The 129,106-nt window shown below is 33.1% G+C and overlaps 4 protein-coding genes across 6 annotated transcripts; 1 reads left to right on the top strand and 3 right to left on the bottom strand.

The window, feature by feature from the left end:
- Window positions 1–1,332: 1,332 nt before the first annotated feature.
- On the bottom strand, window positions 1,333–12,241 carry LOC130814942 (cyclin-dependent kinase C-2-like). Of its 2 annotated transcripts, none has more exons than XM_057681238.1 (13): window positions 11,996–12,222; window positions 11,621–11,747; window positions 11,138–11,219; window positions 10,931–11,021; window positions 5,295–5,324; window positions 5,092–5,201; window positions 4,943–5,015; window positions 4,739–4,859; window positions 4,533–4,650; window positions 2,901–3,040; window positions 2,504–2,561; window positions 2,256–2,326; window positions 1,333–2,151 (listed from the first exon to the last, which is right to left on the bottom strand). In XM_057681238.1, the coding sequence occupies exons 2-13, from the start codon at window positions 11,728–11,730 to the stop codon at window positions 1,626–1,628; spliced, it is 1,530 nt and encodes a 509-aa protein (XP_057537221.1). In that variant the 5' UTR covers window positions 11,731–11,747; window positions 11,996–12,222; the 3' UTR covers window positions 1,333–1,625. The 2 variants fall into 2 exon arrangements, with proteins under 2 accessions (XP_057537221.1, XP_057537219.1); XM_057681236.1 differs by having other exon boundaries at window positions 1,335–2,151; window positions 12,008–12,241.
- A 5,053-nt stretch (window positions 12,242–17,294) lies between these two features.
- LOC130815064 (eukaryotic initiation factor 4A-3) lies at window positions 17,295–26,546 on the bottom strand. Its single transcript, XM_057681401.1, has 8 exons — window positions 26,103–26,546; window positions 23,743–23,983; window positions 23,525–23,605; window positions 21,736–21,843; window positions 21,534–21,653; window positions 20,895–21,062; window positions 19,802–19,888; window positions 17,295–17,724 (listed from the first exon to the last, which is right to left on the bottom strand). The coding sequence occupies exons 1-8, from the start codon at window positions 26,405–26,407 to the stop codon at window positions 17,611–17,613; spliced, it is 1,224 nt and encodes a 407-aa protein (XP_057537384.1). The 5' UTR covers window positions 26,408–26,546; the 3' UTR covers window positions 17,295–17,610.
- Window positions 26,547–31,984: 5,438 nt separating this feature from the next.
- On the bottom strand, window positions 31,985–55,232 carry LOC130815495 (protein TRANSPARENT TESTA 9). Its single transcript, XM_057681984.1, has 21 exons — window positions 54,768–55,232; window positions 52,152–52,203; window positions 51,997–52,073; window positions 50,674–50,807; window positions 50,482–50,578; window positions 50,302–50,359; window positions 49,633–49,741; window positions 49,387–49,510; window positions 49,108–49,285; window positions 48,563–48,858; window positions 46,161–46,249; window positions 45,415–45,485; window positions 41,968–42,078; window positions 40,100–40,159; window positions 35,846–35,983; window positions 34,625–34,730; window positions 34,478–34,540; window positions 34,337–34,392; window positions 33,454–33,613; window positions 33,184–33,350; window positions 31,985–32,556 (listed from the first exon to the last, which is right to left on the bottom strand). The coding sequence occupies exons 1-21, from the start codon at window positions 54,821–54,823 to the stop codon at window positions 32,254–32,256; spliced, it is 2,505 nt and encodes an 834-aa protein (XP_057537967.1). The 5' UTR covers window positions 54,824–55,232; the 3' UTR covers window positions 31,985–32,253.
- A 35,874-nt stretch (window positions 55,233–91,106) lies between these two features.
- LOC130816147 (protein ANTI-SILENCING 1) lies at window positions 91,107–116,457 on the top strand. Of its 2 annotated transcripts, none has more exons than XM_057682798.1 (12): window positions 91,107–91,220; window positions 92,541–92,910; window positions 101,975–102,143; window positions 102,236–103,362; window positions 107,024–107,050; window positions 111,310–111,402; window positions 112,146–112,224; window positions 112,340–112,430; window positions 115,350–115,452; window positions 115,592–115,708; window positions 115,798–115,949; window positions 116,123–116,457. In XM_057682798.1, exons 2-11 carry the CDS (start codon window positions 92,557–92,559, stop codon window positions 115,846–115,848), a joined length of 2,211 nt encoding a protein of 736 aa, XP_057538781.1. In that variant the 5' UTR covers window positions 91,107–91,220; window positions 92,541–92,556; the 3' UTR covers window positions 115,849–115,949; window positions 116,123–116,457. The 2 variants fall into 2 exon arrangements, with proteins under 2 accessions (XP_057538781.1, XP_057538780.1); XM_057682797.1 differs by lacking the exon at window positions 91,107–91,220 and adding an exon at window positions 91,251–91,383.
- Window positions 116,458–129,106: the final 12,649 nt, after the last annotated feature.

The raw sequence follows: 129,106 nt of genomic DNA on the forward strand, positions 1-129,106 counted from the left end.
CTGATAGAAACCCGTGCAATACACGAATTTTTAAATACGTTAATATTTTAATAAAAGTTTAGACTAATAAAAAAATTAAATTTTAGACTATTTATATTGTAATTTTTGTCATTAAAGTGTTAATAAATTTTTAAAAGGGAATAATTACATTACCGAAAATCAAACAATGTTTTAAGTTGATTGATTTTTATTGCACTATATTTGGTAGCTAAGATAGTCTAATTGCAAACAGACTAATTACAATTGGCTTCTTTTTTACATTAATTTATTTGTTGTCAAATTGTCATTCGGTTCAATATTCTTGATATTTTTCCTAAAATTCACAATTGTAATTATGGTAGTCTAACAATGTAAATGATTGATTTTAATGATCTATTAAATAAATTTTATGTCATTTCAGTTTTAAAGAACAATTGTGGGAAAAAAGACAATTATGTACTTTTAGTAATTTTCTAAATTGCAGTATAATTGGAATAAATGTAATGTATTATGCAGTATAATTTTCAACATAGTACATAATACATTTCGCAGTATACTTTTTTAAACAATACATCATATATATTACACTGTAATTCCGATAATTTGTCAGACAATATATAGTTTTCTACACAACACATCATATATTTCCTAGTATAATTTTTTAAACAGTATGTTTATACTCTATATAATAATGTAATTGGAATAATTGTAATTTATGGCATCCATCAATGTATAAATTTTTCAAAAATATGCAAATTTATAAATATTGTAAATCCAAAAATAAATGTCAATTAATCAAATTCTATTAATAGCGTCCAATGAAAAAAAGATAAATGTCATGCTCACAATTAAACTGCATTATGCTATTATACAATAAAATTAATAGATTGTATGATATATATGAGGAACAACAAAAAGTGCAACAAATCTGTTGATACGAGAATATTCATCATGTGTAAATATTTTCCACCACTTAACTGACAAAACATGGTATAAATCCTATAAAGTTATTTTTTTTTTTACAATTCTTACTTATTTTGTATATATCAGAAGAAAGAAAACAATTTTTTGGAAAACAATATTTTTTTATTTGAAGATTTTAAATGAAAAATATCATCAACTTATTTGAGATAAGAGGTTAAAGATGAAGAAAATTGCGGAAAAAAAAAAGATGGGGAGTGTGATGGTAAATGTAAAATTAAAAACACAGGGCTTAAGTAAAACAAAGGAAGAGTGTGGTGTAAAGAAAGAGTGATGGTAAAAGTATAGCAATAGAGAAAGCAGTAGATAAATGCTATTAAAAAAAAAAACTATAATGTATGAATAAAATTAAAAGAGAATCAAAATAGAAAATGAGGCAAATTAAAAGGATAAAATTAAAAGAGATATCTATAAAATGTTTATTTTTAAAACTTAACTTGTAGGTTTCTCAAGTATGAATGAAATTAAAAGAGACAATCAAAATAGAAAATGAATCAAAATCAGAATATAACAAAACAAACTACAAAGATGGACCATGAAGCTTGTAAACTTCACTAAAAACTAGTGTCAGGTTATCTGCAAAATCAAATAATTTAACATATGCCATGCAACTGTACAAGATACCAATTTCCCTACTAAATAAATGTTGAATTGGTGTAGCAGTATTATTGCTGCCAACCATGCTGCTGATTACGATTCATATTGGATCCCCGACCACTACCTGAACCACCATATGGTCCACCTTGTTGATAATTAGGTGCACCTCCACCATAACCACTGCCCCCACCACCACGTGGGCCACTCGAACCATAGCCACGACCTTGCTGTGAGTATGGGGCATTGCCATAGCCTCCTCCACCACCTTGATTTGCACGGTTGGGGTGATTATATCCCCCACTGGGATTTCCACTCTGGGAATATCTGTTGGGACCTCCAGAAGAGGGTCCTCGAGCCTTGCCATAATGATGGCCGGGACCTGCAGGAATAGAAGATTGCGAGCCATGCATGGGCTGGTTTGGTCCAGGCCGCATCTGGCCATGTGATTGACCAGAGTGCTGAATAGGTGGAAGACGAGCATGTGCTCCAGGATGCTGGAGCTTTTGGCGTTTTGCTGCTTCTTCATGCTGCTGCCTTTGCTGCTGGCGTTTTTTCTTTGTTTGGTACTCGTGTGATGCTTCGTATGTGGGCAAACTGGTTTGGCCAAGAAACAAGTTTTGGTAGCATTCAGATTAGCTTGAGAACAACCGGTTTATATACATTTTAAAGATGTAAAATAGACAGAGAAAATAAAAAACCTCTTAGGATCACATGGCAAAGGATCAGTCCAAAAATACTCCGCATCAAGCGCATCCTTAGCGGAGATCCTCTGTACCAACATGGAATAATTATGAGTGGGAATGTCCTAAAGATAGGCTAAACTGCCAATCTAACATCAGAAATCCAAAATTCATTGAACTGAAGATAGGTCATGAAATAAAAGCATAACGATACAAAGCTCCATAGGTTCAAATAAACTATCAATTAACTAAATCGTCCTTCATACCTGTGCTGGATCAAGAGTCAGCATCCTCTCCAACAACTCTAAAGCATGACGATCAAAGCTGCCACATAAAAAAAAATTACAAAAATGATCAAGAAAACAAGAGACAAAGAGAGTAACTTCTAGTGTGTTTGGGAACCATGATGTCATTAGGAAATCTAAAATTGGCTCCATTTAGCATGTGGCAAATCAAAAAAACTTCAAATTTGGATTTGAGGCCAATTCCACCATTGTATTTTAGATGTAGTCAAAGTTGAAAATTTGTGAAAGACTACCCAAACCAAATATTCTCAAATTCATCATTTAAGATTTTATAATTGAAATTAATTATTTTTCCCAAACACAACCATAAGAATTCACGACTTTCGTGGCATAAAAAAATGAGATATACAAAACTTACTGTCTAAAGTACTCTCGTAATCGTCTTTTCATTGGCCTGTTCGGTTTCAAATTGGCATACCAAGGAAGTTTTGTAACCCCTGGCCAATTGGCCTCATCTGGAGCTCCACAAAGCTCAAAGATCTTATTTATTTGCTCTGGCTACAAAATACCAATACACAAACATATCAACCCATGCATTATAGGGGCTGGAAGGCCCAGAATGAACAAGTTTAGTTTTAGAACGGGTGAGGAGCACGGAGACGCAAGAGGCCCTTAAAGCCTAGGGCAAAGCACAAGACGAAAGCGCAAGCTTTTTGTAGGCGAGGTGCACTTTTTCGCTAAAAAAGCTTAAAATCAACTTTAAAGCATACATAATTACTAAAAAACTGACATTCATATCATAATAGCAAAAGGCTTGAAAACATCCATTATCATTGCGGTAAAATACTACTTTATGGAAAGAATGGTTCCTCAAACTTCATATTGAAGTGAATTTGGATTTCGAGTTTTGTTTCTTTTCAAAAAATATAAAATAAAACAAATAAAAAAAAACTTAAGATAATTATCCAGCCAAACAAAGAGGCGCCTGATCTCGTGGTGCACAAGGCGCAAAGCGAGATGCGCTTTTTAAAACTAAGCAAGTGATATTGGCTGGTGAGTGATAATGGCTAAAAATTTTGAAGGGTTTTTGAACATGGATTTGTTGGTGGTTGCTTTTATTATTTTGGATTTATTGAGGATGAAACAAGAAGTAATTTTATTCTTTTAGTGTTCACAAATGGTGGGCAAGTCAAGCAATAATGTTTGGTTTTTGAAGCAGTTCATGAGGCTCAGTTGTGTAGAGTGAATTCTGTGGCTTGTGAATTGTTTAAATCTGCAGCTAGTTGTTAAATTTGTCCAACCAATTAAAGCGTCATGGATGGGTTTTATTTGTTGAGCAATATTACTTGGAAGAATTTTACTTGTATTATAGTGCTCTCTTTGGGCAGCAAAAGCAATTCCAAAACTTCTTTATGTCGGCAAGTGTACTTGGGCTTTGCAGATTGTCGCTGACTTATTAGTTGGATGATTTGTCTTGGTTGTTGAATATGTTAAGAAAGCCAGGCAACAGAAGCTCATCTGCGTAGTTTCACAAGTGAAGAGGCTGAAGTACGAAAGTTCAAAAGATTCATAGAAGATATGATGTTTCAAAATGAGTACAACTTTGAAACAATAGAAACTTAGGGGGATGAGAAGATAACAACAAAAGGAATTTTCTCTTACGCAAGGGAGTATGCACTCATTATGCGTAAAATTCATTGAAGATTGGATGTCAAGCAATCTTAACTCTCAAGTTGTCATAGTTTAGCTATTAGTATACAAATATAAATGTTAGCAAGTAGTTGTGTACTGTGTACTATGTAGCATGTTTTCAGCTATGATAGCAAGAGCCAACTGCTTTTAGATGTCTTTACTCTTTCGAGTTTTACTTAGCATACAAGTAGAAACACTTTAACGGTGATGACGTTTAATTAGCTTTGTTCAACCATCTACACTAAAAGCATGTGCTAGCCTCTTGCATTTGTAACAAATAGGGCTTCTATATTAGCTAAATAAGCATGTACAAGAAAAGGAAGCACAGCATGAATCTCTCCCTCCTTTCTTTTCTTACCTCATCTTTGCCAGGAAATACCGGTTTCCCATGGAGAAGCTCCGCAAAGATACATCCAACTGACCACATGTCAACAGCAGGACCATACTTTGTGCTACCAAGCAACAATTCAGGAGGTCTGTTTCATAATAACAAATCAAACTTGACCCAAAATAATCAAAAAAAAGTTAAAATTTTCTTCCTAGTTCATCAAATCAACCACATACCTATACCACAAGGTAATGACACGATTAGTGAGATTCCCATTATGATCATTTGAGAAGGAGCGAGCAAGACCAAAATCTGCAAGCTTTAGCATCCCTTGATTGTCTATGAGAAGATTTGAACCTGATCAAAAGAAACACAAGACATTGTTAGGCCCACATCCTAATTCAGTGAAGTAACCAGATTAAGACCTTGTGGAATAAGACCTTTAATATCACGATGCAGTACTTGATTTACATGACAATAATGAAGACCTGTCAACAGCTGTCTCATGTAGCACTGGAACCGTAAAATGCTTAAATTAGCTCTTCAATCAATTTATAAATCAGAAGAACCAGTGCACTTCAAACATTACCTTGATCTGGGGAACAGTGAACCTCATCCCAGGACGATCAGCAAGACCAGTTAAATCGTGATCCATATAATCAAAGACCATGTAGATCCCTCCTTTATATTTATTACCATCTGCAACCAGCATTCAAAGGTCACATAGTCTGAACCATAGAAAAAATGGTATGTATAACAGTACAGTAACGGCATAAAAACCACGCTAAATACCTGGCCTCCCTTGTTCGTCTTTCTCAGGACCTAGAATAGTACAAGCAATAAATGCATCAGTATGACATGCCACAAATGCATACATGTTAGCCAGAAAGACAGCAGCTAATATGAAGGAATCCATTGCAAAGATGAGCAAGCTTGAGTATGAAGCTAATATGGAGAAAATGAACTCAAAGAGAACATGAGAAAGAGATGAAGAAAACTGAATTATTATTGTTCTATGTTTATAAGTTGAGAATACATCTTATATATAGGAGATAACTAGCTTCAAGAGAAACAAACTAACAGCTAATATATTTAACTAAAACTAACGGCTATTACTTGTACATAATAGGCTATGTATAACCAACATCCCCCCTCAAATTGGGAGAGGAATAAAATGAAACTCCCAATTTGTGCAACAATTCATTAAATTGTGGTGAAGGCAAAATTTTGGTCATAACATCAGCTAACTGATGTCTTGTAGGAAGATAACTAAGTTGTAGAAGCCCTTCTAAGACCTTCTCCCTTGTGAAGTGACAATCTAATTCAATGTGTTTAGTCCTATCGTGAAAGACAGGATTTTTGGCAATGTGTAAAGTAGATTGATTGTCACAATGCAAGGTGACAGGCTTGAGGTCATGGAACCCCAACTCTTCCAATAATCTGACCACCCAAGTTACTTCTGAAGCTGTTGCTGCCATTGCTCTGTACTCTGCTTCAAAAGAAGATTTGGAGACCGTTGATTGCTTCTTAGACCTCCATGAAATAGGTGACTTTCCTAACAAGAGAATGAAACCTGTCATTGACCTCCTTGAATCTGGACAAGCAGCCCAATCTGAATCAGAAAAAGCTTGTAAAACAAGCTGATTTGAACTTTACAACAGAATGCCTTGATTCGTTGTATGAAACACATATCTTAATGTATGTAGCAATGCATTCCAATGTGGAATTCTTGGTGTCTGCATGAATTGACTGAGATACTGAGTTGTGAAGCTCAAATCTGGCCTTGTATTAGTAAGGAAGTTAAGTTTTCCTACCAATGATCTGTATAGTTCTGGTTCCTTTAAAAGCTCTCCCTCTGTGCTAGTTAACTTGCAAGCTAGTAGAAGAGGTGTAACAGCTTTCTTTGTAAAATCTTCATGCTGCTCCACACTTGCTAACAATTCTTTTACAAACTTCTTTTTGAGAAATCATGATTCCATCTGAAACATAAGTAATTTCTAATCCCAAAAAATAGTGTAACAAACCCAAGTCTTTGATACTGAATTGCTTGTGCAAATGAGCTTTTAAAGCTGTAATACTCTCCAAATCATTTCCTATAACAACTATATCATCAACATAGACTGCCATTATTACCTCCTTGTCTCCTTGCCTTTTGATAAATAAGGAATGATCATTCATGGACTGCTTAAAACCTTGACTGAGCAACTCATCATGAAGCTTTTCAAACCACTGTCTGCTTGCCTGCTTCAATCCATACAAGGACTTCTGAAGTTTGCAAACCTTGTGTTCTGGATTGTCCATGCCTGGAGGAACTCTCATGTACACTTCTTCATGGAGAATCCCATGTAAGAAAGCATTGTTCACATCTAATTGGTATATGTTCCAATGCTTGTGAACTGCCAAAGATAACAAACACCTGATAGTGGTCATTTTGACCACTGGACTGAAAGTCTCTGAGTAGTCTACCCCATATCTTTGAGTAAATCCTTGTGCTACTAATCTTGCCTTCCTTCTCTCTAATGTCCCATCAGCTTTCAGTTTATTTTTAAACACCCATTTGCATCCAATTGTTCTTTTGCCTGCAGGTAGATCAGTCAGAACCCAAGTTTTGTTATCAAGAAGAGCTTTGATCTCAGCATCCATTGCTGCAACCCAAGATGAATCCCTAGCTGCTTCTGCATATGTGCTTGGTTCATTTGATATGTTATCACTGAAACTCAGCAATGAAAAAAATGAATCATCATTCAAGGAAACGAGGTTACACCAATGTGATGAAAGAGTTGTAGTACTCTGTATACTATTGCACTTATAGTCTTTCAGATATGAGGGTGGTATTGAAACTCTTGTAGATTTCCTGGCTAGAGTTGGTGGTGTATTTGAGGAAATATCTGACATAGATGTATCAGTAGAAGACTGTTCTATAGATGATGATGAAGAATTGGTATTATTTGAAATTTGAGAATTTGATGTAAGTTCAGAAGAAAAAGGAATGGATTTTTCAATAAAAGTATTTGTAAGAGGTGTAACCATTGGTAGGAAAATAGGATTGTGATTTTGTTTTTCTGTGTTTGAATAATGAAAAGGAAGATGGTTCTCATAGAACAGAACATGTCTTGAAATGAAAACTTGATTTGTCTCCATATCCAGTAATTTATAACCCTTCTGTGAACTAGAATAACCGATGAATACACATGAGGCTTCTCTTGAATGAAATTTCTTCTTGCCTGGAGCTATGTTGGTTGCAAAACATAAACAACCAAAAACCTTGAGATGTGAAATATCTGCCTTATGCTTGTATAGCCTGTTGTAGGGTGTGTCAAGATTAATGCTCTTCAATGGTGTTCTGTTGTTTAAATAAGTAGCACATAGAATACAGTCACCCCAAAATCTGATAGGCAAATTAGCTTGAAAATACAAAGCTCTCCCTACCTACAGAAGATGTCTATGCTTCCTTTCCACCACACCATTTTGATGTGGCGTGTAAGGACAGCTACTTTGCTGAATGATGCCATGTAATTGACAATAAGACTTCAAATCTCCTTCAACAAATTCTTGAGCATTATCAGTCCTAATACTTAAAACTTTTACACCAAATTGAGTGTTGACATAACTACAAAAATTTGCAAAAATCTTAGGGACTTCAGATTTGGATTTTAGCAAATGTACCCAAGTAAACCTGCTGTAATCATCCACAATCGTCAAAAACTGATTACAACCAGTATATGTTTTATTGATATATAATCCTCACAAATCTATGTGCAACAATGCAAAAGGAAACTTAGTCCTGATGCTACTTTGAGGAAAAGACAATTTAGTCTGTTTGGCCTTAGGACAAATTTTACAGATGCTGTCATGAACAACAGATTTGACATTACAATATGGCAACATTGACCGTAATTGAAGAAAAGGAACATGACCTAATCTGAGATGCCAAAGTTTTTCTTCATTTGTTACATTGCTAGAAACTGAAAAACATTTTTTATTGGATTGATTGACTCCTAAAACTTCAAAATTTCCTGCTTGAACTTCTGTGATTGAGCTTGGTGTAAAACTGTATAAGCCTGCTTGTAGTTTACCAAGTACTGTTGGCCTCTCTTTCACTGAATGGCCCTGAATATGGCAGGTGTTAGAATTGAAAACAACTTGATAGTCCATATCCTCACAGAGTTTTGCTACAGAAATTAGATAGAACTGAAAGTCTGGTACATGTAAAACGTGCTTTAATTCAATGATTGGGTTAGACTGAAGTCTGACTGTACCAATATGTTTAACAGGAACTTTCCTTCCATCAGGAATCCTAATATAGTTCTTGGCACCAGAGAACACAACATACTCACTGAACAAGCTCAAATCACAAACCAATGATCTGTAGCCCCGCTGTCTATAAACCATCTGCCATTTATAGATGATAGAAAACAAAATTTACCTACTAGCATGGCATGTGGTGCATCATGATTGATTTGTTTAGAGTCATTGGATTGCATTTTCTCTACCAAAGAAATGAGATGATGATACTGAGACTGTGTGATACCCTTGTTTGCCTCACTACTGGTTCCAATTTCATACTGTGTTCCATCCATTTCATTTGAGTTAGAGAGTGTAGCATTAGCCTTTCTGTCTTTGAAAACTTTAAAGTTTGGTGGATAACCATGTAGCTCATAGCATCTTTGATTGCTATGCCCTGGAATTTAACAATGTGTGCAGAAGTAATAGGGCCTTTTTTCATTGTTCTGTCTGAAACCACCTCTAGCATTACTTGCATCACCATGACCTTTGTTATCTCTGCCAGTAGCTGTAGCAAATGACCTAGAACCATTACAGCTATTCTTGTATGGTTTGTGGTAAGGCTTGAAATCAGTGTATTTCCTTTTATCTGCTGCAAATACCATGTTCTCAGAGGTTTGCATGACTGAGATGCTCCTGTGTTGTTTTTGAACAAGAAACCTATAGGCTTGGTTCACTGAGGGCAATGGCTGCATCATTAGCACATTGCTCCTGACTTTACTAAAGTCATCACTCAACTTCATGAGAAATTGTATCAACCTTTGTTCTTGTTGCATCTTGTGTATTTTCTGAGTAAGATTGCAAGTGCATTGATTGCAAGTGCAAGAAGGAAATGGATAGACGGAGTGGATCTCATCCCAAATTCTCTTGATGTTAGTGTAAAATTCTGCAATATTCTGTGTGCCTTGAGCAATTTCAGACAATTGATGTTCTAGAGCATATAATTGTGGCCCTGAGGTTTGCCCATACCTATCCTCTAGGTCCTTCCAAATTTTCCTGGCTGTATTGTAATATAAAACAGACTTGGCAATGGTGGTATCCAAATTAAACAAAAGCCAGGAGATGATCAAATCATTACATCTCTCCCATGGTTTGCACTCAACAGAATCAGAACTAGGTTCAGGCAAGGAACCATCAACAAACGCAACCTTATTCTTTGCAGAAAGTGCAATCAATATACACCTCCTCCAGTCACCATAACCATCTCCATTAAATTTTACAGAAACTAGTTGAGAACTTGTGTCAGAAGGATGAATATAGTATATGGAATAAGGAGCAGAAGTGAGAGGAAGAACAGAAACAGAATCTAAAAGCATTTTGCGTAATTTGTCAAGAAAACCGATCTTGAATAGAGATAATGAGTAATGTAATGAATTGAATTATGAAATTGAAATCGAAAAATGAAGTAAGAATCGAGTATAAGATCAATGAAAAAAAAATTAACACAAATTCTCAACAAAATTGTACATACTATATGAAAATCATCAAGAAGTGCATAAGAAAATCATCAAGATTGAACATTATTGCTGGCTATGAATTCCAGCCCCAAAATTCAGAACCCTAATAATTGTGGGTTTCTCTTTGTTCGAAATCTCACAATGTTTGTTGGGTTTGGTGTTTAAGCCATCAACAATGGCGGATTAAGGTGAAATCCGAAACAAAGAATCAACAATGGCGGAGAAGGTTTCAACGGGAAATCGAGGAACAAAGAATACCTGTTTTGGTTCCTGAACTTACAAATTGGTTTTGAAGAGAATTGGTTTTGATACCAAGATCTGCGTGGGAATTGAAAAAAAAAATCTGATTCATTTTGCTGGCTCTGATATCAAGAAGGAATCCATTGCAAAGATGAGCAAGCTTGAGTATGAAGCTAATATGGAGAAAATGAACTCAAAGAGAACATGAGAAAGAGATGAAGAAAACTGAATTATTATTGTTCTATGTTTATAAGTTGAGAATACATCTTATATATAGGAGATAACTAGCTTCAAGAGAAACAAACTAACAGCTAATATATTTAACTAAAACTAACGGCTATTACTTGTACATAATAGGCTATGTATAACCAACAACATCAGTATGACATGCCACAAATGCATACATGTTAGCCAGAAAGACAGCAGCTAAAAGTCATTGTATGTTACCAGGGGAAGTGACGATCTCCTTTAGTTTAATCACATTTTCATGATGAAGCTTCTTTAGAATCTTGATTTCACGAATGGCAGTGATTGGAAACTGAAGCAACAGCAAAACTCATTACACATCTTTTGCAGGAAGTTTAGAACACAATTTGACAATAAATTTTAATAATTTTAAAAATCAACATTTAATGCATGATGGAGAGGGCGTACCCCTTCTTTTTCATTGTCCATTCTTATTTTCTTCAAAGCAACAATTTCTCCGGTTTCGATTTCTCTAGCCATGAAAACTTGTCTGTAGTTACCAAAGTCAAGACCAAATACGATCAGATCATTCCATAATTTAGTATACCATAAAATGATTATGATTAAATATTTAATACCATTGTATGTCAATAAACCAATTCATGATACACACCATATTTGTGTTGTTTACTAGGGCATGACACAAAAAATTCAAATTTGTTTCATTCAATCACAGAAGTATCAAGCAATCAAATCGAAACAATCAAAATCAAAATTTGGTAGGTTAAAATCCATAATAATACACAATGAACACAATCAAGAAACTACATAAATACAGAAAAAAAATCAGAATTTGGTAGGTTAAAAGGCTATGAATTGAAGAAAAGAATCAATATAAATTTTAATTTTAATCAGAATGAAGAGGATAAGAGATTAAAAAAAATAATTTACCCATAAGTTCCTTCACCGATTTGTTCCAATTTATCGAAACAATCGACGCTCCTAGAACCCCAAGTAGGGGATTCGTGAAGATTTAGTTGTCCTGGAGCTGCCACCGCCATGTTTGCGAGCAGTGGATCTAGAAAAAAAAAAAAAAAAAAAAACAAGTGTTGTCAACCATTTAATAGTAAATTGAAATTATAATTTGATCAAATCAAAATTCAACTACCCAACACAACACAATTTCGACTCACTTGACACCCTAATTGAATTAATCATATATTCTTGCACAAATTCAATACTAATATTGGTTCCTATTTAAGCCCCCAATTCTATGAAATAAACAAATAGAAACAAATTCATTCGGAAACAAAAAAAGAGGTCGACCTAAAAAAGTACCTAGTTGAAACTCTAAGGGCCTAACAATGGAATTACGCAGCGTGATTGACGATCGACGAGTGGCGACCGGAGAGCAGGTGAGTGCGGAGGAAGGGAGAAGAAAGTATTGAGAGTTACGGAGGAGGATGTTTTGAGGTGAGGCTGTGAGAGTGAGCGTAAATAATGATTTCTGCCGTTAGAGAAAATGAAAAAGAGAGAAAATGTCGCGTAAGAGAAAATACCGCAGCGAAAAATTCAACTTCTTCTGTTTTACATTACTAGGTTTTTTTCTTTTGACCGGCTCAATTTTTTTAAAAGAGGTATTAGTAAATACTGTAATTTAGGGGGTGTTTGGTTGGGGTTAATAAACAAAGGGAAAGGGAATGGGTAGACCCGATTCCCTTTGTTGTTGTTTGTTTGCCACTCACTATCATACCCTTTCTCCATATTTAGTTTTGGGATTACTCATAATTAGGGCTTCCTCATTCCCCAACCCCCCGTACCTTTTCCATTCCATTCCTCCTGCATTACCCTCTCCTCTCAAACCCTACACACAGCCGTCCGCCTCCTCCCTCAAGTTTTCCTCTCTTCCTCACGACGACCGGCCGCCATTGTTCGTAGCATTCTTCTTCTCAATCTTGATTTCGCGGCCGCCATTGTCAAATGTGACGGTTCTGTGACGGTTCGTGTTCTTGATGAATCTCTTCACTCTTTTGCTGCGTCTTTTCTCTTCACTCTTTTTCCTAATTTCTGCGGCTTTTTTGATGGATTGAAATTCATATTCGTGTTCTTGAAGAATCTTTGTTCTACCGCCATTGATGAATCTCTGTGCTGCGTTCTTGTTCCACCGCCATTGATGAATCTCTGTTCGTGTTCTGCTGCATTCTTGTTCTACCGCCATTGTTCCTAATCTCTGAATTTCTGTTCATAATTTATGTTCCTAATCTCTAAATTTCTGTGATTAATTGAATTTCTGGGTTCAATCTGAAGTTGTTTTTATCAAGCTTGATTGTATTTTGATGAGTGTAATTGGATTTGCTTGATTGTTTTTATCAAGCTTGATTGTATTTTAATGGGTGTAATTGGATTTGCTTGACTGTTTTTATCAATCTGAAGTAATTTCTGTTTGATTGTTTTTATCAAGTTGTTCTTAATGATTAAAGATTTGCTACATGAAAAACTCATAATTTGATTCCTTAACTTGAACCAAACAGTCACAAAGGGAATCAATGAGCAGTTCATTCTGTTTCCTGAACACAACCAAACGACAAGGCTAAATTAGGGGAATCCATTCCTTTCTCCTTCATTCCCTTTCCTCATTCCATTCTGATTCCCTTGTGCGAACCAAACGCTCCCTTAAGTTAATAAATTATTTTTATGTGGTAAAATTTAATAGAATGAAAATTTGTAATTTTAATTTATATTTTTTATATTTAATTATTATATTATTATTTTTTTTATTTTTATGTATTAATTTACAAATTACGGTTATTAATTAGAAATTATTGATTTTTTATATATATTCTTATACGGTACTTTTCTTTATTTAGGAGGCATTTTTTATCTTTTGACTACCAACTCTTAAGTAGAAGTGATTATAGGCGGATTGAGTGAATATTGGATTAGATTTGCCTCAAAAATTTTATCTGCTAGTCTAAAATTTTAAAAAATACACCTGCTTTAGAAGAATTAATTTATTTGTTGCTATCAGCCTATTTTCTAAAGATTTTTCGCATTAAGTCAAATAAAAGTTTTAAAATAAAGTCCGACAAATTACTTTCTGATCACTTCTTTAACAATAGTAAAGCCAAAAGGCAACACTTACTATACAAACAAGAGACACCAGACAACTCAAACAAGGAAAATAATAAATAGAGCCTACAACAATGTCAATCATCTTATTATTTTAATGATTAATATATATAATTCAAATTTTAAAATACATATACTAAAAATTAAGCGGACTACGGGCCTATTCGTGTGTATATTTTCGTGCCATTATGATGTGAAATTTATTTAATTATAAGTGTACTATGTATAGTTTATAGGCCCAACTCAAAATATAAATCATTTAGTTTCCCTAACTTTAATAATCACAGGACACTAAACAAAAATATATGATAGGATATTTATATCTAATATTGTTATCAATTGACTGAAATACTATAGTTCAATAATAAAATGAACTAAGACTTAAAATATGTGGATAATTAAAATATAAAAAATCTAGAATATCAGAAATCATCTAATTCTAGTATGAAAATCAGTTAATTTTCTAATTATATGAAACTGAATCTTCAATATGACCAAAAGTGATATAATTAATCTCAAACTTCTGCTATGTCGATTAATATTTACTAATTTTAAGTCTCAAACTTCCGTTTTATATACTAAACTTAAGAATTTAACTTAAACATACCTCAATCCTAAATTAATCATAATCTCAAACTTGTGTTATATTATAAAGGCTAATAAAGATATTTAAACTAAGGTTCTTTAAACATAAATGTATTGGTGTAGTTGTTGGCTTTGTGGCTTAAGGTTTTACATGTGCAAATGCATGTTAGATTATATAACATATCTTGGAGTCTTAACCATCTGCTTAAGCTTTTGGTTGAGTTGGTTCTCTGATGTGGTATTAGAAGTTATCGTGACAATAGGTCAAAGGTTCGGATCTCAACCACCCCTCATTTAGCGCTAGGTTTGAGCAAGGTATGTGCAGCATCCACATTTCTAGGTAAAGGGCTCTCGTGTAAAGGGGTGTGTTAAAGTATATAACATACCTTGAAGCCTCAACTATCAGCTTAAACTTTTGGCTGAATTAGTTCCATGACAATGCATTGTATGCTGGTGTACGTTGGTGTTATGTTGCGGAAACTGCTACAAATTATGCATTGAATTTGTTATTCTATTTCAAGGTTGCACACATGACTATCAACTCCATCAATAGCAACACAAACAAAATTTGCAACAACATTGGTTCGGCTTTATATATGTGGTTATTGTTTACATTTAGTGTTGCAAATGATCTTTAGACTGTTGAGGTGCAGAAACAATTCAATGTCAATGTGTTAATTCATATATAAGCGATTTATAACGTAATTATAAGTAACATCAATTTTTTGGTTGATAGTAAGCTCATAATCTCTTTATTTTTGCTTTTTTTGTTTTTAATTACAAATAAAATTTATTATGCATATATTATAGAGTTATTTGATTTATTTATTGGATTCGATTTACCCTTATATTGGTTTTTAACGTTTCTTATGGTGGGAGTTTGGAATCTTACTATCAATTCGATGGTAAAAAGGTATATGATGTCATCACGAGTGTCAGTTCTGCTAATACAGTAAATAGTATCAAACTTATCTTTATTTCAAAGTCACACCAGATCTAAAGACCCCCCTCGGATGAGATTGTATCAAACAACGATGCGATAGAAGGAAGACTTATAATCGTGACTTTTTCTATATAGAATTTTGTTTGATTAAAATTGTTATGCATTTGATTAATTATTACTCTATAGTAAATGTTGTATGACATTTTTATCAATAAATTATTAGATTTCTTTAAAAAAAATATTATCGATTAGAAATAAGTGCTGCTACATTTTATTGTCATTGTGCTTTTTGTTTAGCTCTTTTGCTTAACTCTATTTTTATGAGTTTTTGATAGAGAATCCCTGTAGTAGTTATCTGCATTAGGGGCTGCAGTGTCTTTGTTAAACGTCTCTAATGTAATTAGTTGTATTTTATGTGTGACTTTTTGGTTTATTAGATCTGTTTATTTTTTATTAATTTTTTTGAATTTATTGTTACTTCTTACAAGATACCAATAAATTGAATGTTTGGAAATTAGACAGTCTACGATCAAGGTATATTTGTGAACTGTGAATTTGAATAGAAGCACTGTCAAAGAGTAGAAGTCAATAATATAGGCTTTCATTTTACTTGAGATTTTAAAACAAAATTCTTTGTAATTTTGAGTTTGATTTCAATTTTGTATGTTGTTAAATCCTGATTCTAAGCGATTTTATGTTTCTTTATTAAGATGTTTAATTTTCAGGTTTTGTTTTTGCTTTTGTACTGTGAATTTATTTTTTTTTACAAGTTATAGTATTAGATGATCCGTCTATTTCAAATTACCTATAAAACTGCAATCAATGAACTAGGAATGCATTATACAATAAAACAATGGAAGACACAATCGTCTAAGATTAGTACATAAGACATTGTTGTTATGATGGGATGTTAATGATTCGCTTGGAATATTCAAAAAAAAGTATATTTTGCAATCGAAGAGATTATTTGAACTATTTGAAGCATACTTTCAGGATGCTTTGGTGTTGGCTCGAGTTATATTCGTACAACTGGTAGCAGCTATATGTTTATTACTTTTCTGTATTTTAAGACAATTTCAGTAATTTACCACTCAGATGCTAGCATCTCAAGTTTCATCACTCTACAGTCAGCCTTCTCTGTAGTGTGACAAAAGTCAAAAGTGGATATATATGTGATTTGTGCATACACATCAAATAGTAGAAGATATATAAAGCTCAAATACTTGGAGAATATGTTGAGAGACTATCTTTTTTCCCATCATCCAAAGCTCGTTTTCCGATTCCCCTTTGCTCTTTGCACCTTTTCCAGATAATTCCTACCTACGTTTGGTGGTTGAACTATGGTATGTATAGCTGAAACTACTAGCAATCTTGTGGTGCCTGCTTGTACGCAATATCTTTTCTCAAACAAGCAAACAATATTTACCTAAATGGTGAGTTGCAAGTACTAATATAAAGAAATGAAATAAGTATTGTCAATCTATTATCTATCTATTACAAATAAAATGCAAAAAAAGGATTATCACTATTTATTTTTCAATCTATTATCTATTCTTTAACATTATTGTAGTTTGTATCTCTTCGTCTCTATTAAATTAAGGTAGTCATTCCAACTCTCATTTAACATTAATACACACCCGACATCAGGCTTCGATACATCACCACAACAACAGTGTGTCAACGTCCACAACATAAATTACTCAACCACTACCCCTTCAAACAGCTAAACAACCCATTAACATTGGTTGTCCACATGTCATCATCAACATATTACAACTATTCCAACCCATTACACCAGCTCTAAGCACATATAACATATCAACTGCACATCAACACTCCAATATACATCTGCAAGTCTGCAACCCTTACATTCTTCACATTTTTACAACACATTAATATTCCAATATTTTCATTCGTATTATTGTTAATAAAAATATATAAAATTAAAAGCCCACAAAGTTCAAATAATTAGTCTCTTATGAATTGCAGTTATTTTTAAAACAAAGAATCAACAAGAGACTCAGGAAAATGGCCACTGTCCTCTTGGAAACAAAAGCAGAATTTTTAAGCAAATCAAAAACAGTAGACAGAGAATAGGCAAATTCTTTTCAACTACATAGAAAAGAGGACTAAAAGTCCATCAATCCACACAATTACATCTCATTGCCACGCTAAAAGGCAACCCATTCTCAGGCAAAGGGAAAACAAGTCCTGCTTCATGCCACACAATATTGCACAAGTCGATCTTATCTCGCTTCACACCACAATAATGCACACGTCGATCTCATATCAAATCAGCAACATTCATCGGCATCTCATCAATTTGGGTACTGTAATATTGCTCGATATCTCTTAAAATTCTGATATCGTCCTTCTTGACAAAGTTGATCGCAACACCCTGTATACAGCCGGCATTAGATTCACAATAAACATTATTATATAAAGCATGCAAGATGTGTTGTAAACTGTTTAACAGACAAACATCATGCACTCACAATCCCCACCCAAACAATCATTTTTCACTTTGCATTCCTTTTAATTTTACTATATCCCGAAATACATCATGCTAATTGCTAAGTATCACTCCAAACATACTTAGAAAGGACCCAGCAACGTTGACCATCACCCTAGAGTTTAGTTGCAGAAAAACTACCATTCACCTTGAAGCTCTAGGTTTGCAGCAACTAATAAGCCAAGCTTCTTGATGTTAAATTATGTTTTTGAAGATATTTTGAACATTTCTGTATCCAAAGATGAATGCTTAGTTCGATACATAATGCTGAATTCTGGTGATAGATCAAGACACATTAACTTTCAAATCGATCTCCTCAAACAACTCTCAATGTAACCTAGAATCTTGCTATATTGATTTCTGTTTAGTAATAGAGCTTTCTCAATTTCTCCCTCTCACGTGTTCGTGCTAGCAGTTTTACACACCAAACTCAACCTAAAATACAACAATCTGATTTCGCCAATAAAGCTATCCTTGTTAATCACGTAAACCGCTGCTTATATCTAGGACCAACCCCTTAGCAAACCCTAGTACAAATGAACTTAGTCTATGCTAACTGTAACTCTAAAGACATCCAGACAACCAGTTATTTGTGGTCCTTGGGAAACTGACGAACGAATGTCAGTCCATGGCGCCAACCAAGCGTTTTTGGAGCTACAATTCATTGTCTGGCACCTACTATACGTTTATATTCTACTGTTTGGTGCTGCATAAATTAAGCTGTGGAAGTGGAACGCATCTTTATACTTGCTTCACTCAATGCTTGGATTCACGCTACACCTGAAGCAAGCTACACACTGCTAACACAACTACTTGTTAACACATACAAATTGAAATTAACAATACGCCTATCTGGTTATAGTTGACTTCAAAAATATATGATTAAACTACTAACTTAGCTACACGCCTACACCATGGCCATTTGAGACAACTTGAAACGCAAGCTTCCAGGAACCATGTCCACAATTGGCGCACTTTTTCATTCTTATTTCTTGATTTTTCAAATTATAAATTATCTAGATTTCCCAAAATGGATAAAGTGAGGGTAAGAGATTTTCTATTATAACTTTGTTAGGTGACAAAGTAGATTTCAATCATGGAATCAAAACATGTAAGTTCATTACATAATGAATTTTTGTAATGGAATTTGAAATTGCAATTCCACAGAAAGCTCTTCTGCAATGCATGACTTAAAATTATGTTGCAACTAGTAACATCTATTAGATTGATATTTTAACATATTAGCCTTTAATCCATTAATGAATTTGTTTCGTGTATTAACTATAAATACAATTAAACACAAACAGTAAAACTGCACATATATTTTGACCATGAAAATTTTTAAACCATCCATTTCCATAAAAATTGCTAGTATGGACATATGGTTTTAACTTTTTTTATAAAATTCATATCTATAGCCATAATCTATAAAATATTTTCCACAACTATTGAATTGCACAGGCAAAGTGAATCTTTGTCAATTTAATAATTCATGAACTAAATCAAAATATAACACCCACAAGATGCGACTTCCACGATCTTTATTATTAAAAATTACAATTTTGAGCATCATTTTTCAAGAAAGCAAAAATAATGCATTATAAGTAGTTTCATGACCATTCTCATTTCATAGAACCTAACAATACAAAAGTAAATTAGTTATATCTTTTTATGAGAGGAGAGTACATGTAAAGTAAAAGTTGTTAGACGTCATAACAAATATACAGATGTAGAACAACGACCAAGGGGGTAAACCTTCCTAAACAAGAATTCATCCATGAATTATTGAATTTGCTTCACACATGTGCAACACATGGCAGTGCGGCTACATAAACAAAAGCATGAAAATGCCAACACCAAAAACATAGAAGATTGATGCTTGGAGAATGAAAACCATGATCTCATTAAAATTGTTTTAAAATGAAAACACAAATAGGCTAACTACTATAAAGAACCTACACACCTTGCGTCCAAAACGACCAGATCGACCTATCCGGTGGATATAAAGTTCTCGATTATTGGGCAAATCATAGTTGATAACCAAAGAAACCTGCAGAAATGAACAAGAAATCCATTCTTCAAATAAGAAATGTAAAGCTTTCCAAACAAAAACAAAAGTTACATCATCCAGCCTGAACTGTCACACTAACCCAAATCATCTTAATATGCCAACACAATAAAAAATTCTTTCTTCTGGCTATGCTTAGTTCATAACTCATGTTCAACGGGAACAGCTATGGAACACCGCTGATCTACTTTTTCAGGAAATGATGAAAAAAAAATTGACAAACTTAAAAATTGTATTCACAACTATTTTCCAGACAGCAGCATTACACAACTCTACCTAGATTCAAAGAAAGTTTGTAAATTTGCAAAAACAATATAGTCCCTACTCCGGAACATAGTGCAAAATATCATACACGTTACCATATAAAAAAGCAAATTATTGGCCAATTGTTAGACATTAGATAGCGGAAGGGAATGAAATATCTCACTGGATTTTGGTCCCTTTATTGTTTGTCTTTTTACCAATCAGGAAAACCATGAAGGTAGCTTTGGAAACAGCTTCCTATCAAATAAGGGATGACATTACTTCTATTCATAATGTATGTAGGTAAGAGACGGCAAAAGTAATACTAGATAGTGTTAAAAATACGTACACCAACAGAATAAAGAGTGAAAATAGTATGGTTGACATGCAATACAACAACACTTCATTAGCTTTGGGTTTGGGGGATTGGATGTATGCAACTTGCTCTTTGTTAGTGTTATCAACACTAACAAAGATTTTTTCCCATTGACCCTAGCCCCACTGTAATCAGAAACCAAAGAACTATAAATTTTTGGTCCCTCAAAATAACGACAACAGTTGAAATGTATTACAGGAAAAAAATTCAAAACATTAAATAGAATAGTGTAATTAAACTACAAAGCCTAGTTTTTTAGCACACCAAAAAAGGGACACATAGTTGACTAAGGAAGAACCATTTCATGAGCAACATTTGAACCAAGTAAACAAGATATAAATGAAATAAAAAGAAAATGAAATAAATTACCTGTTGGACATCAATCCCACGAGCCCAAACATCTGTCGTTATCAGAACACGAGTATCCCCATCACGAAACTCCTTCATAATAGCATCTCGTTCTTTCTGAGGCATATCACCATGCATGGATGAAACAGTGAAGTTATTGTTTCGCATTTTTTCAGTGAGCCAATCCACCTACCACAAGATGGAAGAAATCCGTGTAAAAAACCTTACAATATAAGACAAGGCGCAATAGAGACAACTTTGACGAATGGGAAATAGTATTGTAAGACGACTAACTCTAAATTAATACGATTTGGATAATGTGATAACTAATTAAAGTGGTGAAAACAAGGATACATAAAAGCTTAAATTTGTGTACACATGGCAATTTAGTAAATAATTGGATATTTATTAAAAGGTGTACATACATGCTTATATATTTGGATGACATATTTGTAAATAATACGAACTTTTTACTTAACAAAAATATGTATAATCTATAAGATATTATGTAAACCTTTTACCACAATATGTATATCTCAATCTGATTTTCAATTTTCACCACTTTAGTTGTTTTCACATGATCCTGCCCTTATGTATGCAGAAAATGAGCTGATATGGCAGCCCCTCGAAGCAATACACAAAACAAAACTAACATAATACCTTGCGCTTAGTGTTGCAAAAGATAACAGCTTGAGTAATTGTAAGGGTATCATAAAGATCACAAAGAGTATCAAACTTCCAATCTTCCTGCTCAACTGCAACAAAGAATTGCTTGATGCCCTGCCAATGTTGGTCGAATATATAAGTATACAATCCAAATATGGTTGCCCATTTTCTGGATATAAAGGTGCAAGGGGCTTACCTCTAAAGTCAACTCATCACGCTTTACAAGGATTTTAACAGGATCTGTCATGAACTTATTGGTGATTTCCAGTATTTCATTGGGGAGGGTGGCCGAGATCAGCACAACCTACATACATATAGAAACCAAAATCACTTAAGACTACAATGTCATAACTCATAAGCATAAATCTATTATTGTTCAAACAAATTTACACCAATATAAAGAATATAATTACAACCACATTCAAAAAGAAAGCAATGAACTTAATGTTCCTGGTTCAACATGAAAAGTTTCATCGCAGGACAAAAAGGCATTAAAGAAATTGATAACTTAATCACAGTCAAGCCATGCCCTTCCGATACCATAGTTAAGAAAGTTAAGAGCACAAGATTTTCCTTTTAATCTTTCCAATGCTAAATTTCCTGGGGCATTTTGAACAAATTCCCCAAAATGGCAAGTAGATAAATAATCAAAGAAACAACTCAAAACCAACTTTCTCCCTTAATGTTAAAACATAACAAATAAACCAAAAACAAACCTAAAAAAAGGATTTAAGGATGTTCGAGCAAGAAGTAACACAGAGGATCAAGTGAATACACTAAACAAGATTAAAAGAAGGATAAAAGTAAAATAGCCATTTCTATGTCTTTTTTTTCATATTTGGGGTGTATAGTTCTTTGGTTTTGGATTATAGTAGTGGACTATAGTAAAATGGATTGTTAATAATGTGCACTTCTTATTTAAGTAAAGTTGCCAATGATCCAATCAGTGCAGCATGATTCGCCCAACCAACCCATGAATCACGATTTGGTTCAATCGTTCCCAATCGGGATTCGTTTGCTAGTTGAATCACCATGATTCGCAATTCAATTTTTTGATTTTACAGATCTCAAAGTGTTAGGATTTTCTTACAAAGCAAAGCAAAATACGAACGAGATTTAAAGTTCCGCCATTAAAGCTCTCTCCCTGCCATAAAAGAAGCTCAAACCATATTCACCAAGAAAGAAAAGCACGAATCTTACAACTACTTTATGTATAGTTTTCTTTGAATATTTGTAGGTAAGAGGGGTATACACATGAGAAAGAAACGTTTCCTCTGCTTTCCGAAATGAAGAAGAGAAAGAAAAGTTTGTTGCTTGAAATGGTGAAGAAGAAGATGAATGATGAATGGTCTTTTCTGTTCCAAAAAGATTCAACTTTTGTTTTTTTGCTTTTTCTTTTCTCGAATATTTTATTGTATTAAAAGTTGGTCAAATAGTAAATTGGAGTAATCGTCCTGGGACTCTAATCTAAATAGTGTGAAGTGAACTATTGGCTTTGGGACCTTAAAAGAGTACCTTATTTCTTTTTTACAAAATTGGACAACATTCAACTTTTATAGTTGGTAAGCACCAAGCAACTATTCTTGTGTACCTAACCTAATTGTCATGACTTTTTTAGTGAGCTTTTTTTCTTTGATTAACAAGAGTGACAAGACCATATGTTTCAAAAACTAAGTATGGTTCATTTACTTTAATCTATAAGTATTAAACAGTCGATAAACTATAAACTAATAGAAGCAATAGTTATATAAATTTATTTTTTTAATAAAATGTTTATAGAAAAAAACTCCAATGAATAAAATGCATGACTCACGAATCTAAAAACCGAACATAACAATCCAATCAACGAACAACAAACATGTCAATTAACAAATCTCGAACACGAATCCGTGCAACAAATCCAAGCAAATCATGAATCATGTGACATTAGATCCAATTAATGGCATTAAGTAATGAGATGTTGTAGATTTTTTCATTTTGAGTACCTGAAGCTCTGGTGGAAGGTAACGATAGACATCATAAATCTGGTCCTTAAAACCCCTGCTCAACATCTCATCAGACTCATCCTATCAGAAAAGAGAAGCAAATTACTAAGTTTGTCAAATGCACAAACCATCAAATCTAGAACAACAATGATATGGTGTTGAAAAAAGTACAATGCATAAAAAATGAAAATCACAAGGGAAGAGAATCAAGGACTCACAAGAATTAAAAGTTTGATATTTCGGGTTCTAAGTGTTCTCCTCTTGATCATGTCACAAACTCTACCTGGGGTTCCTGAAACCACATGAACTCCATACTCTAATTTCCTAATATCCTCACCTACACTTTTCCCTCCAATGCATGCATGAGCTTGTATATTCATGTGTAAACCGATGGCCATAATAACTTTTTCTGTTTGAGAAGCCAACTCTCGTGTAGGTGATAAGATTAATGCTTGAACCCTATAGAATCAAAAGGAAAATTTTAGTGCTAAAGTGGATTGTTATCGAATGTTGTCAAAAGAAAAGCAATCGATTAAGCTCATTGAAACATGGGTTGCCCACACATGTAATTGACCAAAACATTTACAAAATGACACAATCTCAACAATAAAGGCATCCACTGAACCACAGTGGATACCTATGATCGTCATTTTCACTCCTTCAATTTTTCCCTCTAATTGTCTCTTTCTTCACATGAATCAAATTTTGGGATTTTTTTTAAGGAAAGAAATGTCGATCTGTCGTAGATCAACATGAAGATGAATGTCCACACACACATTAACAAATATTCCGAGCAAAATAGTTTAATAGTTTCCACCAACACTATAAATAAAAATAAATTAGTGAAGTGAACATAATCATGGTCCTTAAATCTAGTGAACAATAGTGATACTGAACAACATTTTAATCATTGGTGCCATAATAGGAATACGATGGGCCTTATGGGAGTGAAATGTAATGGATTTAAGTTCACTACCACTGTCACAATATTCGCTAATTGCCTCGCGAATCGAAAAAAGAAAATTATGGTCAGTTTTAGGCTCTTTTTGAACCATTTTGAGCGAATCACAAATTCAAAAGGCGAACTACGTAGAAAATTATGTTTCACTGTTCACTACAAGTTATGGGACTTATCCTACATTGATTGTGTGGGCAACTGGGCATCTAATGAGGGTTTTATAAATGAAATAGGTTAAATCACCTACCAAACTAGTTTTTGGGAATAGTTTTCTTGTTTGATCTATAACACAAATGTAAACATTTTCATTCACACCTTCATGTCCAACTATCCTGAGCAATTAGAATAATACTAAGATTAGAGTTAATTTCAAATTTAAAATCTTATGTAACATAATAGTAGTACTTACATAGTGTCCTTTTCTAAAATCTAGAGTTGTTAACTTTACAATATTTCAAGGAGTACTTTTGAATTTTGAGGGTTGTAGCAATGATGAGATAACAAGAACTATCCAAGAAATTTTACGATACAAGTTGTTCGCTAGTGGCATCACATTAGTGCACAAAACTAGAGATGAAGTTGATACTATGTTAGAAATGTAGAGGTATGGCGTACGGTTTAAAATAATGGCTTAACACTAAGTGATTGTTTGATAAATGACTTCAAAATTGGCTTTTTTGTTAGTTTTTGGCTTTAAGCTTGTTGTTTGGTCCAAAAGCCATATGTGTTTAGTAAATAGTTATAGCAAGTTGAAAAATTGGTTTTTAAGCTAAAAAAATTTGGTTTTAAAATATTTTCGATGATTTTTGGCGTGTTGGCCCAATTTGCTCTTATTAACTTGCAGCAGTCAATACCTAATTTTAACAAACATAACAAGTGCTTAATCTAGCTAGTTTAAACAATAACACTTTTAGCTAGTCAAATCAGCCAACAAGGCAACAATCATTTGTCAAACATAGAATATAAAATGTTGTTTTGGCACGTATGATCATGACAAAGATCATGTCAAGTAGTGGCAAAGCCACATGGGAGCCCTCACAGCCTACTTAAGTCGTCTATTCTTGCAACCTATTTTTTAAGTTCGACCCGTGCAGGTTTTTCGATAATAAATTGCTATATATTTTATGGATCCCCTTAAACTTTTATTTTTTGGCTTCGCCTTTAAAAAGTGAGTGTTACAATACCTTGTGGCTTGTGCCAATTTTTCACAAGAATGACAACATAAGGTGATTTTACCAATTGCCATTGCCATACTATTGTATAAGTCACATTATTGAAGGAAGATGGGTTACTGAGATGTGAATGTCAAAGCGGATGGGTGGATTAACATAAAGGATAGAACCGATTTGTATGAGCATATGAACGGCCACACAAATCAAAATTAAGTTTTGACATTAGTTTTGGAATGCAAAAGGCTTATTTCACAGAACCCAAATCTCAATTATCAACTGAAAACCCTTATTTTCTCCATACCTATAGAACAAACACTAACTTCACAAAATATTAATCCAATAAACAATAAAAACACCAAATTCTCGAAATATCAGATCAATTTAACGAAAGTAAAGAAAGAAAAAAAAAAAAAAAAAAAAAAAAAAAAAAAAAAACAAAAGAACATACTCGCGAGTAGAGGTATCAACCATCTGACAAACAGCCAAGGAAATCATAGAAGTTTTCCCAGTACCAGACTGAGCCTGCGCAATAACATCGCGACCTTGAATAATAGGCATAACAGCACGTTGTTGAATAGCAGAAGGTTTCTCAAAACCATAAGCATAGATCCCACGCAAAAGGTCATCTTTAATCCCCATTCTATCGAAACTGTTAACAGGTTCGATACCTTCAGTAGCCTCAAACTGAAGTTTGTCGTCGTCGTTCATATTTCTTCTTCCTCTATTTGCCGGAATAACCGACCCAGACGCCATCGTAGCCGCCTTCTCAAGGACGATTTTAAAGTTTAACAGTTTTTTAAAACTGAGAGTAGAATGTAAATAGTCTCCCAGGTTGTAATAGGCGACGATGATAATTGAATAGGGCAAAAGGATGTGGTCAGTGGTCGGTGGTCACACCGTTTTATAGAGACAAATAAATAAACACGTTTAAATGATACTTAAATAAACTTGTATCCAACTCCCACTTATTATTAGTTTAAGTAAATCCAACTTAATTGCAACAACAACAACAAAAAAAAAAACAAAAAAAAAAAAAAGTCATTCCCACTTTAAACTATTTTCGAATCCAACACATTTATCAATTTGATATTAACTCGACAGTTAGTAGACTTGACCTCATATCAAATACAATCACAATTAACACATTTTAATATTAAAACGACCTAAAAAATCTAAGTTTAATAGTTTTATCACCATCTTGTATAAGTACAACTCAAATTCATTATGTTTAATATTATCATAGTAAATTTATTTAAATTCATTGTATTTAATATTATCAAAGTAAATTTATTCAAATCATAGTGTTTAAAAAATATATTAAAGTCAAAAATAGGAGCAGTTATACAAATAGAAAGGATTGAAGTAAAATTAGAGTTGAGTCCGAGCAAGAAGGAGTAGAAAACAGAAATAGGAGAGGAAAAAGACAACTGGATTTATTATATTAAGAAGTTTTGGGGTTTGATTTTCTGAATTTTGGGCGATAATAGAACAAAATTGTGGCGACACTTTTGTTTTATGGGCTACCATTGTCAATTATGTGCATCATTAATAAACCATGTCGAACAAAAGTAAATTATGGATGACATTTTTAGTTTTGACTCCCAAACTTTGTCATGTATCGCATTTTTATTGCGTCTCCCAAATTTCTAGTATTTTGACATTCAAAATGTTTTTTCTTGTAGTGAAGTTTTCTCCTTGGCAAAGAGAAATTTTACCATTTAAATATATCCGCAACGAAAGTGACATTTTTCAATCAGGAAAGATAATAGGTAATTGAATTCTATGAGCGGGATACACTAGGTATGATGATGATGATGATGATGATGATGATGATGAGTAGAAAATTAAATGGCTTTTTTTCAAGATATATTCTTGATTTTTTTAGGATTGTAGAATCCTACTAGTATTAAGATCCTACTTAAGATCTAGATCGCTTGTCTTTTTTTGAATTGTAGATCGAAATCGAAATTATGATAAGCATGGTTTCAATTAATTAGATGCGAATGAAATGTGGGTAAACATGGCAAAAACCATTAGAAAAGTGGCAAAAGAGATCTTGGGGGTATCGTCGTGTAAACCAAAAGTGTTCAAAGAGTCATGGTGGTGGAACGATGAGGTGGAAAAGAAGATAAAAGATAAAAACAAGAGATTCAAGGAACTTATGGTATGCACGAAAGAGGAGGATAGGATTGAAAAGAGAGTGAGCTATAAAGAAGCAAAGCGGGCGGCAAAGAAAGCGGTAACGGAGGCAAAAAGTCGTGGTTATGAAGACTTATATCGGAAGCTTGATATCAAAGAGGGGGAGAAGCAAATTTTTAATTTGGCGAGGACTAGGGCCAAATAGCGGCAAGACTTAGAGGCAGTGAAATATATCAAGGATGAGGGAGGACGAGTTCTCCTGAGACAAGAGGAGATCAAAACCAGATGGCTCCAGTACCTCTCCCAGCTGCTCAATGAGTCTAGGGGGCCAAAAGAGGCAGATAATAAAATTTTTGACATCCAAAGACCACTGGAATATGGGTCAACGAGTGATATTACCACAGGAGAAGTAAGAAAAGCTCTAAAAAAGATAGGGAGAACAAAGGTAGTTGGGCCAGATAACATCCCGATTGAGGTGTGGAGGGGTTTAGAAGAAGAGGGCATCGTTGGCTGACTAACCTCTTTAATATTATTTTGAGGACACATAAGATGCCAAAAGAATGGAGGAATAGCACACTATTACCTATGTTTAAGAACAAAGGCGATGCGCAAGTATGTGGCAACTATAGAGGTATCAAACTTCTAAGCCACACAATTAAATTGTGGGAAAGAGTGATAGGGGGAGAATTAGACATGAAACTTTGATTAGAGAGAACCAATCCGGTTTTATGCCAGGAAGGTTAACCATTGAGGCAATTTATGTTTTGAGGAGACTGATGGAGAAATATAAGGAGCGAAAGAAAGATCTGCATATGGTGTTCATTGACTTGGAGAAAGCGTATGATAGCATACCACGACGTGTCATCTGGGATAACCTAAAGGCTAGAGGTATTTCTTCCATACAGGATATGTATGACAGAGTTTCGACTAGCATTCAAACACTGGTGGGGATAACAGGTCTTTTCCGGTTAAAGTGGGACTACATCAGGGATCGGCTCAAAGCCCTTTCATATTTACTGTCATAATGGAAGAGATTTCTAAATCTATTTGGAAGACGGTACCGTGGTGCATGATATTCGCGGACGACATAATGCTGGTAGCAGAAATTGGAAAGGAGGTTAGTAACAAATTGGATGAGTGGAGGGAAGCTTTAGAAGGTAAAGGATTGCGCATTAGCCGTACGAAGACCGAGTATTTGCGCTGTGACTTTAGTGGGACACCACCGGTAGGTGAACCAGAGGTGTCCATAGATGAAACAGTTGTTAAGAGTACAACCAAGTACAAGTATTTGGGATCGATCATTCAAAGGGATGGGGGGATTGAAGGGATGTAAATCATCGTATACATGCGGATTGGCTCAAGTGACGAGCAGCCACCGCAGCGCTATGTGATAGGAAATTCCCAAGCAAGTTAAAAGGAAAATTCTACCAGGCGACAATCAGACCTGCTTTGCTATATGGGACCGAATGTTGGCCTGTAAAGAAGATTTTCGAACATAAGATGGAAGTTACAGAAATGCGTATGCTGAGGTGGATGTATGGGCACACATTGATGGATCAAATTAGGACCCAAGAGTTTAGGGACAAACTAGGGGTAGCCCCTATATCTGGAAAAATGCGCGAAAATAGATTAAGGTGGTTTGGTCATGTGCAGAGAAAGACTTTCGACGCCCCTGTGAGGAGGGTAGAAAGCATTATAGTAGAGGGTAAGAGGAATCGAAGAAGACCCAGGAGAACTTGAAATGAGCAAATAAGAGTTGACTTGCATGAATTAAACCTCTCTGCGGACCTGACTAGGGATAGGAGCAGTTGGAGACGTCATATCCATGTCTTAGATTACTGATGTCCTCTTATTATACCTTTTATTGTCCTTAACATCTGGCTTTTATCGTTTTATTTTTCTATTAGTTCTTTGTTTTTTTTGTAGTGGTTCTACTTTTTTTATAGGCCTTTAAGTTATCTTTCACGTGTAATTACGTCTCTTTATCTTCCTCGAGTTGGGGGACTCCTTTGGTTCACGCTCTCCTTTATGGGTATGAGTTACCGCCGTCTTTTCCTCCCCAGACCCTGTCCTTAGTTTCTACGAGCGGGATATACTGGGTAAGATGATGATGGTTTTAATTAATTTAGTTGAGTTATTTAGCCGTACTTAAGACCGACACTGTCTCACGATTAAACCGTCTTAAATGAAAATTTTTAAATTTTTAAATCCTTGAGTTTAATCATCATACATTATACTATAAGCTTGATAATTCCAAGTGTTACAATTAAAGAGAGTTTGCTAAATGTAATTCAGTTTTTGGCGAAAGAAAAATGACACGATATTTGATCTTAAGCAATATTTTTACCATTAAAGTATCTTTGACTTGCATTCATAAATAATTGAATTCAGTAAATTAGATAATATAATATACTTTACAATATATTGTTGATAATTTATAGTATATTTGACTAGCATTTATTTATAATTAAATTGAGTGAATTAGATAATATATTATACTTCATAATATATTGTTGACAATTTTCAAAATATAGATTTAATTTATACAAACTGTCAAAATTGAGTGTTTCAATTGTATAACAACTCTGGCTTTATCTTTTTAATATCAATGCTAAAAAATTGTATATTACACGAGTTTCTACGCTAGTTAAAAATATTTTAAGTACACGACTTTTGTGGTCTTGACTCTTGACATCATGCTCGTCATTGTTGGACACCAAGAAGATTTCATTTGAGTTGAACAAACTGTTATCGAGCAGTGATTGATGTGTAATTATTAGGGATGGCTTTGGGTAGGACTCGACATTGCTCCGGATTTTAGTCGAATTTTTTTTTAAGTCCACCTCCACTCGGAGTCGGATTATGCATACTCCAAGTTTGCCCCGACTCGGACTCTCGAACCTCCAACGGAGTCGGATTATTATTAAACTTTATTGTTGTGATATTGTACTAATGATTTAAAGCATACAAAGTTAACAAAATATATTTTTCAAATACAATTTAACAAAAAAATATGTACTTTGAATTCAAGTTTAACATGAAAAATATTCTTAATACTACAATTTAACAAAATTTTCTCGCATTTTGATTTGGCGTATTTTATTTCTCTTGATTTGATTTGTCGTATTTTGATTGATTGATCTAAATAAAAATACCAAATAGTTTTTCAAAATCGAAAATTACAATTAGTATGAGAGAGAGCTTGAATTAGTCACGTCCAGAGTTTTAAAGGAAACAAAATATTGGGTTAAAAGTCAAATTCAAAGTCGGATTTTCTTCAGGGTTGGAATCGGGTCGGAGTGTCGGATTTTTAATAAGGTCCAACTCCGGTCCGTCTCTAACTCGGATTCGGATTTTTAATAGGTTTTATAACCTATTAAAGTTGGTATGATAAACTATTCAAAGAATGAGATTTAGAGAGCAGCTAGTCTCTTGAGAGACCATCTCTTTGAAAGATGTATCTCAAGCCCAGCCCATGAAAGAGTAATGCTTAATTCCCGTATCCTTAATGCCTACTTTTAATATCTTAAATGTCTACTTATATCATTCTTAATGACTACTTATAATATTTTAAAAAATATATAATAGGCCAGTCCAATTAGAAATGTGCTCTCAAGGACACTGTCTCTCATAAGGAATTGAGTGTGACTGAATGATACAGAGAATGACAAGTATGAGTTTGTAAACAAAAGATTAAGAAAGATGCACAACAAAAATAGCATACAAGTCCATATTAGACTTTTATACATAGATAAGCTTAGTAGATAATCTTTCAAATGAGTAGCTTACAATGCTGTAAATGTATTTTTTAAGGGAAAATTTCAAATTTTAAACCCAGCTTTAAACCATTAGAATACCTATTGAATATTTTTCACAAAAACATACCCTTATGTTTTGGTCATAAAAGACCAAGAAAGTATTAGTCTCCAAAACATAAAATTCATCATCATTGATCACTTGTCTATAGGAATACTCTGATATTGGGAACTAAAATGAGACAAAATCTCTTGTACGTAAAAGTACTGCCAAGGCAAATGCAGTTTAAATGAAAGATACTTATTCATTCATGTTTTCCTTGAATACCCTATGATATCTTTACCCCGTCTTTGGTAGCAACCATTCTTTATAATATATGGGAGAAAATCCGAAATCGGGTAGGAGGATAAAACATTAAGGGCACCAGTTGAGATATTATAGAACTATCGACTATACATTTACTTCATCTCTGTATACATTAGGTTTACAGGTAAATTAGAGGTCGCACGGGTAAAAATTCTAGTGTACAAAGAATGGTATAAATCTGAAACTAACCTACATTATGAAGCTAAAGGTTACCTAATCAGCATGTACAAATGGATGACTTCGCTATGAAACATACTGAAGCCCTGTATAATTTCTGATTGACACTGATGATTCAATTAATTTCATCACCCCCAAATGAGCGAAATAAAGGATTTGTATTATGAAGGTTCTGGACTTGAAGAAGTATCTGGTAGAGCTGTTAAGCTCTCGAGCTTGAGGTCAAGTAGTGGTTTTAATTGCCTCTCAACTTCTTTAGTTTGTTGGTTACATTCTTCATGAATCATGGATACAGCTGATTTGCAAGATTCTTCATCCCTAAATGCCAAAGTCCATCTTCCGTCGATCAAAGTTCGTGTCTTTGCTTTTCCAGGTGCAGCAGTTTTGGAAGGATCCAATGACTGTAATGTTGGGGGCCGAATCCTCAAGTGTAACCATCTAGGGTGCTTGACATCTATTTGAGGCTGAGGCAAACACAACCAAGAGAAGAGGATGATCAATGAATTAGATGATGTTTATAGTTTACATTAAATTAACAAGGAATTTAAATGAACTCATTCCTATTTTTATATTTGTTTTCTATGTGAGCTATAGTAAAATGACTCACTAAATCATGTGCACACTTTAATTATGCAATGTTACACATGAGGTTTGCTACAAAAAGGTCAATGGGAAACAACCACTTTGTTTTTACGGAGGTAAGGTTGCCTACATCCCAACCTAACCGAAACCTACCTAGGTGGTAGCCTAGATGGAAGTCACTTAATGCCTAAATGATATTAGAATATTGAAATTTGTAGTTCTCAAGTATAGCATGGGTTCAAAACTAATCTTCAGCACTTTGTATTTGATTATTGATATTAAATGGTGGTAACGGGAATGAGTTTTAGTCTTAATGTTTAAAAAATATGTTGTCATTCTCATGATAAAGAAGCTCTCACGCCGAATACATGTTTTTCTTCAGGATTTTCCATTACCACCTACTATGATCAGAGTAAGACTAGTTTTTCTAGCTAAATTACATCAATTTTGATTATCATTCTCACCATTTACTAACAAAAAAAAAACAAGAGGATAAGTTAAAGACATACATTACAGGCAGCTAAAGGTGCCACAACACGAACAACTCCAACATTTTGTCTCAAGGGGAGTTCTTCCATGAGCACTATCCAACCAGATGTTCCAACCGAAGCAGTTTGCAACCAAACATATCGCTCTTTACCTCTTTCAAAGGAAATTCTACAAGGAATTGCATCAGCTGCAACAATGAAACTTTGTTAATCTTTAATGAGCATTGAAGATTTCGAACAACTTGTCTATCACTAGAACAGCAAGACAGGTAGCATAGACAACAAACTGACCAAGTTTTAACTCCACTCCTTGCTTTGGTCCAGCAAAGTCGAGACCCATAGCCTTAGCACGCGAATTTTCAGGTATATCAACTGAATGGGAGATGGGCACAAAATCAGGCAATGCTATGCCTCTTGAGAAAACTTGGAGTTGATGATGAAGTACAAATGCCTGCAATTAGAAAGAGTCCACAATAATACAACAAAAGTCTTGAGTATCTTCATAACTTCTCCCCCTAAATGATTAAAATTTTCCTAGGTCAATGGAAAGCCATCAGGAAGTAAGCTCTAGCTCTCATTTTCTTGAATTTCAGCTAGGCACAAGGGATCAACTAATTTTGTGGGGCTACAAACAGCTGCTCCCTCCATACACAATTAGTTACCACATATCAAGGTTCATAGTTTTAGGCATGGGATGTAGTTTTTAAGTTTATTTTAATGAGGTAGGAGAGTGTAAACTATAGGAGTTAGTGCAATTTTTATTTTTATTTTTTTTATTAAGGCTTTGACATTATTGAATGAGTGAGTGGGTGAGTTAGAGACGTGACTACATGAATGGGCGGTTGGGCTAAGGGAGTGGGTGGATGAGAGATGTGAAATGCTAGATGCAAGATATACATTACTTCTTACGGGGATAGAGGGGTATAAGAACATGAGTGGGTCATAAAACGTCTTTTATTAATCAAAGTAGAAATTGGCAAACTGATAGGCAACAGATAAAATGGGAAAATGCGTCATCTATTCATGGGAAGGAGGGAGTACAAAGTTCTTGCTGTGACAGCTTAGCCAAAATGGAACCATTGCAGTTGAAGACCACATAAATAATACACATGTCAATGCAAGCACACAAAATCAAACACCTAGATGACAATGTACAGTATAAAATCCATCTCACCTTTACCACCTCGTACATTCTCTCCCCAGCTTCCAAAGATTCACTTGAACTGACACCTGCAAAAAGGTAATTATGAGTGTCTTACTTTGAAGAAATTATTACCTGCTAAACACAAATTGAACTTAAAGTTTAATCAAACACCTCCAGAAGATGATGGCAAGAGCATGCACCTCAACTTATTCCTGGGGGATGAGGATTCCATCACTAAAAAAACACAACATCAGAGTGTAAACCACCAAAATCCATTCCACTGAAATATCCAAACAAAACATTGATAGAGATAGATACCCTTTTTGCACTTTTTCCACTCATCACAGACAACTGAGATAAGGAAATCAGCCCAAATTCCTCTAGCCTCTAAGAGAAGATTACTGGACCATTTGGCAAAAGATTCCTGCCCCAAACAATATTTAACGTCACTAGAAATCAATGATACATGTTTGATTAGAAAAATAAAAAAAGCTTAGGCCTTTTTGGTCTTTATTGACAATTAAAGAAATTGAATGCATATAACAGTGCAGAACCGCCTCTAGAATCCCTTTTCAGTGTTAACACTCTTTTCCACCCTCGCCTATCAGTTTATGCAGTGCATAAAGCTACTTCCACCACTACCTGTCTTTTATCTCCACCAATTAACAGCTTATTTCAACTTATAATCTTTAATTCTTCTTTTTTTTTATATTTTTTGAAGCATGAAAATTGGACTTCATCATCTTCAGAGTTCAGTGCCAATCATTCTTGTACATCTTTTCAGAATGTTACATGGATGGTACGCTTGGAAAGCCAAGCCCAGACTTGCTCTCTAACAAGGGTACAAGTAAACACTTAAGTTCATGCAATTCATATCTTTTTTGTCCCCTTTAGTATTTTTTCGGATCTTTGAGGCTTTTATTTCACCATTGCTTACACTTCTTAATTTTTTAACAAAGGATTATGAGAAGTAATCCAATTAAAGCACCAAAATAAACCCAATGACAGTTGCTAAAAAAAAACAATGAAAATTCCACATTATCATTTAATGACGATTTAATAATACCTTTACGACATTAAAATGAATCATTAAATCAAGTGCATTTCTTATGGTGTTTGCTATCAAGGGTCAACCGGTACAACCTCTTTGTTACTACAAACAAGGGTATGGTCGCATATATCTTTGAGGTAATGGAATTATTTTATTTGTAGCCAACATTTGTTTACTATGAATCAAGAAGTAGAATGGAGAAATCAAATGGGATGGAGTATGAACAATAACTACTATATAGGACTTGTTCGCCGTTCAATTCAGAATATTATTTGAAGTTATTGTTAGAATGGGAGACAAAGATATAGCACAAATGGAGTTGGTCAAAATAAATACATCCATCAACAAGAGAACTCAAATCCAAGGAGTCAAACATGGTTATTACCGCTAAACACTAAAGTCTTGAAGCAATTGCTAGCTACAAATAAGTTGAATAAGAATCAACAGAAATTACTGTATTTTCTTTCTTAAAAAAAGAAAGTTCTTACCTGGAGCAGTATATGATGTTTCCTATTAAATTCTGCCTCACTATAAGGGAGCAATTGTCGCAAAAGGCAACCACCATCCCACAATGTCCCAGCAGAGACATCTGACCGGCATAAAAGGTTAACCAAGGCATCAAGCACCTGAAACGGAAACCCAATATATTAGATAACAAGCACCTATTTGACGCAAATAACGCATAGCAAATGGTGTACGAGCAGGAAATCAAAGGACATATAGTTTGAGGGCTATAGCTCAAAATTCAGATTGTTGTACATAAAGTTCATGGGACTTTCTGTGATGAATCAAATATCTACACAAGGGGGCAGAATAGTCAAATGAAGTGAAGCTTCTACAAAAGGAATGTTGTAACCAATCTAGTAGAGTAATTAGTAGCAAGTTTGTTAGGCTTGTTTATATACAAAAAATAAGAAGGATTTTAAATGAGAAGGATGAGAAGGATTTTTTGTTAGTCACTATATATATACAAAAAAGGATACTATGTTATAAATTAAGAACATTCTTCAGATTTATGACATAGTATCTTTTCTATGTAAGATAGTGACTTTTACAATTAAGTGTTTCTGGCTCGATCGTGACCATAGATTTTTTTTATCTTATTCAAATCAAGGGTGTGAAATGTTTCTTATCCTTCTCATTTTGTGCACCCTTCTTATTGGATCTCTCCCCTATATTATATATATATATATATATATATATATATAGGGTCAAGTTCCAATGAGAACCAAGCTTATATGAGATCCGTGAGAACCAATCTCCCTAATAAAAATGTGTTACTTTTTCATAGAAAAGGTGTTACTTTTAGACAAATAAATGTTACTTCTGTTTCAAAAAAAAGCTGCTACTTTTTAGCAAAAAAAATATTTTTCAAAAAGAACAAACATAATACAAAGTAACACATTTTTTTTAGAAAAGTAACACTTTTTTTTGAGTTTTTTTTCAGAAAATTTTTCTTAAAGTAACACTTTGTTGCCTAAAAGTATCATAAAAAAGAGTAACACTTTTTTGCCTAAAAGTAACACCCTTTTAGTAAAAAAGTAACACTTTTTCGCCAGACATATTGGTTCTCACGGTTCTCATATAAAAATGATTCTCACTTGAACTTCTTCCTATATATATATATATATATATATATATATATATATATATATAGATGTAGGATCAAATAAGAACGATTTTAAAATGAGAAGGATTTTTGTTTAATTTTGTTTTGTTATTATATATACAAAAAAGGATACTATGTTATAAAGTAAGAACATTCTAAAAATTATGTCATAGTTATTTTTCTGTGTAACATAGTTACTGTGTTTTTGGCTCAATCATGACCATAGATTTTTTTATATTAGTGAAATCAAGGGTGTAGAGTCCTTCTTACCCTTTATATTTTCAACACCCTTCTTATTGGATCCCATATATATATATATATATATATATATATATATATATATATATATATATATACACACACTAATTCTTCTATTGTAATTCTTCTCTACCTTTGTTTCTTTACTCTTATAATCCCTAATCTTTTCTTTCTCACATTGGCACAATCAGGTTCATAACAGTATCCTTCATAGGACTTTTCTACTCAGTCTTAAAAAGTGTAAAGTAATACGGTAGAAGATAGAATAAAAATCACACAAGAAAGGTGTCATCAAAACTGACACCTTAAAATTACTACCTTTAAGAAACCTTTCCTAAAAACGCCTCTATCGTGAGAAATAATTTGCATACAAATTTCTGGATTACATAAAGTCTTCCCCAAGAGTAAATCTGATTTTGGTTGTTCCTCATAGGTGGTTAAAACTCCAATCTATTGCTACCGAAAAAACTTACATCAAGCATATGATTGTCTGCCTCCTTGCTACCATGAGAAACTACTTCACCAATCATCGGTAAGCGAAAATACAGCCTTCATCAGATTGTAGACAGAAATTTTAAGACTAAAGGACTGCAGCCTATCCTTTAGATTTTAAAAAGTTCCAAAATCCAATTATAGCACTTGGATAGGAACTGATTTAAAATGGAGAATTTGACATCTTCAAAAATGTCGACTCTCAAACATAGAAGTGCAAAGCTTCTAAAAGAGCAAACCAACATCATACGGTCTATGGCACAAAAAGAAATCATCATTAGCTCCAAAATGACTATTAAGCATCTTTAACAAGATGTTAAGACTCCCTGAATTTTGTGCAAAATTTCGTACACCTTTCTGCTGCTGGTATAACTCCTTCGTTCCTACTCAAAGATAGGGTTTCCAAGGTGGATTTCACATGAAATCTTACTCACACAAGTTGCCCTCCAATAGCCCATCTCTATCATACAAATTGTGTTATAAGTAGCAAAAAAGGTTGCATCGCATCTCATTGGCCGCTTTGTAAATGTTTTCAATGAAAACGAATCGATATTTCTCAATTTGTAAAGGTGTAAAAAATCGTGGAATATCTCATGCTTTCCACCAATATTTGGCGTTTTTACTCCCGTCAGCGCATCACATTGTCATTACAGGATCACGACCGTTAGTGCATTTTTGCACTGTGCTAAGAGCCTTAGAATTGCATTATTACAGCCTCAAAGAAACATTCCTCCATAAAAAAGTATAAGACATCAAATATCTACACTTTCAGTTTCATGTGGCCATTCCCAACCTAAAGCCTCATATCATCTGCCTCTTCAGACAGAGCCACAATTAATTTACAACATACTTATAATTATGATCAAGATCATGCAATCATGGTAGCAGTTGCAATTTGAAAAGTTGAAGAACGAGCACCTCAACAGTGAGCAGACATTACAGCAGAAGAACACGGTATCAGTTTCATCATTGCAATTTAATAACATTTAGATGTTGCTTTAACCTTCCACGTAAACACACAATTCCAACCCCTTGTTTAATACTTTCCGAAAAAACTGATGTTAATTATCTGAAATGGCTACAATGAATGAATCAAAACAATTATAGAATCAATACACAAGATGATAACAAATCCATGGATTATGTAATGGTCTATTACAGAACGATATTTTACAGTTTACATAAGCAGAATGACCTTATAACTTTCATGCTCCAAATCTTATTCTGGACACTTGGCCAGTGGTTATTCACAAACCATTACTATCTTCTAGAAAATTCTCATGGGACCCAAGCAGCCAACAACAGAAAGATTATTAAGATTATCATGAACTTCTTTTTGCTCTAACTGCAGCATCATCATTATTAAAATTTCCCAGCCATCAATCATAAACCAATTATGTCTATGAGTGCTCCTACATTCATTGTACGAGCCAAGCCAGGGAAAAGGAGGGTTGTTGTAGGTGAATGTTAACAAACGTAAAACACAGTTACAATTTATGTAATGAGCCATAATTAACTAGTAGAGAAAAAGATCATTATAACTAGGTAATGAGCCGTATTATTAAACTAGAGAAACTCATAAACATATACAGACGTAAAACTTACACACCACAAGTTGATCCTTATATGGTCAACTTTAAACGTGTCATACAACTATCACATAGTCGACACATCAATACCTTACGTAGACAGATATCTAACCCCCTTTAATACCTTATATGGTCTAAACTATCATCTTTCATCGGCTCTTCTCTGGTCTAAGGGCATAACGTATAACTATTATCCCTCTTCTAATGGCCTATATTTATATCCATTTATGAATTAATGGGTGTTTTGGTAAGTACCTATACTTAGAAAACACAGATTAATCACCATTAAAAAGGCACTTAGAAAACTAATACCTCGAAAGAATATTACTTACCAAAACACAGATTAATTCTCTAAAAGCATCTTATATTATTTAACTCATTAATAACATCATTACAAGGGTTTTAGTACTTCGAGTAGTAAAAACTTTTTTCAGAGGATTTGAATGCTCCCTGTGTTTTTTAAATATAATAGGAAACAAAGGAATATGCCATATTAAAAATTTATTTCATGCCAACACAAAGATCGTTGAAACAATGAATTATGTGGAATATCACGTTGCAACTTACAACAACCATTTACATTTTTCATCTCCAATTAACTAGATCTAATCGAATAAATGCTGGGCTTGCAAACACTAACATGAATATGCTTCAAAATCTCAAAACACAAGTACAGTCAACTGAATATATAAAGTATTCATTTTGTTTCCAATTAATAAAGCAGCAGCATAAACATATCTTGACGCACACAAGGAAAGTCCTGTATGATTCGAAGAAATAATTACTGCCAATACCTGAAATCTGCTCGAACGTGGGCTTGATCTAGTTTCAAAGAAAGTAGAAACGCCATATTCCTGTACATGTGTGAAAATACAAGAAAAAAACAGCCTTCAGATGAATTGAAAGCAACTAAATTATCTAAACAGCACAGGTATTCCATGTAGAGAACAAATGATCCCAAAGATTTGGTCTAAGACATCAGCGTAAGATTTTTTTTTAGCATAACATTTGGAAAACCAGTAACATCCAATGAAAACCTTTGTAAAATGAACAATTTGCATCGAGTTGAAATAAAATGGCTGCCTAGTCAACAAAAAAACTTGGATAATTACAATGATCAGGTGGATAATTATTAATCTATTATTATCATTCATAACTAACATTGAAGCATAATAAATAACCAATTGTGTCAAAGGAGTGACACATCTAAGCATGGCACGGAGGTGGGTTGTTCCTTCAAGCTCTTTATGGGAAATGCATTGTAACTTTTAGAAATTTCACAAAAAAAAAAAAAAAAAAAAAAGAAAGAAACCTCTAGAACTTCATCAAGTAGTGTACCATCATTCCTTCATTGCAAGATAGCGAGAACTATGGCAAAGGTTTTTTAAGAGCAAAGGTAAAGAATGGATTGCAACGAGAAGGATTGAAGATTTTCTTTGATTAATTATAGTATGGGACCACAATAATCTTACAAAAATTTGGTTGATTTGCTCTTCTACCATTCTATGGTCTATATGGTTAGAAAGAAATAAGAGGATTTTCAATGATTGATTTCCACAAGTATAGATGCTAGGAGAGAAGTTGGTCTTTTTGGCATCACTTTGGGGTAAGGGACAAGGGTTATATAACCATTGCTCTCTTAATGATTTATGTAGATGTAATTGGAATTTGATAGCTATCTTTATTTGTTTTTTGGTATTTCTCATTCTATTGATGTATGACGTATTACTTCATTGATAGAATTTTTTCTTATCAAAAAAAAAAAAAAAGTGGCTCTTCCCCAAAATCTTAAGGTTAGAAAAACATAAATGAGAAGGAGACGTGATAACATGAGGCCAAAGAATGTAATAAGACATTATTTCTATCAATGAAGTGGCTCTTATTTCACGGGCATGAACACAGTTACCAAAAATCGAAAACTTCCCACTGAATCTTGTTTCGGAACCTTCATTTTCGAAACTCTAGATTAACACTCTTGAACCAACCTTCCCCAAATGATTTTTTCAAGCCCAAAAACATTTAATAATTATTAATACTAAAGCCCTTATTTTCTTCTTTTTTTTCCTTATCTTTCCTTTTTTGTCATTTTCTTTTCTTACATTTTTTACTCATTTTGTTTTATTGTAAAAAAAATTGTACCTACGTTCCAAGGTTTTCGAAGCTCTAAAATTAACATTTCTTGTTTTCGTTTCTTATCAACCGAATTTCATTTCAGGAAACATTGGTGAAAATGTTTAAGGGGTAAAGGGAACATAAGGAGTTTTATTTTTTGAAGTTGTAGGCCAAAGAATGTCACGTTTCATTTTTCATTATCCCAATTCCATTATCCGGCTCCCACCTCGGTGGCATTTGGGGGGATTGGATGTAAACAACTTTACCGTTGTTAGTGATGACACTAACAAAGAGGTTGTTTCCGATTGACCCTGATAGGCCAAAGAATGTCATAAGCTATTATTTCTTTTTCAGGAAATAGTATGTCCAATATAATCATCCAAGATGGTGCCTTCATGACTACATGTATTGCTGAACGATAGTGATGTCCAGCTCTTATTTCATTGTCATGAACATATCTAGGGGCCAAAGGGAACCGTAATCACCACCATCAATTTCCAAAATGACATCACAAAGGACTTGGAATAAGGAACATAGAACATTGAAGCACCTTGAGGTTTAGTAGGTAGCTATCCAGCTCACTAATAGAACCACTTTTTGTGGAATTGCTTCCGGAAGAGAAAAGTTGTTCTTCCCCAGAGCTCTCGCCAACCAAGGCTTGCTGCAAAAGATAAGAAAGCCATTATCATATAAATTAAAAACATTTGATTGTGAATAAAAACAACTAATGGAAAAGACCTTGGATCTTTGGAATGAGTACTGATTATCACTAACGGAGGACGTACCACACCTAACCTTTTCTTATTGAAAGGAAACACACCCAACTTATCCATGGAGCAGTTTGCAATTCAAAAGGACAGTTACACAAAGGAAGTCTATTGAGGTTACTAGATTTCAAAGATATTTCGAGTACGAATGCACTGCTACAACTACTTAAACAATTACTCCTGCTATTTTATGCATCTCTAAAGAAAGGATAATCACAATTTCCCATTTATCAAAGAAAAATCAAAAAACGCTTGTTCAGAGTTTGTTTGTAGCTTTCTGAATTTAAAAGAAATAGACTAATAGTGGGCAATAAAAGGCGATCCCTACTTTGCACTCAACTCGATAAAAATTTCTTGTCTTTGCTAAGTTATTCCAATCAAAGTGATCCTTGGTCCTTAGTCAAGGACATTCTAAATGATAGATGTGTCGAGGAGGCTCCATCTCTGATGATTCCTTGCCTCTAATTCAACACTCGTGTTTCTCATAGAAGTCTCTTTACTCTCTAAAATGTGTGCTTGATCACTCAAATCCTCAAGGTCTATTAGTTTGGTTTCTTTACTATATGGTTTTGATTCAATTATATTAAACTTGATCTTTATTTTAACTTCAAGCTCAGGTTTAAAATGTCCATTTTACTATATAAGATAGGTATTGGATATTAACAGAAACAAGGGTGATAATAGCAAATTTTCCTTTTCTTAAAGTAGTTAAAAGTAAGTTTTTCAGTATTGAAAAAGTCTTTTTTTACGGTCATCTGTCTGCACGTTCAAATATCAAAATTAAAGATTACAATATGAAACTAAACATTATAATGATCAAATTTTCCATTTTTATAGAAAAACTATTGAACAAATATCAAAATATGGAACAGAAAATAAGAGTCTTAATTCTTATATAAACCAATTTAACTTGGACTACTTTTTAGTTTATTAATAAACAGTGTTTCTTTACGTAAAGGAGAGGGTTTGCAGTTGGGGGGAGAGGGGGGAATGAGTCAAAAAATAAATCAGAGCCAACTAATGAAGAAGGATGAATATGTTAATCAGTTCCTCAATTCTCCGAGTTTACAATGAAGTTCAGCCCAAAATAAGTTCTTTGTAAGATCATTGCAGAGCAGAGCAGATTGAAGCTCCCATCACCTCATTATACAACGTACTTCATCTTTTGAAAAGATACAAAGCACATCAAAGAGTATCTTAAGCAAAACATAGCATCCAGTCTTAACCTTAATGTATTGTACCGATAAAGTGAAAACACCTTATTTAAAACAATGTACAACACCCCTTACAAGGATCCCACCCAGAAATTGAAGGGGTAAGGAACACAAGAACACAAACAGAAAAACTGTGAAAGCATGGGAAAGATCATGAGCAAACTGCAGCCATGAGTGGCACGAGATTTCCTGACCAATCAAAAAGAGTTATCAACAAGAATCCTCAAGAGATAGAATCGTTTATGAGAGTCATTTCTTTGATCCCCCCCCCTCATCGATTAAGGTTTATTCACAGCTACTTTCAACAGTTTCCGAAAAACTAAGATCCAATCACACTAGAAAATCAGATAAATTTCTAATAAGGATAGCTCAAGTTCAATCTAAACTACAATAAATTGGGATGATCTGAAAAGAACACGCCAGAGTTGTCTTTGCTGCCCGTGGCTGTCCCTATTATGTTCCTCTCACTCAAACTTTTTGAACTTCTAAATATTAATTTAAAGGTATGAATTCATTGTAGTGTCACCACTCACCACACCATTCCCCCCAAAGAGAAGAAAACACAGAGCTAAATATCAGAGATCGACACACTCTACCTTCTACATTCAATAAAATGCATTATCAAGGATTCTTAAATGCAGCACTTTTTAGCAGGTAGTAGCAATATAATATGCCTTACTTCGCTTTAAGATAATATTAAAATACCAGCTTAATTGATAAGAAACTGTATGATAATCATAATCAATATCCTCATTGTTTCTTTGTTCCCTTAGAACGTATAGATCAGATCCCATAACCAAGAACAATCCTAGTTATCTTCTTAATATAGATTTACATCAAATATCAAACGAAGCAAAAAGCTATAATATCTACAAATACAATTATTTCAAACACAAACCACTTTGGCCAAATTTCCTTATGACCTAAAACGATAATCTGATTTCCTTGTTTTGATTGTAAGTTTTAACGAGATCCAAGTAAAATACCATTTATTAGGTAATATATTTAGTGTAACATAATTCGCTTCTTAATTCACTTTTAAAATTCATGATTCGCGACTCACTTAAAATGGCCCAAAAACAGCCCAAAACCAACCATAATTCGCTTTTTTCGATTTGCAATTCATGAGGTTAGAGAATCATGTTAAACTGTGTAGATTACATTAGTATTTCCACTTTCCCTGGAATTCTCTACGGAAATCCATTAACACTTAAACTCTATAGGTGATTAAAAACTTTTAATTTACTACTTTAATTGCCTTTTAAAAGATTTTTTAAAAAAACTATTCACCTCAATTGATGAATTCAGTAAATAAACATTTATTTATCAGTAAAGCTATTCATTTTGAACCTGATTACCCGAACCCAAGTATCGACAATAACCCACATGTAAAAATGAAAGGATATGTTATGTTCACTCGGAATACACAAAAACTGAAAATGGACTCGACCAAACACTTCAAACACAAAATCTGACAGAAGACCTAATTGAAGATGAACACCTCAAGTTATCGGAGAAAAACCTTGCACTCTTCATAAAATAATGATTTTTACCGATGTTTTTAGAAAAGTTTTCAATTCGCTTAGCTTGATTTGCATAGAACCCTGTTGAAAAAAATTAGGATGGGAAACCTTGAAACATGAAGAGTTATTAGATTTTTAACTTCAAACTTCAGACTTAAGTACAAAACTTGAGCGCAGCTAAAATCTATCATTAGAATCCAGACAAAAAGCATCTCAGCAAGAAGCAGAAGAACCTACAGAGATCAATCTACAAATAAACTCAAAACGTTCGAAAAAACAGATGGCAAATTGTAACAAAAAATTTGATAAATATTTGCAGAAACATTTGCAATTCAGAAAACCACTGCTCTCTAGTCTGTTTTAGTGACAATCCTTAAAGACAGGGAGCTACATGAACCAAAAAGATTGCCCTTATGCCCCATAGAGTATGTAAGTTGATCTTAGGTAATACAAGCAAGAGCAATGTTTTTTCAAGTATATAAAATATACATACCAACAAAAGCTTCTTATGTTGCTTCCGTTTTGGTAGAATTCCAAGAGCATCCAATATTGACTCCTCCAATTCTAAAATAATAGAAAAACTTAATTTAGGAATAAAGGCATGCGAAGTGTACCCTCAGTCGCATAAAGTTTGTTTCATGTCGTACACATAAAAGTAATAATGGGAAAATAAATTGATGCTCTTCTTTCACTGATTTTCTCTTATGGATTCAATTGCTCATGGTGATTTATCTTTGTTGATTATCATTTCAAAGGAGGGCATGAAGGTACAAAACTTTAGCCTCCATCAGCATATATCTGCCGGATGTACAATATTAAACATTTTTACAATTTTTTCCTTATGCTCTTGTAGCCGACCCCAATCATTTAGGATTAAGGCTCTCGCAGTGTTGTTGTTGAATGATCTAGTGGTTTTTTGGTTCTAAACATTTCCTAAGTGGGGGTTACTAAATGGCATTTGGGTCATGGAATGTTATTGTTCTTAACATTTCCTAATAAGGACATATATTTAACATAGGCAAATTTTACAACTATTTCCTAAGTGTGAGTGTCTGCAAAGAATTTTTTAGTCTACCATTGTGTCTAATTAGGAATCCCTAGAGTAAGAATTAAGTAACCAATCTAAGGCACACCCTTGTGCAATGATGCAAAGGGAGTATCAACAATATTACATCAGTAACTTTTAACAAAAATGATAAGACAAGTATAATACAAAAAGCCTTAAATTAAATGTACTACCTTTAGTTTGCAGTAACGTAGCAAGTACACTCAATGATCCCAAAACTTGTACATCGCTGCCATCGTTGAGATAAGAGAGTACAGCCTCCCTGCACCACACAATAACCACATAGAATTCAATATGTATTGTATGAATCACATATTGGTGTACACAATAGAATAAAAGCAATTGATTCTTGATCCCTTCTTTAGAACCAAAGCCTGACGACTGTCAAATGAAGCAGCAATTATCAACTCTGAAATTAAGTGAGAGCAAGTACAATCAGATTGTTAAAGACTTTTCTAGTAATCTAAGAATTTATCCTATTTCCTTCTTACATGTACTTTTTTATCTTTTAAGTTTTCTGCTTCAAATGACGTTAGCTTGGAATTTTATTAGAGCTCCTTGTTAGAGATGAAAGTGTTAGTTATATAATGTCTACTGTATTATTTTTACTATATGGTATCCTTTTCAAGAAAAAAAATTATTATAAGTTTTGTAATATTAGTATTGATTTATTCTCATGTATAAATGTGCAATATGTGTCACATTGCGTTAAAACCTACTTTCACATTTAGTATTCAAATTTCCCCCTCCTCTATCAAACCTCTTATCATACTAATTCTTCTCAATGAATGATTTAAACTTCACTCTTACTATACAAAAAACGTTGTCTATGTCAATTTGAAACTACTTTGATGGGCAAATATTTGTGTAAATGTGTTTGTAATTATATTGTTAATTTTACCTCTCACGTAATTGCTAAATTTATTTATTTTTATGTTTTTTATGCAACTAATAGGATCATAATTCACAACTCCATCAGTTGGATTAATGCACACCATTTTATACATTAAAAATTCATGTGGGAAGTGTTTATTATAACCTGAAACTTAATGATGAGTTCAGTTTGGTAGGTAATATTGATTTCACGACAAATCATGCAAATCTATGTGGTTTAAAGGGTAAGAAAACAATAAATCAAATATCTCAATGCACAGGGCGACATGAGACATCTTGGTGAATCAGTGGAAGAGAATAGGGAGATCATGGAATGAATAAACAAAGTAATGATAGAATAAGCATTGAAGAAAATAAATCAAAACAAAGAAGTGTAAAACTTGAAAAATGTTTTGGGGGTAGATAGGATTGAATTGTTTAACAAGCCTCTTTCACAAGACATGGAAAACAAACAAGATGAAGATGACAAAAGACACAGCACAAGCACAATAGTACCTATTAGAAAATAAAGGGAACGGGCATGACTGCTCTTTGTGGCTGATTTAAACTTATGAGTCACACCATGAGGTTATAACTTATAAGAGAGGGTGACAGATCTGAGAAGATGTACAAGCGTTTACCAAAACCAATTGAGTTTAAGACCTAGATGATCTACCATGAATGCTATTCATCAATGCAACAACTAATGGAGTACTAGTCTAACACTACCTGGTAAAAAAAAATTATTGATGAATTTTATTGATTTGGAGAAGGTGTATGACAAGGTAACAAGAGAGAAATATATTGGTGGGTTATGGACAGATCAGTATAATCCAAGATATGTATGAGGATGTATAAAACAATGTCCAGACATTTAGATTAGTGACGAAGAATTCACAATCACGACAGATCTACATCTGCTTTGAACCCTTTTGTATATAAAATGGTCCTAGATGAGATAACAAAATCTATTAAGGGAAAGGTTGCATGGTGCATGCTGTTCATTGATGTCATTATACTAGTAGACGAAACTAGGGATGCAGTCAATGTTAAGTTACAAATTTGGAGTCAAACGACTTAACCTTTTAGAACCTAACGCATATTTTAAAAAAAGATTAATGGATAATATGCTATCAAGTATCTTTGACCTTAATCTCTTTGAATATATTTTTGTTTATTATATATAAAGTGTCACTTAATGTCAATGAATGGACGAATGGGAAATACAATGACACATGCAGAACAAAACTATAATTTAAGAAAATACTCTACTCAAGACTTAGATTAGTAGAAACTAAACATCAAATAACCAACTACCCGGCATTGCATGGGCTATGACTAGTGATAATAATTTTAACACTGTTTTGAGAAATGTTTTTACTACTAATGAAAGTCACTTTCAATTTTTACGGACAAAATGAACTCAAGAACAGAACCATGTAAAAAGAAGTAAATTAATGCATTTTTTATTTGAAAACTTGGACAGAACACAAACCAAAAGTGACTTAAATTGCTAGATTTATTAGATACAAAAGCATCCTATACATTGAGAAATGGAAAGATAACAGGCAAAAAGCAATAATTGCGGATAGGGAAATCCATGAATCTGAAATAAGCTTTCACATTACGAAAATATTTCCTAATCCCACAAAAATCGAAAGAAAGAAATCATAATATATGAACATAGGAAGTTGAAACTTACCTCAGTGACCGACTCAAATTGACACAATTATCTTGCAAGCTGTCCTCTTTAGGAATGTCAACATGCATGCTGCTTCCATTCTCTACCGTGCATCCATTGTTACTTTCTTCGGAGGATGAATGTTGGCTGTTGTGAGAGGCTGCATCCCCATTCACTTTAGCTTCTTGAAGTGATACAAAGGCTACTTGGGGACAAAAGAAGGCAGCAACCATGGTATTTGCCAAATCTTTGATCTTGACTATTCTCAATATAGAACAAAGTAGATACAAAGAAGTGACATCTCCAATTCCTCTACCCTGGATGCAAAAGATACAGAAAGTAGATAAAACAAGTTGCTTTACAAAAGAAGGACTAGACATGACACCCACGGCTACAAAAACAATTTAGCCTCCTCTATTCCTGTTTTCTTTTCCACAAAATACAGTAAGTTCAAGTAAACTACACCAAATTAGAACAACAAAGGTTGACGAAAAAACAGCAACAATCAAGGTAACAATAGTAAACATGAATACAAGGCCAACAGACTGCTAAAATTCGAAACTTACAGCTCCAATCAGAGAAGGAAGCAACAGTGGCAATATCAAAAGCCTCAACAAGTTGTCTGTAATCAATCTGTCAACATCTGGAATCCCTGCTGAGATAACGTCACTGAAATAGTACAGGTTATCCTCAATTTCATCCATAGAAGCAACAATGCTAGACGAAAAATCCTTTGAGGATTCCCTGTTCTCAAACAAAGACATGGCACAAACTGAATTAGCAAGAAGCCATAAACTTGCATCAGAAGTTTCTGTTGACACCTCAGGGTTCAGAATGAAACATACCTTGAAGTTTGTACAACTAAATCACTTAAAGTCAAGCACTGCTTTTTGAAAAAAATAACTAAATCTGTGAAGTAATTAGCCAGTGAACCACTTGTGATGTATCTATCAACACCCTCATCTCCCACTACAAGCAAAGAAAGCAAAATCTTATCGGAAAGTATTTATGCCTCAATACAGCAAGAGAGGGTGAAGTATGTAAGAATAAAGTAGATTATAACTTTAAAAGGAAATATAAATACAACTGACCATGGTAAACATTTAGCGTCAATGCACGTACAGCAATACATATCATACTCTCTTCATGGAACGCAAACCGAATTGCTTCAACATACAATGGAAACGATACGACCTCATCCTAGATTATAAAAAAGGAGAAAAAAGAAGTTCATTCAGAAAACATGAGTCGCTGAGCATAAACTTTTATCATCATTTGACCACAAAAATGGAATTTGCAACAAATAGAAACAATAAAGCCAGTCACGAACGAAACTATCAACTCTCATTCTCTATAAAGTCATCAGGTCATAAAGAGCCACAATTAGGGGCCATCGGAGCAATAACATAACTATAGAAAGACAATATATTTATTCTACCCCTCTCCGAATTCAACTACATTAGAAAAAGATGTATAAACAATCTTGCACAACATTCCATTGAACTATAAGATCATAGAACAAGCAAGGGTACTTCTCAAATATACTCTTACATCTTTTATGAATTACCTAGTACAAGGACTAACTTCATAATATGCTTGTAAAATTACCTTGTCTCAGAGTTCCATACAAACCATCATTAAGTTACAAACCCACAGAAAAGTTGTATTTGATAAAAAGCCAAAAAGTTCTTCATATCAGACACTAATAGTCTACTTGCAAAACGATTTCCAACAAGCCCACAACACAATACTTATCTTACATTCTGAGTCTTCACAAGCAAAGATATTGTGCTCTTGTTCAAATGCCCGCTTATTGCTCTGCACACATCAATCTCAAAAGCAACTAAATAATGTGTGTAGGAAACACTTTAATAAAGTACAACATGAATGAAATCCAGGACAAACATAAAAATTATAAAGATCATTAGAAGTAAACAAACCTTAAAAAGGATATATAATATGATAACAGCTCTTCATTCCGGAAGTCGAAGGAATAACTTATAAGATAGTTAATATGCTCATTGCTGAAGAGATAATCTATTGAATATTAATAAAGCTACTGTCAGTTACACACAAAAAACTCAAACAAGTAGTAAAGGTAGACTACATTCATACCCCATGAGACAACTCACATATAGCATGTTCATTTTTCAAATTTTGAATCATGATGCCTATTGTCTGAAGTAACTGGAGCGAAACTGTCAGAGTTTTACTGATCTTCAAAATACGCACAAACTCACCCAAGACTTGCTTCTCCATAAACAAACTGTACACGAAGCATAACACAAACAAAAGTCACAAGCTTCAACTCCAATGGCCTTATTGCAAGAACTCTAAGATATAGGCATAGTGCAAAAATATGGTTTCGATCATGGTAGGGCTATGGTCGCAAAACGGATTTCAATAAGGATGATTTCGTCGTCGCAGTAAACTCAAGAACTTTTACAATACGATCGCGATACGATGATGTGGCCTCGTTTTTGCACTATGGCTACAGCCTTACAGGTCAATCAATTCAGCCATGTGTTATTTGATTCCAAACGCCATATCAATCTAATTACAGAATATTATAGCAAACTCATGACTAGTTAATTGTCCTAAACGTTGTGTTTGTCTATTTGACACTTTAATCTAGATCGGGAAAATCCACATAATTCTTATCCTCATACACAGCTACATATAGGAAAACACTAAAGGGGTGTTTGGCATAACAAATGGAAAGGTAATGGAAAGGAAATGCATAAAGAGAAATAAGGATAATGTGAAGTGTTACTATAATTAATTGTTTGGAACAAGGAGATGTATTTTAAAGGTTAAGAGTTTATTATTTAATCGTTCAAGATGGCTTTTTATTATCCATATAGTAAGAATAGATTTTACAAGCCAAGTTTTTATGTAAAGGCTAGCTAGGAAGCAAAGATAGAAAAACACATCCAAGATCTATGGGAAATTTAATCTTATCCCAAAAACTCAAATGGTTCCTTCAAGAATTGCTTTATCATGTAACATGGTGAATTTCTTAAAAATTAAGTGATGGATCTAATCATTTTATTGTATAGTGTAACATCGTGAATTGCTTAGAAATTAAGTATTAGTAGGATGTATAAGACTATTAGGCGTGTATTAACGCAAGACTTAGGTTTTACTAATTAAATTTTTTCTCCAACTTATCCCGTTAAAAAACATTTTCGAAGCCCATTTACTCACAAGCCAATCCACTAATAGAATATAAGAGTATGGGGAAAATTTTAAGTGTCTAAAAGTGGATAGGCTTGTGATTCCTTGCCCGTTTCAGGCCCATGAATTCCTCTAATTCACGAACTACTTGTACAAAAATACCGTTTAATCACCACTTTCTAACTCCATGATTGTTTCCACATAATTCACATAGTTGATAGAAGGTTTAAGCTAATTATTCACAAAATAATTTTGAGCTTAATATTTTATAATCTTACTCAAAGAAGGCTGGGTCATGCTGGTCTCCGTATGTTACCAATTCTGCGATCGATCTCAGAGCCTCAATTACAAAATCCTTCATGACAAAAAAAGTACTCATTAATAAACAACAACGATAGACAAACAAGAGAACATAATCTAACATTTGACAAACCTTGTTAACTTCATTTACAATTTGAACCTTTTGTAGCTGATCAATCAAATATCTACATCAAGGGGGAACAATAATGAATCAAAGTCAAAGGGGATAAACAAAATATTAGCATCATGGGAGAATGTAAATTTGTTTTGGTTCATGTAGCGGACTCTTGAGATTAAGGATATTGCGTTGTTGTAGTTGTTAATAGAAGCACTAAGTCTAATTGCTTAATTTTTTTTTGTAGGTTAGCAAAGTATTTTTATGAACAAGAAGAAAAGAAAAACCATTTCAAAAAAAAAGGAAAACTTAACATCTTACAACATAGATCATGTGCTTGCATTCCTTATATATTACATGGAAAAATATTACACATATATGCCTATACACTAAGTGCAAAACAAAGCAGAATCACTGTATCGTAAAGATTTTTCAGTTTACCACGAGTGAAATACAGGACGCATTGACCACGAAATTCGTTTCGAGACTATTACTATGACTGTGACCAAAAGCATATTTTTCCACTAACTTATCATAGCCCATGTCCCAACTCCTATTTTTCCGGCAATCTTACCCCATCACTATATTGTTCTCGCAACTTGCAAATTACCATGGAGTGAAAACGCGGTCGTGATTGCGAACACAGTCACGATCATGGGTTGCGGGAACGAAAAAAATGCGGTTAACAGATCGCAAGTTTGCGATATTATTATATATTTTTGAGATATAACCTTCATATATAAATTGAAAGAGTTTAGAATTAAAATTATCCATTTACATAAATACATTAATATTTTCATAATTACATTAAAACTCTAGAATGCTAGGAGTACTAGTGAAGTATTGTACTTCCTAAACTGTAAAGCAAAATATCAGAGTCCCACTTAACCAACGCCACTTACACTATTTAATTAATAAGAAACCCCACTATTTCCACATAGAGTATTAAATTCATACCTTGTAGGCTTGTATTATAGTGCTTGCAAAGTTGTAGCCCAGTATCTAGAATCTTTTACAAGAAGCTTTACCCTCATATTTTATCATTAGTTAAAAAAATAAGTGTTTCGCGCACACACTTCTTCTCCTTCGTCCTTCTAGAGACTAGGTTAGAGCTTTAATGGAAAATGTTCAATTTTGTTGTCTTTAAGTTTCATATCTAGATCTACAAGTGTTTTGTTTAGTTTATTAAATTTTCTTTCCTGTTTTACGTTTTTAAATGATGTGATTGTGAGAAATCTTCGGTAATCTCGGTGGTTCAGTGTCTTACAACAGTTGATGAGGCCGATTTTCGACGTAACTCGAGAAATCGAAACAGTGAAAATAAATACCGCTACAAAAAGGCCGTTTCAAGATGACTCGACCGCATTTTGATTCCCAGTAAATCACTTCTATTACCACATGTTTGACTCTTACGCAAAGGTGTGTCATGCCTCAAGTCTACCATATGGGCACGATTGTTTCTAAATGTGCTAAAAGCACCCATGCCCTTTATAAAAGGCACTATTATTGGGGAAAAGGGGCAGGACCATCCATGGTGCCCCAAAGAAAAAAGAAACCAATGTGGATGTTGTCTTGGGATAATAGAAAAACGCAACATTGGGGGTAAAACACATTTCAACTGTCTAATTCATGGTACAAATTGTAATTTACTCATTTTGATGTCCTAAAGTTACTTTTGGCTAAATAAAAGGGACTTGCTTCAGAGTTCAGATAAAATAAAAAATAGAAAAACAAAGATTGTTCCCATCATATTCAATTTGTACTATAAGGGTGTTTTGCAATTAGCTTTTTTCTTGGTTTTTTTTGTTTATTTTTGGGTTTTTGGCTTTTTGATTGATAAAGCTAAAAAAAGCTTATTAGTAAATGGCTTTTAAGCTAGCTAAAAAGCAGCTTTTAAGCAAAACCAAAAGGCTAATCATAGTAGCTCTCTTCAATGGCGAGCGCCAACTCCAACTAGCAGACCCATAATATTGCCTAAATTACTTATTCGAAAATATATTAACCTACAAGTATGAATATCCAAGGTTGGAATTGATTTTGAAGTACCTATTCGACAAGATATACAGGACAAGCAAGATGTTGCTAGATTGATAGAAAAGCCCTCTAATACATCCTTATTGTAAGAACAACAGTGACAGGAAAGATGGCTCAGATAAACAAGTGACAAAGCTTATAAATCTTATGATGAAATCGTAGGAAGGACGGGTAAATTGCAAATGAGTGAAGCATTGAGAGAAAAGGGAAAAACCCATGTAGCACACTAAGTTTCATAAAACTACATTTCATTCTATTTTCTGTTTTCACACATTTACCATTCGCTTGGTATTTCATTTATAATCACAACAACACTTTCACCTTTATCTTCAATTATGAATACAAAATGCCAAATCATGAACACACCCCACTAAAAGAAAAGAATAAATCAAACCAAAGTGAACTACGAATTAAAGGAAAACGAAAACAAACAATTGATCAAAACCCAACTCAATTAAGCACCAATCGAGTAAATTAGAAATTCGAAAAACAAAAATTGATATCAGTAAGTAAGTACTAAGACAGAAAATTTAGCTCTAATCAATTGCAACATTTTATGAATAAATATAAAAAAAATAAATATAAAAAAAAAAAACAAACCTGAGTTCCTCCAAGGAAAATCGATTTCTGGATCTCCAGAAGGAAAACCACATCATTAAACAATCAGAGCAACAAAATTATCATTCTAAGTGATCATAAACTAATCTCGAGAAAAGTTCACAAATAGAAGAACTTTGAACAATGTAATTTTGTTTCTGCAGATTAGGGAGGGATAGAGATAGATTAGGGTTTAAAAAATGGAGGAGAGATAGAGAGAAGAGGCGTGATCCCGACGATAATCGGTGGTAGGGAAGAAGAGCGTTGGATTGTCTCGCCGGTAAGAAAGTATAAGGAAAAAGAGTGAGATTTAATTAGTTTTGTCGTCAATTTATTTTATTTTATATACTCGTCTCCAACTAAGAATGCTCTATTTGCTTTGGTGTCACTTCTCTATTTTGTATTGTTGATTTTCTGATGATATGATAATGGAAAGGTAAGGATAGAGTCGTTTGGCTTTGGTTTTGGTTTGGCACGCAAAAAAAACTAACTCTCCAACTTGAATTAAGGGATGGCAACGAATCCTAAACACACTACGTATTTATGGATTCGGGTCTGATTTGGATTCGTTTACAATTGATGGATTCGGATCCAGATTCGGGTTATTAAAATACCTAAATTTAGACCCGTGGATCTTTAGGACCCGTTTATATACTAATGCTATCTATGAATACTATGATCAAAGAATCAAGCAGAAGAATATGATTGATTTTGAATGATCTTCTTCGCAGATCTCTTTTTCTTCCCCCTTAAAAAGTTTCATTTTCTGTGTCTGTGTTGAAGAGTGGTACAAGTTGGATTTTGGTACATATCAATATATCATAATGTTAGTTGAGTAGTTTGAAAACCCAGTTAGATAAAGAATTGATTCTTTTCATTAGGGTTTATACATTTTACCCAAATTATTGTATTTAAATTTGTTTGTTTGGATGATAGATTGTGTAGTTATATATATTATTGATCGCAATTTCAATACGATGCTAAATTCAATCAAACATGCGAAAATAAGGTGGACTTGTTTTGAACCCAGATTCAATAATGAATCTGCAATATCCTTGGATTTAGATTTGGGTCCTGAACATTTAGACCCTCAGATTCGGATCCAAATCTCAATCTTAACTATCAAAATGGATATGAATTCGGGTCTAGAGGCAACCCATTGCCATCCTTACATATGAGTGAGTCCTACTTAGATTTTTGGAAAAATGAGCTATTATAGAGAAGAATATAATGCTTACCTTCAATCCATCCAAAGTCTCATTCTTCTCTCAAGTATTTTGCAAAATATAAGGTGATCGCAAGTTTAGTTAAGTTATGTAGCTCTAATTCCTTTATTTATGCATTGATTTTTTATAATACGTATTTTATTTTAATTATTTTATTAGTTAATATAATTTAATTATTTTTTATATTTGATAGAGGTCGATTATTGTTGAATATTCATGATCTTTGTGCTTAGATGTCAAACATTGATATTGCTTAAAATAAGAGTCACCATGGTTACGAAGTTGAATACGATTAGCACTAGAACGACTTTGATCCAAGTCGTTGTTTTATTGCATGTTTATTTTACGATGACGAAGCATCAGGTTATGGTTACTTTAAGTTGATCTGAAGGCCACAAAATGGCAGAAAGATATCATTACTAAGCTCGGTGAAGAGAAAGAAAAGCTTCAAAGCGAGCTAGATATCTTTAAGAATTGATTGGATGAAGTTGAAGAAACGAAGAAGGTCATGAGGAGATCCAAAAAGTAATGTGAGGTAGTGTATTCGGTTTTGAGGAGTAAATACTATGTAGTATAATTTTATTTTGTTAATGAATGTTGTAGTTTGAAACTCTTGTTGAATGGTAATAAAGTATTTTTCGAATTTTTGATAGCATTTTTTGTTCTAATGAGATTCTAATAAATCAACTTTCAAAGCTAAACTAAGAAATCATTGAATCCTACGAGCATTAATGACTCTAATTTTAACAGAACCTACATTAGTTTTAGATACAAATAGTGTAATAGTCAAATAAGAGTTCAACTAGTTGTATACAAATAGTTCAATATACAATGAGGTTTGTAAAATTACTTTAATATGTGAAGTGTCCTAACTCTCATCTTTTCTCATCTACCCTATGTAACTGAGATGACCTAGTATGTCTTCTATTATAGTAAGAGACTATAGTGTGTCATTCGAGTAGTAAAAGGGGCTAGTAGTGGATACTTGCAGCAGCTTGAGAGGACTCTGCACCATCATGTGGATAGGACAAGTATGCATCTTGCCCAAATGATCATCAATTGGTGGTGACAAACGCTACCAATAGCCACTTATTGTTGTAGTAGGTTGAGTTGGCTCCCCAACGTCAGGAATGAAATGCTGAAATTATGAATTTCGGAGGACACCTTAAACAATGCTTCTCATTGACTGCTCCTCACTTGAGTGAATAACAAACGTCATTCCTTGTACCCAAAATAAAATCAAATACTTTGTGCCCACAACAAAATCAAATACTTGAAATAAATGAAAGGCTAATTTATTAATTAATTAGTTGAATAAATTATCGAATATTAAACTATTCTTACAAAGTGGGTCATTTTAGGAGTGGTAAGAGTGTACTCGTTGCACCAATAACACCTCATAGAGTCATCCATCGTCGTGTAATAGAAAAGAACCATGGAAGGTAATAAGCGATAATAGTTGTGTTTGAAGTCTAATATGTGGGCCTAGTGCGCTATGTGTCGATAATTGATGTCACTTCAGTTACGTAACAACCTAACTTACAGGTTGACTAAGTAAGATAGGTCATCACGGGGTTTACTTACCCAAAGAACTCAATTCTCAAAACATAACTCGTGAAAAGGGTCACAAGATCTAAAACGTAAATGTATCAACTATTCTAAATCCAAACATCTAAACCAAAGTCCAAAATAATCATTCAAGTAACTATGAAAGTCCAAAATAGTCAAACATCTAAAATCTCGGCCTAATGGTGTTCTCGTTCCCTCAAATATTAAATATTAAAATATGAGTTGTGATTATTAAATATCAAATTAATTAATTGGTTTATGTGATATTATATTGTTTACACAAATTGATTTTTAATTCGACTATATATTAATTTCTTAAACAATTTTCAACTTAATCATTTTACGGGATAGAGTTTGAATTACTCAATTTTCTGATTCTGGAAGCTAGTTTTTCCCTTGTTTTTCTTATATTCTTATATTTGCGGGTTTTGATCGCATAGGGATCGTAGAGTGAGGTTTACTTAGAAAATTAGTTTTTATTGTTTAAAATACTAATGTAACAGGCTCAAATTTCTTAATCTTAATCTTCCGATTAATTATTCTGAAATTTCTTTTCGAATTCCTAATCCTTTGGTTATCTAATTCAAATCACCTTTAATTCCTAAACCTTATTCCGATTTTTGTAATTTCTTCCAAATATTAAACTTAAAAATATATATATATTCTTAAATTTCTTTATAAGCACTAAAATATTATTTTATTATTTTATACTACGAAAAGTAAAATTTTAATATTATATTTACGGTTTTATTAAAACATTACGTTTAAATTTCGTTTTCTTAAACTAACTTTACTACTTATCATTTTAACTTTACAACTTTGATTTAATTATTTTATACCTAAAAATTAACTATATTTTTCTTATTAACTTTAAGTATAGTTTTAACTAAAATTTTCTAAGTAAACTATCATATTTTCATAATCAAACCTTAATCATACTTTCCCATTAATCTAAAACATTTCACTAGCATAAACTAGAACAAAAATTTGATGAATCAAAATCCTTTCTACATCAACCCATAATGTTCATCACTTACACAAGCTATCACCATTTCCTTACACAAGTTATCCTTCTTCTACACTCCAAATTCTTACACATCCACTTACACACTCCAACTCTTACACATTCACTTACACACTCTAAATCACTTACACAAGTTAACCTTCTTTTTCATACAATGTTATGAACTAAAAAGTTGCCCAAAACCCATTAATTACCCCTCCTTAGCCATGAGATCACTTGCACCCCCATCATCAAATCTTTCTACCATTCTTTCTTATATCTTCACTTCATTAACATCTTACTAACTTTATACCCTTTTTATTTGTTGAAGAATCAAATGAAGATGGAGCTTGATCTTATCACTTCTTAAGCCAATAATCATCAACTTTTGAAAAGTCAAGTATTATCTTTTGGAGCTTGGATATCATTTTCTTTTGGGTAATTGAAGATCTACTTCTTTGAAGCTTGGAACCTTGAAGACTTTCTCTTTTGGAGCTTATTTCCTTAAGTTCTTATTATCCTATTATTATTCTCTTACTTGGTTTAGCACCACCTTCGGAGGAAAACGGTACACATTTTCTTAACTCTCTCGTTATGTGATATTTATTTATGGTTACTCGATAATATAAAAGCATGATCAACATGATCTTATTTTAGTCATTTAAACTTTATATGGTAATATTAAAGTCATATCCAGTTTAGTGATATTTTTGTCAAAACAATAATACTTTTGGGACACTCGAAAAAAGAGTCATATATATGGAAATTTTTGATTAATATGATAATATAAATATATATGAATTTTACTAGTTAAACAAACTTATGTGTTTAAAATGATTCCATATCATCTTGGTGTTTTGATAAATTTTTAATCGATTTATTGGTAAAATAGTCAAACAAATTTGTTAAAATGCTTAGCATTGTTTTTCTCTAAAACTCATTTCATATAGATTTTGGACCCTTAATAATTTGTCGGATTATGTTATTTTTATAGTGATGATAGATCCGTTTTACTATTTTACTAGTTATTTGATAAAATATGTTATTAAGTACTTAGAAACATTACCCTTGACTGTTATGATTATTTATAACACAATAATGACTTAGTTTAGCCTCAGGAATCTTAGTATAGCTACGAAAATTTGTTATTTAATTAATATTAATTTATTAGATACTAGTAATTTGTTTCTATTAAAAGGGTAGAATTGTCAAAAATTTGACTAGTGGAAGTTTGACTTATAAGAATGTAAACTATTTCGGTTTAGAGTCTTGTTTGATATTGCATGATATTGATTGTATGACTCTGATAGTAAGGTAACGTCGAACCATGGACCGGCATGTAAAATCCCGGCGTCCGTGTTAGCCGGCACGTAAAATGCGGTGTCAGACAGGGGGTCCGAGAAAAACTCATCCTGTGAAGTCTCGAGCATAACAGTATTGAGAGGAGTGACGACTCCCACTACAGTTAGGGTTTAGGACTATGGTCCTCACCTAACCAGACCCTTACATATATCAGTTGTCATTATTGTTGTGATCTTGTGATGTGCTATGATGGTAAAGCTATGAGGCTTAATTGAACTTGATTAAATAAGCATTAAGGTTACCAAGTATTTAGTAGCAGTAATGAACTTCTGCAAGTATTGAGAATGTAACTTAATGGCTTAGTAAAGGTCAATAATGAGTAATAACCTTCTATATTGTGCTTGATGATTATTTTGTAAGCATGATTTAACTATCGCATCATAAGCTTGTTGAGAAAATTTTACTCGGCTTTATCGCTGACCGATTTAATCGGCTGTCATCCGTATTATGGATGACAGTATTTTGCAGGAAAAATTAGCTCAGGTTTCGATCCAGGCCGCAACTTTAATTATTCTATCGAGGACTTAGCTTCAATGATTTTACTTGATGACTATATTGTACTTATGTTTTTTTATCGTATTTAAGTAAACCTTATTTTATATTTTCTCAGTTGTAAGATATATTTTTACTTATGTTTTGAACATTTTTTTATTTCAAATGGTTTTTAGCAGTTCGGCGTTTTACACTTCCGCATTATTTATCTTAAGTATAATTATTAATGTTAATTATGTAACGAGAGTGCCGCCCCTGCTACACGTGGTATCAGAGCTAAAGTTACTCGAATCTTGGAATTTTAGTTCCATGTGAAAGGCTCGATAGCTGACTAAAAAATATATATATATATATATATAAATTAAAAAAAAAAAAGAAGAAAAAAAGAAAAGAATTTCAAATGATTTTCAAAACAAGTCTTCCTAAAAATTCTATTTGTTTTCTATGTGCTTATGTGACTATGTGTAAAATTACGTGCCAGATTAATTAAGTTAATGTGAAAGTCAATCACATGTTTAAAAATTTTTTTTAGGTAAGAAATGGCGTAACTTCATCTGATCACGAAGCTAGAGTTCGAGAGCTAGAAGCACAACTAGCTCGGATGGAAAGGACAAATGAGCGACTGATCACCCTCATGGAGAATCAGGCTCAAGAGGCCAATGACGACGGGAAATACTTTAAGAATATGGCATATCATCGTCCGCCGCAATACGACGGAGAAGATGATCCGGTTTGCTTCGAGAATTGGCTCGCAGAGATGGAGAAACTTTTAGAGGTCATTAATTGTCCAGCGCACCTAAAAGTAAAGCTGGCTTCCTTCTACCTATCTGGTCCAGCAGAGTTATGGTGGCGTTCTGTCAAGGCCACTATGACTGATACCTTTTGGGATGACTTTCTTATGACTCTTCGTCAACAATTCTATCCGCCATCACTCCAACGGAAAAAGGAGAATGAGTTCTTACATCTTCGTCAGGGTCTTATGACCGTGATTGAGTACAGTTGTAAGTTCAATGAGCTGTCTCGCTTTGCTTCTGACATTGTAAGCAAAGAAAGTGTTCGTGCATCCCGCTTCTTCGAGGGTCTTAATCTTAAGATCCAAAAGGGGATTGGGAAGTATTCTGACTTCCGAGATCTCTACGATCGAGCGCTTGAGTATGAGAGAATCCTTGACAAGGAGGACAACACCAACAAAAGAAAATTTGGTGGAGGCAACAACAACAGGAACAAGAGGCTAACCAATTGGGATCGCAAGCCGTTCCAACCAACAACTTCAACAAGAGTCACAGTTTGGAAGTGTCGCTTATGTGGTAAGGATCACCGAGGTCGTTCATGCACTAGGAAGATCATCTGCTTCAAATGCAAAAAAGAGGGTCATGTTTCCACTAACTGCCGAGAAGGGATCCAGTTGGGAGCTAGTAGTACTGGTAATTATGGAGCTCCTAGTTCTTCAGGAAATGTTCAGAGTATTGCAGCTAGGAGGACTGTCGGTTTGCACGCTATTAGCAACCATGTAGACAATCTTCATCAGGCATTTGAGGGTAAGGTCATTTCTGGTCACTTTGTCGTAGGAGACTCTTTGGCTCATATTCTTTTCGATTCAGGAGCTGATCGATCTTTTATCTCTTCTTCTTTCCTTCATAAATCCTCTATCTCTCTTGAACCTCAAAAATTTAATCTCCAAATTCTATTACCTGACGGTTCACCATTCCTATGTGACCGTATCTTTCCTAATTTCCCTCTTAAGATTTCGGACAACCATCTACCTGCCGATTTAATAGTGTTTGAGTTAGGTACATATGATATTATTTTGGGGATGGACTGGTTGGGACGTCATCATGCGGAGATTTTGTGTAAAGAGAAGATCGTTCGGGTTAAGGCTCCAAGTGGAGAATGTTTGATTAGGAAGAATTCTGTGTTTCCCATTCAGACCATTTCTACAATTCAAGCCATTGAGATGATTAAACATGGAGATAAGGGATATTTGTGTTTTATTGCTAGTAGTGAGGAGAAAATCAAGTTAAGTCTTGAGGAAACCCCAATTGTTTGTGATTACCCTGATGTTTTCCCTGAGGATCTACCTGGTTTACCTCCAAGGAGAGAGGTTGACTTTCATATAGATCTAATTCCTGATGCTACCCCTATCTCTAGGACTCCGTACCGTTTTGCTCCAGCTGAGTTAGCCGAATTGAAAAAGCAATTAGATGAGTTATTGGAGAAAGGTTTTACCCGACCTAGTGTGTCACCCTGGGGAGCCCCTGTTCTGTTTGTGAAGAAGAAGGATGGAACGATGAGATTGTGTATTGATTATAGGGAGATTAATAAGATCACCATTAAGAACCGTTACCCTTTGCCCAGGATAGATGATTTGTTTGATCAGATAAGAGGCGCTCAGGTGTTCTCGAAGATTGATTTAAGGTCTGGATATCATCAATTGAGGATAGCCAAGGAGGATGTTTCTAAAACAGCATTTCGGACCCGATATGGACATTATGAGTTTTTAGTGATGCCATTTGGGTTAACAAATGCACCTGCAGCATTTATGGATTTGATGCAGAGGTATCTTCGTCCTTATTTGGATAAATTCGTGGTTGTTTTTATCGATGATATTTTGGTATATTCAAGGAGTAGGGAAGAACATGAAGAACACTTGAGAATGATTCTAGAGCTTTTGAGAAAAGAGAAATTGTATGGGAAGTTTAGTAAGTGTGAGTTTTGGCTTGAGGAAATTTCTTTTCTAGGTCATATGGTGTCTAAGGGTGGAATTTCTGTAGATCCTGAGAAGATTAAAGCAATAACGGACTTGCCGATCCCTAGAAATGTGACTGAAGTTCGGAGCTTTTTAGGATTAGCTGGGTACTATAAAAAATATGTTGAAAACTTTTCTAAGGTTGCTCGTCCCATGTTTAAGCTGTTGAAGAAAGGGATACGATTTCAGTGAAATGAGAGGCACACAATTGCTTTCGAGGAATTAAAGAAAAGACTTACTACCGCCCCTGTTTTAGCAATGCCTGATTGTAGCAAGCCATTCGAGGTCTATTGTGATGCTTCATTCGAAGGTTTAGGTTGTGTACTTATGCAAGAAGGAAAGGTCATAGCTTATGCATCGAGGCAGTTAAGGCCACATGAGGTGAATTACCCCGTGCATGACATTGAACTTGCTGCAGTGATCTTTGCTTTGAAGTTGTGGAGACATTATTTGTATGGGTTACCGTGTAAGATCTACACTGATCATCAAAATTTGAGGTATGTCTTCAACCAAAAAGAATTGAACATGCGCCAAAGGCGGTGGCTTGAGGTTATTAAGGATTATGATCTTGAAATTGTGTACCACCCTGGAAAAGCGAATAAGGTAGCTGATGCCTTAAGTAGGAGACCGAGAGTGTCTGTGAATGCCATTATGTCTGTACCATGGGAGTTGTATCGTGAGATGCAGAGTTTGGGATTAGAGATTTGTAGTCGACACGAGGTTGGTCAGTATTTGGGAGCAATGACTATACAACCCACTTTGTTTGATCGTATAATTGAGGCACAACTTGAGGATCCAGAGATTGTTGAGTTGATCCATAGAGTTGAGAAAAATGAGACTAATGCTTTTGAGTTAGGAGAAAGAGGAGAGTTGAGGATGAACGGTAGATTGTGTGTTCCAAATCAATTTGAATTGAAGAATGAGATTCTGAAGGAAGGTCATCAAAGTTTATTTCATTTGCATCCAGGTCGAGATAAGATGATTGAGGAGATAAGAGAGATATTTTGGTGGAAAGGTCTAAGGAAAGATGTCTCTAATTTTGTGTCTAAGTGCCTAGTCTGCCAGAGGGTAAAGTTCGAGAGACAAAAGAGTTCAGGGTTGCTTCAACCGTTGCCTGTCCCAGATTGGAAGTGGGACTCGATTTCTATGGACTTTGTGGTAGGGCTGCCAAGGACCCAACGAGGGAATGATGTTATTTGGGTCATTGTTGATAGATTGACCAAGGTCGCTAGATTTGTGCCAATGAAGAATACTTGGGGGGCCAAGCAATTAGCAGATACCTATGTCCGAGAGATTGTCAGACTTCATGGTGTTCCGAGGACTATTGTTTCGGATAGGGATCCGAAGTTTTTATCGAGGTTTTGGGAAAAGTTGCAGGAAGCTTTTGGGAGTAAGTTGTGCTTGAGTACTGCTTTTCATCCTGCGACTGATGGTCAGACTGAGAGAACTATTCAGACTTTAGAGGATCTTTTGAGATGTTGTGTGTTGGACTTTAAGGGTTCTTGGGAAGATAAATTACCGATGGTGGAGTTCGCCTACAACAACAGTTTCCAATCTAGTATTAGGATGGCACCGTATGAAGCTCTTTATGGAAGGAAGTGTCGAGTACCTTTGTGTTGGGATTTGATGGATAGGACCATTCCCGAAGGTCCAGATGTGATTCAGGAATCCATTGATGCTCTGAAGATTGTTCAACAGAACATGAGAGCAGCACAGAGCCGACAAAAGAGTTATGCTGATAATCGTCGAAAGATGTTGCAATTTGAGGTTGGCGACAAGGTTTTCCTAAAGGTTTCACCTACAAGGGGTGTCCAGCATTTTGGAGTTCGAGGAAAGTTGAGTCCAAAATTTATTGGACCTTTTGAGATCCTAAGGAGAGTCGGGGAAGTTTCTTATGAGTTGGCTTTACCTCTAAGTTTAGCAAAAGTTCATAATGTGTTCCATGTTTAACAGTTGAGGAAGTATGTTCACGATCCGTCTCATGTTCTAGCTCACGAGCCACTTTTGATTGAGGAGTCTTTGGTGTATGAGGAACGACCAATCAGGATCTTAGATACCCGAGTAAAAGAGTTGAGAAATTCGAGGATTCCATTGGTCAAGGTTTTGTGGTCAAACCACGGGGTTGAAGAGGCGACTTGGGAAAAAGAGATCGACATGAGAGAGCGTTATCCTAACCTTTTTGGTAAGTCCTAGTTTCGGGACGAAACTATCTAAAGGGGGAAAGAGTTGTAACAGGCTCAAATTTCTTAATCTTAATCTTCCGATTAATTATTCCGAAATTTCTTTTCGAATTCCTAATCCTTTGGTTATCTAATTCAAATCACCTTTAATTCCTAAACCTTATTCCGATTTTTGTAATTTCTTCCAAATATTAAACTTAAAAATATATATATATTCTTAAATTTCTTTATAAGCACTAAAATATTATTTTATTATTTTATACTACGAAAAGTAAAATTTTAATATTATATTTACGGTTTTATTAAAACATTACGTTTAAATTTCGTTTTATTAAACTAACTTTACTACTTATCATTTTAACTTTACAACTTTGATTTAATTATTTTATACCTAAAAATTAACTATATTTTTCTTATTAACTTTAAGTATAGTTTTAACTAAAATTTTCTAAGTAAACTATCATATTTTCATAATCAAACCTTAATCATACTTTCCCATTAATCTAAAACATTTCACTAGCATAAACTAGAACAAAAATTTGATGAATCAAAATCCTTTCTACATCAACCCATAATGTTCATCACTTACACAAGCTATCACCATTTCCTTACACAAGTTATTCTTCTTCTACACTCCAAATGTAACACCCCGATATTTTCCCGATATATTAAATGATTTGCTAGTAATATTATTATTTTTATTATTATTATTTTTTTTAGAAAAAATATATATTTCTTTTTATTATTTATTTTGTTAGTAGATTAAATCATGAGACTTCAACTTTTAAGGCAATTAAAATCGTTTTAAGCCCAAATCATTTTCCTAATCTATCTTTAACTTCAAAAAAAAAATAAATAAAAATAAAAATAAAAACAAAAAAAATAAAATAAAATAAATGGGAAGTGGAATCATTTGGCCGGCCATATGGAGGGTTAAGGGGGGATTAGTAACCTCTTAGGAAGATTGAAGATCAAGGAATTATTGCCTTCTATAATTATTGCCTTAATTTCCTTAATCCCTTTATTTCCTTAATCTCCTAATTACCTTACATCTTTTCATTTTCAAACCATTTGCAAGTAAGAAAACACTCCCAAAACACTACATTTCTCACGCCTAAATCCTCCACCTTGGTTCATCAATTTTGGTGTTTTGTTCTTGAAGCAATTGTGAGTAATCCTTAATCTAGTTTTTATTTTTTTAAATTTTAATTTAAATTTCTATGATTTTTATGTGTGTTATTTTATAGTTTATGATTTATTCATGATTTAAAATTCATGTGTGGAAGTATGATGTTTTTCCATTTAAATTAATGTATGGTTTTAGGGTTTTAGATATGTTTACATGTGTATGAAGAATTGTTTGAAGAATGATTGAAAAAAAAAATATATATATATGTATATACAAAAAAAAAAAATGGTTGCTCATATAAAAAAAAATATATGTGGTGATGGAAATTTATTTTTATTTTTATTGATAAATAGTGGAGATTTATAATGTTGGTAGAGAAATATACATGTATATGTGTGGTGTGTTTGTGTGTGTAAATTGGTGTAAAATTTGACTAGTGGAAGTTTGACTTATAAGAATGTAAACTATTTCGGTTTAGAGTCTTGTTTGATATTGCATGATATTGATTGTATGACTCTGATAGTAAGGTAACGTCGAACCATGGACCGGCATGTAAAATCCCGGCGTCCGTGTTAGCCGGCACGTAAAATGCGGTGTCAGACAGGGGGTCCGAGAAAAACTCATCCAGTGAAGTCTCGAGCATAACAGTATTGAGAGGAGTGACGACTCCCACTACAGTTAGGGTTTAGGACTATGGTCCTCACCTAACCAGACCCTTACATATATCAGTTGTCATTATTGTTGTGATCTTGTGATGTGCTATGATGGTAAAGCTATGAGGCTTAATTGAACTTGATTAAATAAGCATTAAGGTTACCAAGTATTTAGTAGCAGTAATGAACTTCTGCAAGTATTGAGAATGTAACTTAATGGCTTAGTAAAGGTCAATAATGAGTAATAACCTTCTATATTGTGCTTGATGATTATTTTGTAAGCATGATTTAACTATCGCATCATAAGCTTGTTGAGAAAATTTTACTCGGCTTTATCGCTGACCGATTTAATCGGCTGTCATCCGTATTATGGATGACAGTATTTTGCAGGAAAAATTAGCTCAGGTTTCGATCCAGGCCGCAACTTTAATTATTCTATCGAGGACTTAGCTTCAATGATTTTACTTGATGACTATATTGTACTTATGTTTTTTTATCGTATTTAAGTAAACCTTATTTTATATTTTCTCAGTTGTAAGATATATTTTTACTTATGTTTTGAACATTTTTTTATTTCAAATGGTTTTTAGCAGTTCGGCGTTTTACACTTCCGCATTATTTATCTTAAGTATAATTATTAATGTTAATTATGTAACGAGAGTGCCGCTCCTGCTACAACTAACAAATAACCTTCTTTATAATCTTTAAAGTAAATAATTTGTAAAACAAATATTATAAAGTATAAAATTAACTCACTTTTTTTGTTTTTCCAATCTTCGTGCATGGTATGGGAATTTATTTTGGTAAGAAGATAAAAAAAGAACGGAGGAAATATATTTTTTTCATATACATTAAACGTAATATATAAAATAAGCACAAATGATAAATAGTGTCAGTAAGTATAATCAATAATCATCAATAAAATATACTACTAATGTAGAAACATCTTGGGATGCATGTCATTCAAAGTAGTGAAGTTCATATAGAAAAGAACTTTTCAAATTGGGAAATTCCAAAAGAAAATCTTACAAAAATTTATCATATAGGCATTACTGATTTTAAGACTGCATTTAGCATCAAAACTCATGAAGAGACTAGAAGCATTCAAAAAGAATCTGAAACTATGCATTTACTTTCAGAATCCAGCATTAAAGCTTATCTCAAACACAGATTTAGATTCATTCATTTTGGCCTTGTTCAAATAGGAATAAAACCATTAGTTCATAAAGGAGTTGATTGTCCAATTTTCCTAGCTCTCAGAGACGATCGACTTAATAATTATAAAGATTCTGTTTTGGCTATGATTCAAACTAATATCTGTAATGGCCCAATATATTTCAATTGTTTTCCAAACTTTACAGTAGATCTTCAAGACCCATTAATCTTATCTTCATTAATTTTAGATATTCAAATTTTAAATAATAAATTTAAAGAGTTTGCTAGAAATTTTGCAATTGTTTTCTGTGTTTATTTTAGATTAATGAATTCCACAGTTAATCCAAAATTCATACATGAGGCTTCTTCAAAAGAAGAAACTATTTTTATAGAGGTTCATGCTGAGAATACTAAATCAATAGTTTCTACAGCAAAAACCTTGAGATGGGATCAAATTTCTATTCCTGAGACATTTCAATTCTCAAATCCAATGCCTCCTAGAAACATAAGACAAGAAATAGAATGCATTGAGGAAGACGAAAATAAAGTTCTTATAAGGTTTGGGTCTATGAGAGAATTATCTAGTTCTCCTTGTACTTCTTCTTCCAACTATCCACGAAGATCTTTTTCTTTTCCTCAAAAAACAACTTCAGTCATTTCTGAACCAATCAAAGTCAGATATAAATCTCCTATTCCTGAATATGAAGCAAATGCTTCTCAAACTTCTCAAATCTCTTCATCTAGACCTGCATCTCCCACAATGTCTGATATGCAAAATTTTGACTCTATCAATACAATTACTAAAGATTTTGAAATAGATAAAAACTATCTAAGAGATGAATTTAATTCCTCTCACAATGCTGAACATCGAGATTGGTTTAGATCTTTTTCTCGCTCCTTTAAAGACTCAATAAGAGATGTATGGTATAAAGATATGAATACTATTCAAATTAATATCCCGTTTTTTACATGGTTTTTATTGTTTTGTGAAAAACAAGGTATTGCTAATCCATATTCTCAAAATCACATATTTGTACAAACCAAACTTCAAAAAAATTGGGTTTTGAAGGATGGACAAACAATTAGTTCAGTTCATCCACCATTACAAAATATTACTTTTCCCTATTATGACCGTGAAATAAAGGCTAGTCCTTTTAAAGAAGGAAGAGTAGATCAAACAGATAAAACTCCAAATGTAGAAGACATCATTAAAATTTATCATCAAAATAATTTTACAAATCAAATCCTTCATACCGTTGCTACACAAGTAGATCAACTTTCAAATAAGGTTGATAATTTACAAAAAGAAACCTCTAGATCCATAGCCCCTAATACGATTGCATCATTAGGATCAAATAAGGTTTCTGCACCGCATTTCAAACCACCAGGATTAACTATACCTATGACTCAAATGTTTCCAAAAAATGGTTTTACTTCTTCTAACTCTAATTCTGCAGTGTTAGATAAAATTCAAAAATCTTTACAAAAATTAGCAGATAGTCCAAGTCATATTAAGGTTTTGAGTAAATATCAAAGTTCAGAGATATCTTCTGATGAAGAAAATTCTGAGTCTTTAATCATTTCAAAAGTTGCAAAGCAATTTCAAGAATCTGATAATGATCCTCATCAAATTAATAAAATACGATCATCTTGGAAGAATATCCCTACAAAAACTATTATCCTAGGCCTACTCCTGTTGATCTTCAATATGAAGAAAGGTCTACATTTACCTCCAAATCCTTTTCCCCAGATATGATCCATGAATGGAACATAGATGGAAAATCTGATTATGAAATTCTTAATACTCTTCAAAATATGGGAATGGCTATTGTAGCTTACAAGGCAAAACCTTTGGATGAACAAATAATTTTTGGTTTTATTATATCAGGTTTTACTGGGCAATTAAAAAACTGGTGGGATAATCTTCTCACTTTACAAGACAGATTAGAAATTTTGAATCACGTTACTGACATCATGGATGATCAAGGAAATGTATTTCAAAAATCTGACTGCTGTGATTTCTTAATCATAGTTATTGCCTTTCATTTTGTCGGTAACCCTACTCAAACTCTTTCTTCTGGAGAAACGATTTTACAAAATTTACGTTGCCCAACATTAAGTGACTATAGATGGTATAAAGATACCTTCTTTAGTTATGTTTTACAAAGACAAGATTGCAATCAAAGTTTTTGGAAAGAAAAATTTATATCAGGACTACCAAAATTATTTGCTCAAAGAATTTTTAGAAAAATAGCTGAACATGATACAGATAAAGAACAAGCTCTTAATAATACTACTTATGGAGGACTTTTCGCTTTCATTAAAAAGGAAGGTCTTTCTTTATGTGAAGAACTCAAACTCCAAGCCAAATATACCTCTGAAAAGAAACAATCTAGGAAAGAAATTGGATGTTTCTGTGAAGCATTTGGTATGGAAGCTATTAGAGCTCCCTCTACAAAAAAGAAAATTAAAAAACAATTTTCTAAATTTTCAAAAGATAAAAATAAAAATTCTTATCCTTCTTATTATCGAAAGAAACGAGGAAAGAAAAATTTCGGAAATTTCCGAAAATCAAACAAAGCTTTCAAAATCTTTTGTTATTCGTGTGGAAAACCTGGACATAAAGCAAATGCTTGTACCACAAAGAAAAAAATTCAAGAATTATTTATTAACGACTCTGAGCTAGGAGATAAAATATCCAAAATATTATTACAAACCCCTGAGTCTACTTCTTCTTCTTCTTCAGAAAAGGAAGATGACGAAATTTTACAAATTAATGATCAAACTTCTGATTCTGAATCTTCGATTTCTTCCTCTCCTATCAAATGCATTAATGTTTTAACAGATAAAGAGAAAAATGTGGAATTTCTTTTTGATCTCGTTGACAAAATCCAAGATAAAGAGATCAAAAGAGAAACCCTTTTGAAACTCAAAACTATGGTTTTGGGTGAAACCTCTACCTCTAAAAACAAAGAAAGTATTCCAATTCCTCAAATTGAACCTTTCAATATTTCAAAATTATTAGAAAAATACTCTTCCAAAGAAATGACTTCTAAATTAATTCCTATTAAGAATCAAACTCTTTCGGTCAAAGATCTTCAACTTGAAATAAATAAAATCAAAGAAGACATCATTTCTATCAAAAATAGTTTAAAGCATTTAGAAATCAAAGATTTCGAACTTGAAACAAAATTATCTATTTTAGAAAACCCCATCTATAAAGAAAATCTTTCTTTGGGAAAAGAGAAAGTTAATGGGGATGATGATGATTTTATCACTGTTATTAATAAAATTAATTTTCAAAAATGGTATGCACCAGTTACTTTTCAAATTGGAGATTTTCAAAAAACCTATATTGCTTTAATTGATAGTGGAGCGGATCAAAATTGCTTAAGGGAAGGATTAGTCCCAACTAAATTTTATGAAAAAACAAAAACTCGGTTATATAGTGCAAATAGTTCACCCATGGATATTAAATATAAAATTTCAAAAGGAAAGATCATAAATGAAAATTATAGTTTTACTAATACTTTCATTATTATTAATGATATTAAGGAAGAAATAATATTAGGCACTCCCTTTTTAACACAAATTTATCCTTTTTGGGTTGATGACAAAGGTGTTCATACAAAAATTTTAGGGAAACAATTATCATTTCCTTTTTTAAGTCCCATGTTACAAAAAGATATTAATTTATTACAAAATTCTTCAGTAATACAAAGTATAAATTTAATAAAACAAAAAGAATTTCAAATTTCTTCTTTAAAAGAAGAAATTTCTTTTCAAAGGATTGAAGAACAATTACAACAATCAAAATTGCAACAAAAAATTTTTAATTTAGAAAATATTTTTAAATCAAAAGTTTGTGCTGATATTCCAAATGCCTTTTGGGATAGAAAAAGGCATATTGTCACATTGCCATATGAAAAAGATTTCTCTGAAAAAAATATTCCTACAAAAGCTAGACCCATCCAAATGAATTCTGAGCATCTTGAATTCTGCAAGAAAGAAATTCAAACTCTTTTAGATAAAAAATTAATAACTCCATCCAAATCTCCTTGGAGCTGTGCAGCATTTTATGTTATGAATGCAGCAGAAAAAGAAAGAGGAGTTCCTAGATTAGTTATTAATTACAAACCTTTAAACAAAGTTCTTCAATGGATAAGATATCCAATCCCAAATAAAAGAGATTTAATTAATCGCTTATATAAAGCCAAAATATTTTCAAAATTTGATATGAAATCTGGTTTCTGGCAAATACAAATTGCTAAAGAAGATAGGTATAAAACTGCATTCACGGTACCATTTGGACATTATGAGTGGAATGTAATGCCTTTTGGACTTAAAAATGCTCCTTCTGAATTTCAACATATAATGAATGATATTTTCAATCAATTTTCTTCATTCATAATTGTTTATATAGATGATGTTTTAATTTTTTCTCATGATATTGATCAACATTTCAAACATTTACATATATTTCTAAACACTGTTGAAAAAAATGGTTTAGTAGTTTCTGCCACTAAAATGAAATTATTTCAAACAAAAATTAGATTTTTGGGACATGACATTTATAAAGGAACAATCAAGCCAATTACAAGGTCTTTAGAATTTGCAGAAAAATTCCCTAACGAAATTAAAGACAAAACCCAGTTACAAAGATTTTTGGGATGTCTAAATTATATATCAGATTTTTTCCCAAAGCTCAGACAAATTTGCATGCCCCTCTTTCAAAGACTTCAAAAAAATCCGCCTCCCTGGTCAGAAATTCATACTAAGACTATTATTGAATTAAAACAAAAAATCAAATCACTTCCATGTCTAGGCATTCCAGATCCATCTGCATTCATGATAGTAGAAACAGATGCATCAGAAATAGGATATGGTGGCATATTAAAACAAAGAATAGATACAAAAGAACAATTAGTTAGATTTCATTCAGGTCTCTGGCTCGGACCTCAAAAAAATTATTCTACCATTAAAAAGGAAATTTTATCTATAGTACTATGCGTTTCAAAATTTCAAGATGATCTTTACAACAAAAAATTTTTGATAAGGATCGACTGCAAATCTGCAAAAGAGGTTCTAGAAAAGGATGTCAAAAACATTGTTTCTAAACAAATTTTTGCAAGATGGCAAGCAATTTTATCAGTATTTGATTTTCAAATAGAGCATATAAGAGGCGAAAGTAACTCTCTCCCTGATTTCTTAACCAGAGAATTTCTACAGGGACATCATAATGCCAAGGAAGAAGAATCAGCAAGAAAAACTCAAAGGGTTCCAGAGTTCAGATGATTACGAAATGGAACCAGATCCAAAACCAAACAAAACAGAACAAAATAAATTTTCATCCTCCAAAAATCTTCAAACTACCCTATCCATTTCAAACAAATTTACTCAACTAAATGATTTTCCCCCACTTCCATATTCACAAATTGTTCAAGAGCCTACTTCACAAAATATTATTTCAAATTCAAAACAAAAAGAACCAACTACAAAAATACCAACACAAAGCTTTACCAAATCTGCATACATTACAAAAACCGAAATAGAAAATGTATATCTCACTAATTTTACAATTCCTCAAAGCCCACAAATTATTAATTCAATCAATCAAAAAACTTTTCCAAAAGGTTGCGAATGGATACCAGAAAATCGTTTTAAAACTCAAAGGTTTTATGAATTTATTTTAGTAGATTCAAACTCTGTTGAAATCCAACATATCAAGGATTCTTCAGAAAAAATAATTTATTCAAAATGTATTTTTAAGAAAATTATTTCGTCTGTAGAATGGGGAGACCCTTATGCAGAACGAATTTTTTCAAAAAGATTTTTCCCTCAAAATTACTCATACTATGATTACAAAATGGCCTGGTATAGAGCATTTTTATTCAGACCATTTGATCATTCATGGTTTTTTATATTTGACAAATATTGTCCAAAGAAATATCCTATGTGGTTTTATCATTGGTGGTATTTATTTGGACCAACTCCTCAAATTTATCCAAAAGAATGCAATGAGGGTTTCACAACTTTTGTTGCCAATTCAAATTATCAAGCTTATGAAACTCCAGTCATGTTTCATGCAGAATTTAAAATTCCATGGATTCTATGTTGGAGTTACTGTCTCAAACAACACCTTCCACGTCCATATCCATATTCATTAATAAGAGAATTCAAAATTAAATGGTGGGACAAATTTACCTTAGAAATTTGTTCAACAAAAAATGTTATCTCCTTTTTTCAAACCGGTATAAAAATGGAATACCAATCTCCATCAACCACCAACAAACCTTCACCCTCAAAAGCAACATCAAATTCAAACTCTCCTCAACACAATAAAAATCCCAAAGTAGAAAGTCCAAATTCAGAATCATTATCTAAAGTCCAGAAAGCTATTCTCAAAAAGATTCTTGAAGATCCACAATATGCAAAGAAAATATTATCAGAAGAATCCTCTGATGAGATTTTATCGGAGTTTTCAAATGAGTCTTATGATCCAACATTTGGTGGCCCATTTGCTCAAGATCCATACGACTTTTAATATTGAGTTCACAAAAGTTCAATTCAAATGTTCAACAACTCAAATTAATTCATCCGGAAGCACAAACGTAAGCAATGACGAAATCAAAAGTATCATTCAAATGTTCAACAACTCAAATTAATTCATCCGGAAGCACAAACGTAAGCAATGACGAAATCAAAAGCATCTCCAACAGTAATTCAAAGCATCCTCAACAGTAAAGCATCTCCAACAGTGATTCAAAGCATCTTCAACAGTAAAGCATCTTCAATAGTAATTCAAAGCATCTTCTACAGTATTATAGTGTAACTTTAATAATTATGTTTGTACTATTTCTCTTTAATTTCTTATTGGAAGAGCAGATTGCACCTTATCTCTTCCTTTGTGTATAAATAAAGTGTCTAGCTCTAAGATGAGAGCATCCTGTAATTTTCTTTTGTTTAAGTCTTATCTCAAATAAATCTAACTTTCTTTACTTATCTTATTATTATCAATTATATAATAAGATTTATATCCACAAAATTATTAAATTATTTTCTCTATCGATCCTGTACTCCCTATTGGCTTCCAAACTTTACAGTAGATCTTCAAGAATCTTTTTGAGAATAGCTTTCTGGACTTTAGATAATGATTCTGAATTTGGACTTTCTACTTTGGGATTTTTATTGTGTTGAGGAGAGTTTGAATTTGATGTTGCTTTTGAGGGTGAAGGTTTGTTGGTGGTTGATGGAGATTGGTATTCCATTTTTATACCGGTTTGAAAAAAGGAGATAACATTTTTTGTTGAACAAATTTCTAAGGTAAATTTGTCCCACCATTTAATTTTGAATTCTCTTATTAATGAATATGGATATGGACGTGGAAGGTGTTGTTTGAGACAGTAACTCCAACATAGAATCCATGGAATTTTAAATTCTGCATGAAACATGACTGGAGTTTCATAAGCTTGATAATTTGAATTGGCAACAAAAGTTGTGAAACCCTCATTGCATTCTTTTGGATAAATTTGAGGAGTTGGTCCAAATAAATACCACCAATGATAAAACCACATAGGATATTTCTTTGGACAATATTTGTCAAATATAAAAAACCATGAATGATCAAATGGTCTGAATAAAAATGCTCTATACCAGGCCATTTTGTAATCATAGTATGAGTAATTTTGAGGGAAAAATCTTTTTGAAAAAATTCGTTCTGCATAAGGGTCTCCCCATTCTACAGACGAAATAATTTTCTTAAAAATACATTTTGAATAAATTATTTTTTCTGAAGAATCCTTGATATGTTGGATTTCAACAGAGTTTGAATCTACTAAAATAAATTCATAAAACCTTTGAGTTTTAAAACGATTTTCTGGTATCCATTCGCAACCTTTTGGAAAAGTTTTTTGATTGATTGAATTAATAATTTGTGGGCTTTGAGGAATTGTAAAATTAGTGAGATATACATTTTCTATTTCGGTTTTTGTAATGTATGCAGATTTGGTAAAGCTTTGTGTTGGTATTTTTGTAGTTGGTTCTTTTTGTTTTGAATTTGAAATAATATTTTGTGAAGTAGGCTCTTGAACAATTTGTGAATATGGAAGTGGGGGAAAATCATTTAGTTGAGTAAATTTGTTTGAAATGGATAGGGTAGTTTGAAGATTTTTGGAGGATGAAAATTTATTTTGTTCTGTTTTGTTTGGTTTTGGATCTGGTTCCATTTCGTAATCATCTGAACTCTGGAACCCTTTGAGTTTTTCTTGCTGATTCTTCTTCCTTGGCATTATGATGTCCCTGTAGAAATTCTCTGGTTAAGAAATCAGGGAGAGAGTTACTTTCGCCTCTTATATGCTCTATTTGAAAATCAAATACTGATAAAATTGCTTGCCATCTTGCAAAAATTTGTTTAGAAACAATGTTTTTGACATCCTTTTCTAGAACCTCTTTTGCAGATTTGCAGTCGATCCTTATCAAAAATTTTTTGTTGTAAAGATCATCTTGAAATTTTGAAACGCATAGTACTATAGATAAAATTTCCTTTTTAATGGTAGAATAATTTTTTTGAGGTCCGAGCCAGAGACCTGAATGAAATCTAACTAATTGTTCTTTTGTATCTATTCTTTGTTTTAATATGCCACCATATCCTATTTCTGATGCATCTGTTTCTACTATCATGAATGCAGATGGATCTGGAATGCCTAGACATGGAAGTGATTTGATTTTTTGTTTTAATTCAATAATAGTCTTAGTATGAATTTCTGACCAGGGAGGCGGATTTTTTTGAAGTCTTTGAAAGAGGGGCATGCAAATTTGTCTGAGCTTTGGGAAAAAATCTGATATATAATTTAGACATCCCAAAAATCTTTGTAACTGGGTTTTGTCTTTAATTTCGTTAGGGAATTTTTCTGCAAATTCTAAAGACCTTGTAATTGGCTTGATTGTTCCTTTATAAATGTCATGTCCCAAAAATCTAATTTTTGTTTGAAATAATTTCATTTTAGTGGCAGAAACTACTAAACCATTTTTTTCAACAGTGTTTAGAAATATATGTAAATGTTTGAAATGTTGATCAATATCATGAGAAAAAATTAAAACATCATCTATATAAACAATTATGAATGAAGAAAATTGATTGAAAATATCATTCATTATATGTTGAAATTCAGAAGGAGCATTTTTAAGTCCAAAAGGCATTACATTCCACTCATAATGTCCAAATGGTACCGTGAATGCAGTTTTATACCTATCTTCTTTAGCAATTTGTATTTGCCAGAAACCAGATTTCATATCAAATTTTGAAAATATTTTGGCTTTATATAAGCGATTAATTAAATCTCTTTTATTTGGGATTGGATATCTTATCCATTGAAGAACTTTGTTTAAAGGTTTGTAATTAATAACTAATCTAGGAACTCCTCTTTCTTTTTCTGCTGCATTCATAACATAAAATGCTGCACAGCTCCAAGGAGATTTGGATGGAGTTATTAATTTTTTATCTAAAAGAGTTTGAATTTCTTTCTTGCAGAATTCAAGATGCTCAGAATTCATTTGGATGGGTCTAGCTTTTGTAGGAATATTTTTTTCAGAGAAATCTTTTTCATATGGCAATGTGACAATATGCCTTTTTCTATCCCAAAAGGCATTTGGAATATCAGCACAAACTTTTGATTTAAAAATATTTTCTAAATTAAAAATTTTTTGTTGCAATTTTGATTGTTGTAATTGTTCTTCAATCCTTTGAAAAGAAATTTCTTCTTTTAAAGAAGAAATTTGAAATTCTTTTTGTTTTATTAAATTTATACTTTGTATTACTGAAGAATTTTGTAATAAATTAATATCTTTTTGTAACATGGGACTTAAAAAAGGAAATGATAATTGTTTCCCTAAAATTTTTGTATGAACACCTTTGTCATCAACCCAAAAAGGATAAATTTGTGTTAAAAAGGGAGTGCCTAATATTATTTCTTCCTTAATATCATTAATAATAATGAAAGTATTAGTAAAACTATAATTTTCATTTATGATCTTTCCTTTTGAAATTTTATATTTAATATCCATGGGTGAACTATTTGCACTATATAACCGAGTTTTTGTTTTTTCATAAAATTTAGTTGGGACTAATCCTTCCCTTAAGCAATTTTGATCCGCTCCACTATCAATTAAAGCAATATAGGTTTTTTGAAAATCTCCAATTTGAAAAGTAACTGGTGCATACCATTTTTGAAAATTAATTTTATTAATAACAGTGATAAAATCATCATCATCCCCATTAACTTTCTCTTTTCCCAAAGAAAGATTTTCTTTATAGATGGGGTTTTCTAAAATAGATAATTTTGTTTCAAGTTCGAAATCTTTGATTTCTAAATGCTTTAAACTATTTTTGATAGAAATGATGTCTTCTTTGATTTTATTTATTTCAAGTTGAAGATCTTTGACCGAAAGAGTTTGATTCTTAATAGGAATTAATTTAGAAGTCATTTCTTTGGAAGAGTATTTTTCTAATAATTTTGAAATATTGAAAGGTTCAATTTGAGGAATTGGAATACTTTCTTTGTTTTTAGAGGTAGAGGTTTCACCCAAAACCATAGTTTTGAGTTTCAAAAGGGTTTCTCTTTTGATCTCTTTATCTTGGATTTTGTCAACGAGATCAAAAAGAAATTCCACATTTTTCTCTTTATCTGTTAAAACATTAATGCATTTGATAGGAGAGGAAGAAATCGAAGATTCAGAATCAGAAGTTTGATCATTAATTTGTAAAATTTCGTCATCTTCCTTTTCTGAAGAAGAAGAAGAAGTAGACTCAGGGGTTTGTAATAATATTTTGGATATTTTATCTCCTAGCTCAGAGTCGTTAATAAATAATTCTTGAATTTTTTTCTTTGTGGTACAAGCATTTGCTTTATGTCCAGGTTTTCCACACGAATAACAAAAGATTTTGAAAGCTTTGTTTGATTTTCGGAAATTTCCGAAATTTTTCTTTCCTCGTTTCTTTCGATAATAAGAAGGATAAGAATTTTTATTTTTATCTTTTGAAAATTTAGAAAATTGTTTTTTAATTTTCTTTTTTGTAGAGGGAGCTCTAATAGCTTCCATACCAAATGCTTCACAGAAACATCCAATTTCTTTCCTAGATTGTTTCTTTTCAGAGGTATATTTGGCTTGGAGTTTGAGTTCTTCACATAAAGAAAGACCTTCCTTTTTAATGAAAGCGAAAAGTCCTCCATAAGTAGTATTATTAAGAGCTTGTTCTTTATCTGTATCATGTTCAGCTATTTTTCTAAAAATTCTTTGAGCAAATAATTTTGGTAGTCCTGATATAAATTTTTCTTTCCAAAAACTTTGATTGCAATCTTGTCTTTGTAAAACATAACTAAAGAAGGTATCTTTATACCATCTATAGTCACTTAATGTTGGGCAACGTAAATTTTGTAAAATCGTTTCTCCAGAAGAAAGAGTTTGAGTAGGGTTACCGACAAAATGAAAGGCAATAACTATGATTAAGAAATCACAGCAGTCAGATTTTTGAAATACATTTCCTTGATCATCCATGATGTCAGTAACGTGATTCAAAATTTCTAATCTGTCTTGTAAAGTGAGAAGATTATCCCACCAGTTTTTTAATTGCCCAGTAAAACCTGATATAATAAAACCAAAAATTATTTGTTCATCCAAAGGTTTTGCCTTGTAAGCTACAATAGCCATTCCCATATTTTGAAGAGTATTAAGAATTTCATAATCAGATTTTCCATCTATGTTCCATTCATGGATCATATCTGGGGAAAAGGATTTGGAGGTAAATGTAGACCTTTCTTCATATTGAAGATCAACAGGAGTAGGCCTAGGATAATAGTTTTTTGTAGGGATATTCTTCCAAGATGATCGTATTTTATTAATTTGATGAGGATCATTATCAGATTCTTGAAGATCCACAATATGCAAAGAAAATATTATCAGAAGAATCCTCTGATGAGATTTTATCGGAGTTTTCAAATGAGTCTTATGATCCAACATTTGGTGGCCCATTTGCTCAAGATCCATACGACTTTTAATATTGAGTTCACAAAAGTTCAATTCAAATGTTCAACAACTCAAATTAATTCATCCGGAAGCACAAACGTAAGCAATGACGAAATCAAAAGTATCATTCAAATGTTCAACAACTCAAATTAATTCATCCGGAAGCACAAACGTAAGCAATGACGAAATCAAAAGCATCTCCAACAGTAATTCAAAGCATCCTCAACAGTAAAGCATCTCCAACAGTGATTCAAAGCATCTTCAACAGTAAAGCATCTTCAATAGTAATTCAAAGCATCTTCTACAGTATTATAGTGTAACTTTAATAATTATGTTTGTACTATTTCTCTTTAATTTCTTATTGGAAGAGCAGATTGCACCTTATCTCTTCCTTTGTGTATAAATAAAGTGTCTAGCTCTAAGATGAGAGCATCCTGTAATTTTCTTTTGTTTAAGTCTTATCTCAAATAAATCTAACTTTCTTTACTTATCTTATTATTATCAATTATATAATAAGATTTATATCCACAAAATTATTAAATTATTTTCAGGAATAGGAGATTTATATCTGACTTTGATTGGTTCAGAAATGACTGAAGTTGTTTTTTGAGGAAAAGAAAAAGATCTTCGTGGATAGTTGGAAGAAGAAGTACAAGGAGAACTAGATAATTCTCTCATAGACCCAAACCTTATAAGAACTTTATTTTCGTCTTCCTCAATGCATTCTATTTCTTGTCTTATGTTTCTAGGAGGCATTGGATTTGAGAATTGAAATGTCTCAGGAATAGAAATTTGATCCCATCTCAAGGTTTTTGCTGTAGAAACTATTGATTTAGTATTCTCAGCATGAACCTCTATAAAAATAGTTTCTTCTTTTGAAGAAGCCTCATGTATGAATTTTGGATTAACTGTGGAATTCATTAATCTAAAATAAACACGGAAAACAATTGCAAAATTTCTAGCAAACTCTTTAAATTTATTATTTAAAATTTGAATATCTAAAATTAATGAAGATAAGATTAATGGGTCTTGAAGATCTACTGTAAAGTTTGGAAAACAATTGAAATATATTGGGCCATTACAGATATTAGTTTGAATCATAGCCAAAACAGAATCTTTATAATTATTAAGTCGATCGTCTCTGAGAGCTAGGAAAATTGGACAATCAACTCCTTTATGAACTAATGGTTTTATTCCTATTTGAACAAGGCCAAAATGAATGAATCTAAATCTGTGTTTGAGATAAGCTTTAATGCTGGATTCTGAAAGTAAATGCATAGTTTCAGATTCTTTTTGAATGCTTCTAGTCTCTTCATGAGTTTTGATGCTAAATGCAGTCTTAAAATCAGTAATGCCTATATGATAAATTTTTGTAAGATTTTCTTTTGGAATTTCCCAATTTGAAAAGTTCTTTTCTATATGAACTTCACTACTTTGAATTATATTATTAGGTGATCCTAAACTAATAGCTTTCCTTAACCAGTTTGCCATTAATAAATTAAATGTTGCATAAACTAAATATGACTGAATTGAATGGGAACAGTGGGACCACCTAACCGAGAACACCAAGACTTAAAATGGCTTACCAACAACTTAATTAGGCTGACCAAGCACTTTACCAACACTCAATACAAATGCAATTTAATAAATGCACAATTAATCAATTTAATAACTTACTGGCTCTGATACCAATCAAAGTCAGATATAAATCTCCTATTCCTGAATATGAAGCAAATGCTTCTCAAACTTCTCAAATCTCTTCATCTAGACCTGCATCTCCCACAATGTCTGATATGCAAAATTTTGACTCTATCAATACAATTACTAAAGATTTTGAAATAGATAAAAACTATCTAAGAGATGAATTTAATTCCTCTCACAATGCTGAACATCGAGATTGGTTTAGATCTTTTTCTCGCTCCTTTAAAGACTCAATAAGAGATGTATGGTATAAAGATATGAATACTATTCAAATTAATATCCCGTTTTTTACATGGTTTTTATTGTTTTGTGAAAAACAAGGTATTGCTAATCCATATTCTCAAAATCACATATTTGTACAAACCAAACTTCAAAAAAATTGGGTTTTGAAGGATGGACAAACAATTAGTTCAGTTCATCCACCATTACAAAATATTACTTTTCCCTATTATGACCGTGAAATAAAGGCTAGTCCTTTTAAAGAAGGAAGAGTAGATCAAACAGATAAAACTCCAAATGTAGAAGACATCATTAAAATTTATCATCAAAATAATTTTACAAATCAAATCCTTCATACCGTTGCTACACAAGTAGATCAACTTTCAAATAAGGTTGATAATTTACAAAAAGAAACCTCTAGATCCATAGCCCCTAATACGATTGCATCATTAGGATCTAATAAGGTTTCTGCACCGCATTTCAAACCACCAGGATTAACTATACCTATGACTCAAATGTTTCCAAAAAATGGTTTTACTTCTTCTAACTCTAATTCTGCAGTGTTAGATAAAATTCAAAAATCTTTACAAAAATTAGCAGATAGTCCAAGTCATATTAAGGTTTTGAGTAAATATCAAAGTTCAGAGATATCTTCTGATGAAGAAAATTCTGAGTCTTTAATCATTTCAAAAGTTGCAAAGCAATTTCAAGAATCTGATAATGATCCTCATCAAATTAATAAAATACGATCATCTTGGAAGAATATCCCTACAAAAAACTATTATCCTAGGCCTACTCCTGTTGATCTTCAATATGAAGAAAGGTCTACATTTACCTCCAAATCCTTTTCCCCAGATATGATCCATGAATGGAACATAGATGGAAAATCTGATTATGAAATTCTTAATACTCTTCAAAATATGGGAATGGCTATTGTAGCTTACAAGGCAAAACCTTTGGATGAACAAATAATTTTTGGTTTTATTATATCAGGTTTTACTGGGCAATTAAAAAACTGGTGGGATAATCTTCTCACTTTACAAGACAGATTAGAAATTTTGAATCACGTTACTGACATCATGGATGATCAAGGAAATGTATTTCAAAAATCTGACTGCTGTGATTTCTTAATCATAGTTATTGCCTTTCATTTTGTCGGTAACCCTACTCAAACTCTTTCTTCTGGAGAAACGATTTTACAAAATTTACGTTGCCCAACATTAAGTGACTATAGATGGTATAAAGATACCTTCTTTAGTTATGTTTTACAAAGACAAGATTGCAATCAAAGTTTTTGGAAAGAAAAATTTATATCAGGACTACCAAAATTATTTGCTCAAAGAATTTTTAGAAAAATAGCTGAACATGATACAGATAAAGAACAAGCTCTTAATAATACTACTTATGGAGGACTTTTCGCTTTCATTAAAAAGGAAGGTCTTTCTTTATGTGAAGAACTCAAACTCCAAGCCAAATATACCTCTGAAAAGAAACAATCTAGGAAAGAAATTGGATGTTTCTGTGAAGCATTTGGTATGGAAGCTATTAGAGCTCCCTCTACAAAAAAGAAAATTAAAAAACAATTTTCTAAATTTTCAAAAGATAAAAATAAAAATTCTTATCCTTCTTATTATCGAAAGAAACGAGGAAAGAAAAATTTCGGAAATTTCCGAAAATCAAACAAAGCTTTCAAAATCTTTTGTTATTCGTGTGGAAAACCTGGACATAAAGCAAATGCTTGTACCACAAAGAAAAAAATTCAAGAATTATTTATTAACGACTCTGAGCTAGGAGATAAAATATCCAAAATATTATTACAAACCCCTGAGTCTACTTCTTCTTCTTCTTCAGAAAAGGAAGATGACGAAATTTTACAAATTAATGATCAAACTTCTGATTCTGAATCTTCGATTTCTTCCTCTCCTATCAAATGCATTAATGTTTTAACAGATAAAGAGAAAAATGTGGAATTTCTTTTTGATCTCGTTGACAAAATCCAAGATAAAGAGATCAAAAGAGAAACCCTTTTGAAACTCAAAACTATGGTTTTGGGTGAAACCTCTACCTCTAAAAACAAAGAAAGTATTCCAATTCCTCAAATTGAACCTTTCAATATTTCAAAATTATTAGAAAAATACTCTTCCAAAGAAATGACTTCTAAATTAATTCCTATTAAGAATCAAACTCTTTCGGTCAAAGATCTTCAACTTGAAATAAATAAAATCAAAGAAGACATCATTTCTATCAAAAATAGTTTAAAGCATTTAGAAATCAAAGATTTCGAACTTGAAACAAAATTATCTATTTTAGAAAACCCCATCTATAAAGAAAATCTTTCTTTGGGAAAAGAGAAAGTTAATGGGGATGATGATGATTTTATCACTGTTATTAATAAAATTAATTTTCAAAAATGGTATGCACCAGTTACTTTTCAAATTGGAGATTTTCAAAAAACCTATATTGCTTTAATTGATAGTGGAGCGGATCAAAATTGCTTAAGGGAAGGATTAGTCCCAACTAAATTTTATGAAAAAACAAAAACTCGGTTATATAGTGCAAATAGTTCACCCATGGATATTAAATATAAAATTTCAAAAGGAAAGATCATAAATGAAAATTATAGTTTTACTAATACTTTCATTATTATTAATGATATTAAGGAAGAAATAATATTAGGCACTCCCTTTTTAACACAAATTTATCCTTTTTGGGTTGATGACAAAGGTGTTCATACAAAAATTTTAGGGAAACAATTATCATTTCCTTTTTTAAGTCCCATGTTACAAAAAGATATTAATTTATTACAAAATTCTTCAGTAATACAAAGTATAAATTTAATAAAACAAAAAGAATTTCAAATTTCTTCTTTAAAAGAAGAAATTTCTTTTCAAAGGATTGAAGAACAATTACAACAATCAAAATTGCAACAAAAAATTTTTAATTTAGAAAATATTTTTAAATCAAAAGTTTGTGCTGATATTCCAAATGCCTTTTGGGATAGAAAAAGGCATATTGTCACATTGCCATATGAAAAAGATTTCTCTGAAAAAAATATTCCTACAAAAGCTAGACCCATCCAAATGAATTCTGAGCATCTTGAATTCTGCAAGAAAGAAATTCAAACTCTTTTAGATAAAAAATTAATAACTCCATCCAAATCTCCTTGGAGCTGTGCAGCATTTTATGTTATGAATGCAGCAGAAAAAGAAAGAGGAGTTCCTAGATTAGTTATTAATTACAAACCTTTAAACAAAGTTCTTCAATGGATAAGATATCCAATCCCAAATAAAAGAGATTTAATTAATCGCTTATATAAAGCCAAAATATTTTCAAAATTTGATATGAAATCTGGTTTCTGGCAAATACAAATTGCTAAAGAAGATAGGTATAAAACTGCATTCACGGTACCATTTGGACATTATGAGTGGAATGTAATGCCTTTTGGACTTAAAAATGCTCCTTCTGAATTTCAACATATAATGAATGATATTTTCAATCAATTTTCTTCATTCATAATTGTTTATATAGATGATGTTTTAATTTTTTCTCATGATATTGATCAACATTTCAAACATTTACATATATTTCTAAACACTGTTGAAAAAAATGGTTTAGTAGTTTCTGCCACTAAAATGAAATTATTTCAAACAAAAATTAGATTTTTGGGACATGACATTTATAAAGGAACAATCAAGCCAATTACAAGGTCTTTAGAATTTGCAGAAAAATTCCCTAACGAAATTAAAGACAAAACCCAGTTACAAAGATTTTTGGGATGTCTAAATTATATATCAGATTTTTTCCCAAAGCTCAGACAAATTTGCATGCCCCTCTTTCAAAGACTTCAAAAAAATCCGCCTCCCTGGTCAGAAATTCATACTAAGACTATTATTGAATTAAAACAAAAAATCAAATCACTTCCATGTCTAGGCATTCCAGATCCATCTGCATTCATGATAGTAGAAACAGATGCATCAGAAATAGGATATGGTGGCATATTAAAACAAAGAATAGATACAAAAGAACAATTAGTTAGATTTCATTCAGGTCTCTGGCTCGGACCTCAAAAAAATTATTCTACCATTAAAAAGGAAATTTTATCTATAGTACTATGCGTTTCAAAATTTCAAGATGATCTTTACAACAAAAAATTTTTGATAAGGATCGACTGCAAATCTGCAAAAGAGGTTCTAGAAAAGGATGTCAAAAACATTGTTTCTAAACAAATTTTTGCAAGATGGCAAGCAATTTTATCAGTATTTGATTTTCAAATAGAGCATATAAGAGGCGAAAGTAACTCTCTCCCTGATTTCTTAACCAGAGAATTTCTACAGGGACATCATAATGCCAAGGAAGAAGAATCAGCAAGAAAAACTCAAAGGGTTCCAGAGTTCAGATGATTACGAAATGGAACCAGATCCAAAACCAAACAAAACAGAACAAAATAAATTTTCATCCTCCAAAAATCTTCAAACTACCCTATCCATTTCAAACAAATTTACTCAACTAAATGATTTTCCCCCACTTCCATATTCACAAATTGTTCAAGAGCCTACTTCACAAAATATTATTTCAAATTCAAAACAAAAAGAACCAACTACAAAAATACCAACACAAAGCTTTACCAAATCTGCATACATTACAAAAACCGAAATAGAAAATGTATATCTCACTAATTTTACAATTCCTCAAAGCCCACAAATTATTAATTCAATCAATCAAAAAACTTTTCCAAAAGGTTGCGAATGGATACCAGAAAATCGTTTTAAAACTCAAAGGTTTTATGAATTTATTTTAGTAGATTCAAACTCTGTTGAAATCCAACATATCAAGGATTCTTCAGAAAAAATAATTTATTCAAAATGTATTTTTAAGAAAATTATTTCGTCTGTAGAATGGGGAGACCCTTATGCAGAACGAATTTTTTCAAAAAGATTTTTCCCTCAAAATTACTCATACTATGATTACAAAATGGCCTGGTATAGAGCATTTTTATTCAGACCATTTGATCATTCATGGTTTTTTATATTTGACAAATATTGTCCAAAGAAATATCCTATGTGGTTTTATCATTGGTGGTATTTATTTGGACCAACTCCTCAAATTTATCCAAAAGAATGCAATGAGGGTTTCACAACTTTTGTTGCCAATTCAAATTATCAAGCTTATGAAACTCCAGTCATGTTTCATGCAGAATTTAAAATTCCATGGATTCTATGTTGGAGTTACTGTCTCAAACAACACCTTCCACGTCCATATCCATATTCATTAATAAGAGAATTCAAAATTAAATGGTGGGACAAATTTACCTTAGAAATTTGTTCAACAAAAAATGTTATCTCCTTTTTTCAAACCGGTATAAAAATGGAATACCAATCTCCATCAACCACCAACAAACCTTCACCCTCAAAAGCAACATCAAATTCAAACTCTCCTCAACACAATAAAAATCCCAAAGTAGAAAGTCCAAATTCAGAATCATTATCTAAAGTCCAGAAAGCTATTCTCAAAAAGATTCTTGAAGATCCACAATATGCAAAGAAAATATTATCAGAAGAATCCTCTGATGAGATTTTATCGGAGTTTTCAAATGAGTCTTATGATCCAACATTTGGTGGCCCATTTGCTCAAGATCCATACGACTTTTAATATTGAGTTCACAAAAGTTCAATTCAAATGTTCAACAACTCAAATTAATTCATCCGGAAGCACAAACGTAAGCAATGACGAAATCAAAAGTATCATTCAAATGTTCAACAACTCAAATTAATTCATCCGGAAGCACAAACGTAAGCAATGACGAAATCAAAAGCATCTCCAACAGTAATTCAAAGCATCCTCAACAGTAAAGCATCTCCAACAGTGATTCAAAGCATCTTCAACAGTAAAGCATCTTCAATAGTAATTCAAAGCATCTTCTACAGTATTATAGTGTAACTTTAATAATTATGTTTGTACTATTTCTCTTTAATTTCTTATTGGAAGAGCAGATTGCACCTTATCTCTTCCTTTGTGTATAAATAAAGTGTCTAGCTCTAAGATGAGAGCATCCTGTAATTTTCTTTTGTTTAAGTCTTATCTCAAATAAATCTAACTTTCTTTACTTATCTTATTATTATCAATTATATAATAAGATTTATATCCACAAAATTATTAAATTATTTTCTCTATCGATCCTGTATTGCATGATATTGATTGTATGACTCTGATAGTAAGGTAACGTCGAACCATGGACCGGCATGTAAAATCCCGGCGTCCGTGTTAGCCGGCACGTAAAATGCGGTGTCAGACAGGGGGTCCGAGAAAAACTCATCCAGTGAAGTCTCGAGCATAACAGTATTGAGAGGAGTGACGACTCCCACTACAGTTAGGGTTTAGGACTATGGTCCTCACCTAACCAGACCCTTACATATATCAGTTGTCATTATTGTTGTGATCTTGTGATGTGCTATGATGGTAAAGCTATGAGGCTTAATTGAACTTGATTAAATAAGCATTAAGGTTACCAAGTATTTAGTAGCAGTAATGAACTTCTGCAAGTATTGAGAATGTAACTTAATGGCTTAGTAAAGGTCAATAATGAGTAATAACCTTCTATATTGTGCTTGATGATTATTTTGTAAGCATGATTTAACTATCGCATCATAAGCTTGTTGAGAAAATTTTACTCGGCTTTATCGCTGACCGATTTAATCGGCTGTCATCCGTATTATGGATGACAGTATTTTGCAGGAAAAATTAGCTCAGGTTTCGATCCAGGCCGCAACTTTAATTATTCTATCGAGGACTTAGCTTCAATGATTTTACTTGATGACTATATTGTACTTATGTTTTTTTATCGTATTTAAGTAAACCTTATTTTATATTTTCTCAGTTGTAAGATATATTTTTACTTATGTTTTGAACATTTTTTTATTTCAAATGGTTTTTAGCAGTTCGGCGTTTTACACTTCCGCATTATTTATCTTAAGTATAATTATTAATGTTAATTATGTAACGAGAGTGCCGCTCCTGCTACAACTAACAAATAACCTTCTTTATAATCTTTAAAGTAAATAATTTGTAAAACAAATATTATAAAGTATAAAATTAACTCACTTTTTTTGTTTTTCCAATCTTCGTGCATGGTATGGGAATTTATTTTGGTAAGAAGATAAAAAAAGAACGGAGGAAATATATTTTTTTCATATACATTAAACGTAATATATAAAATAAGCACAAATGATAAATAGTGTCAGTAAGTATAATCAATAATCATCAATAAAATATACTACTAATGTAGAAACATCTTGGGATGCATGTCACACTCGAACTAAAAATTTTTCCATATATTTTAATTATTGACATGAGAATTTTTGATACTTGACTTCATATTTAAGCAAACAATTAACACATTAAAACATGTAATATTTAGTGATTGGCTATATATATATGTGATCTATTGATACATTATATTTCCTAGTATAAAACTATAATATTTTTTATCCAAAATCATAAAGAATATTAAAACTTGGTTTATTAAACCGTTATTAAAACTAAAGTCAACTAATTAAAAAAGTCAAAAATAAAATATTAATTTTCTATTTTCATATATACAATCTTAAGTCTTAAACTCAAAAATTATATTATAGTAGTATGTTATATTAAGTTTATATATTTTATAATTCATTTAAAATTTTTAGTTTAATCATACATGATAAATTATAATTTTGAGAACAACTTAAAAAAAAAAAAAAAAAAAAATCTGTTTAACATGGCGGTTTACTTTAATTTAAAATTTTTGATAAAAAAATAATTAGAGATTACTTCTTCTGTGAAATCAAATGGGCCATTGCAGTATTAATTTATTTTAAACATTGGCAAAACGCTAAATCATTGATAGCGCGGGAGCGCAGTTGGTAGGGAGTCTGTAAAGATTGAACATCCTTAAAAGGTCGCGTGGTCGAGTTTGTAGGAGAGCAAATATATTTATAATTTTTAAATTTTTAATTCCATTGATTTACAATCGAAACCGCAATCTCAGATAGCGTTGTTCTGTTGTACACAAATCGTTACCTAAGTGATTTGTTATTGAATTTTTTTTTACGTGAATGATATGGTGGGAATTATATTTCTCTGTTATATAAAATGAGAATTATTTTATAAAAAATCAATATTTTGGTTATGGACTCTTCATTTTCCATCTTTCATTTGCTCTTGCTCATGACACTTTTCAATTTTCATTTTCCTCTTTCATTTCCTTTTGCCCCCTCAATCTCTTCTTGAAAAGAATAATTTAATTTAATTTTTCTAATTTTTGAAATTTTTAATTTAAAAAATTTTTTATTTAATTTTTAGTTTTAATTTTAATTTTTTTATTTTAATTTTGTTAATTTTTTTATTTTTAATTTTATAAATTTCAAATTTATTAATTTTTATAATTTTAAGTTTAATTTATTTTTTTATTTTTTAAATTTTAAATTTTTTTATTTTAAAATTTTTTTAAGAGTGGAGTGAAACGGCGAGTGATCGATAAAGGACTAAAGGTGATTGGTGATCAATTTAATAAACGATAAAAACTATTAATGGATATTTTTTCGACTTATTTGGATTTTGTGATTTAATTAATATAGATTTTCGATAATCAATTTGATAAATGTTTATTGATTGATGGTATTTTTTGTCTATTTTTTAACATATATATTTTAGTATAATTATATAATAAATTATTTCTTCACTTTTATAGTTATGTATAATAAATACAAAAATTTAGTTATAAAGTTTATATTTTAATATTATCATAATTATATCAGTAAATATTTATAGTATTCGTGTTTTACATGTGAATTTATCGAATATTTTAAAACAGGGAAGTATTTAATTTTCTCATGAACAAAAATGTTTTATATGCTTGTTTAAAAAAAACACAGATACAGTTAATTAAAGAAGAAAATAAAGAACGGAGCATTTGTTAAACTGAAAACCCTATCGGCAATTTCTAGTCTTCAACCGCCTTTGACGGTAAGTTTTCTTCATCCTTCTCTCTCGTGTTTCTTCTGCTTTTTTTGATAGAGTTCTAATTTAGACTGCATCTTTTCTTCTTTTCAATACCATTTTTGGATGGCTTAAAAGTTCTGATGTTGGCAACTGTAATGTTGCCGCCGGCGATTTGGGTCTCGTTTCGGTACCGTTCCGGTGCAAAAGTTATATGGTTTCTTATGATCGTTATGTTGCTTTATTTTCTTATATGATTTCTTTAAGTCATGTGTCCTACATTTTTCATTATAGGAACTAAACATATCACCCAGTTTGATTATCGTAAGAAATGTTTAAGCATTTATCATATGTACTCGCTTCAATATGTGAGATACAGAGATTATGTGAATAACTTTAATCCCCCCTCTACTGAATAAACTAGGTCTGCTGTCATGAGCCTTTGTAGGTAGTTGTGGCGAAATTAAATTAATCAGTGCTGAATTTGGGAATTTTGAACATTCAAGCATTATTTAGGGGATAAAATTTAGAGTTAAAATGATTCTTTTTGCTGTCAATCATTATGTAGTCTATTATTTGGAATTTGGATTATTCAATTTCTTTGATATTTAACTTCCATTTGAATGTGCTGTACTGTTTGCATTTAATATCTTGCTAGTTGGTCTTCTTCAGAATATTTTGAGTCTTCGGTCACGTAATTACACACTTATTTTACATTTTTCGAATTTTTGTGAATATTATGATGTCAAGAAATGATTGATTTCATGAACATCTAATCCCCTCAAACCTAGCCACTAATGGATAATTATCAAGACCATGCGTGCCTTACCACCAACGTTATTATCGACTTCGAATACCCCCATTTAATCTAACCCATGAAGCATGCTCTTTGTTGAATTGATACTTTTTACTGCAATAGTCATCATTGTAATTAATCATTAGAACATGATAATAGATCACAATGAGTGAGTGCGACTACATTAGAAATTTTTATGTGGGTAACAATTTTGACACAATTTATGGACATGATGCAAAACTTCACAAAATATACATGTCCCATTTGGCCATTTCTCTTGAGTAGAAGGTACAATTTATAGCACCATACTAGCCTTACCCTCATATAGCTGTCGTCGTTGCGATTTCAACTATCCTTGCGCGTACTTACAGAGTCACAGTCCCAACATCTTAATGGACTTTATTTTGAGTGCCCCTCATTTCCCTCATTGTGTGCAGTGTTGCAAGTTGTACTTGCTAGTTGTGGGTTTATTATTACATTTTAGCATGTCTAGTCTGCCCATGTCCTAATTTTCTTGTTTAAGCCTGATACTTATGATGCATATGATGCAGACCACGAGACTTCATAATGTCTAATTTAAAAGAAGGCGATAAAAGTGATGACATTGGTTTTTCTTGGGGTATAAGGAAAGGTCGAGGAGGCCAAAACAAGGACGTACAATTCTATGGATCTTTCACATATGATGATGTGGAGTACTTTTTGTATGATTGTGTTTATCTTTTGAAGGAAGGTGAAGCCAAACCTTACGTTGGTAAGCTCATCAAAATTTGGGAAGCAAAAAATAAAGAAAGGAAGGTAAAAATACTATGGTTTTTCCACCCCGAAGAAATATCAAATTATCTTGTAGGTGAGAATGTGCTAGAGAATGAACTCTTTCTAGCAAATGGTGTCGGGAAAGGCTTAGCAAATGTTAATCCCTTGGTAAGTTATTATTGAGACTATTTTGTTTTTATACTTAATAGTTTCATGATAGTGTGCTAAGCTATTTCTTTTTCTACTTTTCTTTAAGAAGCTTTTGTTGTACTTATTTTAGTTAATTACATTGTCTGATTCATTTTTTTATTGCTGGATTGATACATAACTTCTCTTTTTGACATATTTGTAACCTTGTTTCTTATCCAAGTTTCCCCTTTTTAATCCTCTAAACTATTTCTCCCTATTCTGTTTCTTTAGTCTTCTCCGCTTTTTTTTTTATTTTTTATTTTATTTTTACTTCCCCTTCCTCAACCCTTAAGAGGTCATTGATTGATTTGCTATGTAGGACTCAAAAAGTAAAGCAATGATAGTCAACAACAACAACAATGCCATAACCTTAATTGCAAAAGAATGGGTTGACTACATGAACCAATATGTAGTTCCAATGGTTGTCCACTTGGATTCTTCTTCATTCATTCCCGTTTTCTACCATCTCAAATTTAGATCATTCATATACATTTCCACTCCTGTCCTCTAAGTCATCTTTGGTCTTACTCACCCTCTTTTTAAGTCTCTTGAGCTTTGGCTTTTTATTTCCTTACTGGTTCGCTAATACCCCGTCTTTCTACATGCCCAAACCATCTTGAACGAATCATTTTTATCTTTTCTTCAATATTTTCAACCTCTAAACTCTTTCTTATATCTTTGTTTTGAATTTATTCCTTAAGGTATGCCCACTGATCCATTGAAAATTCTCATTTTTGCTAATCTTATGTTTTTATTATGATCCTTTAAAGCCCAACATTGTGATCCATATAGTAGTGTCGGTCTAATGGTAGTTCAATAAAACTTCCCTTTTAACTTTAAGCACACACCTCGATTACATAATATTTTAGTAGCCACTAGCCATTACATATGAGGTCATCGATTGATTTGCTGCAAATATCATGTAGGATTAAATAAAAGCAAAGCAAAGATTGGGCACATTGAAAATGAATTTGAAGACGTTAATCTACGAGGGTATTTTTTGTCACTAGTGTTAAATTTCTTTTTATTTGAGCTTATAGTAATTTGTTAACCGTGTCTGTAAATCATACAATGGATAGCCTCTTAACTTAATCAATTTTCAACTTTGAAATAACTATAAACTAGGTAAAACATGAATAAATCGAAAACAATACAATTGAAAATTTCCTGGAATGAAATGAGAACTTACTAAAAGATCTTGTAGCATGCGTTTATGCTTAAAGAGGGTGTGGTCTTTATATTTTATGAAAATTTCATTTATATTCTTTATTATGAAGCCAAACTTAAGAAGGAAGAGTATCTTAAATTTTATTCCACAAGCAAGTGCTATGATTTGGAAAATACTTGAATTTGTTTTTAACTAAATATACATCAAAATTTCTAGTATAGTTGTATGCTAATGCTAAGGATGTTATATTTGGTCACCTTTGAGCCCATAAGCAATGGTTCCACCATACAACACTTTTGAACATTTTTCATCTTGAAAAAAACAATAAAATGATATGCAAGATTTTTGTGATAATGAATCAATGTATTCATTTCTCATTGTATTGCCTTGAAAGCAATGTTCTTAGAAGGTACTTTTTCTGTTCTAGTTCCAAATGAAGAAGGAACCTTTGTTATCCTTGTTCAAATCATTGTTTTACTTGTTAATTTATTGGCAATTCTTTTATAATGTTTTGTTTATTCTTTGTCTCCGCCTCATTGTTCATAATAACATCTATCTACTCTACTATGATTTTAATTGACTTCTTCATGGTAGTATGGCCATGCTTTTAAGAACTGAATGATGTTGCTTTCTAGGATGTATTTGCGTGTTGGATGTAGGAGATTTATTGAATTTATTAGGTGGCATAGTTTTAAAAAACGTGAGGCACACCAAGGTGCAAAGCGTAAGGTGAAAGGGCATGCTTTTTTAGGCGAAGTGCACTTTTTCGCTAAAATGTTTTAAAGTCATTTTTAAAATATAAAATACTCAAAACAACATGACATTGATATTATGCAGCAACAAGCTTGGAAACACTCATTATTATTGCGGGAAATACTACTTTAGCACACGACTTTATAACGAAATTGCAAAGAATACTTTTTTTACTTCACTAGCTTTTAATGCAAGCAATGGTTTTTCGAACTTATCCAAGTGAATTTGGGTTTTGAGTTTTATTTCTTTTTCAAACAAATAAGCTTAAGTAAATTACCCAGCCAAAGACGTAAAATGCTTAGTTTTAAAAAGCGCAAGGTGCAAAAGGTCCTTGGAGCCTAGGCGTAAAGCGCAAGGCGCAAGTGTGAGCTTTTCGTAGGCGAGTCGCACTTTTTCGCTAAAACTTAACAATCAATATTAAAACATATATAACACATCAAACAACATGATATTCATACTTTGCTATCGACAAGCTTGAAAACATTCATTATCTTTGCGGTAAACGCCACTTTAGAACAAAATTATTATAATGAGAATAAGAGAATTTCCAAAGTTTATTCTTTTTCGCATGCTTTTTGTTTTTCGTAGAAAAAACAATGATTATTCGAACTTCATATTCAAGTAAATTTGGGTTTCAAGTTCTATTTCTTTTTCGAATAAACAAGCATAAGTTAATCACCTAGCCCAACAAGGAGGAGCACCGGGTGCACAAGGCGTGAAGCGCATCGAGGCGCTTCAGGGGCACGTTTCTTGTAGTGGGCTTTGCCTCACCTAGCCGAGCCTGAGCTTTAGGTGCACAGGAGCCATATTGCAAAAACGTGGTCGCGGTTGCGATCAGGGTCGCTATTGCAGGTCGTTGGAACAGAAAAAATACGGTTATTGCGGAACGGATTGCAATATTATAATATTTTTAAAATACAATTTTTATACATCAATTGGAAGGATTATAATTAAAAATACTCTAGTTTAGAAATCCTTGACGGTCATATGGTCTAAATAGTAGAGTTACTTCATTGGGAAAAGTAACTTGATATTAGTGCACAAATAAATTAAAGTTAAATTAAAAATGAAAAACCTCATATGGAGGCATTAAAAAATGAAAAATTTACTATATTGAAGTAGGGGTACAGACGTACAGCTGTAGTAGTGAGTAATGCTAATGTAGATTTGTAGAGATTTCCACACAACACCCAACATCCTTTTAAAAAAGTCCTTTGTAACAGACCAGCCGGACCTGTTTTCGAAACTAGATAGTTTGGACACTTCGAGTCTGTCCACTAACTCCCAAAAGACCAATTCGTTCTTATTAAATTTCCAAAGCTAATTATTATTACCAAGGGTGGCTCTTCATATAGCCTAAGCCCCAAGAGATTACTATAAAAATAACAATAAATATAATTACAAAGGACAAAGACGAATTAAATGAAATGTCGATAATGCCCTTGGTCCCTTTAACTCGAGTCATGACATTATCGACTGCCTGAAGTTTCAAGGTGGATAAAAATTAGCTTGACCTTCCACTATTAGTAACGAAAATGAGGATATATGGTTGAGAAAAATTTCCCGATATTAGCTGACTTGGGTAGGTTATAAGAAAATTCAGTCAGAAAATAATTCAAAAAAATTGGCGTGTTAACTTGAGAAATAAAGGAGTCAAACTAAAAAAATAATGGAGGGGAAATATTTTGATATGGGCTGGAATCCTCAAAAATTCATAGGCTTAAAATGAGTTCAAAGAGTGCAAAATGGCTCCAAATTAGATTAAGTAAGGCTGTGTAAAAAGTCATTATTGACGTCATTAGCTCATTACCCTGCCATCAAAATTTAATTCTACTGTTCTTTATATATTTTTTAATTGGATCCTCTAGGGTCTAGAAGTATCAATGAATACAGCTCAAAAGCTACTGCTCTTTTGGCATTACTATTAAACTTTTTCATGGATGACATCCCATAATCTGAAGCTTTGGTATGAATAAGAGGTTCTTTGGCACTCTTATGGTAGCAAAAAGATGTGTGTGGGTCCCGTCATGACCATTATATATATATATATATATATATATATATATATATATATATATATATATATATATATATATATATATACCTTTTTCATTTTTCACTCTCCTCAAAATCCAAGCCTAAGAAGAACAACAATACCCTTTGACGCCTGCAAACCCAGCTTCCCTCTTTATGAATATCACGTCGGTAATCCGCTGCCGATTCCCGATGAGCCACTATTTCCGACCAACTCGCCGATTAGCCACCACCTTCTTCTGACAACCTTTTCTCTTTCTGTTTCTTGGTCTATTTTATCTCTTATCTGCTCCCTTTGTTCTTTGCCATCTTCTCCATTGCCGACCAATTCTCCGGCAGCCACCCACCAGTTTCCAGCCAATTCGTCGGCCGTCTGTTTTCCCAGTCCACCAGCAAACCCACTACCAAGCTAAACATCAAAAGTCCTCATTTTTTTCTTACGATTTGTCCAAGGTACAACTTTCCACGCACTCCTCCTGGTCCTTCTCCACATGCCTCCACACAATATGTCCCACGGCTGTCCACTTTCTTTCCTTGCCTTTTTTGTTTCGTTCTTTCTTTGTCTTGTCCCTTCTTTTTCTTTCTTTTTCTTTTTCAGTTTCCTCTTTCTTCTTAATTTTCTTTTTTCCCAAATACCTTCTCTCAATCTGTCTTTTTCTGCCTTTTTTTTTTAATTTTGTATTAAGGTATTTTTACCCATTCTGTTTAACTTTTTCTTTATCTTCTCCGCTACTCTTAGGTCCTCTTCTTGTTTCTTCCGTTTCTCCTCCTGATCTGTAACTTGATCCATACATTTATCCATCTCTCTTACCTTCTGTCCCATATCCTCAACCTTTACACTCTCTTTATGAACATCTTATTTTCTTTGGTTATGTAATACAAATGCCATTAATTCATCTTTCCTTTCTTGATGCAGGATGAGGAGTGAATATCCTTTGTGACTACATTCATGTTTTGAATCAAAATTTTCATCACAAATCTCACAAATCCCTTTTCCCAACTTCTCATAAATTTCATTGGTGGATGTGGGTTTGAGTTATTAGATGAAACCATTTTGGACAACCCTTTAAAGCATGTTTAAAGGAGAAATTTCACGCCCAAAACCCCAAAGACATCCATCAAGATCATCTTCTTGATTATTTTTTGGACTTTTGCCATCACTGGCGATTTTTCGGTATTGGAATTGTACTGCTCTGATAGTTTTAACAGACCAGCACCGAAACTAGATAGTATGGACACTTTGAGTTTGTCCACTAACTCCCAAAAGACCAATTCCTTATTAAAATTCCAAAGCTAATTATTGTTACAAGGGTGGCTCTTTATATAACCTAAGCCCCAAGAGACAACTACAAAATTACAATTAATATAATTACAAAGGACAAAGACTAATTAATATGAAATGTCAATAATGCCCTTGGACCCTTGGACCCGAGTTATGACATCCTTCTTTCTCATTAAAGTTGTGAAGCATCTGTATCTTGCTCTTCTTCTCGTCTTTCATGGCTTCCCTATTAAATTTCGCAGATGATCTTCAATTCAGCTGTTATAAAGCAGTGAAATCGGTTGATTTTTGTGATGACACGCCGCTTTTTTACCCAGCGTTACAATTAGTGAGAAATCGACATAGTTTTCTTAAAATCTATTTCTGTTTCATAGCGTCTATTGTTTTGCACCATGGCAGGAGCAAATTGAGGCACATTTTTTAAAATTAAGGTGAAATGCATCAAGGCGAACGCCTCTTGTATTGGGATTTGATGAAAAATACTTCAATCTGGGATGCAATTGTGGAAACGGTTGTATTGACGCGATGAACAAACTATAGCTAAGTAATAACGTAAATTGCTGCTGCCATGGTGTGAGTTTTGCAAAAAAATTCACATAAGGACACTTTTGCTCTTAATAATGCATTTTTGTTGAACTACTATTATTATTCAATAATATGCTCGTTGCTATATTAATTGCTCTATATGAGATATTGTTGAAGGATAAAAGGATAACATATTAACTTTGTAGTTAAATTTTTTGTTTAACGAATAAAATTATAAGTAATCTAGTATAAGTGAATTGTTATAATTAAAGTTAATGGATATTGATGAATTTTTAACATGGAGATGTTGGAAGAACTTTTTCTTCTGTTTAGCGAGATGTCACAATACATTTTTCTATAACCTTTTCTTGATATATAGCGTTAGTGTAATGTTAGGGGTTACACGTTACGTAACGGTAAATGCGTTCGTGAAAATTCATGAACCGTTGTATAATGAGATTCAAAATCGTGACAACTCTCAAAACATATTACATAACATCGAGGGTTTAGCTGGGTGCTTGCCTGAGTGCAAAAGATGCTAATTGAGGCACTCTTGAAACTGATTGTGTGGTTGGGCTATTACTTGCTCTTCCTTTTGGTTATTGCTCCATTCTTAGTGAGTGCGTCGAGCAATTTGAACGATATAGAAGAGATGGATGAAGAGCTGGAACAAGTTTCTTTTATGGAAATATGGCAACGTCGAAGGAACTAAGAATTGGATCAAAATGAAAGGGATTTGAAGAGTAAATGTAATACAACGAGTGCGGGTAGAATTTCAAATTTTCCTTCACTATTGAATACATATTGGTTTTGTTGAGGTTATTGGGTGGGTTAAGAGGTAGTGAAATTCCCATGATTTCACAATCAAGTTTTAATGGAGGGTTAAGGTTGATCTTATGCTTTGTAAAGGATGAAGTTTGGGTTGATGGTTGTACTTTACTTGCTTTGTGGTGGAGTGGTAGATGAGGTGGTTTTGGTTTGGGATGGAGGTACCCTTGGTATCAATTCTTCTTGATGGTCACCCGAGAAGATTTGAGAATACAACAATGTGAATTAGCCGTAAATGCTAGTAAATGCTTGGGGGAGAAAGAAGAGGAGTTAAAGCTATCATTTTGCATGGTATCGGACACTAAAGGTGAATTATTGTTGCTGCTAAGATTGCACAATTGTGTTGTCCAAACGTAGCTTATGTATATTTGTAAATGTAGAAACGTGAGGATTGTGTATTCATATACGTGAACAAAGCATTGATTTATATAAAAAGTGGTTAGAAAAAACTCCAGTATTACCAAGAGCTCTAGCTTTGTGATTTGATTCAAGCATAAGTTTAATTCATTCTAAGTTGATTAGTCTCAAGTTAGAAATAATTCTCTTGATTATCTTCATTTCATGGGCACGTTGACATTTATGTTTTAGTTTGCAAAAGGAGTGTCCTACTACAATTCTTTTGGGGTGCTTGATTCTCTAGAAGTGTATTACTCCCTTCTATTCACCACATGTGTCCCGTTTGACTTTTCACGAATTTTTAGGTTGTCAAATGGGACCACATGTGTGGGAGAGAGAGTCCAATTCATAGTGGGGTTTAACACATGTGTAGGTGAGAGAGTCCATTGGTAAAAAAAGATATTCAACATAGAAATGGGACTTTTGAGATAACGTGACTCAAAATGGAAATAGGACACCCGTGCTGAATAGGAGGGAGTATGAATTGTAATTAAGAAAAATTATGAACTAAGCACATACATGGTAGACATGTTTTGTTTTCTAAGTAAAATTTAAATATCTATTTCTTCTCCCTGATAATGCAATTTTTTTTTGGAATTAAAGTATATTAATTGCATTTATTTTAGGTTTGTGGAGTAGCATTAGTCAAGCATGATTGATGACACCTATCAACTATTTTTCTATTGGAAAAAGATTTTTATAATGTTCCAAACTATTATGGTTAAAAATTTTTTAGGCTATGAATGCATATCCCAATAGGAGTGGAAACTCAAAATCCTTGTGTAAAATCTTGGATGCAGTTGTGGTTGCATTTATGGTCATAAAATCATTTTCATGGAAGAATTATTTCGTGGTTGTCGCGGCCGATACTATAGCTGCAATATAACGTAAAGAGCCTTTAGACTACAATCACGATGGAGGGATTTGTTGAGATTTTGCTCTATGCCCACAACATCAAATTTGTGGGCGACATTCGTCTAAATCGACTTGTCAGATTTGGTTTGATGCATTTTTTTTCTTATATATGCTGGGTTACAAACAACCTTGTTTTCACATATTACAAATGTTTATTGTATCTCTTTTTTGGATAATGCGCCTTCGTGCTAAATAGATTTGTAGAATTTCTTTTACTTCATGTGGGAAAGGTTGGCTAAATAGTGCAAAAATACGGTTTTGGTAAAAGTTGCGGTAATGGTTGTGAAATTTTCGCGGTCAATATGACCTACATTTTGATTGCGGTAAACTCAAATACCATTACAATACAACCATAATACATTGATGTAGTCTTGTTTTTGGATTATGGTTGGCTTACAACATGATGCAATTTTCACATAGGGAGGTCAATATTGTTTCATAATCTTTGTATTTTAGGTTTTATTTGTATTAAGACGTAGTACCTCGTGTTCTATGATGATTTAGTGGCTTCTCTTTGTCAAAGGCTTGTTTTTCTTTCTTTTTTTTTTGTATGGATTGGGCTGGCCTAGATTTTTGGTAGTTTTGTTCGTCCAATGTATTTTCTTTAGTCTACTGAGTTCTTGATATGTTGTGTGGTTCTTTAGTTGAGGATCCTTTTCTGATGGGGAGTAATTCTGAGGGCCAAAGAGAGAATGTATGATTAACTATGGTGATTTCTATAGGTGAAGTAACAAAATTTGTTTATCTCGTGCCTAAAGTAGAATTGTAATAACCAATTTGAGGCAAAAGATACTTGGAATGACAAAACTAATTTGGGATGGAGGAGTATGTTTTTTTTATGGTTATAGTGCGTAATTCAGAGTTTACTTTCACTCATAGTTCTTGTCGAGCTTTTGTGTAATTTCTCTTATCTAAGATAAAAAGATCAAACGAAGGGAAGATTGTCTTGTGAAGATTGGAAGGATGTTTTGAGGGCTTGTCTTGTATATTACTTACTTCTTCCCCTTATTTGTTGTTCTTTTGGTTCTTTTTAAGTTAAAATACATGCCTTTGAGGATCTGCATGTATGGAAAATTTACTTTTAAACACGGTTCATCGCATACACTTGGGCATCGATGCTGATTCTATTTATATTAATCCAGGAAGCGATTGCTGGAAAGTGCAATGTAGTTTGCATTTCAAACGATGAGAGAAATCGGCAACCCTCCAAAGAAGAATTTAAGATGGCAGACTATGTATTTTATCGCACATTTGATGTCCAAGAACGTACGGTTTCCGATAAGCTCGGTGAAAAGATTGCCATGATTGATGGTACATTCTTTTGCCTAGAAGTCTTATTCTTTTTCAAGCGTTATGCGATAATGCTTGTGTCATGACACATTTTTCTTACTAATTTGTCACAGTTAATTTCTTATTGAAAAAAAATGATTCTCAATTACTGGATCTCCCGATGGTACATAGTGAGAATGGTTATTTGAATTTAGAGAAAAAAGAGGACGGGCCAATTCGTTTATTGGACAAGTCAATAGCCCATCCCGTGATAACTTATGATGCTGCTGGAGCTGGTAAGAGCGTCGCTGTTGTAGGGTTAGAGAAAAAGTTGATCAAAAAGGATCTGGGAGGAGCAGATGAAGGTGAGAAATATAAAGGCAGTGAAGGTCTTTTGATTCTTGAAGAGGATAATGGGTCAAATGGAAGAGGTGATGCTACTAGACCCGATATTGATCCTGGGGGTTTACCTGCTACTGAAGTAGCCTTGGCATCTAATCAGAACATTATGAGCAAAAATTGCGTTATGATACCAACAGAAAATGGGCATCATGGTTCTGGAATCAATAATGTTGATGATTCTGGAATCAATAGTGTTGATGATTCTGTTCCATTTGCTGCCACTGACAATAGAAAATCAAAACTCAAGAATGACAGTTACAGGTCAACTCATGCTATTGAAAACTTAAAGACCCAAGACAGGCCATTGAAGAAACTCAAGGTTGATGGTTCTGCACCACAGTCCAGCGACAATGGTGGGACTAGCACCCTGAAACGTACTACTGTTGATACCCAAGACAGGCCCTTGAAGAAATTCAAGGTTGATATTACTGCACCTCTGTCCAGTGACAATGGTGGGACTAGCAATCAGAAAGATACTATCGTTGGTAGCCACAAGGTATTGCAATCTGTTGCTGCTGCTAGTGGTAGAGATCGGCTAACCAAAGAATGCAATGGTATAAGCAATAGCCTTTCTAAAAAGCTCCAGTCTGAGGGCTTAACTGAGGATGAATCTTATGTCAAGCATGGTAAACTTTCCGTGAAACAATCAAAAGATACACAGGGGTCTTCTAGAGTATATGTTGCAGCAAATAAGGGTTCACTACTTGTTGATGATGATGCCGAAATTGTTAATAAAGTCAATTTGAGTAGGAAAATGGTTGGGGCAAGCAATGAGAAGTGTAAAGTGCCAACTAAGGAAACTAAAGATGCTGAGATTGAAGCTTTTGGCCGTGTTAAGGAAGTCACTAATCGACCACCTGTAAGTATATTATTGGTTCACTTTATGTTAAATTTTCTTTTATGTCTTTCTCAATTTCAAAAAAGTGCGTTAGTAAAAAAATAATATGACCAAACTTTTGCATTTGGGTATAAATTTGCATCAATGTTCTTGATTTGGAAGTGAACATAAATTGGTCATTATTATCTAGCCACAACTCATATTTCACAAGTTTCATCAACTAGTTCATCGTGGATGTGCGAAATAGTGCAAAAAATGCAATTTTAGTTGAGATTGTGTTAGTATTTTACAATGGTGCGATGATGAGGGTGATGGATTTGTTTTACTGTTAACCAGTTGAGAGTTGAGACCATGATATACCCTTGAACCCCCGTAAAATGTGATTTTCTTATACCTTTACAATGCGAGTAGTATCTGTTGGCATTTTTTTAATCCTTTACAACACGAAGGATATGAAACGATGCGACCTTATTTTTGCACTATGTTTTATGAAGATACAACTTATAGGTTTGTTAATGTGTTCACAATTGTGACAAGGAAATGTTGGAGATGGGTGAATAACATTGTTGTGCTAGATTATTAACAACTCCATAAGGGGAGGAAAGAAATCCATATGGACTCCCCTTTCAAAGCCCTTATGGGGACAAAACAAGCTGGCATCAACGATGGAAAAAAAAATGCAAGATCTAAAGGAAAAGGGATACGACCATTTAAACCAAAGGGGAAAACAAACTTGGCTTTCAAAATAAAAAGCCATAAATCTATAATATGAACTACAAAACAAAACAAAAACAATATCTAACAAAGCATGTCTAACCAAGCTTTATCAACAATACTATTCTTCGAGTTGTAAAATACACCATGATCCTTTATATAGTGCTTGATCTTGTGAAGAATATAATCAATATATCACACTATACCCTCCCAAACACCTTTATTGCGAGCCATCCATATCCAATAAGCCAACACATTGAGACAAGTAAAGAGAACTATTCTCCTAAGCTCTGAGCACTCCTTACTCTGTATCTCTTGAAGAAGCAATCCAATAAAACGTTAAATCTGCAATGGCAATATATTTCATTGAGATGTTAGGGCTTTTTCTCACTAAGGTTAATTTTATGAATTTTGTTTCTCAAGCACTTTATTAATATTACTTTTGAGAAAGAAGCATGAAAGAGGACAATTTATTTTGTGATGTTATGTTGTTTGAGTAGTTAAGTACAAGGTTACGTTTCTTTGTTGAGGAGGGGTTTTCAATAAAAATGAATGGAAGGAAAGGATTTCTTTCGCTTTTTCGGTATGTGCACATTGAAAGTAACTTTTCTTTATTATCGGTGTCTTAAACCTTGGAAAAAGTTTATAAACAGGGGCGGAACAAAGATTGTGGGACTTTGATGTTTTTGCAATTTCTTTTGAAATGGGTCCCTTACACCCTTTATGAATGATTAAAGAAAATTGCATCAACTATATAAATACTTAAACCAAAATGTATAATTATATTCCAAAATGAAATTGTTTATGCTTAAATAAACAACAATAACAACAAAAATTTATCTCATAATCAAACGAATCTATTAAAAGCAAAATTATGTTTGAACTGCACAACTTGATTATACAAGAAAATGTATCTAAAAACTAATTTTAGATTGCATAGATGGCATTAATATACCTGATTTTGATCTTGTGGTACTCCATTAACGAAACAACAAAATAAATCAAAAATGATAAGATTTTGATCCTTCAAAAAGGAAAGTGCAAATTGATGAAACGTAAGGGCACAAGACATCTTCAAATTTATTACTCCTATTTGAACTAAATTAGAAAATTTAAAGAGTGAAAGTAAATTAGACAATCACAATGAGATGTGAGGCCTTTGAGCGCAACGAGAATCAAAAGTAGAAGACATTGTCAAAGCTGTTGCTGAACGCGTTAGCCATTTAATTTTTCCAAAATGCGTCTAGTAAGTCTGGAAGGTGGGTCTCGCGTTTTAAAGGAAATGTGTTAACCCGTTGAGCTTTCTTATATTGAAAGCTTAATTCAATATTTAGGGCTCCTAAGTTTTGGGGGTCCTATGCGGTCGGGCACCCTGAATGTGCCTAAAACTTCCCATGCTTATAAAATATTTTAAATGAGTTTTGACATTGTTGTATTTCTTTACTAAATGGAGGTTAGGAACTAGCCATTAGGATGGTATTTTGTGTCAAAAATCATACATTGTAATTGACATATTGGACACTTTAGGCAACACAAATCATTAAAAGCATATTATAAGGACTATATCCATGACATAAGTCTTTGAAGTTCCGATAACGAAGATGGGATGCATGTATGGCTTAAGCTTTTGGAGTATTACTTTTGGTTGGGATTTACGAATACGAGCAGCAATGTGTTTTGACTAGCTAATAAAACCTAGCTTTTAAACAATACATGTAATGTTTCACAATATATATTTCAAATTTTACACCCTTTAATGTTGGATATTATTATATTCATTTAATTTAGCTTTATAAGTAGTGTTTTATCAATTTACTTAGGTAGTTTAAATGTAGTTTTCTATTTTTTGAATTATTGTAATAAATTTTTAAAAATTGAGTCATGGAAGATGTAAACATGAAACAACATAAGATGGGAAAGTAAGAAAACATAAAAGAGAATTTAGCGATTTTGGTAAGATTGGGTGGTATGATAAGTGTATAAGGTGGCCCTGGTATATTTTGGGATCTTCTTGTTGGATTCGTCTAGGCTTAACCTTTTAACATGGTCATGGTTTCTTCTTTTGCATAGCTGAAATGCATAATCTCTTAACATTTGTTGTCTCCTTAGGGTCTAGGGCACACTTATTGGAAATCTTAGAGTTGATGGAGCTTTTTATGTACACTACTAGGGCCTTAATTAGATGTATTGTATGTAATTGGAGACTTAAGAGTATTTAAGTCTGTTTACTTGAGGATGATACACATCAAGTGCACCTCCTTTGATGCCTTTGAAGATACAAATTACTTTTTACATAGGATCAATCATATACTCGAGCGATTCGACTAATAAATTGTTTTTTTTTTCTCTTTTTATTTTTCTTTTCTTTTGCATGTATATTATGTAAGCAAAATATAATGACAATATTTTTTCTTCAAAAACATGCATAGGTATTATATGTTACTTATCACATTTTATAATTTTATTATTCATTAATAGTTTTGAAGAATAATATAACATAAGTACTAATGTATGAATATTAATGAATGTGTAAAATACCTATTGTTGTCTTATATTTTATCATTTTTTAGGTTTGCATTTTAGTTTCGCTTCTAGGATTCTTAATCACACAATATGAATTATATATAACATCAAAAATTATATTCAAAACAAGTTTAGTTCTTTTTAAAGTATTTTGGGATATGAAGGATTTAGACTTAGAAATTGAAATTGTTAAAAATCGAAATGAATGGAGAAGAAGAATCCATGTGGACTACCATTGATATATTGGTTCATGTAACCTACACCAATCTTTTGGGATTGAGGATCTGGCATTACTGTTGTTGCTACTTGGATCATTAATTGAAAACTTAATTGATCTTGACAATTTTTGATTTTGCTATATATTTTTTTATATTTTTATGTCTAGTTCCTAGTGTTTTGGTTAATTGTGCTAATATTTTCTTGTGCATTTTTTTTATGTATGCAGGATCGAAGCAAGTGGTTTACAGCTAGTGTGAGTATACTTTCATGCTTTCCCTTTTGTTATTTTTTGTTTCTTTTACCTTTTTTGTTTGTTGCATTGTGAGCATGGTTCTTTTATTTTCTTTCTTTAAATTAGTTCTAAGCTTATACATATACTTTCTCTTTTTTTTTTTCTTTTTTTTTTTTCTTGACGTGCAACATCGCTATCATAATCACTATTCTTTTGGTAATCTCATTTTACATATTGTTCTTTATATATAAGAAAAAAATATAGTCGATTAGGATTTTGTTTGTTTCGTTTTGATGTCTGTTTTCTAAATATCAAGTGTTCATATTTTTTATTGGGCATAAATTTAAGATATAGTTTAAAGATGTGTTTTCAGCTGTGTGAAAACGCTGACTGTTGCGAGTCAAAAAGAGCGAGGGAAGTATACGGACGGGATTCAATGAGAATATGGCTTTTTACAACAAAAATATACAACAAACATGAGAAGCATTCTCCACCTTTCATTTCAATTAAGTTCCAACTATCAACACATATGACTTGCTAAGAAAAATTAAAATTTTTAGGGTTACTATGTTTTAAAAAAATGGTGCTTTTGTGGAATTTACTCTTTTTTGAGATTGTGACTCTTTTTTATTAATAGTGATCTGAAAAGTGTGTCCGCATCCTTTTTATACGCCATAGCGTCTTATCAAATCCTATACATATATACACATTTATGTTTATCTGTGATAAGAAATTTTAATAATCCCATTTATATCTTACTTTTCGGCCGTGATTATAATTAGCTAAATTGGCTCTTTGTTAATTGTGTACCCTACCCATAAAATAAGGATGTTGTCGTGATCGCAGTAATAGATGTGATTTTGCAGACGCAGCACGTTGCGGTTCTACAACTCGTTTCATGCAAATTGCAGCATGAATTGTTAACTTGAAAAATGTCCATCTTATCATAGTTTTTCAAGTTTTCTAGAACCTAATACATATTAAAAAAAGATCAATCACAATTTTTTTCAAAAGTAGATTATATTGGCTAATATGTTATGATAAGTTGTTACTCCATGGTTTTAAATTTTAGGTTGCGTTGCTTAAAATCCATTATAAAGCGTGTATAAATAATGAAATAACCTCATTTTTATTCAATAACATCATTACCTCTCAGAACTCTTAACATTTTCTCTGACCACTAGTTCAACCATTACAACATCATCATCGATTTTCACCATCTCTTCCTATCTATATAACCAATAAGGCAATAATGCCCATCCCCCCACTGATCCTCTTGCATTTTTAAAAGATGCTATCCTTGTAAACAAAACAAAAATGGAGCAGAGAAAGGGATTGCAAACAAAATACCCAAATTTTTATGTTTACAATATTTGGCAACCAACTATTAATACATGTTAGTTCACTAGTTGTAGTTCCGAAAAATTAGAAAAAGAAGGACATGCATTTTCCCTTCTATGTCTATCATAGAAACTCACCAAGCCCAGAAACTATGATTGATAATCCAACATGCAAAATTGATCAATACCGACCATCATCTGACTTGTAGGTTACTTGAGTTGTGGTGAGCCGTAATCAATCTGAACCCAAACTTGAGTTGGTATAACCGATTGCATTGTACACCAGCTTGCGGCCAACCCCAAGAATGACTCGTAATCGGTATTTCCGAAAATGTGGTTGATCGAATTCGACCAGACTTTAATTGGTCAACATTTGACATAATTCGAGTCAAAGTGATCCATTGACACTGTCCTTTATCATTCGCACCCATACTTGACCTCATCTAATCTAACATCAACATAAAGCTTAAGTGACCTGATATGATATCCAAATGAGTTACAATAACAACTTGGCAACTTATAGTACTATTTTTGTGATATACAGGTACCTCTAATTATAATTTTAGTAGGGAAATATTAAAGGCAAATTATATTATAGTATGTATTTTAAAGGTTTTACTTAGTAGGAGAAAAAAAAATTTTTAATTTCAATTTTGAAGGGAGTATTTCATAGAGTTTATTTTGGTTTGAGGATTGGGTTTTTCTATTATAGGAAAAAATTAAAATTAAATTTTGGAGGGAATGTTTTAAATTTGTATTTTGAATGGAGGATTTAATTTGCATATTAAATATTTTGCATTTGAATTTTGAAATAAAAGCCTATTATTGAAATTTGATTTTTGGAGGAATTGAGAAATTTATTTTTGGTGGAAAATTTTGGGAGGATTTAATTTTGTATATCAAACACTTTTATTTTGATATAAGAACAAAATATATAAAAAAAAGTTAATTTTGGAGGGAAAATTTGGTGGGTTTTATTTGGGATGGAGAACCTTGATAATTTTAATTTTATGAAATTTTTTCTTGTGAAATAGCAAATATTTTCTGAAGTAGAATGAAGGGTATGATGGTTTAATTTTGGATTATAGATTTTTGACATTTTGTTTTTTCATATCCAATGGTTTGCATTTGAAATAAGATCAAATCTACATTTTACCTGAATTTCAACCAAATCGGATTTACAACCTTTTTATCCACGTAGCATATGTAATCTCATAAATTTACATAGATTGGCTCAAAGAGTTTCTCAATGAACAAAGTAACTCCTCTTTTAACTTTGAAAACGTGCTATGAAGTTAAGATACCAACAATTCTAGTATTTTGAACCCAACTCAACTGTCTAGCACATGAGACAAATTGCGAGTGTCCATGGTGGTTCATGTGGGCACACTAATGCTCCCTCTATTCTTTTGATTTTGTTATACTTTTCATTTTGGGTTGTCATTTTATATTGCTATATTTCTGTTGATCCAACATCATATCTCCTAATCTGATTCATAAACTTATCCTCTGTTCCCATCTCATCCACATTTTCTTCTATCCACTTGTTTTTGTTTTATTCTTTCACTACTCTATTCCTAAAAAAGTAACAACATCCTATTGTAGCAAATCAAAGGGACGAAGGGATTAGATTATTGTAAAGTTGCTGCGGCCAATGATGGAGGATATGCAAATACTATTTTGACAAAAATGATAGTATTAGCCTATGGTGAAACTCTTCTAGTTGTGTAAGTAAGTGGTAGTGAAGTTTCCTCTTTGCACATATATCCGAAGCCTGGCTGCTACCTGTTGGTATTGTTTTGCAACGTCACCCTTAAAGGGTGGGATGGCTGAAACACTACCGAGGTTGTACCTGAGGAGTTGCAAGTCAATAAAGGGGTCAGCGAGTGGAATAGATTGGGAAATGGTGGGAGGCTGATGATTCAGAAATAATGTTAAAAAAAATATTGAAATGCAACAAAATAATGTAACAGTAAATTTTCCTTCTGATCATATTGCATAGGTAACACTTATCATTTATTTTGGATATTGTATAATTGTGATCTTTATTGCAAGATCTGCCGTAGTTGTAACTTTTACTCTCATTTATGCCTTTCTTTTTGGTTTAATTCCTTAAAAGAAATATATGTGCATGTGTTGTTTATTGGTAACCTCTTACACGTTTCTGCGTGATTTGAGAAAATATTTTGTTGTCTTCTTTTCTGTGTACTAGACATTTTATCATGTAAATCTGCTATGTACCTTTGATTCTCATTCTGATTTTAAAATTTTCAAAATTTTAGAGGCAGATGAAATGTTAAAAGTTGAGTTCCTCTATGCCATTTGCCTTCCCACCCTAATAGTTCATTTAATCATGTTGGTTGAAGAATGGCAGGAGGAAAACCTATATCTTTGTGTGTTTTGTGATTTGGTTGTATAAGAGTAGACAGCTAATTGCCATTGAGAGGAACCCTCTCAGCCGAAAGAAAGTAGTGTGACGAGAACCGTGGAAAAAAAGAATCTTTTAGACTCAAACATAGGACCCAAATTATCATTATTGCAGTGTCTAATACCGCTAGTTCCTTGATAACAATGTGGACTCTTACTCCAATTTGTCTCCTCAGCATGCATTATCTGCTTTGCAGTCGTTATTTTACTTGAATTTAATGCTGCCCCCATTCTAATGCAAATCCTTACAAAGAAAAAGTGTGAACTCAGAAGATCTCTTAAAATAAAATGGCCCTTTAGAAACCTAACTTCTTTAAAGCCAGAATTTACTTGCAAGTTTGTCAACCTATGTCTGAGTTGTTCTAGCTCAGTGCTTCCTGCTCCTTTACAATCATGATTATTCTCTTCTTTGTTGTTTTCCTTTTTTTAATGACGTTGAATAGAATCACCTTTTTCCATGTGCTATCGTGTCAAAATGAGCTTTAATCAATTTGCAAATTGTCTGTTTTTCAGCCTTGGGAAGATAGAATGAAGGAGGCCCATGATCAGCACAGACTTGTTCTACTTCAGAACTTGGATGCAACATACACCTCATCTGAAGTTGAGGTAGGGAGTGTGTTTTAGTATTTTGATTTTCACTTAGCTGTCAAAGTTTCAGTCATGACAGTGAAGTAAATTTTATTTGATTTTTTGTTCACTTGTAAATGAGTTTTGTAAATGAGTTTTGTAAGGCTTCACACATCTAAATCATCCTCACCTACATTAGACGCGAGCCGTGAACCACGACGTTAATGTAATTTTGTTGTCAAAGACTAGGATATTTTGGTAGTCCGTCTTTGCAGTCTTGTCTACTAAATCATGTTGAGTTTTCACTTGGCATATTTAGGGTGCATTATCTATGTTGTTTTGTTTCATGCTAGCTTGCTTTCACATCTTTTCTTAACAAAGAAAGGCCTCGTTTGACCAGCTACCAATATTGGTCTTTTTTATATTGAGTAGGAGGGAGAAGGTGATAAAGGATGGATTCAATCTTTCTCTGGAGTTCGTGTTGATTAAAATACTTGGTAAAACTACCTGGTTATTGACCATATTTTTGGAGGGAATGCCAAAATTGATTTTTAGTTGCTATTAGTACTTGGTTCTCAAGCTTCTTCTTTGTTTAGGTTATGCTTGTTTCAGTGAGATGATAGCACATCTATATAAACATAACTTTTGTTTGATCAACTGGAAACAAGCCTTTTGGTAAACACGCTAAAGGAGAATTTGTTGCAGGATGTAACTGGTCTTTATTATTTATTTATATCTGCAGCATACTGTCTAATCTGAACTTGTCTTTGTGTCACATATAGGATATAGTTTGGCATGGTTTTGGAGAAAGTTGCACTGCACAAGTGGTTCAGCGTACTGCAACTTCTAATCGTTATTCGGGTGTGTCACTATTGCCATTGTTAAAAATCTTACGAATGTGAAGATCAAGTCTACCTTGCAGTAAACTAGTTTTCAACCCATCTTAAAGTTATCCTTTCAATTGCTTATGTTGCAGGAAAAGCATTGGTTATCTTCAAGACGAGGGATGTAGCAGAGAGGATTATTAGTAAGTTAGACATTGGATGCTTAATGCTCCCGAACAAAAGGTGTGTATAGATTTGTTAAAAATAATGCACTTTGCTTGTACATTAATTTTAAGTGTAGGACTCGAGGGAGAGGAAGGAAATGGAAGTTGGAACCAAGTCACTTGATGTGAGAGCTAGACTTAAGGATGTGTTGGTGATTTACTTGAACATGAAAAGTTTTAATGGTACTTGTTTGCTATCGTGTTTTGAATTGATGGATGGGTAGGGAAAAAAGAAGAACTTATCATCATCATTTTTATTAGTGACAATTTCAATAACCAAGCGAATCTTACTCAAAAGAATTGGTGATTTGATAACTAGACTTAGTGAATTGTTTTTCTCTCCCCTTCCTTACAATTAAGGTTTCCTCGCTTCAGATTTTTTATTTTATTTTTATTTTTTTCTTTATTTTTTTTTTCTATCTTCCTCGTCTCCATCTTTTCTCAAAGAAACTGTGCATGTGTTTTCTTCTTCTCTCTATTTCTGGGATGTGTTCGTACATGTAAGAGGGTGCATTTAGGTTGAAATTTCTTGTTGGGTTGGTATTTTGGCCTTAGAGAGTTGATTGTGGGTCATAGGACGGTGGGTATGAGGGTGGACTTGTTGGTGAGGATAGATTTTAGATTAGGGTTGGTTGTTAGGGTATGTAGTCTGGTCTTGGTTTGTTAGGTTTTAGTGGTTTGGGTTTCTTGTTGAATGAACTTGTGTGGGTGTTGAGTACTTGAGTGAATGGGTTCATGGATGGTTTTGGTTCTAGTTGGGGATAATGATGGGTTGTTGAGGTGGGAGGATATGAGCTTTACCATGGCCAATAGCTCGTCTTCTCTTTCTCATTAAAGATGAGAAGAAAATCTTCATGCCCGATTTCCTTGCATTCATGCCTAGAATACTCATTTTTGCCAAAATCTTCCTCATGTCATTCACATAAATCTTTTCTCCATTTCCCATACATATCTGAGTGTATTGGGACTTGAATGAGGGAATGATCTTGTTTTTTACAATTCCTTGGAGTTTCTTCGATGGAGGAATATTGCTGCCAATTTTTTCAAGAAAATCATCAAACGAATCCATTCTTGAGTATCCATGAGGTTGTTGGAAAGAATGACTCTAATACTAGTTGTTATGAACTGAATTAGCCAAAATTTTAAATCTGGACAGATTAGTAGAATTAGGAAATTGAGCAAAACACTTGTGTAAAACAGAATGTTTATGAAATTTAAGTATTCATGTATATCGCAATTGCTACAATTGTTAGAGTATTTCGAGCATACTCCAAGCTCCCGATGTGTAGAACGCAATTTGAATAAATTTCCCCTCCCCTTCCGCTTATATACTACTAAAATCTTATTGCTTTGCTAAGTGAGTTTCTTGCATAACAAACTCTAACAAAAATATTCTGTGATATTTTCTTCCATGCCTTTTTTTTGCTAGAATTAGTTAATTTCCCTCTTGAAATGTCTATTGTAAGTTTGTGGTATGGGAGGTCATGTGCCATGCATAACAATTTACTTCTATGTTGCTAGAGTTAATGATTGGTCTTGAGGTCGGCATGCTACTACTGGACCTAGGAAATTAAACTGTAGTATAGAATTATTTCACTTTCTTTTTCCTTCTATGGTGCCAAAAAAAAAAATATTATTCTGGTTTTTCAGAAAAATCCGTATCCTGTGCCTGTGTCCATATTCAGGATGATGTCCCCATATCCAAACTTTTTAAAATTCCATATACTCGAATTCTGCATCCATATCCGTAATCTATACCTATGTTCAGGTAACACATCTTATTACTTCTGAATGGATGTGAAATGTCACCAGAATTAGTCATGGCCTGTGATTGCGTAATCTGCGATGTGTCTAAATGGGCTGGTGAAGAAGCAATTAACTCATGTGAGTTATGGCAGAAGCTGAACAGGTTAATACCTCATGAATGCTGCATAGTTTATGAATCATTTTGTCCCCTCAATAGTCAGATATGGTGGATCCACTTTTGAGCAAAGTACATGCCTAGCCTCTCTTAGTCAACTAAATCTTCCTCGCTTTTTTTTTTTACTAGAGGCTCCACCCTGGCCGTTAAATTTTACCTCGGTCCCTGGCAATGAAAAAGGAAGAGATTCAGTAAAGAATTTCAGCTGATGCTGTCTTTGCTGATGATAAACCGAGCACCTTTCTAGCTTACAACATAGCTGAGGCTTCTCCTGTGTATTGGTTTTTGAAATGGTAGATTGGTCTTTCATTTGGCAGAACCGGAGAGTTTCCGTTTCAAATTCTGGATTTGATATTGTTATTCTACTTCTCCAATTTTGTGAAAAACTATTTGTCTGGACATGGCTTAGTGAGAATCTGAATTTTTGGGTATTGTTTATATATTTATTTATTTATAATTATTGTTCTATTTGAAAATTCCATATAAGGTGTTCCTGCAGCATATTACATTACTCTGTTGGCGACTAAGAAATGTCTATCATCCTCCTAGATTGGTCAGTCTAAGTTAGCCGGTGATTATCTTCAATTTAGTCTGCTGGGTTATACCTTTTGTTCAGACTGGGCCTACAATTTCAAAACAAGGGGGAAGGAAGTATTGTTTCAGTAAGAAGAGAGCAAAAGGGTGATACTTGTTAAGCTCAAGGTGACATTGGGCATGTAATTTTGCTCATTTATTGGTTTATTTCTGGATGTTAGTGTGGACAGAGTTACATGTAAATGTACCGTTGCTCTAAAGTCGAAACTCATTATCTGTGTTGAATAGCTGAAGAGCAAAGATCTGGGCTTTTAAAAGTTGCTGAGAAATACTTATCCTTTATTTGTCTAACAATGCTTAGCTAAGTGATCTGAAATGTGCTTACAATTTGTATTCCCTCTTTCATGGGTATGGGTCTGCAGCATTTTCTGTTTTGGTGTGAAATCCTTTAAAGCCAGATCATGACTTGTTACTTACTTTCAGGCCTCTTATAGCGAGCAGAGATATATGTTTTCCTGGAAAGCCTGGTTCATTCCCTGGTCATTTGGTACTAGATAAAGTCAGACATCAACAACAGCGAGAATCGGTATTGATAGTTTTGCTAATAAATCATTTTCTGCTTCACTTTTCCTAGCTCCATTTTTGCTTGATTTAGAACTTCAGTTGCCTTTTGTCCTAACTCATACTCCACTCTTTTAACAAGTAATTTTGGATTTTTCTGTTAGAGAGAAGCAGTGTCTACTTCACATTCTGCTCAGCCGAACACTCTTGAATACGAGATGGCAATTGAGTGGCGCTTGCTACAAGCTAAATCAGAGCTGTGCTGGAAGATGCTGTACAAGGTTTTCAGAATTTCTAATGCCGATGTCTAAGTTTCTTACCTCAGCTCATATTATTATTTTATTAATGCATTTGCTTAACTTTGCTTCAGAAACAAGCAGAAGAGACGAAAAGATTGAAGGCTAGCCTGAAGTCTAAATGATCTAGTTTCCCTAGCTTGATGGTTTGTGTAGAGATCAACTGTCTTTTGACTAATCTTGACGTCCATTAACATGTCAATTACTTGTAACTGCTAATCATGTGGTAATCTCTCTTCATTTGTTTCTTTTTTGGTTTTTAGTTTAATGGTTATGAAGAGAGAATTTGTGGTTGGGGGGGTTGTAATTTGTTTTAATTCCTTCTGTGCGAATTGTTTATATATTTCGTCATTTGAATCTGAATAGAGAAGTCTTACGTTAACTTAACTTCTCATGCAGTTGAACTACAGATTGATTTATAGACTAGAGCGCTAATTTTGGACAAGGGTTTCAAGTATAAAATTTAACATGTCTGCAATTTGAGCTTCCAGCGAGGAGGTGATGCTGCCAAGTTTTTGGGAGCTTGGTTTGGTGGCATTTTGAAATTTCGATGGTGGTTTTTATTGGTACTACCTCATTTTGTACATTTGCATGCACCACAACCTTTATCATAACCTCTTTCTTTCAAATGAATCTGTACATAATTGTAAATGATGCACATTCTATGTTCTGTGTTATTCACCCGTTTCATATCGTGACATTGCTCCCAGAGTATCATGGCCTGTTGCGAAAAATCAATAAGTTTTTGTTTCGTTCCTGTCCTTTTTGATACCAACCTTTTACAAGTACAGTCCTGGAAGCTGGCTGCACCAGACTGATAATTTTTCTATTTTACAACAGTGGCAAATGTTAAAGTGATCAAATTAAACCATAGAAAACACTAGATTGAGTTTTCATATTCGGGCTTGACCCTCGGAAGCCACAAGTTCTATATATATATATATATATATATAAGGGTAGGTGTTATTGGCTCCCATTTCTCCGTACTTCTTTCCATGGTTTCTTTTGCTTTAACCCCAATATCGTTCATTGTTCTGTAATGGTTGTTGGTTTCAGTTTGGCTGTTAGAAACCAACTTTGGGAAAATCGGGAGATGGTTGTGAGTTGTGACGGTTGTTTCTTTGGTGATGATCCGCATTGCATCCTTGCATAGCGTAGGGCTGAATAAAGTTTGGTTTAACCGCAAATCAAATTGGACCTAATTGTAGTTTTGAGTATTTGGTATGGTCTACTGTCGTAATAGTCCGGTTTGGTTTATTTTCTTGAAAATTATGATTTTTTGTCTGGTTTTGTTTTTTTTTTTTAGACTAGACAGACTGAGAATTGTATTTAGGGGTAAAACTTATTCGGATTTAAAACCACAAATCAAACCAAACCAAACCGAATAACAAATATGATTTTGTGATTTTTGAAATTTGGTTTGGAAATTCCAAAATAGAAATATTTTTTTTTTGGATTAGGTTTTTAAATTCAAATAATCGAAAATTAAATAATATAACCGAAATTATTAATATTGTAGAGAATTAGAGATAGGACAATCCCATTTACTCATTTAGTTCATAATTTTGGCCCAAAAGTCAAAATTACACGCCTAAACTCTAGCCGTTGCCTGTTTTCGATTCAATTTCTAATTCATTTCATTTCTCTCCCCTAACCCTAATCCTGTCTCTCATTTACTTTTCATTTCCTATCTTCCATTCCACCTCTCACCTCCCACCTCCCACCTCCCATTACTCATCAGATTCTTTTCCCTTAACCCTTTTTTCCGTATTTTTAAAGCCTAAATGTGCTAAGCTGCTACTAATTTTAATGTTCTGTAAGAATATATTTACATATTTGTAAAAATCATTAGTTTTATTAAGTAATGTTTGAGCCTAAATATGTAAAATAAAAATTATTTGGTTCAAAGGCATTTAATTTGGTTTAATGAATTTCGGCGTAAGCGGTTTGATTCGGTTTAATGCTTAAGAAAACGGTTCGGTGTAATAATTAATAAGGTTTAGTTTTGGACTGAAAAAATGAAAACCGAATTATATATGTTTTCGATATGGTTTAATAAAAAGTCCAAATCATAGTCCAAACTTTCACCTCTAACTATATTAGTATAATATGGAATGGAATGAAATTTTCGATCTTAATATTGCATGCGAACTTTGATAGAATTTTAATCTTAGATTCCCTAAATGAGAACCAATAATTTAAGTTAGAATTATTATATTGGGTAAGATACATTTTAATGTTGAGTGAAATTTAAACTTATTAAATATTGAGATATGGTGAAATTTTTAAGAGAATGATATGGTGAGGTTTTGGGTTTTTCATGTGGTCATCGAAATTTTTACAAAATTCACGCAGTAATCCAACCTTTTCCCCCAATATATAAACTCTAACTCTACCATCTTTGGATTTGGGGGAAAAGGTTTACAATGGTCTTTAAAACTTCAGAATTAACGTCAGGGTTACCGCGTGAATTTTTTAAAAGTTTTGATTACCACGTGAAAAACCCAATACCTTAGGGTTACCATGTGAAATTTCCTTATTTTAAATGGTAATCATGATTTACGTAGATTCAATTGAAGGTGCGAAATATTTGCATAAACAAATACCTTATCTCAGAAAAAAAAGATTTACAAAGCAAAAGCTATTAACCGGACCAGACCAACTGTCCAACTACCATGTGCACCCCTAGACTTGCATGATCTCGTACATTAATAATTTGGAATGACTCTCATTTCCTTCCTCCAATAAGTTCATCTTGAACCTTTATAACATGCCTAGTACATGACTATAATCAACTACGTCTTGCTTCATTGCAGGCCATAAAGTATTTGTTTCAAGTTTGTATAAAGATTTTCCTGTCGCAATATGTCGCCGTCGCGTTACACCAATGAGATGATTTTTTTGAAAAAAATAACATGATTTTTTGGTGAGAAACATAAAGTGATTTTCATGGTGTTTTTTCTTCTTGACCCACGTGAAGATATGAAACCTATATTGTAATATTTCATCGGTATTTTGTAATTATTATTCCTTCCGTTTCATGATGAAATTCTCCCAAAAAATATTTGTGAAAATTAAAAAAAATAAAATACTTTAGATAATAATTGAGAAAATAAATAGGGTTCTTGTATCTCCTTTGAATTAATATACATAGAAAATGATTGGCATTCTATTCAACGTCTAACCATTGACAGGGAACAAATTGACGGATTGAAAATTACCAGTTTATAATTATTATTTTTTTCAAGTTATAATACTACCTCTACTTATATATTAAATTAGGATCCCATTCTGATTTCTCATAAGTTATAATTATTAAATTCTCTTTAACTCCAATAAATAATAATAGTAATTTTTTTTTAACATGAAATAATTTCTTCCCAAAATTTCAAAATGTTACATTCTACCCAATTTAAAATATCCTTCGTCCTCAAAGTTAAATCCAAGATAAAATACCCAAATATTACATTATATTCATCTCAAAACGAGTTTGCCCTCAAACTACAAGTGTTTTTAATTAAGTACATTTCCAAGGGTACATTATAGTGACCATTCGCACAATACTACCATAAATATATATAACCTACTATTAATGAAATTTACTAATTTCTCTCTCGAAATCATACGAATCTACCCAATTTGAAATAAAGTTCGTCCTCAAACTCACTTAAGTGGACAATACTAAACACACTTGACACTTCTAAGAATTTGGGAGATGCAACACTAACTATATATACGGATAACATGGTACCCCTCTTCAACAATGTGATTTGACTACAACACTTTGACAAGCGCAACGCTACCTTGACGGATGTCACGAGTCTTTCTATCTTGTATCCGAACAGGGGTCTCCTCAACTGTAGAGTATCATTAAGCTGTTCCGGTTGCTAAACATGCAAATCGTCCCTCAAATATTGTCTCAATTGAGACACATGGCGCACATCATGAACACGGTCAATCAAAGGTGGTAAAGCAAGTCGATAAGCACGCAACCTCACCAATACGCTCTAAAATCTCGTATGGCCCAATAAATCTTGGGCTAAGTTTGCCTTTCTTTCCGAATCTCATAACACCACGTGTCGGCGATACCCTAAGGAATACTTTGTCTCCATCTTGGAACTCAAGCGGTCGACGACATTGATTAGCATAACTCTTTTGACGGTCTTGTGCAACTTTCATCCTCTAGCTTATAATATGCACCTGTTCGATCATCTCCTGAATTAATGGTGATCCTAATACTATAGCCTTAGTTGCATCGTCCCAACATAATGGACTATGACATCTACGGCCATATAAGGCCTCGTCTTGAATTCTTTCCAATTCAGCGGATTATCGGGATCAATCATCACACTATCTCTTGCGTTTATAACCCTGAAAAACTACATATACACTAAAAAAACACAAACAAGTTTACCTTTGAGCAAGGTAGAGTATCCTAGACTAACTTTGAAGTGCCAAATTGAAAGAGGAATGCATCTATGCTTTTAGATGGAGAATGTCGAGTGTGAAGGTAGGGTTTTGAGAAATGGGGAAAAATGGAAAAATAGGAAGTTGATCTGCGTATTTGTGCAACATAATTGTTCGCAGTTACTAACTGCAAACCACCAAATAGGACAAAATAGTTGTTCGCAGTTGTAACTGCGAATAATTATTTCGTCCTATTTGACTGTTCGCAGTTAATAACTGCGAACAGTTCCAAACTTCAGATTTGAAATTTTCACGCTTACTTTTGAAATATTTTTAAAACTTGAATCATTTGATTCATTTTTTTGATTTTTCCACTTGTAGATTTCAAATTTTCTTGACTTGGGGCGTACGCGGGTGGGTAGCTCCACGTGGGTTAGTGGAGCGTGAGTGAGAAAATTTGAAAAAATGACATTATTTAACAACTTAATTTCAAAAATAAGCTTCGTGAAAACTTATTTCCCAAAATAAGCTTCCGTACATTCAAGCCTAGCCTCAGGCAAAATCGCTGTTACTAACAGCGAAAGAGGGAAAAAAAAAATTAAAAACCCATAAGTCGCTGTTAGTAACAGCGACTTTCCCCTAAATTTTTTTTTATTTATAAACTAAAGTAGCCGTTGTTAATTAGAAAAATAGCCGTTAGAAATTTGAAAATAGCCGTTGTAATGATGCTCTATAAATAGCTCCATCATTTCCCATACTTCATTATATCCATTCTACATCATTTTTCTTCTTTTCAATCAAATTTTAAAGGTAACATAAGGTATTATGTTAGTTTTACTCTCAATTTATAAATGTTAATACTTTTTTTGAAAGTTCACTTACGTTACTATATTATATGTATTATGTAGATGTCAAAAGACCATTATATTGAAGAGCTTTGTGATTGTGGTTATGAAGTTGACATTAATACAGATTGGAGCGACTTCGATCCTGAGCGTGATTTTGTTGCTTGTCCTTTCTACTTGGTTGAAGGATTAGGATGCACATACTTTAGATGGATTGATCCGGAGGGTACCAAATGGCAGAGACACCTAATAATATGGCTTGAAAAAGAAAAACAAGAGCTTAAAGATGAGGATTGTAATCTCAAGAGACAAATAGATGATATGGCACATAGGAAAGAAGAGACTGAAAGGATAATGAGAAAGTTTAAGAAGCAATCTTAGTTAGCATCGGTGGTTTAAGTTAACGAATGAACTATGTAATTTGATATGTATTCGTTGAACATGAATGAAATATATACGATAAAAATATATAAATCTACATATATATTACAATTTATACACAAATGTTCAGTATATACAAACAGTATTCTAATGCTAATCCTCCTCCTGTATCCTGTCTAACTGTGACGGTTTACGATGCCTCCTACGATAGTAAGAGGCCGTCGCATGACGCTCGGGTTGTGGAGGTGATTGATAATGTGATGATGTGGCACCCTGTGAGGACCCGACACCGTAGTCCGGGCACGTTAAGTCAACCTCCTCAAGATGAACATCGGGGTGATGAGGAGATGACTCGTACTCGTACGTAGTGGTGTGGGGCGCAGTCACTTCCGGAATGAAGTGTTGAAACTGCGTGCCTAGGAGTATGCCTTGGGCAATTTCCCGTACGGGCTCCTCTTGGGAGGAGCTGATGACTGATGCAATGCCTTGTGCCAGCAGTAAGACTTCAGTATTAATGAAATGTATAACGTGTAAGTTGTATGGATAATAATCAATGTTGAAGAATACTTACAAAGTGCGTCATTGTCGGTGCTGCGGGAGCGTACTGGGCTGTCGCCATGATATTATGTTAGCTTCAAGTTAAAGTATTATGAAGTAATATATTCAAAAGGAGTAAGTTCAATAACCTGTACATCCTATAGCACACTGCTCCTATGATTTGCCTGCAACGTAAGGACACTAGGGTCGAGAGGGCTTGGAGTTGCTGGATCCATCTCTGCTGTAATTCAACAATAACTATGGGTAAACCTTGAATACTCCCACATTGCATCTATAGCCTCCTCATCCTCAACCAGAAAAGCTAACAAATCTCCACTAAGATTGTATTAAAACTTAAATTAACAGTACTTCTTGTAGTGTCAATGCCAATCTTAGAGCATATAAAATGTTTAAATTCATTCAAATCCATGTATGAGTTTGTAATTAACGGGACCATTCCAAAAGCATACAACAGTCACACGAAATGAATCCATTACTAAAACAATTTATACAAAATCAACATCACCATCACGTTCATAAATATATTACCACTATACATGACATACATTTTAAAATTAACAACAAATTCATGAATAAAGAACCTCATTATGAAGATCACTATACATGACATACATTTTCAAATCAACAACGAATAAAAAAATTAATAATAAAAATGTACCTCAATAAGCTGTAGATCAACAAGAAGTAGTAAATTGAAAGTTTATGAACCTACATTTATGTGAAAGTTGATTAAAAGTTTGTAAACCCTAATTTTTCGAAAATGGAAAAAAAAAACGTACCTTAGGGCAATATAGGAAGATGACAGAACTAATTAGTGGTACAAACTTGGAATTTGATGAGTTTAGTTGAAGAATTGAAGTTGATTTTAATGGTGGAATGAAGAAGAAGAACTCGTAAGGCTAGCAAAACCATGCATGAACTGAAATGAGGAAAGGAAACTGGAAAAATATAAAACCCATAAGTCGCTGTTAGTAACAGCGACTTATGGGTTTTTAATTTTTTTTTTCCTCTTTCGCTGTTAGTAACAACGATTTTACCCGAGGCTAGGTTTAGATGTACGGAAGCTTATTTTGAGAAATAAGTTTTCACAAAACTTATTTTGAGAAATAAATTTTCACAAAGCTTATTTTTGGAATTAAGTTGTTAAATAATGTCATTTTTTTCAAATTATCCGTGAGTGATGGGTTTGAAAAGGGTCTTTTAGGTTTCTGCTTATTGTGGTAGTATATGCCCACTTGTTTGGTAATTTTCTCTCATTTACCCCTTCTCCCTGTGCGCTTCCCTCTACCATGAACCCGCTGTGAGTTTCTCTCATGGCCAAAGAGCACCAATACCTCTTTACCACTGTGAGTTTTTGATGGTGACAGCAGCGTATGCCCAGCAACAGCACCAACATCATGGGCCAGGTCGCCGGTCTGAATTACCGACTGCTTGGCGGCAGTTCGGTGGTTATTTATCACAAACGGCATTGTTTGTGTTTTAATGCCGGATTTTTTGTGTGATGAAAAATCAATCTTCATCTCTAATCTACCGAACTCAGAAATCTCAAATCTCAAATCTCATTTCTCCTTCCTCTCAATTTTCTCTTAATCCTTCAGAAAGGGCATGTATCAAACAATCTGCCAGAAAGTCACTCCAAGGAAGCAATAAAAGCTGCCAGGAAATAAAAAATTCAAGTAATATGATTGTTTTCGAGATAGAATTGGGTTTTATCCTCTTAGTTTTGTTTTTTTCTTCTCTTGTTTTGAAAACTGAGTTTAATATGGGTAGACTGTTTTTAATGGGAAAAATTTCCCGATGGTTGTGGTTAAGGTTGAGATCTAAATCTTACGGCTCTGATACCATGATAAAAGGATAATGCGGAAAAATAGTAGAGATTAAGGTTTTGGGGTTTCGAATACTGTTTGTGTTAAAATTTCAAATGGATACACAGGTTCCATATATACAAAGTTATATAAGCTAAATAAGGTAATAAGACTGATACAAGTAAAAAGGAACTACCAGACATTCTAAAAATAACTATACAGTTTTCTACTAATTTAATGTTGTCTTTAAGATAATTAAACTTCATTTCCCATTTGTTATTTTCATTGTGTGTAGTATTCATATAAACATATACATGATTTCTCCACTGCAGGAAAGTCATAGCAGCCGAACGTTACAGCTGGGCTGCTACGAAAGGCGTGAATGAGGATATAATAATGGAAAATCTTCCAGAGGATCTTCAAAGAGGAATAAGACGTCATCTCTTTAAATTTGTTGAAAAGGTAAGGTACAGCTTATCCTTTTGAAGCTGGAATAAGTAATGATACTAATTATGGTTGTTGGCATACGTAGTACTTTGATTTAATAATAGTTGAAGGTTCCTATAATCCTATTTTTGTGGACTGCGATTGGAATGGAATAGTGTTACATAGTCCGCTACCTAATTTGTGGGATGAATTTGCACTTTACTACTAGGGCTAGTGTGTTATGTTTTTGCATGTTTCGGCTCAAAATTTCATGGGTATGCATAGTAACACTAGAATGGGACTACTGACCATCATAATTGATGGGGAACTCGAAAGTGAAATTTAGCATACAATCATCTTTAGGAAATTCTTTTGGTTAACAATTTCAGAGGGGGCTGACAAATGAGGTAACAATGGAATGGAACAATCACTTGACATAATTGATGGAGAATGCCAGCAATCATCTTTAGGGATGTTTTTGTGTTCTAAGTAAATTAGGTTTTGGAGGATGTTGATAAATGCCATGTAGTTAGAGTTTAGACTTTCAAAGGCTGAACTGAAGTGACCTGTGGGGAGTGGACTTAGAACTTTTACATAACAAAAATATAAATCTAATGATTTCAAACTTTGGTCAACTTGTCTATTGATATCTAAAATCTGAGTCAGTAGTATGCGACATCCTTTATCCCTTATCATTACTTTATATGCCTGGACTGAATTATGTATTATTATGTATCAAGTATCAACACATCGGCTGAACAAAACTTGGAATTTTAGCTGTCAGTGTTCTTGGAAAGTTTATTGGAGGAAAATGCAAATAACAACCCTTATGTCTTAATAAATTCCCTTCCCTAAGAGGTACAAGCTACTAAAGGGTCTAATTTTATGTTTTGAGGATATACGGTATGGTCTATGGAGTATGCCTTTTACAAATTTTCTTCTAAAACCCTATTCCCCCAACGCTTAGTTATAAAGTCACTTTTGAAGCATCCAAGGTCTGAAGTTATCGAGGAATAGAATATTCAATTCTGTGCTCTCAACTAATCATTAGAGTCGGCCACCATATAATGAATAATCTTATTATTTAAGGAGAAGAAAAATCTCAGATGTGTGAGTTGATCATCGAAATTCGAAATAAACATTTGAGAATGGGGTCATTGCTAAGTAGTGAAGATTGAACCTTGTCATAGTACATAATTTTCATTTGGTTGATGGATTTACATTTAGATAATTTTCTTGGTGATTGGGCTACGTTCCAGAATCATCATTAAAGCTCTTCTATTTCCTTTTCCTTTTGATGAGTACATTTTGTTATATTATTGTCTTATACTGCTTGGCTTTGGTTATATGTCAGATACTCTGAATGGATTTCTGGATTCTTGTCGTTATGATAAGTGGGTCTATTAATTGTGTTGTATCTATATAAATAATGGATAGATGGATTTGTGAAGTGGGTCTCCAAGTAACTAAGATCTTTTGGGTTTTACTTATCAATTCAGCTTGTTGCTTTTTTTGAAAATATTCTGCGACTGCTAGTGGTCCATTCTTTGTTTTTTTTTTTATAATTATACCGAATAATCTAACATCAATATGCATGAGCTTGCTGAATCCTTTATAATGACAGATTCTACAAGATCTTTTATGCTATACCGTACTTACTCTTCAGGTCCATATTTTCAATCTAGTGAATGAGAAAGAGCCTATTATCGATGCTGTTAATGATAGGCTTATACAAAAATCATATATCAAAAACAGTGAAGTTTTATATCATGGTGGTGTGATAGATAAGATGGTTTTTATTGTACGAGGAAAAATAGTAAGCATTTGAGAGGATGGTATAGTAGTTCCCTTGTCCGAAGGAGATGTGTGCGGTGAAGAACTTCTTACATGGTTCTTTGAGCGTTGTACAGTAGACAAAGGTCAGATGACTACTCATTTTTTTAGTTTTTTTGTTGCCAATTGTTAATGTATGCTGTTTGATTCCATAGTTAGATCACTGTGCTTGTTTTATTTTTATCTATATTACCTGCTTCAATTAACAAGTTAACCCTTCCCCTCTGAAGTTTGTATATTAAAAGTAATGCAAACTGCTACATTAGTGCTGAATGCCCTCATCCCGTCTGTTTATTCAGCTATGCACTACTTGATTCAGGAAATATATCTAATGAATTTTTCTGGCTGTGACTTCTAAGAATCATTTCGGTTAATGGAAATTTGTTCATGCCTTTGTCATGCACTTTGTGAATCTTGTACTTTTTCATTGACTTCACTATTTTTTTTTGCGAAGATTTTGCTTTATGAGGAAGGCCGCTATCATGCTTTTACAGCCTATCTCTCTTGTCTGAGTCTTTTTATTTAAGACTTAAAGAATGATTAGTGATAAGTGAATTAAATTTTAAATTGATTATCTTTCACAGATGGAAAGAAAGGTAAGATTATTGGACGGAAATTATGGAGCAGCAGGTCTGCAAGATGTTTATCGAATGTTGAAGCATTTATACTTGGAGCTGGGTATCTTGAAGAAGTTACAAGTCTTTTTCCGAGAATACTGAGGAATCCTCGTATCCAAGGAGCTATAAGGTTTGTGAAAATATGCTTTGTACATTGATGAGTATGTGATGGACAAAGTCTTTCAAGCTCCTTAAGTTATAAATATGCTCACTGGTGGCATGTAAATATGCTCATAGCAAGAATTACACTTTCTTGAATGTTATTATAGTTGTTATTGGGTTTAGGTTGATAATGAAGGCAGTCTGTGTTTACCTAATTGGTAGTGTCATATATTAGAAAGTATTAGGCTAGAGAGCAGTCCCTTTAGATCTGAAAAGTTAAGGGAGATTGTAATATGTTCAACAAAAAAACAATGGCCTTTGCAGGAGATGGTCCTTTTTAGAATTTTCAAAATATCACATGCAAAACTGGTGTTTTATGTGGACTTGTATTCTATGTGTCCGACTTTGCTACTTGTTCAAGTTCCTTATTCGTCAATGCCTAAAAGTATTAGGATACAGTGTCACTCTCCATAATATATTAAGGACATGAGTATCATTTAGAAATTTAGACATGGCTACCTTGATCGACTCGTCAGTTTTTTAACTTTAATTTCATGTCCTAGTAGTATATAATTGTGGAGAATAATGGTGATTCAACGCCCTTCCTCTATGTCTGGATGTCTGTGCTCTGTTGCCCTTGATACTTGACATTATACTTGCAGTGTACATGAACCTTAATTTGAATAAATTGTGTTTTTCTAGTTTGGTCATCTCCTGCTGTAGTTTTCTTAGTTATTTTAAAAATATTTTTAGCAGAATAAGCACCCTTCCTCCACTGCTCTCATTTACATATTAAATGGCTATTGTCGTGCACTAGAGGACATGCCAGCTAAATAGGGCTAGATTTACTTAAGCCAATATAGTCTGAAATTTGGTTAGGATCTGAACTACTAAATTTGGTTTACTTTATTTTATTTATTGGGAAATGTACTATCTCAGAGAGGGCAGAAAACCATTGCAAGGTCAGGGCCTCAGGGGATACAAGGGGTCTTTACGCACAAGGAAATCTAACAATTTAGAGTAGAACATGGGAATTTTACATGGGTAGAAATTACAATAATGATCAACAAAGTTGGGGATGATATCCATCTCCAAAAGTAATTTCGGGGCATATAGATCAAACCCTGAAACTCATGGTTGCTCTTACCACTTGATTCTCAGTTTGGCTTATGTAAGGTTTAAAGAGTGGATGACAATATACACTAATTTTTTTTTTTGTTTGAAGCATATATTTACTTCATAGGAAGAGGAGAGCTTTACTAGAGATACTCAACACCTTAAACTTCTTTGGTCTTACTGTAATACTTTCTTGTTTCAGGTATGAATCCCCATACTGGAGATGCCTTGCCGCTAAGTGGATTCAAGTTTTCTGGAGATATAGAAAGAAGCGACTAAGCCGCAAGGTGTAGGTAAACGTGCACAGTTCTCTCTAGGGGTGAAAGTTCGGTCTACGGTTTGGACTTTCATCAAAACCAAATCGAACCATATTTTATTCGGTCTCCATATTTTCAGACCAACACCAAACCAAATTAGTTTCTAGACCGAACCGAACCGAACCGCATTTTATATGTTTAGACCGAATCCAAACCGCCAGACCGAATTAGGCCGAATTTTTGTTCTGGGCCGAATAACTATTTAAACTACAATTACAATAATTAAGACAATAGCAAATCATACAAGATTAATAATAATAGAAATAATGTCTTGCAAAGTCATTCAAAATAACAAATCTTGCAAAATAATAAACAAAGTCTTGTAAAATACAAAAAAAGCCTTCCAAATCACTAAACAAACTAACAAAGCCATCATATCATATGCATTAATCATCAATTTCAACTGTCTCTGGAATCATCCCATCCTTTTCATCAACAATTGACATCTTCATCAACTCTACAAGTTATGAAAAACAAACAATTACAATTTATATGTGATATATTGAAACTAAATTAATAAATAAATAAAATTTACCTTCTTCAATGTGCTCTACTTCTTCCATGTGTTCTTCAAAAAACACCGGGATAAGAGATGAACGTAACCAATCTTGAGAACAAACAAGACTTTGAACCGTCGTAGGAGCAAGGGAACTCCTAAACACATCAAGAACCCTCCCACTTGTGCTAAATGCACTCTTCGATGCCACAGTAGATACGGGGACCGCTAGTACATCACGTGCTATCTTTCCCGTAATAGGAAACCTACTACAATTAAACTTCCACCAACCTAAAATATCAAAGTTCTCACAATCTTCTTCGGTATCTTCATCTAAATATTTCTCCAACTCAAGTTTCAATTCACCCTCTTTCTCATATTTATGTTTCTTCCACTTGTTTTTCAACATCTTAATTTTTTTTTGTGAGGCAACACAAGCATTATCATCTTTACTAGTAGCTGAAATTTCTTCTTTATGAA

Source organism: Amaranthus tricolor, chromosome 6 (assembly GCF_026212465.1).
Source record: "Amaranthus tricolor cultivar Red isolate AtriRed21 chromosome 6, ASM2621246v1, whole genome shotgun sequence".
NCBI classification, from domain to species: domain Eukaryota; kingdom Viridiplantae; phylum Streptophyta; class Magnoliopsida; order Caryophyllales; family Amaranthaceae; genus Amaranthus; species Amaranthus tricolor.

What these genes read in the sequence shown, in the direction of transcription:
- LOC130815495 (XM_057681984.1), bottom strand. Translation starts at nt 54,823, where the DNA reads ATGATGTGGTTTTCCTTCTGGAGATCCAGAAATCGATTTTCCTTGGAG. An exon ending in AATTTGAGTCGGTCACTGAG is followed by an intron (nt 46,250 to 48,562) that starts GTAAGTTTCAAC and finishes TGTGTGGTGCAG; the next exon opens with GGAGGCTGTACTCTCTTATC. An exon ending in CACCTTTAGCTGCCTGTAAT is followed by an intron (nt 32,557 to 33,183) that starts GTATGTCTTTAA and finishes TGTTTGCCTCAG; the next exon opens with CCTCAAATAGATGTCAAGCA.
- LOC130815064 (XM_057681401.1), bottom strand. Translation starts at nt 26,407, where the DNA reads ATGGCGTCTGGGTCGGTTATTCCGGCAAATAGAGGAAGAAGAAATATG. An exon ending in GTTGATACCTCTACTCGCGA is followed by an intron (nt 23,984 to 26,102) that starts GTATGTTCTTTT and finishes TTGATTCTATAG; the next exon opens with GGTTCAAGCATTAATCTTAT. An exon ending in ACCTTCCACCAGAGCTTCAG is followed by an intron (nt 21,844 to 23,524) that starts GTACTCAAAATG and finishes ATATGTATGTAG; the next exon opens with GTTGTGCTGATCTCGGCCAC.
- LOC130816147 (XM_057682797.1), top strand. Translation starts at nt 91,337, where the DNA reads ATGTTGGCAACTGTAATGTTGCCGCCGGCGATTTGGGTCTCGTTTCG. An exon ending in AAGTCACTAATCGACCACCT is followed by an intron (nt 103,363 to 107,023) that starts GTAAGTATATTA and finishes TTATGTATGCAG; the next exon opens with GATCGAAGCAAGTGGTTTAC. An exon ending in AACTTCTAATCGTTATTCGG is followed by an intron (nt 112,225 to 112,339) that starts GTGTGTCACTAT and finishes CTTATGTTGCAG; the next exon opens with GAAAAGCATTGGTTATCTTC.
- LOC130814942 (XM_057681238.1), bottom strand. Translation starts at nt 11,730, where the DNA reads ATGGCGGTGGCAGCTCCAGGACAACTAAATCTTCACGAATCCCCTACT. An exon ending in ATCGGTGAAGGAACTTATGG is followed by an intron (nt 11,220 to 11,620) that starts GTAAATTATTTT and finishes TGGTAACTACAG; the next exon opens with ACAAGTTTTCATGGCTAGAG. An exon ending in TATTTCCTGGCAAAGATGAG is followed by an intron (nt 3,041 to 4,532) that starts GTAAGAAAAGAA and finishes GGTATTTTGTAG; the next exon opens with CCAGAGCAAATAAATAAGAT.